The 144179-nt window shown below is 38.4% G+C and overlaps 3 protein-coding genes and 1 long non-coding RNA gene across 4 annotated transcripts; 1 reads left to right on the top strand and 3 right to left on the bottom strand.

The window, feature by feature from the left end:
* The first annotated feature begins 26217 nt into the window (after window positions 1-26217).
* Window positions 26218-29268, top strand: LOC149169291 (pectinesterase-like). Its single transcript, XM_089428633.1, has 2 exons — window positions 26218-27734; window positions 28342-29268. The coding sequence occupies exons 1-2, from the start codon at window positions 26762-26764 to the stop codon at window positions 29031-29033; spliced, it is 1665 nt and encodes a 554-aa protein (XP_089284759.1). The 5' UTR covers window positions 26218-26761; the 3' UTR covers window positions 29034-29268.
* A 3840-nt stretch (window positions 29269-33108) lies between these two features.
* Window positions 33109-108892, bottom strand: LOC149169290 (protein DETOXIFICATION 41-like). Its single transcript, XM_089425145.1, has 10 exons — window positions 108859-108892; window positions 107623-108121; window positions 107420-107506; window positions 107226-107282; window positions 106722-106960; window positions 106551-106627; window positions 106206-106515; window positions 105919-106049; window positions 105577-105672; window positions 33109-33357 (listed from the first exon to the last, which is right to left on the bottom strand). Exons 1-10 carry the CDS (start codon window positions 108890-108892, stop codon window positions 33109-33111), a joined length of 1779 nt encoding a protein of 592 aa, XP_089281271.1.
* A 21-nt stretch (window positions 108893-108913) lies between these two features.
* Window positions 108914-111575, bottom strand: LOC149169289 (uncharacterized). Its single transcript, XM_089428632.1, has 5 exons — window positions 111207-111575; window positions 111065-111109; window positions 109951-110239; window positions 109270-109711; window positions 108914-109171 (listed from the first exon to the last, which is right to left on the bottom strand). Exons 1-5 carry the CDS (start codon window positions 111438-111440, stop codon window positions 109036-109038), a joined length of 1146 nt encoding a protein of 381 aa, XP_089284758.1. The 5' UTR covers window positions 111441-111575; the 3' UTR covers window positions 108914-109035.
* Window positions 111576-111836: 261 nt separating this feature from the next.
* LOC149169288 (uncharacterized) lies at window positions 111837-112099 on the bottom strand. The gene is made up of 2 exons (XR_016259783.1): window positions 112026-112099; window positions 111837-111893 (listed from the first exon to the last, which is right to left on the bottom strand). It is a non-coding gene; the product is annotated as an uncharacterized LOC149169288 (long non-coding RNA).
* Between the last annotated feature and the right edge of the window lie 32080 nt (window positions 112100-144179).

Raw genomic sequence — 144179 nt, 5'->3', positions numbered from 1 at the left:
TTCCATGGTATGAAAGCACATGATTGCCATGTTCTAATGCAACAACTCCTCCCAGTGGCTTTGCATCATGTGTTGCTTTGTAAGCTTTGTTACTTTTATAGGCAAATCTGTGCAAAATCAGTTTCAGTAGAGTGTCTTGACAAGTTGGAAAATGATATTGTGGAGACATTGTGCTTTCTTGAAAAGTACTTTACTCCTTCATTCTTTGATATAATGTTGCATTTGAATGTACATTTGGTATGTGAGCTTCGATATTGTGGCCTGGTTGCATATAGATGGATGTACCCCTTTGAGAGGTACATAAAACTTTACTTTTTATCAAGCAAAACAACAAGATGAATTTTTTTGAAAGCTTTTGACATTACTTAATTATCTTTTGTTCATTTTGTACGGACATGAAAGTATATAAGAGTTATATTAAGAACAAAAATAGGTCTGAAGGATGCATTGTTGAAAGCTATATTATGGAGGAATCAATAAAGTTTTGTGGAGGATACTTGAAAGGTATGGAAGCTATTGGATCCACACATGGTCGAAATGAAGTGTGGGATGAGAAAGTTGAAGAAGTTGTTAGAGTCGGCCTAATAGCCCTCCACCAGAGATCAAAGCTCTTTGCATTTCATGATTAGGTGTCCCATCAATGTGATCATGTTGCATTCCGTTAGGCATGCCATAATCCTGGTGGAGGGGGTTTGTGTCTTTATTCCCCTCTTGTTTGGTACTGCTGGTTCAGGTTTGTTCAAGTAAATAAAATCCTCAAAAGGGTCATTCATCTTGCTTTAGGTTTTAAGGTCTTAGGTCTAGGGTTTAGTCCATTTTTGTCTTGAGAGGTCATAAAGGACCAGCAGGCCAGAGGGATGTCCTTCATTAAACATTTCTTATCATTGTACAACTAAATTTTTACCTTGTTCTCAAAAACTCTGTTTTTGAAAACAGAGGTCATTATCTCATTTTTGTAAAAATTCTCAAAATTTCAAATTCTTCAAATGTCGAAGTGCAGCCTTGGTCTCCTTTGCCAAAGCATCCTAGAAGCTATCCCTGCAAAAATTTTCAGAAGAAATCATCATTTCAACCAATTTTTCAAAGAAATGAAATTAAAGGTCAGAGCCAATTAAATCAAAAAGTGTCAACATTCAAAACATTACAAAGTGGGTTTTGGGCAAGTAAAAATTAAAAGGAAGCCTATAAAAGCATGTCACTCCTCATTTGCAACTCATTTGCCATTTACAAGCTAAGTGTAACCTTGCAAAGGCGATTTTAGGAGTTCTTGAGCAAGTCGAGCAGTTTCAGGGGTGCGCTACGTGTCAGGAGAGGCGCGCTACGCGTCAGGCAGACTTTTCCAGTGCTAATTTGCAAGTGCGCTACGCGTCAGAGGCGCGCTACGCGTTGGGGATTCAGCTAAAAAAATTGCCAGCAAGTCATCCAAACGATTTTTCTCTCAGGCAAAGTGCAGGTAGGCTTCTCCTCTATGCCTAAATTTGGTTTTGCACAATGAAAAGGAGAATTAATGTGTTCAAATGCTATCTAAATGATAAATCAAAACCCTCTCTTGTTATGGAAAATTTAAAGTTTCAATGGCACTAGGGTTTTAAATTTCTCTTGCTGTCCAAGGTTGCCCTTTGTAAATTCCTTTTCCCTCATTTTCATCACTTTTCTCCCTCAAATTTTCCCTTGAAATTTCATCATTCTCCTCTTTAAAATTCCTAAAAGCATATTTAATTCCTAAAACCCTACTTCTCTTTAAAATCCCATAATTTGGTAATTTCCCATGTTTGTTTTCCCTAAATTCCTTCTTTGTGTTTATTCTCCCTAATTCCCACATGTTCCCCTATCCCTAACAATTCCCTTGTATTTATGTCCCCTTGGTGACAGCATTTGAAAAATTCAAAAAGCAGTTAATTGGGTGCCAAGTCAGCAATATATTTCAGTCATCTTGCCTTCATAACCATGTCAGAAACCGAATCAGATTATGAGCAGAGCTATGACAGTGGTTCAACACCAGAGGTAGAAGTGCCAAGGAGGCATCATAAGGGTGGTAAGGGTGGTCGGCATGTTAGAGAGGAGCCCAATTCATTGACTCATTTGCAAGCTTGTCCTCTTGCAATGTCATGTTTTCGTTATCAATCATGCTTTGGGTATTGTGAGAGGATCTCACATATTAAACATCATAGAGAGTTGGTCCGCCTGTTTGTCCTACATTTGCACAATGGCCATGTGAACCTTGCAGGAGTAGATTTCACCTTATCACCTGAAATGGTTGCTCAAGCCACCGGGATACCAAATGTTGGGGAAGAATGGACCAAGCGCAAGCTGCTAGACAAATTTCATTATCAACCATACATCAAACCTGGATGCATGAGGCACCTTACTGCTGTTTTTCCTTTCAGATTCCTAAGGGATGAGTATGCACCCTTGATGAGGCTCATTATGCGCTATTTCACTTGTGAGGGCAGATTTTCACGTTTATATTCGTACCATATCCGTTTGTTGATGCATTTCACCCGGGTACGAATGATGAACATTCCATTTTTCATGTGCCGAAATATAGAGAAGATGGTGCCCGTAGTGCAAAGGAAGAATCCCGCACAGCAGCTCAAAAGTATATATCATTATGCATTGATTGAGATCATAGTGATGCATCAGTTGGCACAACAGGGTATTGCTTGGGAGGATTTCATTTCTCGTGATTTCTTCATGGTGCCACAGCCACCTCCCGAGGTTGTCCGTGATGAGGGAGGGCCTTCACAGCAGTTTGATATTCCTGAGCCAGAGCATGTCAGCATTCCTCCAGCATATGTTACATATCAGAGAGGCCACAGGGTCTTATTTGCATCTGCACGGCGAGTATTATCTCCACATCAGGTGGAAGGGGTCTCGCCTTCTTCATCAGCACAGCGAGTGTTATCTCCACATCAGGTGGAAGGGGCCTCGCTTTCAACAGCAGCACAGGTACAAGAGAGAGGCAAGCAGCCCAAGATTGATGAGGGGCCATCAGGTGTTCCAGGCATAGATGTTATTGACCTTGATATCATTTCTCCTAGCCTAGAGTCAAAGGAGATCATCCAGCAACTAAGGGCTGAAAATGACTTGTTGCAGCAAAAGTTGGAGATGGAAAATTGGACAATTACTTATTTAGAGCAGCGCAACAAGCAATTAGAGGATGAACACTCTCTTGATGAGTTGCGGAGGATCTGAGAAGACCGGAACTTGGCTCGCAAGAGACCCGGTGATTTGACACCTAAGGAGCAAAGCTCTATGCTCATTCAGGTGAACACACATTTAGAGAGGTTGATAGCAAAGGCAAACAGGGACAAAGACATGCTCTGCCACATGAAGAACCACTATTGGGCCCGCATGCATGTGTGCAAAGCAAAAATGAAGGTACTTAAAGCACGCTTGGCCAAGGCACTAAAACGGAGGAAAAGGTCCGATCCGCTTCAAATTTTGGCTGAAGCCACCTTGAGGGAGCATGGTGCTCAATGACACACTTCCAGCTCAAATTTCAGGAAATTTTGAGCAATTTTGGTCAATTTTGACTTTTTTGTGCCACACACAGGTTTTTGCCCTCAACGCGTAGCGCGCCGCGCGCTACCCTTAAGTTGGGGAGGTCCATTTCAAGAAAACTCAGCATTTTTGAATTTTTCATGGCAAAATACACTTGCTCAGGCACTGCCAAGAAATTTCATGAAGATTTGAGCCCCCAAAAGGTCAAAAAACAAGCAAAAAATGACCTTCTGCCACTTTTTGGACACACAGGAAGCAGTCTTGGGAGATTGCACTTTTGGAGGGGCAAATGACCACCAAATTGAGAAATTCCACTTGGGCTGGAGAGTAGACATCTAGACCTTTCCAGCAAGCCCACTTGTGCCTCATTTGGATGCCGGGAAGTGCCTCAAAAGTGGCCTGAAAGGCGTGCTACGCGTTGGGAAATGGCGCACTACGCGTTGGGGAAATTGGCCAGTTTTGCATCTTCAGCACAGGAAAACGCAACAGTGACTAGTTTTGACTTTTTGGTTGGGTTTTTCATCCTCCTTGATGTATTTGATGTAATTTCATGATTGACATGACACTTTTTACCTATTCTAGAAGATTCATTCATAAAATGGCAAATAATTAATGAATGAATTGGTTTCCTAGCTTATAGAGGCAAGTTGTTTTGATTGCCTAGATTGTAGTGCTCAGTTTAGAATTGGTTGAAACAGCTCCTAGAATGATGAGCTCGACCCCTAGAGGCAAGGAAGTGTGTTAGATTGCCTATATTATGTACTTTCTTAGTTATTTTCATGGTTGGACTCTTGAGAGATAAGCTTAGATTGTATTACTTTCTGTATCTCTGCAATTTTGGCAAAGGAAAGACCAGGGTTTTGCAGCACTATTTGGGATTCCTGTGGTTATTTGTGTTGATGGTGTGCTTCTCTCATGTACTTGTAAGTTTGTTATGTGTATCATTTTCCCACTTCTCTTTTCTGCACATTAAGTAAATGAAGTGTTAAGGTAGAATTCATAATTTATATGCTCTGCCTTTAAGTTTGCTTAATATTTATGTTTTCCTCTGTCTAAAGAGAATTCTCAAAGATTTCTTGCTCTCTTTAGCTCCTCACCGGTCATTCCTATCCATTCACTTAATTCAAAGGCATCAAGACAATCTCCTACCTTGCCCCAAAAAGACCTCTGCAAAAACTGTGTCTCATCCCCGCACCCAAAATTGATGTGCTCAGTTTTCCAACAAAACTCTAAAAAATTTAAAATCAAACTTTCCCTATCAGTTTACTAGCCTAAAATCAGTGTTCTTTACTGGTCATCTCCGCCCTTTGAAGACCTTTTGTCGAGATAGACCTGGAGAGAGCCCTCTCCTGCCCCGTAGGGATAGCTACGAGGCTAAGTGGTTTGATGTTTCCTTGGATTTTGTCTTTTTCAGCCTGAGGCCAAATTCAAGCGCTAACAGAAGTTACCTTGATGGAAAGCCATTATCTGCTCCAATTCCTTCAGAACTAGATGACATTAGTTGGGAACAAGCCCATAGGTGGGTTCTATTTCACACAAACAAAGTTGATCCATGGATAGAGTAAGTAACATATTTGGCCTGTAATTTTTTGTTTGTTTGTTTATGGTTTAACAAAACATAGATCCATGGATAGATTAACATATTTGACCTTTAAAAATATTTTATTCATATTTTATCAAAACACATTAACCACCATATCTATTGTCCATAATTGTTGAATTAGGATGCACAAAATGGAGATTTCCAACTCAATTACCCAAACGAAAAAAGATGAAGCTCTATTGCAGAAACTCCACACCCATAATTTTACTAGTTGGTTTAAACAATAGGTAACGATATTATTTATATTATAAGTGTACTTAAAAATTAGTATATGGGAATATTGTCATGTAGGAAATTAAATATTTTTTCAGAGGTTGAATGTATGAATTCTAACTACATTTAAAAATCTAAAACTATACAGGTGGAAGGAAATGGAAAGGTGTCTGATACACTTAAATGTCTTGCACGTGGCCCTAGGAAATTCGTGAATAAGTACAAGGGATTCCTAATCAATGGTTATAGATTCCATACAAAAAGCATATAGAATGAGAGAACCACCCAAATAGTGACGTGTGTATGGAAGCTCAAACAATGATGAGGTCAAGTTGCAAAGATGCAAACTCTGTACTTCAAAAGAAAACATTTTATGGAGTGGTAGAAGAAATAATTACGTTGCACTATTTTTGTATGGAGTACACATTGTACAAATGTAATTGGATTGATGTATACAATAAGAGAGGGATCAAAACTGATGATTTGGGTTTTACAATGGTGAATATAAAGAAATTCTTAAGTCAAAATCATTGGCAAGATGATCCATTTATTCTAGCATTGCAAGCTAAACAAGTATTCTATGTACAAGATCCAGTTGAGACTGACTAGTATGTAGTGTTAACATGTCCTCCAAAAGGATTGAGAAATAATACATCATATGAACCTGAGTATGTAGATTTGTCACAGGTTGTAGACTTTCAAGAAACAAAATGTGTAAGTGAAGAACATATCAATGATCTCGATGTCAACGTTGACGTGAACGTGGATTATGTCCATTCAGATTGTGAAGGAATATGGTTGAATATTAAGAAATAAAATATATTGATTTAGCTATTTTGTTTTGAGTACTCCAAAATTGATATTTGGTTATGAAGAGAGATTCCTTTATGCCTTATCTATAAAATGTTTTAGACCCATTTAGTAGATATGTTTTTAGTCCCTGCCTATGATAGAGACTATTGTTTTCGTCTTGCACCATTAATCTTTTCAAATTGAACACATAAAAATTTGATATGTGCGAAGTTTCTGTAACTTTTATATTTTTATATTTTTTAAGATTGAAATGATAATTTTCTATATTATTATTGGACCAAAGCCCTAAAATTTACTCATTTAAAAGAACCCAGAAAATACAAATTTCTTGGGCACATGCCATTTGTTTAGCCTTCTACTGTGACTGTTGGTTGCAAAACAAACTATGCAAAAAGGTTTGTTTACTAGTTGGCTGATGATTTAATTCTTCAAATGTAGATGATTATTATGCTTAATATGCCTTCAACAGAAAGGTTTCTTGAACTTTTTGACTCTTGTGCTATAAGTTATTTTGAAATTGCTTACAAAGTTGTCGTTTATACAAGTTGTTTCAAGGATTTATGGGCTTCTAATTGGTTGATTGTGGTCTTGCATGACGTGTTTGGTCTTGTTTCTTGCAAATGTTGTCGAAAATTTGCCTAGTCAAAGGCAAATGGATGCTTTTATGGTTTGTATTTGCATTTGGACTTGTAGAAAATTTTCCAATTGTGCCTTTGTTGAAGACATATCTCGAGCATCAAAGGAAAGCATCAAAAGAAATAGCAAAAAAAGGAAGAGATCATGTTGGGTCACTGGTATGTTTATTCTTATTGGTGTGGTTCATGCTCCCTTGTCAGTATAAACTATCAAAATATTAACTTGTCATTAGACATATTCTCTGAACACTTCCATGTCTTATTGCAGAATTCAACAACCTCAAAAGAAATTCATTCATTGAACAATGTAATAAAGTGCATTGAAGTGCTTCACATCTATAAACTTTACCAGAGTTGTTATTGAGTCTTTGGATGTGGTTATCTTTTCAAAGCACACACATATAAGAAGACGAGAAATAATATGCCTGACTAATTTCAAGTTATCTTCCTGCGAATAGGGTGTTCCCTTCCATAAACCTGATGACTCGCTCTGCTTCTTTCTAGTGAACAAATTTGGGACTTTTCATCAATTGTGAGACAATTCCAACCCCATGACTATCAGTTTCTTATTTAAAGTTATACCCACTAGATTAGAACCCGCACAAGGAGAATTCCATTCCCGTTTCAAAAAACCTGCAATCGACTTATACCATGCTATTTAATATTTTATGTATTTCTTCACATCCTTGGCCTGTGACATAAAGATGCAACAGGCTACCTTGCATTTTCTATACTAACACTCTTAAACAATAATAAAGTATGCCCAAATATGTCATTTCAAATTATCTATGCAGCTCACCTTTTGGTTGTTCAATTATTGAAGTTGTTATCTATATTGATGAGATCATCTACAACCGAGGCCACACTGACAATATCTGTTAGAGTTTATACTTGTTGCACTGAAGGTGTTTTTTCTTTAGCAACACTACAATACATCGCAGTTTCCATTTAGTGGAGAAGTGTACCCAGTAGCAACCTTGGCCTGTGTACAAATGGGTTGAATTCACGGTAGACTTTATCTGTTGTTTTGAAGGTGCTTCTCCTTCAATAGTACTTCATCTCAACAATTCCTTTCAATCTACACCTTCAACAGATGCACACAGCCTTGGGGTACATGCTACAAATTCTAGTTTTGCTGTGAGGGTATAACAACTATGAAAGAAGCACATCGATTTTAGGCATCTTATGGTTGTTGTATGTAAGCATGCTTGTCTAGTGTTTCCCAAACTTATATAGAGCCATATTTAGTATACTTTTGTAGTTTGACTTAGATGATCACTTTTCTTAATTTAGGTGTTTTTCTTAGTACTATTTTATGCACATATTTATGTTTAAGAAAAGTGCACAATAGAGAAGGGTTCTATATTTTGAACATGGGACACTCTTCTAGGTAGGAGGTACTCTATTCTAGGGAGCTTATGTCATGCATGTTAGGTGCTTTATCCTAGACAGAGTTCCAAGTCCCTACCTCCTTGACAAAGTCCCTGCCAGACAAGACATCAGTGAATAGAGTTCCAAGTCCATAAATTTTCCAAAAACTCACCTGAGCCTAGCTATCTGGATTAAAATCCTTTACATTCCAGTCATCTCTTGGCTGTGATTTCATAGAGAGACCCTCTCTAGTTTGGTAGGGCTAGCTACCAAACTAAAAGCTTGGTCTGTGTTGACCTCCGCCAATCTCCTCATCAGCCTGGGACATTGTGGAGGATAACAGAGGGCATGACAACTAGGGAGTGTCAAGGTGTTCTAGTGAATATAAGGTTCCCAAGTCATGGAAAAATGTAATGCTAGTTGTGAGGTCATGACTGCCAAGGTGTGTTAAGGAATGCTAGGGCATGCTAACATGTGCTAGATAGTATGAAGACATGCCAAACAAGCTAAGATGTGCCAAGTGCTAAGGCATGCCAAGATGTACAAGGGTTCCAAGTCCTTGCCTCATTTTCTTCCATATGCTATCCACTTATGACATTTCCTTTGCAATATTTGGTGCATTTGCTAGTTAAAGGTCATTTAATATAGGTTATAAATGTCTTCAGAGTTTCACTTCTAATTGAGTATTCAACTGAACATATTGATTCTCTTATACATAACTATTTTTCCCTCCACCCACTTTTCATAACTTCAATAACCATTAGGTAGGGACCTGCAACTTCGATGTTGCTTTGCTTTTTTAGTAAAATATTATCGAGACTTTAATTTATTGAAAATTGTAGAATTTACAATTTATGAAGTTTCAAGGTCTAATTTTTAAAAGTATAATTCTTTAAATGGTGCTAGCTCAATGGAAGAGCACCTGCTTTAAAAGCAGGAGGTTGGTGGTTTGATTCCATCATGCCCTGACATTCATATGGAATGGCGACAATCAATTTTTGGTGACAGAGGCTCTTTTGACCATCACCAATGAGCTTTGGTGACATTTTTTGACCCTCACCAAAAATATGAAATGGTGACGGTCAACGAATGCCACCATATATACACATCAATAGTGACGACCCTTAAAGGTCTGTAACCATAAATCATTGTTGTTGATATGAAATGGTGACGATCGTTGTCTATCATTATAGTCATTATTTGTGACAGACCTTGAATGTCACCATAACACCTATACTTTTGGCAGTGGGGATTTTGGTGACGGTCAAAGAACGTCACCATATATATGCACCAATAGTGACGGACATTAAATATTCATCACAATAATTCATTGTTGTTCATATGAAATGGTGACGGTCACTATCCGTCATTATAATCAATATTCTTTACGGACCTTAAATGTCACAATAACACCTTTGGTGACATTCAATTTTTGGTGACAGAGGCTTATGATCTGTCACCATTGCTCATATGCAATGGTGACGGTCACTATCCATCATTATATATCATTATTGGTGACGAACTTTGAATGTCACTACAACACTTATACTTTTGGCGATGCCACCTTTGGTGACGTTCAGTTTTTTGTGACGGAGGCTATGGTCCGTCACCATTGCTCATATGAAATGGTGGTGGTCACTATATGTCATTATAAATCATTATTGGTGATGGACTTTGTATGTCACTACAACACCTATACTTTTGGCGACACCACTTTTGGTGACGGAGGCTATGGTTTGTCACCATTGCTCATATGAAATGGTGATGGTCGCTATCCATCATTATAAATCATTATTGGTGATGGAATTTGTATGTCACTACAACACCTATACTTTTGGCGATGCCACCTTTGGTGACGTTCAGTTTTTGGTGACGAATGCTCTTTTGACCATCACCAATGAGCTTATGGTGACATTTTTCGCCCCTCACCAATGTCCTTTTTTCTTGTAGTGAGTGTTCATGAGTCTCATGAATGGTGAGTTCAGGAAGTATTTGGACCAATTTGTGCAAGTCTCTTTGGATGATATTCTTGTGTATTCGAAAAATGAAAAGGATCATGAAGAGCACCTAAGGGTTGTATTGACCTGCTTAAGGGAAAATCAATTGTATGGAAAATTGTGAAAATTCTCCTTCTTTCAGAAGGAAAATCATTATCTTGGGCACATCATTTCAGAAGAAGGGATTTTAGTTGACCTGGAAAAGGTAAAGGCCATAATGGATTGGCTAGTACTGAAAAATGCTTATGAGGTGTGTATCTTCATGGGGCTAACAGGTTATTATCGCATATTTGTGGAAAGGTTTTCAAATATTGCAGAACCCATCACCACATTATAGTGAAAAGAAATTAGGTATGAATGGACATATGAGTTTGACACTACATTCATCGAACTAAGGAGGTTACTAACTAGTGCACCGATCCTTCAAGTGCTTGACATGGAAAAGGACTTCATTGTCTACACAGATGCTTCAAAAAAAGGATTGGGAGTAGTATTGATGAAAGAAGGCGAAGTAATAGCTTACACATCTAGAAAATTGAAGAAACATGAAGAATTGTATGCTACTCATGATTTATAGTTAGCAGCAGTGATGTTAACTTTGAAACTGTAGAGACCTTACCTCATTGGGAGGAGATTTGAGTTAAGAATCGATCATCAGAGCTTGAAGCACCTCTTCACTTAGAGGTATTTGAATGCTAGATAGAGGCGGTGGAGCAAATTCATGAGTGAGTATGATTTTGGGATCTCATACATTAATGGAAAGGAGAATGTGGTTGGTGATGCACTAAGTAGTAGGCCACAAACCTTATCCATAGTACCCTTGAGGGTTAATTTGAGGGAACATGTGTTGGAGAAACTCTTTAGAGATAGTTGGTATATGAAGGTTATATCAACACTTCAGAGTGGGAAGCAGATAGAACCAAATTTTGAGGGTTATGTCCTTGAACCAAATGGAATATTGAGATTTCAAGAGAGAATGTACATCCCTTAGGAAGGGATTATAAGAAGAACCATCCTTGAAGGGTCACTTAGAGCACTCTATTGTGCACATCCTAGAATGAAGAAGATGTATGCAGACATGAAGAAACTCTTATTTTGGGCAAACATGAAGCATGAAATAGTCCATTGTTTTTCCAAATGTCTTGAATGTCAACGAGTGAAGGTTGATCATCGTCATCCAACAGGACTCCTACAACCACATGACATCCCTATTTCTAAATGGGAGGTGATTTCTATGGATTTTGTTGTGGGTTTTCCACTCACTTCATAGTTGCACAATACTATATTGGTTGTAGTTGATAAATTGACCAAAAGTGCCCATTTCATCTTAGTGAGACACACTTATGATCTTACTAACGTGGCATGAGTTTTTATAAGTGAGTTATTTGGATACATGGCTTACCCACAAAAATCATTTCCAATAGAGATTCTTTCTTTACATCTAGGTTTTAGACAAGTTTGCAGTCAACATTGGGGACTCAATTGAACCTGAGCACTACATATAATCCAGAAATAGACAGGAAGACTAAAATAGTAAATCATGTTATGGAAGACATGCTTAGAATGTACGTAATGGATAATCAGACTCAGTGGGAAAGGTACTTACCATTGGTAGAGTTTTCCTATAATAATAGTAACCATAGTTCAATTTGGATGCCTCCTTATCAAGCTCTATATGGGAGGAAATGTAGGACGCCATTGAGTTGGGAAAAGTTGGAGGACCAAGTAATTGTTGGGCCAGAATTGGTGCAAGAAATGGAGTAACAAGTCAGACATATTCAAGAAAGGTTAAATGAAGAACAAGAAAGACATAAGAGTTATGTCGATGCACATAAGACTGATTGAAGTTATGAAATAGGATACCAAGTTTTTATTCATATCCGACCTAACAAAAGCACCATTAAGTTTGGGAAAGGGACGAAGTTGTCACCTCGGTATATAGGACCTTTTAGAATCAAGTGGATAAATTTCCTATCGTCTTGTACTGCCACCCCATTTGCATAAAACTCGTGATGTTTTTCATGTATCTATTCTACAACATTATGTTTTTTATGAATCTCACAAACTGGATTGGAGGGAATTGTAAGTCCCAGACGTGGGAATTGTAATAGTTGAACCATTATGCATATTGGACCGTAGTGTTTGAAAACTCAGACATTGCATGGTGAACCAGGTTAAGGTCCAGTGGAACAAGTATGACCTAGGATCTGCTACCAAGGAGGATGTGGAAACTATACATCATGACTACCCCTCACTTTTTGAGCATTTGTGATGCCCATTTTGACTTAGATAGCTACCTATGCTAAGGCTCTATTTGTATTTTCATGTTGTTTTATTTATGAACACTATGTAATATTGATGCATTTTAGTTGGACATATGAAATGAATTATATAAATCATTTGATGGATTAGGTATTGTTGATTAAAATATTTTATGTATGACTTATTTGATGTATGATTTACCTTATGTATGGCTTACTTGGTTATGATTTATCTAATGTATGACTTATCAAAGTTATACTTATTTGATGTATGCGCTAAGGGGATATGTGATCCAGATTTAAACAAGAACACAACAAATTACAGATATAACTATACATATAGAGATGCAGCAGAAATAATAGTTCATTTCATTACTGTAAAATACTGAAATATGCTTACAAATAGAAATGGAAATAAACTAACTAGGGTGATGGTAGCTTGTCTCTGAGAAGAGATGTGGTGGATACATGCCTTTGAACTGTGTTACAATGAGGCTAGAAGGCCTATTTATTGTTGAGAAACAATGGAAAACCCTAAACATCCAAAAACCTAACCCTAGGAGATGAAGCACCAAACTATGGGCTCTGTTTTGGGTAAATTGGTACATCAACTTCCCGAGGTCGTAACTTTGGCATATGATCTCCATTTGATTCACAAAATACCTCATTAGATATATCTATCCGAGGACTACAACTTTAGGAAGAGCAACATGGGCCACAAAATGGATTCGGAAGTTCAGGACCCAAAAAACTGCTAAAAAATAGTAAATTGTGCTATAATTAAGGAAAATGAAAAACTAAAAGAAACAATGGTGGGGGTCCAAGTGGAATTGGTGGATGGCCACCAATATCCACCTGGATCAATATGATTTATCTAATGAATGACTTATTGAAGTTATGACTTATCTAATGTAAGATTTATTTCCAGTATGTTGTTATGGGGTACAAAATTGGCACATGGATACTAGACTTAATAACATGATGATTAAGGTCATTTATCTATATATATTTTGTTGTTATGTATATGCATGAATGAGAACTAAATTTCAAATTGGAAAGAACTATATGATAACCAAGATCTATGCTTCCAATTGGGGAATGTTGACACATTCAATGATGAATGGTAGAATGTACATTGTTCTATTATATTTTGTGTCTACTCGATATGCACTATTATGACATGGGTAAAGTGTAAATGGAAAGTGACATCACTGCTTTAATGGATTATTCGATGACAAGTATCCAACCAACACTGTACTGTGGTCCATATTAGGTGTTGACCCTAGCTTTAAGGAGGGGTGGCAGCATTTCCCACTGTGTGACGTCCAAACCTGGAATCGTGGGAGGGCAGTGATGGACACACTCCCCTAGATGTGTGATGACGATTGCCAATTTCCTGCTAGGGAAGTTAGGTAGATATAGTCTACTCTTCCGCCATATTGGTTTTATCAATGGTTAGATCGACATAGCCAATGCCATAGTATATTGGAGCAAAGGATGGATACGATGGGAACGAAAGTAGGTTAGGGAGGATAGGAGGTTACAGGTGAGTTGGAGACTCTTGATGGGAAATGGTATCCTTGCTTGACTTACTTAATTTGACTATATATTTCTCTATTTTGTTATGCTTTATTGTCAAATGTTTTTGAACTCGTGTCATTTTCACTTTCACTTCGGGATGAAGCTTTTTACTTGATCCTATCATGCTAATTTTGATTAGTGTTTAATTAACCTGAAATTATTGACTTATAATTATTAAGTAATATTGGTATATACTTACACTTGTGAATCTATAATTTTATTTTACTGATATGACTTTTATTATTTGTTATTATTCAATTCCCAAAGTGTCTTCTCAAATTTACTTTTGGATAAGAAACAATCTTTTCCAATTTATTTCTAAATTAAATATCCATATTTCAATTACTAATGTGTCTTCTCAAATTTGTTTTTGGGTAAGATATGGTCTTCTCTAATTTATTTCTAAACTAAATATCCATATTTCAATTCCCAATGTGTTTTTTCAAATTTACTTTTGGATACATTATGGTATTCTCAAATTTCTTTCTAATTTAAATATCAATATTTCAATTCCCAAGGTTTTCCACGTTGTTGTCTCCAATTTAATTCTGAATTAATTATTAATATTTCCATTCCCATGGTGTTTTCTCATATTTATTTTGGGGTAAGATATGGAAAGGAAAATCAAGATCATTACACTAAAAGGATGGGGGGGTATTCATGGCATTGATGGTAGGTGGCTAAGGTGGATGAAAGGAAGAAACATAAAGGGAAGGAAGATGAGAAGAGAAGGGGGAGATCCTTGTTCTTTATTTTGGCATGAGAGAATTTTAGTTTGGGGAGGAGGAATGTGGAGAAGGAAGAGAATGGAGAGATAAATGAGAGAACACAAACTTGGATCTATTGGAGATCGTTGATTTTAACTTGGACACACTACAACTGGATGGACTTGGGCTCGGAGGGCTAGGGAACCTTTGGAGGTTTCTTGGGCTAGGAAACCATTCCTAGTTGGTTGGAAGGTAAATTCAGTTGGGTAGCCCAGCATGAGCATCCCAATGGAGTCAGGAGTATCGCGTCCCTATCCCGGTGGTATTCTTTCAACAACACATAGGCGGGTGTGACATTGCCACACTTTTTGTTTTCACTAATACTTAAGTGTACGGGCTAAGCCTAACCAAACACTTAACTAATTATTACTTCAAGTGTTACTATCGCAGCGGAAATAAAATCTTTAGTTAACAATATCATCAATATAAATTCATAACAGAAATCATCAACACATCATCATATGTGGGAGGGGAAACTCCCATAAGTTAGAGTCTTCCGGATATATATATATATATATATATATATATATATATATATATATATATATATATATATATAGATATATATATATATATATATATATATATAGTAATTCAATTGTACATAAAAATAATACATTTTGGTGCTTCCAACAAGCCTTGCCCTACACACCCTTATTTTATAATGTCGTGCCTGCAACCTGCCAAATTTATGCTACCATGCACATTCACCGGACTGTTGAACTACTATGAGACTACCATGTCCATCATTCACCTACTCACGATCTTCTGCGTCTTCAACCCCCCTTGCCGCAATCTTCCTTCACTCTGCCTAACCTGTGCCTTATCGCGCCCTCCATTCAACCCTGAACGCACCATTCCAACCAACTCAAGCTCTACTAAAACTTTGACTTGCCTGCACCTTCGTTCGGGGTGACATGACATATTGGTCTGCCTGCAGGTCTATCGTAGTGGCCTCGGGTCGTCTATGCCCAACACTTACCATGTACCAAACTTCATCGGTCTAACGCACTTCATTCTGCCTGTCCAACCTGTGGTCGTGAATGTTAACTTGGCCCTGCCACAATATAACAGCTTGTTGTACTGTTGTTCGGTTCGACAAGAAACCCAAAACCTTTCCTTGCTGACTTCGAACCTGCACCTGCACTCCGCCCGTGGCTTTGGCCCCTCTTCGTTCTATGATTTATGTATTTCTCTCTCTTTGTTTTTGGTCGAGTTCAATGATGATTTGAATGGCCATCATTCACCTCAAATATATATGTGAGCTACGCCATGGTAACACCAAGGGACGTGACCCTTCGTTTACTTAAGGGGTCAGCCCAACCTCCAAACCATGCATCAGCCTGCACACTTATAAGTGTCGGCCTAACCCATATAATGTATGTCGTTGTCCTTTGTCGCACTATAGTTCAGGTCAGCCCATGCCACCCACTTGCCCAACTTGTTGGTTCGCTCACACTTCACCACCATCACACAATCTCCCGGTCGCTCCACGTACTAATTGTGGGCATGCCCATCGCACATCATGTCAACTCACCCATGGGTGCCTCGCCTGGGTGCACGCCTGCCCAAACACCCGTATTGAGTCACCTTATCGCACTTTCCCGTGGCACATGCCCATCACACTTCTCGTCACACTTCTCATCGCACAACTCGTCGCAAAGGTGGGCGCCCACCCAACACGATGCGCCCATCGTCACATAAAACTGAAAATGCACCTCTGAGTCACCTTTAACCGAAAGTACTAACTTGAGTTTCCTTTAACCGAACGTGGGCTCGCCGCACTTCCATCGCGATCGAATGCTTTTAACTGCGATCGTCGGTTTTTCGGCTCTTTCGGGCACTTACCAACTCGAGGCCCTGACAAGGAGCATCCCAACCATGCCACTAGAACATGTATTCTTCCATTTGTTGTTATATTTTTGTAAATTGTTGCAAATGAAATTTTTTATATGCTTAATTCTTTGATAGGCGTATATATATTAACTTTAGGTGGAAGGAGGTTTTTGACTTTTGAATCAATGGCCAAGATCTATTCTTTAAATAATATACTTCGTTTGAACATCTATCTATGGTGGAGAGTAGGCAAGGTGACTTGGTAGCCTCGGAGGGGTTTCTTCAGTGCGTAGTGACTACATATTTTGTGGTGTGCATGACTCCATATTTTGAGGCATAATGAGGCTTGTTCCACGACTCTATAACATCCTCAGCTAGTGAAGTCATTTCCTAATTTCTATCAGCTACTTTAGTAATTTTCGTATTTTTTGTGTTAAAAGGAAAAGAGAAATTTAAATGACAAATTTGTGTTATTTTTTGTTGATAAAGTATAATTAGAATTGGGAAATGTGAATTTGGATAAAGAGCCAATAACGAACTTATAACTTCCGGATAGTTGGGCAGTTAGCGGTTACCTCCTTTCGAAGCCCTAGAGACAAAGGAGCTCATTGGGAATGAGGTGTGGTTAGCCACCAGAGAGGCGAGGACTGCCTAGAGAAAGTGAGTGTCAACACCACACTGCCTTGGGAAAGGTTATCTTGAGCTAGCATAGTACCAGTGGAAGCCTCCCTGTCAGAGAGTAACTCTGAATGTTCCAGGTTAGATTAGGGGTCTCGAGGCCTGAGAAATTACCTGAGAAGGTTATCAACGACAACTGTGCCGGAAAGTGGAAGCTCGGGGGGGAACTTGGACGTGATTGCTAGTTCTATAGGATAGGAGGTGTGGTCTTATTTGGAATTCATTTCCTTGGAGGACAATGCAACACCATATAAGTAGAAGAATTATCTATATTGCATTTATGTAAATAAAGATTGTGTGAGGAAGCACATTCTTACATAAGTCATAATAGTTAATTAAATTGATTATATAATCTTATGTCAGTGAATTTGTATAGTTAAGATGCATGTTTATAACAACCTGGTATTATTTACGAGTGCAATTAGTTAATGGAACTGATAATGATAATAGAGTTATGGTAGCAAAATATAGGTAGTGCTTGTGACTGATAAACAAAAGAACAAGAAGATAAAGGGAACCATCTTGAGTGCATTCTAGTATGTTGGTTTGCATACAAAAGAAGCATTGGATATCTAGTATCAAACTAGAGTAATTTGTTTAGGTAGGTCGACTCTCTTTTTGAGAGAGAGAGACTCTAACTTAGAAGAATCTATATTTAATTGAAAGAAAAATCCTCAATGTGGAGATATAAATCATGGGTCAATAAAAAAGAATTAAACAATATTGAAATGGGAATAAAGCTTAAACAATAATCTTCCGTTTACAGACACGAGAGAAAAAGCTTAACAGTGTCCTTTATTTGCAGAAAATGAGATTAAAAGCTTTAACTAAAATCTTTCATTTAAAAAAAAAGCAAAAGCTCAAACAATATTTCTTCGTTTATAGAAAAGAGAACAAGAAACAATTACCTTATTCGTTCATTAGCAAATCATGGATGTGGATGCATTTAACAAGAAACAAATTACATAGAATTTATCTGAGGTAGAGGAATCGATATTATAGATATGACAACTACTCGATGAAAACATTGAGGAGAACATGTCCACCAATATATTAAGGTAATGGCAAAAACTTTTACATCATCAACCCTGCTAACTCGTCCTTTCCAGGACATGTTTAAGCGTTGCAAGGGTATGCCCTACGACACTAGTTAAAGAGCTCCTTGAACAACAACAAAAATAATAGTTACTTTTTAAAATAAAATTAGGTCGCGAGGGAGCGTTCCATAGACAGGTGGCCTGTTCTGCAGTTGGATTTAATTAAAAAAAAATAGATATGTAATATAACTTTTAACGTGCATTATTTTATAATTATTATTATGTTTTGATGGAAGTTTATATGTTTTTCCTATAATGATTATGGTTATCAAATACTAATAGTGGAATAGTTATCATTAATGTTATGTTGAATTTGAAATAACTATAATTATAATTAATTATAGTTAATTAAATTAATTATGTTTATATTTATGTTTATGTTTATACAATAAGTATAAGTAATTATATTTTTAATTAAAGCAAGGACCCTAAATAAAAATAATTAAATATTTTTAAATATAATATATTAATCATTATTTATTAAATAATCTATTTAATTATAATTATAATTATAAATATAAATAATTATATTATAATTAATAATTAATTATAATTATAATATATGATAATTGCTAATTAATATATTTAATTAATGAAATTTTGTATTTTAAAAATAAAAAGGAAATTCAAATAGTAAATTTAATAATTATATATATTATATGGTTTTAATTTATAATTAAAATTGGTTTTATATATTTTGTAGAAAAATATTGTAATTAAAATATTTTGATAATGTTTTCTGGGTTTGAAAAAGATGTGCAGTGTTAGATATGAAGTTAAAAAAAACACATCTTGATCTGTTTTAAATTGAACAACACAACATTGAAATATAGGTAAAAATTTGAAATCGAAAATAAAATCACATTATACACACATCTTAATAAACTTAAATTAAAAATCTGAAAAATCACTTTTAAAATAGAGAAATACTCATTAATATAAATAGTTTGTTTAGAATTTGAAATTAAAAATCTGAAAAATCACTTTTAAAATAGAGAAATACTTATTAATATAAATAGTTTGTTTAGAATTTGAAATGGCAAATAAAATCACATTATACACACATCTTAATAAACTTTATCATTCTAATAATTAAATTAAAAATCTAGAAAATCTTTTTCAAAATAGAAAAATATTTATTAACACAAATATTTTGTTTATAATTTAAATATTATTATATTTATTAATGTATCTACAAATATTAAATATTTTTATTTTATTTTATTTTATTTTAAATAATAAAAATCATTTTTAAAATTTAACAACTATTCATTTTTAACGCTTAGTATTTAATAAAACTAAATTAAAATTAGTTTAAATGAGTAAATTCAATAAATATAAATTTTAATATTATTTCCTTCGATTTTTTGTATTAACCCCTTGGGTTTATTAGTGGCTTGGGTTTATAATCTTTTGGTGTTTTAGTTTTAATCCATTGGGTTTATAATATCAGTTGCTTGGGTTTATTAATTTAAGGGTTCATATTCCTAGGGTATAATATTATCCATAGGGTTTATAATAATAACCCTAGGGTTTAATAAAAATCCCTTGGGTTTATAATCGTGATCAACCATTGTCCAACGTCACATTGTATCAAAGTTTGTCTCAATATGAAAATGAAATATGGTCAACCATGATCCAATGTCGCATTGTGACAAAGACTATCTCAATATGAAAATCAAACATGGTCAATCATGGTACAACGTTGCATTGTGACAAAGATTGTCTCAATATGAAAATCAAGCATGGTCAAACATGGTCAACCATGGTCTAACATCACATTTGTGACAAAGCTTGTCTGAATATGAAAATTAACCATGGTATACCATGTTTGTTTTAGGGTTTATAATATTTATCTTAGTGTTTATATACGTTGGGTTTACAATATTAATCCCTTAGGTTTAATATTATTCCCTTTGGTTTTTAGTATTAATTCCTTGGGTTTATAATATCAATCCCTTGGGTTTATAATATTAATCTCCCGGTTTATTATTCGGAGGGTTCATATTCTTAGGGTATAATATTATTGATAGGGTTTATAATATTAATACTAGGGTTTAATATAAATCCCTTAGGTCAATAATCCATTGGGTTTATAATATAATCCCTTGGGTTAATAATATAAATCCTTTGGGTTAATATCCCTTGGGTTTATATTATAAACCCAAGGGATATAAACCTTAAGAAAAAATATTATAAACCATAAAATAAACATTAAACCCTCGACCATGATTGACCACAAAGGTTAATATAAAATGAGTTTTAAATATGAACTATAATAAGAATTAATATTAATAATTATTATTATATTTTACTGTTAATATTAACCTTTAACATTAAATTTTTAATTTTATTATTAATATTAACTTTTATTTATTTATATTAATTTAATATTAATAATAAACTTTATTTGAAAATCAAATATGGTCAACCATGGTTTAATGTGGCATTTTGAAAAAGGCTCTCTCAATATGAAAATCAAGCATGGTCAATCATGGTCCAACATTGCATTGTGACAAAGATTGTCTCAATATGAAAATCAAACATGGTCAAACATGGTCCAACATCGCATTTGTGACAAAGGTTGTCTGAATATGAAAATGAACCATGATCGACCATGTTTGTTTAAGGGTTTATAATATTTATCTTAAGGTTTATATACCTTGGATTTACAATATTAATCCCTTGGATTTAATATTATTCCCTTTGGTTTTTAGTATTAATCCCTTGAGTTTATAATATCAAATCCATTGGGTTTATAATCCTTTAGGTTTATATTATAAACCCAAGGGATATAAACCCTAAGATAAGTATTATAAACCATAAAATAAACATTAAACCCTCATGATTGGCCACAATTGACCACAAAAGTTAATATAAATTGAGTTTTTAATATTAACAATAATAAGAATTAATATTTATATTTATAATTATATTTTATTGTTAATATTAACCTTTAACATTAAACTTTTAATTTTATTATTAACATTAACTTTTATTTATTTTTTTATAAAAAAACAATTTTATTAATTTTAATATTAATATTAACATTTAATTATTAATATGTTTATCAATATTAATAATACCTTCGATTTATAATATCAACATCTTGGATTTACAATATAAAAAATTTCTTAGAGTTATTAATCACTTAAATTTATTAATATTAATATTAAACAATCACATTAAAATTTAATAGTAAACATTGAATTTTATTATTAACATTAAATTCTATTAATTTTAATATTAATATTAATTTTAACATTATCTTTTAATGTGGTTGTGCATGTGCCTATGAGTATATATCAACCACAGTGTATATTGATGTTATTGTTGACTTTTATTATTTGATATTATTATTTTATTACTATTATTATTTATTGTTAATATTATTTATTATTTTATTAATGATAATATATTATTTATTATTTTATTAATATTAATATATTGTTATTTATATTATTAATATTTTTGTTTTATTTAATATTTTTATTAATTATTTGATATAAATCTATTTCAATATCTCAACTACATTTATATTAATGTGGTCGTGCTAGTATGTTGTAAATCAAATTTTACTTCTAAGCTATTATCAAATAAATGTTGAGTTATAAACATGTTATTTATTGAATTAAGACTTCTGTGATCCATATCAAGTTTTAGAGAGCGATAATCACATCAAAATTCATTTGTCGACACGTTTCAAACCAACAAGTATGGTTCATTGCCAGGACAAGAGTGAAGAATCATATCATGGTAGCAAGTTAAATAGAGAAACTGACCATTCAAACTGCTAGAAAGAAACGACTACTTTTGACCAAAAGAAACTACTACATTTCACTGAGCTTTAGCTACAATTGACTAAACCAAGAGTTGCGAATTTTTTTTATTAATTAATTAATTAATTAGATTTATTTATTTATTAATTTAAATATATAAAAATAATTTATAATAAACTAAAAGTCTTTTTAACTAAATTTATGGGTAAAGTTATTAATTATAAGTACTAGGTTTAATGAAAAACTTAAAAATATATATTAGTTAAATTTTATTTATTTATACCTAACTAAATATTATAATTAAAAATCTTTTAAATATGTTTATATGTAAAATTGTTTATTATAAATATAATGTTTAATAAAAAAACGGAATAAAACTTAAAAATATATTTATTAGTTGAATTAATTAATTAATTAATTATATATAAATTATATAATTTAAGTATTATATATATATATATAATTATAATTAACTAAAAGCCTTTTAATCACGTTTATAGCTAAATTCACTTATTATAAAAAATAATTTGAAAATATATATTGGTTAAATTTTGTAAACCTAATACATAATTATTAAGAGAAATTATTTGCTTCTTATCAATTTAAAATATATATAAACTTATATTAATATTATTATAGGAATAATATGAGGTAAATTAGAGTTAAAAATAAATTTTAATAATAATATTAATATAAATAACAAGATGAAAAACAATAAATAGATAGAAAAGGGAACACAAAGGAAATTCAAACAATTCAAGGGACAAGGGAAGGAAATCAAACTGGAAAAGAAAATAGCAAAAGGAAAGGAAAAACAAGGGTGGTGTCTAAGATGAAAGGGCAGGGATCCAACAACTGTTGATTTTCCATCCGTCATCCCTGTTAAGATTACTCGGCCTCCTTTCAATTTCAATGGCCTCCCTAAACTTCCGGTGATGAAAAGGAGCAATCCTAGCAATGACCCGGGCCTCCTCAATGCATATATGATGCTTAGTCTTCTCCGCGTGTTCAACCAAAGCTGAAGACCAAGTCCTCCCATGCTTGATATCGGTTGCATGCTCATGAATCCTCTGATTGATAAAGCGCCCAATTTCACCAACATAGGGGGTCCCACAAGGAATAACATAAAGACTTTTCATATCCTTGGGGTCAATAGGGTCTTTTACAGATCTTAAGGAGCTACGAATGGTGTTAAGGGGTCTAAAGGTTGAGGGAACATTATGCTTCCTTAAGATTCTCGCAATCTTATTAGTGGTCCCCTGAATAAAAGGGAGATGCACCCCTGAGGTTTGATCTTTAGGGTCTTTCTTAACCTTGGGACCTCTGTCAGCTCACACTAAACAATATCTTCATGCCAAATCTCATCATTTCTTGGCTCAAAAGTTTGGTGTTCTCAATACACTAACTACTCATGTGCTGAGAATCTCTGATGAAAACCACCTTTATAAAGAGAAAGCCCATCTCCTTAATGTTTTTGTTAATAATGGATATAATAGGCACCAAGGTCTTAAAGCTTTCCTCAAAGCTAGCAAAGGTCCCAAGGTTAAGAAAGACCCTAAAGATCGAATCTCAGAGGTGCATCTCCCTTATATTCAGGGGACCACTCACAAGATTGTGAGAATCCTAAGGAAGCACAATGTTCCCTCAACCTTTAGACCCCTTAACAACATTTGTAACTCCTTAAGATCTGTAAAATACCATGTTGACCCCAAGGATAGGAAAGGTGTTTATGTTATTCCATGTTCTTGTGGGACCCCCTATGTTGGTGAAATTGGGCGCTTTATCAATCAAAGGATTCATGAGCACGCAGCTGATATCGAGCATGGAAGGAATGGGTTTTCAGTGTTGTATGAACACACGGAGAATACTAAGCATCATATACGCATTGAGGAGGCCCGAGTCATTGTTATGATTGCTCTTTTCCATCACCGGAAATTTAGGAAAGCCATTGAAATTGAAAGGAGATCAAGTAATCTTAACAGGGATGACGGATGGAAAATCAAGAGCTATTGGATCCCTGCTCTTTCCTCTTAGACCCTCCGCCCCACCCTCCTTCCTATTTTTCCTTTCTTTTTGTTGTTTTCTTTTCCGGTTTGATTTCCTTCCCTCGTCTCTTGAATTGTTTGAATTTCCTTTGTGTTCCCTTTTCTATTTATTTGTTGTTTTTCATTTTTTTATTATTTATATTAATATTATTATTAAGATTTATTTTTAACTCTAATTTACCTCATAATATTCCTATAGTAATATTAATATAAGTTTATATATATTTTAAATGGACATGAAGCGAATAATTTCCCTTAATAATTATGTATTAGGTTTAGGTATATAGACTTTAACCAATATATATTTTCAAGTTAATTTTTTATAATACGTAAGTTTACATGTCTATAAAAAGCTTTTGGTTAATTATAAACATATATATTTATAATATAAATAAAATTTAACATATATATGTATGTAGCCCATGGAGCTTTGGATTGACGATGAATGGGTGCACTATTAAACATATTTAAAAGATTTTTAATTATAAACATGTATATTTAGTTATATAAATTTTAAATTGATATAAAGCCAATAATTTCGCTTAATAATTATGTATTAGATTTAGATATATAAAATTTAACCAATATATATTTTCACATTAATTTTTTTATAATAAATAAATTTACATGTCTATAAAAAGCTTTTAGTTAATTATAAATTCAACTAATATATATATATATTTAAGTTTATTCAGTTTTTATTAAACGTGATATTTATAATAAACAAATTTACATATAAACCTATTTAAAAGATTTTTAATTATAAACATGTATATTTGGTTATATATTTATAATATAAATAAAATTTAACACATATATATATATATATATAATTTAACTAATATATATTTTTAAGTTTTTAATTAAATCTGATACTTATAATAAATAACTTCACATAGAAGATTTTTAGTGGGTTATAAACATATATATTTTTATATATTTAAATAAATTTAATAAACTAATTAATTAATTAAAAAAAATCTAGAATTTTTAGTCTACTCAATTGTCGCTGAAGCCGAGTCAAATGTAGCTTCTCTCGAAGCCCAGTCAAATGTAACTGTTTCTTTTGGTCAAAAGCAACAGTTTATTTCTAGCCGCTTGAATGGTTGGTCTCTCTATTTAACTTGCTACCATACCACACTCGCTGGTTCCTTCCCCCGAAGCCCAGTCAAATGTATGGTCGGTGTCTCTATTTAACTTGCTACCATACCACACTTTCTGTTGTTGTTGTTTCTTTTGACCGCGAAGCCTAGTCAAATGTAGCTGTTTCTTTTGGTCAAAGGCTGAGGTTAATTTTTAGCTACTTGAATGGTGGGTCTCTCTATTTAACTTGCCACCATACCATACTGGCTGGTTCGAAACGCCTTAACAAATAAATTTTGATGTGATTATCGCCAAAAATAATTCTCCAAAATATTTTATTTCCTTCTTATTGTGATTAAATTAAATAATAAATTCAGTTTAATTTAAAACTAATATAAATTCTTATGATTTATTAAAATCTATAAAAAAAAAAATGATAAAGAAATAAAATTTTCCCAAATTTTACATTAAAAAATTATGTATACTAAATCTATATTTAATATATTAATAGATCTAAAAGAATTGAATGATTAAACTAGTGCTTTTGGGGACAGATTCAATAAGAAGTTGCCATGGAAGGCCGGGTGGAAATTATGACAAAAGACCGGATCAGAACAGCCCGAAGACATTTAACTGTATGTTAATCTAAATTATCCCATGTCCTTGACATGATGTGTTAACAATTTGGAGATTGTTTTTATGGTTTTGCTATGTGATATGGATTGATGGTTTGCTGGAAATTATAGTAGAAATTTGAAAAAATATGCTGTGAATTTTAGGTGGTTAGGTTTCAAGATTTTATTTGATCGAGTGTCACAAGTGTTTTTTATGGTACTATGAACCGTGCTTGGACGGCGGTTCTGCACTGCGCTCTGTTTATTATTTAATGAATGGAGAGGACTACAATTAATTAATGGTTCCTCTGGAATGGATGTGGAAGTTAATATTCTTGTTTTTGCAATTGCCTTTTTATGGAAAAACAGAAACCTCCAGAAATCGATCGACATCAAAACGCATTTTAACAGTGTACTGGCTTTCACGCTACAGGCGGTATTCCCCTTCGCCCTCTTCGAGGCAAATAAAGATATGTGTGGTGTGACTTCCTCGATTACACCCGTGAACCCTTGATTGCTTTGACGAGTCACTATTTCCGCAGCAGCACTTTCGAGGCGTCCTTTAAATTTGAAATGATATGCACCGCTCTGAATTCTGCACAATATTTGTCCTGTACAGATGTTCAAACTAAGGCGAGGGCGGGGCCGGGATAAAGCATGAGCATTGGGTAACAGCTCAGCGATGGCCGTCCTATCTCGTTACATCAAATGGTGGATTGCATTGAATTGCTACATGACTTTGCGGTGTCCGCTTCTGAGGGTTTCCATAGAATTCTGCACTTCTGAGATAAATGGGTTGGGCTGTGATCTAGCGGTAGGCGAATCCGACACCCAAGGAATTGCGTGCCCTCTGTCGCCTGGTTCTTGTCTGGAAAACACGATCGATGGCATTCCTGATATTGAAATTGTTCATCATTTGCGTTGGATTTACAGTGATCGCCGAAGGGAAATATGTGGAAGTACGACTGCAAGAATCAGCGGATGTTTCTCCAGAAATAAGCAATGCATGCCAGGCCTCTCTGTTTCCGGACGACTGCAAGTCCTCTTTGATGATCACCTCTGTGGCGACCAAGCGAGGCGCTGGAGCTGTGGAAATAATCCAAGCAGCCATGGGTTTGTCCTCTGATGGGGTCACCCATTGTTATCATCTCTCCGAAGCTATTCTGTCTATTGCCCTTGCTTCTGCTAATTTCAACATGACAGTAGCTGCTCGCAATTGCCTGGAGACTCTGAATGCTGCCATTGCAACCATTTCCAGAAGCATTGCAGCTCCTTTACAGATGACAGTTAAAGACGCCCAAAACTGGATCAGCGCCGCTCTCACCTATCAATATGGTTGTTACTCTGCTTTCCACGGTCTCAATTCAACGCGGCTGGTGAGAAGCACAGCCGATCAGATGAATGGAGTGATGAAGATAACCAGCACCGCTCTTGGGATGCTGGACGCCTTGAATGCTTACGGCCACAACATGAAATCTTGGAGACCTCCACAGACAGAGAGATCCAAGAACTTCTCAACTAGGTTTCCAGATCACCAGCAAAGCCAAGACCTTCTGGATGTGCTGCTCAATGTCGGGGAACTACCGGTCCCTAACATAACAGTATCAAAGGTAGAAGGGGAGCTTGAGTCTGAGCAATATTCTTCCACCATTCAAGCTGCTGTAGACAATGCCCCTGATTACTCCGCGCAGAGGTTCATAATCTACATCAAAGCCGGGGTTTATAAAGAAATCGTGAGAATTCCACCGAGCAAGACGAATCTCATGTTTGTCGGAGATGGCATGGATCGAACTATCGTCACCGGATCATTGTCTGCCCAGATTCCCGGCGTCGGCACACACGGCTCTGCAACTGTCGGTAAATAATACTAACTATTACAAACTCCAGCTTTGGATGTATGTTCAGTGTGTATATACACATTCTTTTGAGTTAGGATTTGGGGATTTTGGATGTAGATTCAGTGTATATGTGCACACATTATTTCGAATCCTAATTTGAGGTTTGGATGTATATTCAGTGTATATACACATTCTTTTGAGTTAGGATTTGGATTTTTGGATGTATATTCAGTGTATATGTACACATGCTTTTGAATTAGGATCAGAGGTTTTTGGATGCATATTCACTGTATATACACATTAGTTTGAGTTAGGATTTGTTGTTTTGGATGTATATTCAGTGTATATAAACATTATTTTGAGTTTGGATTAAGGGTTTTTTTGATGTATATTCAGTGTATATGTACACATTATTTCGAATTAGGATGTATATTCAGTGTATATATACACATTATTTCGAGTTAGGATTTGGAGTTTTTGGATGTATATTCAGTGTATATTGACATTATTTCGAGTTAGGATTCGAGGTTTTTGGATGTATATTCAGTAATATATACACATTATTTCGAGATAGGATTTGGGGTTTTCTCTGGTTGATGCAATTTCACCGGTCCGGGTAACTGTAGGGGTGAACGCGGACGGTTTTGTGGCGCGGGACATTGCGTTCGAGAATACTGCGGGGCCGGAGATGCATCAGGCTGTCGCCCTCAGAGTCGATAGCGATCTCTCAGCATTCGAGAGGTGCGCCTTTCTCGGACACCAGGACACCCTATATGCGCACGCCCTCCGCCAGTTTTATCGGAATTGCAGGATCGAAGGCAACGTCGACTTCATATTTGGAAACGCAGCGGCCATCTTCCACAACTGCTCCATTCTCGTCCGCCCTCGCCAGGTGCCGTCTAACCTTTCCGAAACGAACCCCATAGCTGCCCACGGGCGATTGGATCCGGGTCAGACTACTGGCTTCGTATTCGAGAACTGCAGCATCGATGGAACGGAGGAATACATGGCAGAATTCTACGGCAATCCGAAAATGCACAAAGCCTACCTGGGTCGGCCGTGGAAAGCGTATTCACGGACCATTTTCATGCGGTCCTACATGGGGCCAGTTATTCAGCCGGACGGGTGGCTGCCTTGGGATGGAACCTTTGCCCTGGACACGCTGTACTATGGAGAGTTTGAAAATTACGGGCCGGGTGCCGGCAATGTCTCTGCCAGAGTGCCATGGTCTAGTGAGATTCCTCCAGGAGCAGTGGGTATGTATTCTATCCAGAACTTCATCGAGGGAGACCTGTGGCTACCCCAGATTCATATGTGATTCCCATTTAGCTTGCTGTCTGTCAGCACCACCCTCTGAATCTTCAATATAGTAGTAATATAATGTTGCAAAAGACTATCTCTGGAAACTATTCATTGTAATTAGAGTTACGGTTGAGGCTGTTTGGCAGAGTTCTTGTTACATACATTCTCTGATTAGCTCTGTAATTATATGTATGATTAGGTCTGTAAATAATCTATTATCAAATTGTCACCAACGGATATATATTTTTCCAGTTCTTTATCAATTTTATGTGTATATGTATTTATTGGAAGGTCTTCAGTCCTCCAAATAATTATTGATCGGAAGATCTTTACTTCTACATTGGACCATGCTTCTTTAGTGTATTTCATTAAGATCTACGCTGTAATTTTTTAACAGTATTCTATTATTAAATTGTCACTAATGGGATTAAAACATGTAATCAATTCAGAGCCTATCGGCGATTTCTTAAAAATTACAGAGCACTCAGGGGAATCCCAGAAGTTGTGCACACTGCAAGCCCAAAAATGCTACTTTGAATTCCATAGCTCTCTTCATACCCCTACTCTTACCAAAAATGTCTGGTTTAGTTCTGCATTCCCCAAAAATGCTGCTGTCAATTCCATCCCTCCTCACAACCTACTCTGGACAAAAATGCCTCCTGTTAGTTCTACATTCCTTGTAGAATGTCTAAATTTCATGGTAGCCTATTCCTACCAAAACTGTCCCTCGTGTTAGTTCTACATTCCTTGTAGAATGCCTGAATTTCATGGTCCTCTTCGTAAGCCTATTCCTAGCAAAATTGTCTGGTGTTAGTTTTACATTCCTAAAAATGCTAATCCATGGCCCTCTTCCTACCCCTGCGTTTAAGAAAAATGGCCAGTGTTAGTTCTGTATCCCTTAGTAAAATGTCTGGTTCTGAGTTATTTCTGGATAGAGACCAAATGCACAGGGTGTAGATTTGGCCACCAAACAGAGAATTAATAACATTGATATTCCAAGATCAAAAGAGAACATTGAAACTAGGTGTATAGATACCAAAATAATAAAGCATTGAAATCGGGTGATTTGAGAAGAAAATCATTAAGTTTTTGATGCTTCAATAACAAAACAGAGCATTAGTACACACACCAAGAGCAGAATGTGCACTAATGATCTCAAAAGTGGAACACTGGGCTTGAAATTTTGAATAACCCTATAAAGAATGGAATTTGAAAATTCCTTCAAACATACATACTTGTGTTGTACAAATTGTGTCATTTTCATGACCATACTTACCTTTACCCTTTATTTATTTATTGTTGTTCAAATTTGTTGCTGCAAAGCAAAAATAAAATTCCACAATTCACCTAAAAAAAATGTAAAACCTTAGAGTCAATATAAATAAATGAAAAAAATAATATAAAAAACTTACCTGACCAAACAAACCTTTGTCAATATAAATAAATGAAAAAAATAATATAAAAAACTTACCTGACCAAACAAACCTTTACCATCTATTTTTATTGGTTCAAGTTAGTTGCTGCAAACTCCTCAAAAGTTTCACAATTCACTTACAAAAAATAAATGAAAAAAATAATATAAAGAACTTACCTGACCAAACATACCTTCAATTCACTTACAAAAAATAAATGAAAAAAATAATATAAAGAACTTACCTGACCAAACATACCTTTACCATCTATTTTTATTGGTTCAAGTTAGTTGATGCAAACTCCTCAAAAGTTTCACAATTCACTTACAAAAAAGAGATGCAAAACCCAAACCAAATGAAAGAGAAATGTAAAACCATATGAAGTCCCTACCCTTTATTTATCGTTCAAATTTGTTGCAGCGAAATCCTAAAAGATTTTCATCTCTTAAAGAGATGTATAACCCTAATCCATTAAAAACAAATGGGAAAATCATATTAAGAACTTAGAAATTGAAACTGTCAAATTATTACCTATAAATTAAAAAGATATAAAGAGTTTATAAATTGAAACTTCAACTCAATAAATGAAACTCCCATATTACTAAAAATAAATTAAAAAGATATAGGGAGCTTATAAATTGAAACTTCAAATTAATAAATGGAAAAAATTAATATAATAAATTTATAAATGGTAAATTAGGGAAAAAATAATATAATAAATTTATAAATTGTAAAGGAGGGAAAGAGATATATGTAACTTTTCTTAAAAAAAAATTACAATTTTTTAGTGAACAAAAATTACATTTTGTTTGTGCAATGATGCATTCAAAAAAGGCTTGAATAACTATACAATCCAAAAAGAATATAATCATGAAGTGACATGGCATTTTATAGGAGACAACTACAAATAACTTTGTAATGAATTAGAAACTAGTAAACATCATATTTACACACTAAATTGCATTAAGTAATGACTACCAAAAACAAGCATAGTGCCGCCATCATTAAGCGTAAACATCATATTTACACACTAAATTGCATTAAGTAATGACTACCAAAAACAAGCATAGTGCCGCCATCATTAAGCTTTTTCAAGTGAAGGTCCTTAATGAAGGGTCTATGATAGTATTATGATGTCGTCCCATCTAGCCGTTCATAAATCTTACATAATCCCAGAACTTGTGAAATAATGTGGTGTGTGGTTCGTCTCTCTGTAAATATGTCGACAAGAAATCTGGTTGAAAGTATGTTTTAGATGCAAAACTTGCTCTAGAATGGGAAACAAAGTGTGCATGTGGCATCATTGTAGATCATTAAACCAATTAATAATGATCATAAAATCTCCAAAAATCTGTAAGAGTGACATTCTTTTTCAACAAAAAAAGAAGCTCAAGAGTGAGGAGCTCTGCATAGTTATTGGTTCATCTTCCCAGGTTGCTTTGTAACTTGAAAAAATGGTTTTCATGAAGATACAAAGTTGCAGCCCCTCCACAATCACCTCCCTCAGTAGACGCTCCATCAAACTATGCCCAAGCTTTAGGTTTGTCAATCTCTTCCACAACAATGTTTCAAGGCACATGGACCAGATCATCTAAAGGGTGCATAGCAAAATCAACAATAAAGGGTGCATAGCAAAATTAACAATAATTATGGCAGCCACCTGTGTTGAAATGGATGCTTTATCTTGGAAGATAGCCTTATTTCTAGCATAAAATAATTATTTAAAAAAAAATATATCTTTTAAATTTTGAATTTATTAAACACAATTTTTTTTGGTTAATTTTCAAGATGCAAACCCTTTTTTAAATGTAAAATTAGAAAGAGATATTTGAAATTTGACCTATTTCAATAAATATATTTTAAATTAATATGTTGATTCTTTGTAATACTATTTATATTATATATAAATCTTTCTCATAAACATATATTCTTATTTTTAATTTTATTAAAAATTTTACAAATTTAATTAGTATTACACAAATTATATATATATATATATATATATATCTAGTATTTTCTTAAAATACTCTTAATACATATAGCTACATAAATATGTACATGGCATTTTCTTTTTTATGTTTCATATATATATATAGCCATATCATGGTTGTCCGACAAAACTATCGAAAAGGTTATTTTCGATGCTAAATGCAATCGCCAAGGTTTGGAGGATGAGAGCCTAGAAGAGTGGTTTGATCAGATAGAATAGTGGTTACCTTTGAGAACAATTTCTAAAAATATTATTGGGAAAATTTGGAGTAGTTCAAAGCAAATATCCTGTAAAAAAATCCAAAGAATGGGAAGTGATTTTTAAGGTAACTGTTTTGAGCATTGGCAAAATACTATATGTTATATGTGTATGTTAGGAAAAATCTGAAGGAGCTCTGAGGATGGGGTCAATGTATGGCTCTGAGTCTTATTCACATTTGCACAAGAGTTTTTTATTTTTCTTTCCTTATTTTTCTGACTCAGCGGATGGGTCTTGCCATCTTTGTTGTTTGCGTCTATGTTTCTCTAGAATAGAAACCCCCTCCCCCCTAGCACTCCGCTAACTCATCTTGCCTTTCTCTGAACAATCCCATATGATTTGGCTTCTCCCTCACATTTAAGCCCCCAGTTGTCTTTTACGACGATTTGGTGGACTATGAGTTCAGTCCTCCACATGGCACAATTTTCATGTCACAGCGAGAGTATCCCTCCCTCCTGATTTCGTCTTCCCCTTCCTCTTTCACCAACCTTCCATTTATTCCGAAGACGTCCTCGATCAGACAAGGTGGCTGCTTGAGTCTCCACCTCAACGCCCTCAAGCTCTCCCATTCCCCCTTTTGCGCTCGATGTCTTGCTCGTCCCATTCACTTCTCTCGATATGTTTGCTCCTCCCTTAGCGGATGGTGGATCTATGTTGACTTGCAGAAGGGATTGATGCATCTGCAGACGTCATGAAACCAAAAGCTTAATTGTTGGCAAGGATATCGACATTGACAAAATCATGGATTTCTTTGGAAAAACTTTGGTTGGCAGGTTCGACACCGAATCCTTCTCTATAGCATCACTCAAATCATAGTTGTCTTCATCCTAGCAGCATTTGTTAGGGTATTAATGTGTTCTCTATTGGAAAGGAAAAGGAGGAAAGACACAAAATTTCACACATAAACAATAACACAAGCTACGACTCTTCTATTGATCACACAATCTTGATGATTACAATGACCCTGGTGAGGTGTATTAAACCTTTTCGAATAATGACCCACGAAAAATAACTTCAACATGTACACTCTAAAATCGACTTTACCCAAAATAAGATTGAACTTGAACTCACTAACACTTGACTCAGTTAACTGACACTCTAAATTTAGACAACTCTGCATGCGAGAGTAATTAACTGTCTTTATCACTCCCCCTTAATTACAATCACTAAACTAAGACATGACTCATGACAACTCAAGCATGCATGCTGGTCTAAGTATCATCTAGACTTACGACACCTAAGTTTCGTCTGTGAAACTCAAATATGTCTTTTGTTAATGGTTTAGTGAATATATCATCCAATTGGTCACTCGATTTACAAGGGTTCAAATAAACTTCTCCATTGCTCACAAGTTCTCTAATGAAATGATATTTAATATCAATGTGCTTGCTCTTTTGATAAATCACACTATGCTTGGATAGTGCACTGGCAGAGGTGTTGTTACAATAGAGTGTTGCCGACCTTTCTTGTTTTTGCAGAAGTCCATCTAAAACTCTGTGTAACCATACTGCTTGGCATGTTGTTGATGTAGCGGCTACATATTCTGCTTATGTTGATGAAAGTCTCACAATAGGATTCTTTTTGGATGCCCATGATATCACACCTGAGCCAAGATGAAACACACAACCAAAAGTGCTCTTCCTATCATCCAAACTGCCTAAAAAATCATTGTCAGTATATCCAATCAAATTCTTCTTCTCTGTTCTTGCATAAAATATGCCACAATTTGTAGTTCTTGCTATGTATCTTATAATTCTTTTTCCTGCTATCCAATGTGAGTCTTTTGGAGACTCCAATAAATCTAGAAATCAAGTTCACTCCTTACATTATATATAGTCTTGTAGTTGTGAAATACATAAGGCTACCAACCAATATTTTAAATAGAGTTGGATTGACATTTGATCCTTCATCATCTTTACTTAACTTTGTACCTGTTGCAACTAGTGTAGGGGCATGTTTACAATTTTCCATTCTGATTCTTTTCATCAAATATTTAGCATATTTATTTTGACAAATAAAAATTCTTTTTTCACATTGCTCAACTTCTATGCCAAGAAAATATTTCACAAGGCCAAGGTCCGTCACTTCAAATTCTTTCTTCATTGTTGCTTTACTAATTCATCCAATTCAAGATCCCCTTTATAAATCATGTCATCCACATATTAGCAAACAATCAAAACTTGTCCATGCTCATTTACCTTTGTTTATAAGGTAGACTCAATGTTGTTTATGCAAAACCCATCATTTGATCATGTATCTATCAATTTTTCTATTTGAGGATCTTGGTGCTTGCTTGAGTCCATAGAGAACTTTCTTCAATTTGTAAACCTTGTCTTCTTGACCTTCATAAACTGGAGGTTGTTGCACATAGATTTCTTCTTCTATAATTCAATTCAAGAACGCTGATTTCACATCCATCTGATACATTTTCCACTTGTTTTGAGCTATTGTTGCTAACACTGCTCTTACAGTATCCAATCTGGCCATCGAAGCAAATGTTTCTCCAAAGTCTAGTCCCGGTGGCTACCAGTGTTAGGTTCCCATATTGTCTATTTTTTTTACCGTATATTTTGCCATTATATTATCCTCTTCAACCCTTAGTTGAAAGCCTTTGCTAGTGTTTTGGCTTAATCACTCCAAAAGGTATAGAGTAACTCTCCTCATTGCTATATGTTTAATTATTCAACACGTAATCATGCTATCTTTATAATTGTTCCCTGAAGTTGATTAAGTGCTGACCAATTGTTGAAACTGCCTAACTGGCAGGATCACATTTTGCAGTTGCTGAAACAACGGAAACAACGCAAACCGTGAAGCTGAAACAACAAGAACAACATGAACCTCGAAGTTGAAACAACACGAACAACACGCGCACTTTGAGGAACAGTTGAGATTTGCGTAACAAATCTGCATCGACAAAGGAGTCTGACCGATTACTATATTGGTCGTAATGATCATGATCCACATGACTGTAACAATATTCTGTTATCGAGAACTGACTTTCCTATTTTTGGTACAAAAGGGTTGAATCGGAATGTATGAAAATCTTTTGTAATAGATGTCTCCTCTATAAAGAGGAGACATCTACATTAGAGGGATAGACAGAAAAGGAGGGAACAAGCTGTAACACAGAAACTGTAGTGAAGGGATGAGACTAAATCTCTTTTTGTAATATGGTTTATTGGCAGATGAATACAATTCTGTTCTGAGTATTTTATCTTAGTTTCTGTGTTCTGGGGAATCTTGTGAGAAGGACAGGGCCCACCTTCATCACAAGATTCACCCATCTTCTTTCTGTTGTGTGGTGTGTGTGTGATTTCTGTTTATATCACGAGTACTGCTTCTAATGAAATTTAGTTTTGTTGAAACTCTGTTTTCCTTTTTAACTGATTGATGCTGTATACGAATGCCTCACCAGTGATTAGGATTTACAGAGTGTATTGGTGAACTGGACAACAAAGGCAGGTGCTGAAAGTCCTTACTCTGAGGATAGGGTCCTGATCCTTTGTTGCAGGACAGCCATCACTTCCTTTTGCAGATTTGTTTCCTTTAAGTTATTTGTTCTTACTTCATTCCTACAATAGGCTGTAACTGCTGTAACTGTTGTAACACAGAGTAGGGATTTAATAGATAGTATACTGTTTATACTACAGCTTTCAATACCATTAAGATTGAGTACATACAGTACGTAGTCACCTTTGGAATAATCAGACTTTCCCGGGTCGATAATTTATGTGGCACTCGACTGTTTTATTAATAAACAATTAAAGTGACCAACATTTTGGCGCCGTTGCCGGGGAAGGCGACAAAAGATTTTAAGGGTATTAACAATTTTCTTTTAGAGATGCAGGATGCATGAGAGGACGCAAGAAGGTTAACCATTTAGGCGGCAAAGGCAAAGGAGGAGGAAGAAAGACTTTTATTGATGATATTATTTCAAAAGCTGAGACATCCCACAGGTTAAGCTCTCGAAGGCCACAGACCCAACACTCTTCCCAGACAGACTATTAGACAGAGGAAGTAGTGGGACCAGAGAGGGTTATAGAACCATTAGAATATACTGAGGAATCGGTGGAAGAAGATGAACGACCAGTAGAAGAACCAATAGAGGAAATTAAGGTGGAGGAACTAGTGCAGGACATTGAAATTCCAACAGAAAACTCTGAAGACTGGGAAAACGCATCAGGAAAACAACCAATGGAGGATAACAATGAAGGACTTTTCGGTGGAGGTCGCAGAATAGAAGGAAGGGGAGAAAATTCTCTCTCCACCCTAGAATTCCCTATTGGAGATCTCTCCAGAGGAGCAACTCCTATGAAGAATATCCCACTTTCAGCATTACCCAATTTCCATGGGTTATCCACAAAAGATTTTGATGAATTTCTTTTTGAATTTGATATATTGTGTAGAAGTTATGACTATGTTAATGCCGCTCAGAAATTGAAGTTGTTTCCAGCTACATTAAAAGGGAACGCGTTAAGATGGTTCATGAGCTTGGGAGCTCATGTGATTACAACATGGGACCAGATGAAGGAGAAATTTTTGGCTAAATACCAAGATTATTGTAGAACAAGAGAAAGGAAGGAGGAATTATTCAAGATGACTCAGAAGGAGGACGAAAGTCTGGAGGACTTCGTGGAAAGGCTACAGTATAACTTACAGCGATCTGATCACCCTGATATGAGTAAGGATGTTTTCAAGTCAATATTGCTAAAAGGGGTACGAGATGATTGTTTAGATATGTTGAATATGCTTGGAAAATGAGACATATCTAAGGAATCCTATGATGAGATTATCAATCTCTGTAAAAGATGTTCGAGAGGAGCAACAAGCAGACCAAAGAGCAAAGATAGTACATACTCAAGAGTCCAGAAATCAGCAAGTGGAGGAGCAACACGGGCCGAAATAGGTAACTTACTTGAAGAATTTAAAACTAAAATGTTAAGCTCTTTTGCTTCACAAATTGATACCTTGCAGGTTAAAAAGAAGCAGGCAGAAGCAGAAGCTGCTCTGGCTATTTTCTGCTCTAAATGCAGGGAAAAACACCCACTAAGGGAATGCCCCCTGGACAAGGTACCAATCTGCACTATCTGTGAAAAGGACCATGAGACTCAACAATGCACTTCTTTGCCAGGAATAAAAGCAGCACTGCATCCAACTGAAGAAGAAGCTGAAGTAGTGTACCTCCTCACACAAAGAAGGCAATGGCAACCATGAGGACAAGGTACGAATTATAACATGTCATTTAATCGTTGGAATAATCATCCTCCTTTTCAAACAAATTACCCACCCTTCAATCAAATGCAGTACTCACACTTTAATCAAATGAATTTCCCACCCATGCAGCAACCGAACCTTCCTTTTGTTGATCCTACGATGTGGAATCCCTGGGCTCTACAGCAAACCTATTTTAATCAATGGAACCCAAATTGGACAGCTCCACAGATCCCATTTCCAAACCAATTACCTCAGTATCAGCAAGCTCTCTCCTTACCATCAATTGCTCCACCAAATAATCAGACAATGAGACCTTAGCTGCCTGTACAACCTAACCCCAACCTGAATAATAATAAAGATCTGTAGGTAATTGATGTTCAAAACCAACTGGTTTCCCCTATGCAATGTAATGACATTCATTTACGCTCTGGAAGAATAGTTGAACCCATTATTGATGACATTACTTCTGATTCTGATAAAGAAGAAATCGGAAAAGAAAAGTCATCTAATGTTGAAACAGTTGGATCATCCTCTAATAACAATGATGAAATAGTTGAAACATCCTCTAAAAAGACTGCTGAAGTAGCAGAGCCACCATTCCCTGAACATTTGGCTCTTACCAAAACACTTGAGCCACCTGCTTTTAATCTGTTAGGAGAGCTGCAAAATTTATATGTTAAAATTCCACTCTTACAAGCACTGAGAGATGTACCAATTTATGCTAGAACTGTTAGAGATATTTGTATTAAGAAACCTGGAAGAAAAGCTAAGGACCCCATCACAGTTCATGTGATGGGTGATCTAGCTGTTCTAATGTCAGAAAAAAACCCTCTTGTGAAATATGGTGACCCTGGTCATCCTATGGTCACAGTACAGGTGGGAAAAACTTTTGTTTCTAGAGTTCTAGTAGATCTGGGTGCTGCAATAAACATCATGACACTTGAAACTGCACAGTTATTACAGTTAAAGGATGTAATTAGGGAAACCCCAACCATTCTAGAGCTAGCTGACCACTCCACAATCAAACCTGAAGGAGTCATTGAAGCCCTGATAATTTCAGTCGAATCTTGGAACTACCCCGCTGATTTTGTGGTGTTACAGACTAAAACAAAGTTGGGGGGGCATCCATTGATTTTAGGAAGACTTTGGCTAGCTACAACAGATGCCTTTATCCGCTGTACGTCAGGGTCAATGAAAATTTCTAATGGATGTGAAACCAAACAGCTTACTCTGTACCCTCATGCTACACCTATGATTAATAATGATAACTCTGTGTGGTTAGATTATGAGGACGATGAGACCCAACCCATTTTGACTGTCGGACAAGCCTTAACTTTTAAGGATTCAACCGAAGATGAATTAATTAGTAGCTTTATTTCTAAACCTTCTTCAGTTAACTCTGAAATACATGATCACTTGACTACAATCTTGGAATCTGAATCACAACAAAATCTTAGAACTGAAGACTTATCTCAGACATCAGCTGACACCTCCTCCAAAAGTATAACAGTCGAAATCGAGCCTGGCAAAACATTAAATATAAACCCTAACCTAACAGATGCTGAAACACAACAGTTAATGAAGTTACTCCACGAGAATAAACAAGCATTCGCATGGGATTACACAGATATGAAGGGAATTTCTTATGAATTATGTACTCATCGTATTTATATTAAAGAAGGATTCCGCCCAGTCTGTCAACCCCAACGACGAATGAATCCCAATTTAAGGGAAATTGTGAAGGAAGAACTTCAAAAACTGTTGAATGTAGGATTTATATATCCTATACCTGATAGTGAATGGGTTTCACCATTAATAATAGTACCTAAGAAAAATGGGAAATGAAGAGTGTGTGTGGATTACAAAGCTCTAAATAAGGCTACTCAAAAGGATCATTTTCCCTTACCATTTATTGATCAGGTACTAGATAATTTGGCAGGTAAGAGATTCTTTTCCTTTTTGGATGGATTTAGTGGATATAATCAGATCAATATTGCACCCCAAGATCAGGACAAGACCACTTTTACTAGTCCATGGAGGACTTTTGCCTATAGAGTTCTTCCATTTGGACTATGTAATGCCCAAGCAACATTTCAAAGAGTGGTGATAGGAATTTTTTCTGATATGCTTAATGATTCCTTAGAAATATTTATGGATGACTTTACTCCTTATGGTGTGACTTTTGAAGATGCTTTACAAAACCTTGAAAAAGTACTTAAATGATGTATAAAAGCACATCTTGCCTTAAGTACTGAAAAATGCCATATGATGATGAATCAAAGTATTGTTTTGGGACACTTCATCTCATTCCTAGGAATTCAAGTTGATCCAGCTAAAGTACAAGTAATTCAGACTCTGCCTATCCCTAAAACACAAACTGATGTAAGAAGTTTTTTAGGACATGCTGGATATTATAGAAGATTTATCAAGGATTTTTCTAAAATAGCTTCTCCTTTGTTTGTGTTACTTATGAAAAATGCTGAATTTAAGTGGACTGATGGTTGTCAAAAAGCATTTAATGAACTTAAACATCAATTGTCTACAACTCCCATTTTAAGAGGCCCTGACTGGGCACTCCCCTTTCATATATCCTCTGATGCTTCAGATACTGTAGTTGGAGCTGTCTTGGGTCAAGAAGAAAACAATCTTCCCTACGCTATCTATTTTATTAGTAAAAATATGAACCATGCTGAACTTAATTATACAGTAACCGAGAAAGAATTCTTAGCAGTTATTTATGCTATTAATAAGTTTCGACATTATATTACTGGTTACACTACTTTTGTGCATACTGATCACTCGACCATTAAATATTTAATGAACAAATAAGTTACAAATGCCCGAGTTACCAGATAGTTATTATTATTACAAGAATTTGATATCACAGTTGTAGATCGACCAGGTAAAGAAAATGTAGTTGCTGATTTTCTTTCTCGGTTAAAAACTGATGAAAATATTCCAGTGGATGATTCTTTTCCTGATGAATATTTATTTGCAGTATCTGTTCACTCACCTTGGTATGCAGACATTTCCAATTACTTAGTTGCAGGGAAACTACCATTACACCTATCGCACAGAGAGAAAATAAAGATCGTTCAACAAAGTGCTAGGTACAACTGGATAAGTGGGTGTCTCTTTCACACAGGACTCAATCAGGAAATTCGAAGATGCATAAGAGAAGATGAAGTTTATGATATATTGAAGGCTTGCCACGATGGCCCTTGTGGAGGGCATTTTGCGGACAAAAGAACAGCACACAAAGTTCTTAGAATGGGTTACTATTGGCCCTCACTTTTCAAGGCCGCAAAGAAATATGTTAGGGCCTGCGATAGCTGTCAGAGAATGGGCCAGCCTAATCACAGGGATAAAATGCCACTTAACCCCCAGGTAATACTTGAACCTTTTGAAAGATGGGCACTAGATTTTATAGGTCCCATCAATCCTCCATCCAATCAAATAGTTTATATATTGGTTTGCATAGATTATATGACTAAGTGGGTAGAAGCTAAGGCACTCATCAAAGCTAATGAAGAATCAATGTTAAGTTTTCTATTTGAAGAAATCTTTGTTAGGTTTGGTTTGCCTAGAGAACTAGTTACAGATGGAGGACCTCCTTTTAATTCTCATGGCTTCAAAGATACACTCCAAAAATATCACATTAAGCATAAAATGACTACACTTTATCACCCCCAGGCAAATGGGCAAGTGGAAAGTATAAATAAAGTCATAGAAGCCATTTTAACAAAGACAGTCAAGGAGAATAGAAGGCACTGGTTTCAAAGGTTGCCTGAAGCATTATGGGCTTACAGAACTACTTGGAGGAACACTACGGGTTTTTCACCTTATGAATTAGTTTATGGTAAAAGTGTTGTTTTTCCTGTGGAATTTGAAATCAAAACTTTAAGGACTGCTTTAGCTGTTAACCTTGACTTGACTGATGCACAGACAGCTAGGTTGCAGCAGCTTCAAGAATTGGATGAAAAGAGGTTGGATGCCATCCATCAAACAACCATGATACAACAGCAAAGAACCAGGTGGCATGACAAAACTATTAAGCACAAGCAGTTCCAAAAATGTAATTGGGCCTTACTGTATGAATCCCGTTTTGAAAATTTTCAGGGTAAATTAATAACAAGGTGGCTAGGACCTTATGAAATAGATATTGTTTTTCCAAATGGAACAGTCAGACTCCTAACGATTGATGATTCTAGAACACCATTATTAGTAAATGGGTATCGACTTCGTTTGTATAAACAACCTATTTCTAAAGAGGATTTCAAAGCTACTTGCATGACAGACATACACTATGCCTTTTTGGGGGAACCGACTATCCCTCAATGCACTTAATTTCCTGTTTATGTATTTATTTTTAGATTAGATTTCTTAACTAATAATCTCTGTCAAAGGTTGCCATGTTACAATTAATTATTTTGCAGATCTTAGCTTTGGATGGTGGCTGAAAAGAAAAATTCCAATATAGGAAGAATTAATCTGCAGATTGGAAAGCATTGCCATGTCATTCCAGATCATAATTCATTCCCTCTACCATTCCCCGTTGCCGAAACACCATTTCCCGTTGCTGAAACACCATTTCCCGTTGCTCAAACACCACTTTCCAGTGTCGAAACTCCAAATCCCACTGCTTAAACACCAATCTTTTCCATTTTCCTAAATGTCCCCATTTTTACTCCCGAGAATGAACTATTACTTCAATAGAAACATATCATTCTTTATTCAAAGGAATCAACCATTTATCCTTATTAATAATATCCCTTCACTACTGCCTCTCGTGAATAATAAAAACCTCGTGTATAAAAACCCTCACACCTTACAAACCCTTTCTATAATGATCATTGACCTAATAAGGACGAGATAACACTTTTCAGCGCAACAACCAAACGTAATTGTAAAGGTATGCATGTTAAGTGTGAATATTAAATTGTAGTTAATGAGGAGATAGTTGACATGACCGCTAAAATCGTCGTACTGCCAACCATATCATTCGGCCGCAGTTGGGGGGGATTACCGAAATATTGTAATCATTACATAACACGCCGATCACCGCCATCCCTATTCCTCGCGGTTGTGTCTAATCCACCTCGTTTATACCTCATCATGTCATAATTTCATTTTGCAATGTTCTGCTCTGTTTCGACCTCGGCAACTCGGCTCTGCACTTTGTATTCTGCCTAAAACAGTAACTATGGGAGGAGATGCTGTTAGACATGAACTGGGCTCGACGACATTACTGGAACTTTACCCAGACGCATACCAAATCTTCCTACAAGCAGGATGGGTGGACTATTCAGAAGACTTCCGGATTTTGATTTACAGCAGGTTCTGGAATTTGCATGCAATTTGAGGGAGGGGTACTCTACTGTCTAAGGGGTGAGAATCCCAGTAACAGAAGAAGACATAGTGCAAGTTTCTGGGCTTCCAACCAACGGTATTCGCTGGTTCAGCAGGAAGCATCTTATCCTTAATGTACAACAAGACTTCCTGTTACCTGGGGAGCAGGTGGAAGCCAAAGGCAGGGGTGTTGTGCTTCGATCACTACCACCACCTTGGCCAAAGGTTGCAGAATTCGTCAAGCATTACTTCACCTGCGAGGGTCGTTATCAGGTAGTCTACCAACACGACTTTTTTTTATTAAATCATTTGCGGCATGGTCGTCTAGTAAATATGCCCTATTATCTCCTTAGATGTCTAAAAAATATGGCACACTATACTGTGAACGCAAGGCATCAACTCCTCTGCCTCACGCACCATTGTTTGGTCCAACTCCTGATAAATAGAGGCTTCGCCCTGCACAATCCACCTCCCCTCAATAACCCTCCCCAGCGAGCTGAGGAAAACCCTCAGCAAAATGAAGAAAATTCCCAGCAAGATGATGAAACTCAGCAACCAGCAGCAGGAACACCCCAATTAAGCACTGAAAACCTGCAGCAGTCCTCACCCCCTGATGAAGCCGAACCATCCACCCCCATAGTTCATATCCCTACCGATGATTCAGACGAGGATACTCTCATCACTTTCCTTAAGAGGAAAAAGCAACAGAAAGCTGCAACCCCACTAAAAAGAAGAACCAGGGCCTCAGTTAAGGGAGCTACTATTTCTGATGATTCCCTTACCCTGAGTAAAAGTCCTCGCAAGAGGAAAACTACTGTCTCTCCTGGTTCCCTACCTCGGCAACGAACAAGGTTGTTTGCAGCAACTGAGGCCGTTATCCCAAATGTCCCTCCTATCATTTTAAATCCCCGTATTCCGCATAGCCCTAAACCTTCACCTCCTTCACCCTCAGATGCCGAAATACAAAGTGTTCACGATTTTGTGACATCATTTTTCTCAACAGAGGCAGCTGCTCCACAAGAACCAGCTGCCGATACATTCAAACTAGACATCCAAGACGATATAGGACATGTGGCTGTTACACAAGAACCAGCCACTGACCCAACAGGTGCCACACAAGAACCACCTGTTGGGAAGCAAAAAGAAGATGACCTGCATGTGGCTGTTACACAAGAACCAGCCACTGACCCAACAAGTGCCACACAAGAACCACCTGTTGGGGAGCAAGAAGAAGATGCCCTAGGTGAGACTGATACACAAACTGACCCAACAGGTGATACACAAGAACCACCTGTTGAGGACGCAAATGATGAAGTTAATGCTGAACAACAATTCTCTTCTCCTTTGGAATCTGCAACTATAGAAGCCCCGGTTACTCTAGCCTCCCTACAGGAAGAAAATGAGTTCTTAAAATCAGAAATTAAGGCCTATCAGAAAGAGTTAGCAATGGCTAGGGAAGCCTATAAAAAGGAACTCAATCTGTACATGTTAGCTCAGGTAGCATCTCAAGCTGAAAAGAGTGTAGAGAAAGAGCAATACAGTGAATACATGTGCAGTGAATGTGGGGATATCTATACTCAAGCAGGATATAAGATAATTGCAGTCCCATTGACTGGAGCCAGCCCTGTTATATTCAAAAAGGAACACCCTGCTGTTACACAAGAACCAACAGGGTCTTCAAGAATTTCAGAAGAAGAAACAGAACCACCCCGGCCTACCCAAGTTATTGATGAGCAGAAACCAGAATCAAAATCTTTTACAACTGTGCATATACAAACTGAACCTCCCTGTGTCAGCAATGCTCATGCACAGACTTCTAGTTTTCAAGAACTAAGCAACACATGGAAGGCAGAATACGAGCTCTCCCAAGGAAAGGCATTTCAACAACATAAGTCATTATGGCTTAACTATGCCTATAGAAATTGGGAAGCAATGGAACAGTCTCGTGCACAACACAAGGAAAATAAGCAATTAAAAGCCAGACTATCCCTTATCTTCGATTTGGTCCAGCGCTTACTTGCTACAAGAAAGCCTTCTTTTAATTATTCTGTATTCTTGAGAGAACGCTTAGCATTCCTCCAATTAAAAGCAATTAAGGATGGAAGACCACACCAGGTCTCTACACCACAGCAATTCATTGAGACTTTTGCAGAAGAGCCAAACAATGACCAGAACTCACTGTGTGAACTCTATCTTCACAATGAGGCTATGCCTGAAGATAGAAAGATTAACTTGGCTCTGATACCATGTCAGGCCAGGGTAACTCCAAACTTGGCAGAAAAAACTGATCGATATATTTCATTAGGTAACTATTGTTTATATACATGAATGTGACTGATCAGTTCATCTTCTTGATGACTATTCACATTCCGGGTACACCCAACCGCTGAGGATTAGGTGTCAACAATATTCAAATAAGAGCTTTTATTTCCTTTTTGGCCAACCAACTTACTTGGCAGAATGCTTTTATGTCTGCAAAACACAATGATGAGAACTGTCTTCTCTGGATTCGTCCAGAACCGCAGAATGCAACCATCTTCCTTATGGAACATCAATGGAATCTACGAGAACCAGGGATGACCGATCATATTAGGAATCTGCAAGCAGCAGCCTTGGAAGACTGCCAGCATTATGTCAAAACTAAAGGACCTCTGGCCATAAAAGCAAATGAATTATTCTGGGAACACTGTCCCAAAGAAAGACGGGAATATCATCCCTACAATCCCCTCAATCTTCAGGCGGCAATCTCACGGATACCTGATTATGTAAAATGCATGAGACAATGTGCTGAACGGTGGATTGGTTACCATTTTCATTTCCCTCTCTTATGGCTTCCTGGAGAACAATACAAGGCTCAATTTACATTGACTAAAAAGGAAGAGTTGGCAGCATGGAAGAGACTTCAGAATGTCCAAGGGTTCAGAGACATGGTTGACAACACCTTCTTCACTTACTGCATAAGCAATTTACACTGTTCAACCAGTATTCTGATTCCGATTCAGAGTAGACGTTGCATGCGGACATGCAACATTTTCAGTTGGGGGGGATGTTAGATTCCCATATTGTCTATTTTTGACCGTATATTTTGCCATTATATTACCCTCTTCAACCCTTAGTTGAAAGCCTTTGCTAGTGTTTTGGCTTAATCACTCCAAAAGGTATAGAGTAACTCTCCTCATTGCTATATGTTTAATTATTCAACACGTAATCATGCTATCTTTATAATTGTTCCCTGAAGTTGATTAAGTGTTGACCAATTGTTGAAACTGCCTAACTGGCAGGATCACATTTTGCAGTTGCTGAAACAGCGCAAACCGTGAAGCTAAAACAGCAAGAACAACATGAACTTCGAAGTTGAAACAACACGAACAACACGCGCAACTTCGAGGAACAGTTGAGATTTGCGTAACAAATCTGCATCGGCAAATGAGTCTGACTGATTACTATATTGGTCGTAATGATCATGATCCACATGACTGTAACAATATTCTGTTATCGAGAACTGACTTTCCTATTTTTGGTACAAAAGGGTTGAATCAGAATGTATGAAAATCTTTTGTAATAGATGTCTCCTCTATAAAGAGGAGACATCTACATTAGAGGGATAGACAGAAAAGGAGGGAACAAGCTGTAACACAGAAACTGTAGTGAAGGGATGAGACTAAATCTATTTTTGTAATGCGGTTTATTGGCAGATGAACACAATTCTGTTCTGAGTATTTTATCTTAGTTTCTGTGTTCTGGGGAATCTTGTGAGAAGGACAAGGCCCACCTTCATCACAAGATTCACCCATCTTCTTTCTGTTGTGTGGTGTGTGTGTGATTTCTGTTTATATCACGAGTACTGCTTCTAATGATATTTACTTTTGCTGAAACTCTGTTTTCCTTTTTAACTGATTGATGCTGTATACGAATGCCTCACCGGTGATTAGGATTTACAGAGTGTATTGGTGAACTGGACAATAGAGGCAGGTGCTGAAAGTCCTTACTCTGAGGATAGGGTCCTGATCCTTTTTTGCAGGACAGCCATCGCTTCCTTTCGCAGATTTGTTTCCTTTAAGTTATTTGTTCTTACTTCATTCCTGCAATAGGCTGTAACTGTTGTAACACGGAGTAGGGATTTAATAGATAGTAGACTATTTATACTACAACTTTTATTACCATTAAGATTGAGTACATACAGTACGTAGTCAACTTTGGAATAATCAGACTTTCCTGGGTTGATAATTTATGTGGCACTCGACTGTTTTATTAATAAACAATTAAAGTGACCAACAACCAGAACCATTTTTCTACAAGTCTTGCTTTAAATCTGTCAATTTCCCCTTTCTCATTCAACTTTGTCTTGTACACCCATTTCACACCAATGAGATTTTTGTCTTTTGGAAAATCAACCAAATCCCAAGTATCATTCTTTTCAATAGCTTCTATTTCTTCATCCATAACTTGCACCTAATTTTCATTTTTAATAGCTTCTTCAAACGATGAAGGTCAAAATGAAAACAATGCGAAATTTGAACAAACATCCAAATCATCATAAATATATTGCAAACTTTTCATTTTTCTCTTATCATTGCTTGATTCATTACTTGATTGATCGCTGGGAGAATTCCGATTTGTTGATATGATTGAAGATCCACACTGTTCATAATATCTTGGAGTCCTTATTGGCGTGACTTTGATTGGCGTCTTCTCTTGTAATTCTTGTTGCTTATTTTCCGCTACATCCTCTTCTTCCATCAATGACTGTTAATTTTAGGTATGTTCTATGCTTAGATCCATTTATTTCAATTTTCACAGTTAGCTCAATATTTTTTCCAGATTAGTGATCACATCAGCGTTAAATAAATTACAGATAGAACATAAATATAAATCGCAGACGACAAGCCAAGACAAGAGGACACAAGATGTGGCGCTAGCTAGGGACAAACACTAATGTGAGGAAACCCTTGATCAATTCTTCTTATATGTTCTTCAATAGTTCCGCAGAGAGAGAGAGAGAGAGAGAGAGAGATAGTACGGTTACAACAGAGGTCAACACTTTGACTTAATATCTAGATAAGAGCATAGATCATCTCTAAGAAGATGATACATGAGATCAGTTGAAGACATGTTGCTTCAACTGATTCTCCAAAGTGACTCCTTCACCTATCGTTGTGCTGCATTTCGTCATCATGCTGCGCCTCACCGCGCTGCACCATGCTGCACCCATCATCACTATGCTGCATCTCATCACGCTTCATTAATCATGACTGTACCCATCACTGTACTGCATTATGTGTCATTGTTGCACCATGTTGCCATACTAACTTATGTGATGGCTACACCTTGCTTGCCTGTTGCCCTTTTCTTGCTTGTTGTCCCTAGCATGCTTGTTGTCCTTAACATGCTCATTGTTGCCATTAGCATGCTTGTTGTTGCATGCTAGCTGTCCTTTGCATGCTAGATGTAACATTGCATGCTTAGTGTATTTGTTGCTAAGAAACTGTCCCAATGTTAGTTAGCTATCCCTTGCATGCTGCTCTCCTTCGAAGATAGATGCTCTAACAGTTCCCCACAGTTCCGGCAGTTCCAACAGTTCCCGGTGGTTCCCGTTGTTTCGGCTGTTCCCAGCAGTTCCGTCAGTTCCGACAGTTCCGGCATTTCCTGCAGTTCCAACATTTCCCTGTAGTTCCCGGTAGTTTCGGAAGCTTTGGCAGTTCCTAGCAGTTCTCAGCAGTTCCCACAGTTTTGGCTTCTGCCCTCTAGATTAGGGTAGCGTTATCCCTTAGGATCTCTCCTTCTACTAAAACCCAAAGACAAGTAGAGAGGAAAAGATCCCAAGTATTTTTTTTTTAAATGACTTGAAGGCCACCTCTTTTTTATACTAAAACGTTGAGTACAAGTGGGGTTTATTTGGTTGCTGACCTACCTTGACAAATTGTCTTATACCACAAATAAATTCTTAACTCCATGAATACTTATCGGAATCAAATGATCTTTACATCAATCCTACACCTTTCAATGAGAGGGATCCAAGAAAAATATCAGCTTCAATTAATAAGATGACCCACATGGAGTTTGGCCCTAGTTGCCAATTTTAACACTCCCTCTCAACTAGGGAGAACTCCATCCGTTGATCCATATGTCCGACTGTACTATTTCTGCCATCAGTGCCCTGCGCTGCTCTGCTCTGCTGAACCATTGTAGAGCTATAAAAAGGGTCTCTTTCACCTCTAATTACCTCACCTTAATATGTCAATCCGGGAACGTTTCGTTATTTCAAAGAGTATCTCAGTCTGAGGCTATCATTTTCCAGAGTAATGCTAGTAGTACAATGTTCATAAATACAAGAGTAAATGGATGATTGTCTACAGCTTAACCACTTCAAAAGATTAAATCACACCTTCAAAAGACTAAGCAACTTATCAGTCAAGGGTTCGGCAGCCATAACCCATCCCTTTGGAAACTGATGGAAAAGGAAATCAGAGAACAGATCGTGGATCTGGGAGCCGGACAGTAGATGTCAATGCTCCCTACAGTCTGAAATCGTTCTTCACGCCAATACCAGGAATTGGAACGGCAAATAAGAAATGGAACAACAATTAAGAAATGGAACAACAATTAAGAAATCGAACAACAAGTCTGAAATGGAACAACAAATCCGAAATGGAACAACAGATAAGAAATAGAACAGCAACTAAGTCTCACAAGTAGTAACTTCTTAGTCTATCATATCAAATGCATTAATCGTAATCTACAGGAATCAAACGACAATATTTCACTCTTAAGGGCGGATTGAATAACACACACCAATGGAACAACGCTGATTACTGATAAATTATGGAACAACGCTTGAAAACCATATACGCACACAACACACTTGAATAGTAATTTGATCCAAGTATCAATCTCAGTTAGAAAGAATACGACTGCATTTCAGAATAGAACAACGTTGTTCATAAATCCAACAGTCATAAAGAACATAACTTCCAAGATGAATTCCTTAACGTTAATGAACAAGTGTGCAACACAAAATCTCTATAAGGGAACAATAACAGTATTCTGTAAAGACTAGCAGTATTAGATCAGCTCTTAAAAGAACAGTAATATGATACAGAGTCAATACAATCGTTCTGTCTGTAGAAGCCTTAATGAATTAAACATAACAGAGCATGTGATGTAAACTTATAAAACGCACCAGATTACCAAATGACGTCGATAGGCAAACCATGTATAAACCAAACGTAATAATACAGGAGCAAGTGTCCTCCAGGGCCAGGCCCTTAGCCTCCAGGGGTACACTGCTTAAAGTTATTCCAGACTCAGAGATGAAATAATAACCAAGTTTGTATTAATGCATAGAGAAAAATTACAATAAACCAGTTCTTAACGAGACTCCATGATCAAAGTTTTGATCTTAAAGGAAATTACATAAAAGCATAACCGTTTCTAACTCTCTCCCGAGCTAACAGTGCTACCCCTTTTATAAGGGTGACAGCGGAGATATCTAAGTGCAGAAATAGATAAAATAGTGATCCCTCAGGATCAAGGATCCTGAGGGATTCGCCAAACCATTAGTCCTCATTCATTTCTTTTCTCTCCTACGCCGAGTTGATATCTCCACCTCCTTTCCCAAGCTGATTCGCTTTGATTTGCTTTGCCTTGTTTCCATTAGGTCTCCCGTCAAAGGGACATCGGTTAACCCGTCGTTGTCTTTTACTTTGGAATGGCAACTTCTCGTTTTTCCTCCTTTCTGCATAAGGAAATTACAATTGTCAGTGTTTTCGTCTTGCATATTAATCTCACATGGTCTATTATAATTCTTTATCATTTTTCTAGTTCATGATGCAAAAGGTTTGTAAATTTCAATGAAAAGATACTGAAATAATCATAAAAAACATATCTTCTTTAGTACTCCACACACCCCCCTGCTTACCCTGTTTCATGCCCTCATGAAAACATTGTAGTTGACATGTAAGGCAGTGAGAGAATAGGCTGGAGATGGAATCTCTTGTGGAGGCTGTTATAGACATTTTTGGGCACTGCAACCCCAATCATAAATGTCCATAAATCAAGGGCTCTTAAGTCCCTAAAAGTGTTGTTCCAACCTCTAAAAGAACAAGGTCAACTGATTACATCTTCTCCCAGAAGTTCTCCATGAAAAATTGCTCAGAACTGGTCAAAACTGGACCATCTCATCTGCTCCATGGTCAAAGTGCGCTGCATCCCACCTAAATACACACATTAGGTGCGATGCATCTTGAAAATCCCTTCTATGGGGTGTGATGGGCGAGAGTGGATAAATGGCAGAGTCAATCTGCAAGGTGGAGGATCATGGAATCTTCTAGAAACTTCTCCTGTGACACTTGCCTCTCTACATTCGCCCAGGGATGAGTAAGAGATCATCAATATCCAAGTGGAATCAAGAACTATTAGAGAGAGGACACTAATCAAATCTCAAAAGCTGACTCACCCCCCTTACAAACATCTATATATGGATCCCTCATCCCAGAGATCCAGAGGCTGGAATTTTGTATCTTGTAAGGAAGTGATGCTGGTTTCTTGGTGCAATATCATAGTGTTGGGTTATCTAAGTTTTTCATGAGGTGAAGAAGGGCTTTCTTGCTGAGAGGATGATGCTGGGTCAGAACAATTGGTTGTAATCCTCTTTGCTCTTTCTTGATTATCAATTAAGCTATTCAAGTTTTCCTCCACATTCTTGTATGATTGATGTTAAATGCATTTGTGTGGTCAATATATATCTGGTCCTATATTGTTTATGATAATATATCTATGTTCTTGGATAGTGTTATGCTGCTTTGATTCTACAGGTGCTCTTTGAAGTTGGGTAGACGAGGAAGCGAGTGGCAAAGATCTATCAGAAGGGAGAGAAATCGAGCAAGGAACCAACCGCAAGACAGAGGTTGGTCTCCTTATTCCCCTCTTATCTATTTCTCATAAAGGAAAATGAAAGTAGTTTTAGTTTGTTTGTTTCTAAGGTAGCTACCAGCCTTAGTGGGACTAGTAGCTCTGCATAGACACTAGTTTTCCTGATAACAAAATGGCGACTCCACTGGGGAGTGAATATATTGTTTGTTTATCTACATTTTTTTGCTTTATAAACTCACAGACGGAGCCTGAAGTTAAGCCAGCGAGCCTTCGAACTGCATTTGCTATGCAAGTGCAAATTAGATCAATGCTGCTTCAGTCTATCTCCGGGTTTTGTTTATGAACTGAACAATTGATTTACAAGCTCTCTAATTGCCCTTGTGGTGGCTCTAGTAACCTCTTTAGATCTACCCCTGTGATTGATTTACTGATTACCACTTGTTCGGCTTGAATCCCTGAACTGAGCTGCAAACTGTGACCCAAAACCCAGTTAAAGTCTCGTCCCTGGTCCAGCGCACTGTCTCTTCTACGAATTCTAGATGCATCGCACTTCCCGAGTGTAGTAGGTGCGCTGCATCTCTTTTTCACTGTGTTACAGGTGCGCTGATCAGACAAGGCCTTTCCTGCTCCTAGATTTGGTTTCTGTGTTCACTCTTTTCAGCTCTATTCAAGAGTTTTACTGCCTGTAGTCAATACACCTCTGTTGAAACCCCCTTCCTTGCCATTATTCCTCCTCCATTGTGCAAAGGACTGTAAATGTTTTTATGTATTTTGAGCTATTTTCAGTGCTCTTTTACAAAGAAGTAGCGTAATCGTACTGTCGTTTCTTGATTTGAAAGTGTCGCAAGTGTCGTTTTCAGTCATAGAAGAGAATCTGATTGTTCTTGATAGTCGATTACACTGTTACTCTTGTATTTGATTTGAATTAGTAGTTTTTCAAGTGTTGAAAGCAAGTTTTCATTTCCAAATCGCAAAGTGTCGTCATTGTCCTCATTTTGTCTTAAAAAGAAACTTGTTAGTAACGTCACTTTGAAAATAATTCAGATTTGCGATTAGCTTTCTTTTTATCATTCACACATTAAGAAGGCTGAAAACAAATATATGCACGTGCATTTGCATTTAGACTATTTGTTGGTTTGATTTAGGACAGTGCATATAGTGTGTGCTCTCTGCTCTATGTTGAAAGAACGCCATCTCTCTTTCCTTAGTAGCTAGGATTTTCATTGAAAAAGAAGATTAAACGACTGTTTATCATCTTAGATTGCATTTTAGGAATTGTACATCTACATCACGCAGTGAACCTGAAAGGAAAATTTCTTAAGAAAGATCAACTGTAAAATAAATTTAATGAATCTAAAAATGCTTTGGAACCTAACGCACAACATCTAAAAGTCTAGGCTAGAGATGTATTCCGGCGTCGTAAAGCTTGGTAACTATTGTTTTCATTGTTGGTTGGGTGATTCCTCCACTTTGAGACGATAAGTGCCAGTGCGGACTTGTGCTCCCACGTACCATCGAGTATATATTGGAAGACCACAATAGGATTTATCCTTTATCCATAGGAAGCCGTGTCTGCTGCCCTATCAATCGCAATGCACTGAACACAACATTTGGGAAGATTGATTGTCGTACCATAAAAAGTATTCTGCAGTTTTGCAATTGGTTTGGTAATCCCTCTGTCTAGATTTCCAGAGCAGTCTCTTTCGTTCCTTTTCAGACTCCTTAAAGGAAAAGGTCCATTTGAGCACTTCTCACTTCAGGCTCATTAAAAATCGAAGGCGACTAGAGTCATCTTTTGTTTTTTCTCGACTCTTAAAAATTGAAAAAACAAGTTGTGTCAAAGTGTCTAAAATTTATTTTAATCAGAATAAATATCACCTTTCCTACATTGGTCTTAGGTTGAGAAAAATGGAGCCCACCAACCAAGGAGTTCCCCTTGGGGGAAATCCTAGTCCCTTCTCCTCTTGGGGAGATGTTGGTGCGCCCCATATGGCCACATTGTCGCTTCCAGGATTGACAATCGGCTTGCCCGTATGGCTCTTCTCAACCTCTGTCGTTCAGAACCCCGTGATTCCTGAACAATCAAGTCAGCAACTAAACGATACCAAAGTTACCCCCCAACCCTCTACTTCATCCAATTCTTCCTCTCCTCCTTCCTCTTCGCTTGATGAAGCTGGTAAAGCCAAAAATCAAGTAACTGAGAAGAAGAAGGAGAAGAAGAAGAAAGAGGAGAAGAAGGAGCCAAAGGCGAAAAGGGGCAACCAAGCATCGCCTAGCGAAAATCCACACACTACACCGACCAGGCCTAAATCGCCATGTGTCATTTGCAAAGGAGACCACTATCATCGAGATTGTCCTTGCATCCCTCAGATCTTAAGGGACTGGTCTCCCTGTTTGCACAATCTGGTGTCGTCAACCTCTGATGATCATGTTGAAGGTACATCGTCAACTAGTGAAAGTGAAACCCCTGGAAAAATAGGAAGATGTAAATTTCCTTGTAAACTGTGTGAAGGCGATCACGCCGTCCACCGTTGTCCCTTCTTAGACGAGGCTAAAAGAGTTTTGGACGACCATCCGGTTTCACCGTTACGACTTCCTCCGGGATATAAGAAGCTCTTGCCAAGTCCGTCACTAGTTGAAAATCCGGCTGACACGCCCTTGTGGTCGGCCGAAGCGTCTATCATTGAAGATAAACCATTTGAATCCACACCAGAAGAAAGTCAAAAGGTCGAGGCAACAGTTGACCCGGTCTTGTCTTCAGAGGATCCATCGTCAGATGATACAGTCACCGAAGAGAACAAGGATGACACCGTCCAAATTCTTTTCATAAGCACAGACTCCGATAAACATGGGGGCAGTCTACCCGTTCCTTTACCGCAGAAAGGAAGTTCGTCAGAGTCCTATCCAGCCATCTATTCGGTCCCACCTCCAAGCAACCTAGTTGTTTCCTTCGGTTGGAATCTACTAGGCAGACCCCGCTTACCGGCTAGTGTACCATTTCGAATCATTGCTCAAATATATAGAATGGTCATGGCTGGTACCATCATAGATGAAGGGGCTTCTGTGAGTATCCTTTCCTCAACTGCTTGGAAAGCGCTTGGTTTGCCATTGCTTTTGCTTGAGATGAGAAATCTGACAGGCTTTGACAAAGGAACTAGTCGACTGTTAGGGATCCTTCCCAATGTGCCGATAACATTGAGAAAGAAAACTGTTCACATGAACGTAATGGTAGTCCAAGGACCCCTGGATTATAATCTACTCCTTGGACGAGACTATATTTATTGCATGGGAGCCATTGTCTCCTCACTCTTTAGAGTAATGTGTTTTCCGCATGAAGGAAGAGTGGTCAAGCTCGTAGACCAGCTTTTATTTCCCGGTTCACACATAGCAAATAGTCATATACCAACCTGTTGATGCCCCGAAATTCGTTGCAACAACATCGGGGAAACCACCCGGTCCGGACCTTAGTGCAGCTCCTTTTCCGTTTGGGATAGTGGCTCCGACTGGGGATAATGGGACCAGTTTCCCAAGAATTATAAGTAAATGGGATGGATGAGTGACTTATGATAATAAGGTGGTAATCATCTAATAACTAAACTATAAGAAAAATATAATAAATCTAATCTAATCCTGGGACTTATCAATTTGTAGAGTGTAGCGTTTGATAATCTATGCTTTATATCAGGCATATAGATGACTCTAACACTAAAGCATGGATGTTTAAATCATTTAAGATTGCTCTGCATAATTAATTATGCAGAGCGATAATAGCGAATTACTACACTTATTCATCTATATCATTGCTACATGCATGAGTAAAAGAGATAACAAATCACAAAACATTCAATAGTGATATGAAATGCAGATTTGCTGTTATATTGCACACATGTATTCAACAATAGCAAAGATAAAAAACACAGCAATTCATATAATAAACGAGCTCAGATACAGATAATAGTACCATGTAAGCTGTTTGACCAATTCAGTATATCAATCACTATGTCGCAGTCCTTCCTTCAAACCAGAAAACATTCCAACAAGAGACAATAGTGCACAGTTGCATAAAACATCCTTCTAATCAAAATTCAGGACCATCGGTCGAGTTTCACAAAAGAGTATATAGACTGAAGCACAATAGTGCAAACTTCAGCTTTTAAGTCTTTTACAAAATTTTACGACCCTTTCTAAAAACATGAAAGGGTCTATAAATACTATGCTAATCTAACTATTCTAAATATCTAAAAACTGAAAAGCTACTAAATTGGCATTAACAAATATCATCTTCTTTTCTGGCGATCTGGCAGTCGGCGGCGATGCTTCATTCAATGGTCTCCTTGCCTTTACTTTTCCGCTGACATATCGCCAGCATTGGCTCTACTTCTGGTGGAACGTTGAGACGCGAAGTTAGCTGGGCATCATACGTGGCATCTTGCATATCGGAAATCAGGTATCGGAGAGCATCTGTTAAACAATTAAGAGCCGACCTTTGAGAGTGTGGTTTAATTAGAAAGAGCCAGTATGCATCGGCGGTTAAAGTATTTACTCCATCTATTAACCGTCTTTGTTTCTCCAGATTAGCATAATTTTTCTGCTCCAGCACGTTTGCTGTTGTTATGCTTCCAGGTGTGCACTGGGAGATCATGTTTGTCAGGTGGAGCGTGTCATTGACTAGATTGATCATATTGCTGGCAATCATCTTACATCTTGAGGCCGCCCTTTCTGCTTTCATTACCTGTGTGCTCCACTCCATGAAGAGTATGTCCTTGTATGTTACATGGATTCGGGCGAAATTTGCTGCTTTCCCTTCTGGGGTGTCTTGCCATTCAATATATTCAGATATATCATCATCGGCCTGATCTAGCTTGCTTCTGGCTTTCTCTATTTGCCCACATACTGTTGTGGATGCTTCACACAATGACTCAGCGTCAATAAGTTGTCGGCACAAGAGTCTAATCTGAGATATTAATGCGCCATTTATTATAGTTGCCTCTGCTCTGAAATCGTCAATACTCTTGGGGTCCTTGATACCTTCGAGCTGTGTTGATAGCTGAGCTATTTGCTCATCTTTAGATTTCATTATTAGCTCATTTGACGTTTTCAGCTGTGACAATGCCTCTGCTAATTCTTCTGCCTGTGCTGCCTTGTTTTTCGCCTCAATTAATTCTGCTTGTAATGCATATATTTCATGATCTTTAGTCTTCAATAGAAGACTTACCTCTGTTGCTTTGTCAATAGTTGCTGCCGAATAAGCTCCCGCAAATTGCGATAGCTTAGTTAGATCATCGGAGGGATCTAATTCCTCCCTCCAGACCACATTGCCCATGACTGTTTGCTCAGGAGAATTGGAAGGTTGATCAAGCCTTCGTCTTTTCCTAGAGCGTCTAACAACGGCTCTATGCTTTGGGCTGTAGAAAATATCTAGGGGAGGAATTTCTTCCACCTGAAGATCAATTTGATCGGACAAGTCTTGAGTGATTACTTCGACATCCTGCGAAATGGGTGGGCCGCTGGTTCTTTCTAGAACCTAAGAGGAAGTAGTATCAGGAGCATTGCTTATTTTAGAGGTATTTGAGTTTTTAGAGGCTTCTTTACCATTGATAATGGAATCGAATTGATCCCATTCTTTAACCAATTCAGGGTCGGTGGAGGCTTGCTCATGTTGCTCTGTGTGGGCTTTGTTCTGATCTTTTTCTTGTTCAACCCTCTGCTGCTCCTCCAATGCTTTTCGCTGCTGCTCCTCCAATTCCCTTGTCTGATTATCTTCCAGTTCTTTCCTTACTCTCTCTTCCTCTTCTTTCTTCCTCTGTTCCTCTACTTCTCTTTGTTTTCTTTGCTCTTGATCCCTTTGTGCCTTTTGCTGCCTTTCTATTTGCTCCTGTTTATGCCTCTCTGCCTGTAGCTTGTTTTGCCTTTCCTCCTGTTGTTTATCATGTTCTTTAATTGTAATAGGAGGAGGAGGTATGTGCTGCTGACCAGGCTCGCTTGAGGAAGATGCTGGAGTTGTGGATAATAAATCTAGAGGCAGAGTTTGCAACCTCTGTTTTCTAAGTCTATTAAACACAGCTAACTCTACGTCCTCGTATCTCATGGCAGCAAGCTGTTTGGTTTGGCTTATTGAATCTGCACCTACGAACAGGTCATCGAACTCATCTTCTTGATGAACAATCTTTGACAGCTTGGCCTGTTCCAGGGCAATGAAAGCGGTCTTTTTTGGATCATAGAGTCTGTTTGGGATTGTGGCCAGGGACATCATTTGGAGTTTTGTTGCTTCTTTTTCTGCATGTCTGTAATTCTGCAGTGTATAAACTCCAATTCTTAAAGGAAAAGAGGGCCAGACTTTCTTCTTCTCATCTTTGAGAGTTTGGGTGACATTCTCGGACATAATCTGATAGCAGATTTCTCGGGCTAACAATTTGTCTGGGATGTATAAAGGGAGAACGTGCGGTCTAGCTTTGCTTCCAAAAACCCTAATATAGGTGAAATGCTCTTCCCCAAACCAATGTGCTACGGTGGGTAAGTCAAAAGAAGCTTCATAGGAAATTCTTGGGATGGGTCTGTCGAAAATAGCATAGTGAATGGGCACCATGAAACCATTGCAAATTTGATACAAATGGTCCTTGTAAGAGGACTTCCACAATTTACGATGATACAAATGGATGGGTGTTGGATCATGAGGGGTCCATCTCCATCCGAGAATAGGAAACTCAGAATTAAAGCAAAGGGTATCCATAATGTAAGCAGAATAATAAAAGGGTGGGATTTTCCTTTCGGAGACTCTGGTTTTGGCCCTAAATTCACGAACAGCTGTGACCAACTTATCAGACAAAATAGTGGCCCAATCCATAATTGTACTATTGACAGCCGCTTCCATTAGGGGTACCATGTCAATATGGATATTAGCGGAGTCATGTAATCCCCACAATCTACACATCATAATACCAGCATAGCAATATGGAGAAGCCAAAGAAGCATTGGAGTACTTACCCGAACTTTCATGCTTGTGTTTGGCTGGGTTTTGCCTCCAATCTCGGAGGGGTTCCTATGGTGATTCATTCTCATTTGCAAACTTCTCCACAAAGGCTCTGTTATAGACTAGCTCTGGTTCAGGCAAATGATACATTCGCCTCAGGTCCTCAGGCTTGAATGACCCGAAAATTCGTCCATCCTTTGTATTAAAGGTTCTATCAGTGAGGGTAATTTCCTCAATTGCCCAGCGTACCACATCAGTGTAAGGTAAGACTTGCTCTCTGGCTGCTATTCTGTGCAAAAAGGAGTCGGCCAGGTCTTTGAGGGTTGCCTCAGACTTCCTTAGTTCATCCACACTTGCCTGAGTCACTGTCTTCGTCAGTTGCTCGGCTTCTAACAGATTATATGTACCCTGCCATGTAGTGCTAGGAAGACCAGTGCATGTAGTATCTGAGATTAGGCCCTTCTTTGAAACTATAGCAGCTTGACCTGCGGCAAGTGTTGTAGTGGAACCCGCAGCCTTCTTGAATTTCTTTCCCATCATGTTTAGGCTTCTCTCGATAGCTGAATTCTACACAAATGCAAGAGAAATCGTAACAAAGAAATAACAACAACAATCCATAACGGGATAGATATATTACTTGAAGCGTGGCAAGATTAATTCTAAAAGTGGCTGCGGATGAAATGATCTGAGATGACACTGCAGATGCAATGATAATGATTTTACAGCCTGCAGCTTCATAAATGACCATTTCTTTGGTATTAAACCGAATGATCCTTTAAAGCGTGCAACAGATTTTTTAAAGGTCTAATCGTAAGTATTGGTTAAACCGAAGGGGCAAAGTTTTAAATACGCATGCATTACCTTATCCCTGCATTTAACGGTTTTTTGAAATCTGTGCTTTTATCAGCCGGATTTAAATTTAACCTTGGAAATTGAAGCCATCACCTTTTTAAGAAGTACGGTCATCGCTAAGCCTCGTCGCATCGCATTAGGGAAAAGATCTGAGCGTCTTATGAAAGTGTATGGGTTTGCGCCGATTACCGATAGCGATATTGCATCGGGTCGGGGTTAATAACTTCAAGCGTTTTCTTTTTATAAGAGACAGCGCCGATAGCCGATCGCCGATATTACGTCGCATCGGGGTGCAAGATATGTGCTTTTTTTTTATTGTGCATTGAATACTGCAGATTGCCGATAGCGATATCGCGTCGGAAAGAATCAAAGTGATATTTACATGTGTTTCTCTTGTTATTACGGCATGCGATCTTGCGATTGATTTTTCCGCACTTAACCTAAAAACTTGATATTTATTCAAAAAGGCTTTCATTCATAAATTCATTTGATTATCATACCTTTTTTGAACAAATTAGTTAATGCCAATTACAAAAATTTAAAAAGGGACCCATTTCATATGTTGATTGTTTGTGAAAAAATGCTATGAAATGGGGGGTTGTTGTAGGGCTCAACACAACCCTGAATGGTCTTTTCATGCAAGGAATGTCTCATCAATCCCCAGTCCGCCCTCCTGATGAGCGTGAGTGATTCGGAGGATATGACTGAAACCCAGGGGGCATGCACCCTGGCCTGTTTCGACAGGAAAACCTTGGGTATAGGGTGGGTTTCCGCGGAGAGTATATGACTGGCCTGACACACCTGTCCATTTTGGAAAATGGGATTAGACCGGAATAAGATACCTCTGTTAAGGTAGGCCTTTCCCGATAAAACAAATGTTTTGTTTGCAAATTGAGGGGTAACCTGAAAAGGTAGGCCTTTCCCGATAAAACAAATGTTTTGTCTGCAAATTGAGGGGTAACCTGGAAACTCTACTTCGCTATACCTGGGGGCATGAAAACCTTTTGGCGTGCAAGCGAAGAGCGACCATTTATTTTTTAAATTTATAGGTCCTCTAACCCTTTAAACTCGTAGGATTGGTCGTTTCCTAACTTGCATAAAGAAGGGATGTGGGGCAAAGCTTTGAAAAAATGTCATTTTTATATATGAGACATCCTTATTATACGACTGGATTAATCGAGCAGTTTTAACGCGGAATTCAAGCTCGTTAAAAAATAAATATAAGCAATGAGCAAATGTCCCCCAGAGTTTAAGCTCATTAAAAAATTAACCAATTTCCGGTAAATAACCATCGTGAATGTATTATCATCAGCCTTTGAAGCCTTGGTCGTGTTCTCATCATCACCTCCACTCTGTATTGGTCGATCATTCACCTCCATTTGATTGTTTACCCTTTTTGAGGAACAGCTGCGAAGAGTGATCCTAATAACCATCCTTGTGACACTGCCGTGATTGGAAAATTCCAAACCTTACCTGGAATCAGCTGCTACCTGAATTTATCACTCGTTCCTCAAAAAACGAGTCTCCTTTAAGCTCTTTTCAACTGACTCATAAAATATGAAAAGATTGCCGAGAAATTGGCCTCTCCAGCTCGTTAAAGGGACCGGAAGTGCTATCCCTCCTTTAGATTTTAATCTTTTTGGACTTGAGGGATTATTACACAAAAAGATCGAGCGCTTGTTTTGTTCGGCTCGTTAAAAGTACTGAAAATTCATCCCTTTTGTATTGTTTTATACTTTTTCGGACTCAAGGGATTATATGACGAAAAAATATTATTGGACTTTTCTTTACGTCCCTGTTTCAGACTCTAAAATTGAAAAGGACCGAGTTATCCTTGTCATTAAACTCGTTAAAACCGAATAGCGACAAACTTGTCCATACAGATAAGAACGAGTTTCACTATCGCTAGGCTCGTTAAAACATAGCGATGGATTTGCCCGAAGGGAAAATTATAGAACAAGCATATGTTATCCTCCTCAAGCTTGACAAAAATAAAGAGGTACTGGTCAGCAATGACTAGGGAAAAATTGGGAAGAAAACTTGAAGAAACTTTATCGGTAGCAAGTCGCTCTTGAACATGACACTTTCACTCCGCATCCGAGTTGGGTTGGGTTGTTCCATTCACTGGTCACATCACCATGGTTCCGTCACACCATCCATATTTGGGGTTAATGCTACCGATCCATCATGTCAATGTCGCCGATATGTTCAAGAGAAGTCACTCAGAGAATTCACCTGTGTCTCACCCACTGCAATACATTTACGCTCCATTCTTTCATGACCGCCACCCTGAACCTTATATCACCAGATCGTTTCCACCTCCATTAAAATCATTTGCTCCATTCCATGTTATTGATGTGGTATTCATTAAGGCCCTCCTATGACGGATTGCTTCTTGTCGACGTCAGCTCATTATTCAAGAAGTCGATCCAGGAACAACCCTCTCAGTACTTTGAAGCTTGCATGCCTCAATGGCAAGTTTCTCACTTCCGGCGACAGGTTTACATCAATGGCCTTCGACCGAAAGATTTTGCGTGGTGTTCGATGCCAAGTACCTTATTCACATCACGTGAATTGTACTGTAGTACCTTGAGTGTCATCATCATTATCGGTGATTCCTCTCGCGCCTGTTAACAGCTTACGTCATTGGCTGGTAATCAGGCGATGTCTTTCCATGTTCGACTCCAGAACATCTCTCACATGGATCGACTTGTACTTTGAGTGAAGATCGAACGAGATTGAAGACCCCGGATCTAGTTTCATCCATCCGGCTGCGATATATATTCAGGAAAATAAAGACATCAAATTTACATCATTACTGCACAGATAATCATCCAACCTAAGGGATGATGGCTCTACCAGAATCATCAGTCTACACTCAGACGATTGTCTGTCTTATGTACATGAAAATGAATTTATAAAGCTGAGCATGGGAATGCCCGCCTTAGCTAGATCATGAAAATATTATGAATATAATGTATTGTATTATATCTTATTACAGGTCGCCTTCCAGCTTGAAAGAACTTCAGATCCTCATGATAAAGCATTTCACCCGACATCCACAGATTAACGACCTCATGCTTTAGGGGGCAACTGTTATAGAAATTTTTGGGCACTGCAACCCCAATCATAAATGTCCATAAACCAAGGGCTCTTAAGTCCCTAAAAGTGTTGTTCCAACTGATAAAAGAACAAGGTCAACTGATTACATCTTCTCCAAGAAGTTCTCCATGAAAAACTGCTCAAAACTTATCAAAACTGGACCATCTCACCTGCTCCATGGTCGAAGTGCACTGCATCCCACTTAAATACACACAGTAGGTGCGATGCATCTTGAAAAGCCCTTCTATGGGGTGCGATGGGCGAGAGTGGACAAATGGCAGAGTCAATCTGCAAGGTGGAGGATCATGGAATCTTCTAGAAACTTCTCCTGTGACACTTGCCTCTCTACATTCGCCCAGGGATGAGTAAGAGATCATCAATCTCCAAGTGGAATCAAGAACTATCAGAGAGAGGACACTAATCAAATCTCAAAAGCTGACTCAGCCCCCTTACAAACATCTATATATGGATCCCTCATCCCAGAGATCCAGAGGCTGGAATTTTGTATCTTGTAAGGAAGTGCTGCTGGTTTCTTGGTGCAATATCATAGTGTTGGGTGATCTAAGTTTTTCATGAGGTGAAGAAGGGCTCTCTTGCTGAGAGGATGATGCTGGGTCAGAACAATTGGTTGTATTCCTCTTTGCTCTTTCTTGATTATCAATAAAGCTATTCAAGTTTTCCTCCACATTCTTGTATGATTGATGTTAAATGCATTTGTGTGGTCAATATATATCTGTTCCTATATTGTTTATGATAATAGATCTATGTTCTTGGATAGTGTTATGCTGCTTTGATTCTACAAGTGCTCTTTGAAGCTGGGTAGACGAGGAAGCGAGTGGCAAAGATCTACCAGAAGGGAGAGTGTTAAATTATGGTATGTTCTATGCTTATAACAGTTTACTTCTTTTTCTTATTATATTCCACCGATTAGCAATCACATGTACATAAAGTAAAGTGCAGATAAAACATTAAACGATTGACAGAAAACAAGCCAAGACAAGAGACACAAGATGTGGCGGCTAGCCAGGGACAAACCACACAATGTGTGGGGAAACCCTTTGATCAAATCTTCTTTTATCTTCAATAATTCAGCAAAGAGAAATAGTACAATAAATCTGATTCATATCAACAGTAGCAAACCCTAGATCAGTAGCATCAGAATTAGCGGCTTCATTATCAAACTAGGGCAGACCATATCTCACAAACCGACAGTCGGATTGACTTCATTCCACCACCAAAAGTTTCGCTTCCATAGGAGGTTTAGATGAACCTACAACGTAGTTTAGATGAGGAGATCTTCTAGGCCACGCAAGTCAATCTTTACTTCTGCAGTTGCAGCTTCAGTTTTAGCAGTTTCCGGCTTCAAACTAGGGCAGTCGATATCTTGCAAACCGTTCGTCGGATTGACTTCATTCCACCACCAAAAGTTGCGGCTTTCAAAGGAGGTTCAGATGAACCTACAACGCAGTTCCAAAGAGGAGATCTTCTAGGCCACGCAAGTCAATCTTTATTTCTGCAGTTGCAGCTTCAGTTTCAGCAGTTTCCGGCTTCACATGTGTGAGAGAGAGAGACCCATTTCAGCGCAGTAGAGAAGAGACTCATATCTGCGCAGTAGAGAGAGAGAGATGTGATGAGATGAGTGAGTCCAAATGAGGAAAAGTCCTCTTATATTTATACACAACGTTGGAGGGTGAATAGATGCGACTGTTGGGCTTCTGAGCCTACATGAGTTGTAGGTCGGCTTGACAATAATTCCATAATCAAAATAAATTCATATCTCCATGAATGCTTATCGGAATTGGATGATATTTATATCAATCCTACACCTCTCAATGAGAGGAATCTAATAAAAATATTATTAGCCATGAATAAGATTACCCACATGAAGTTTTTCCCTGGTTGCCAATTTTAACACTCCCTCTCAACCATGGAGAACTTCATCTGCAATCTGTCTATCAGTCGTTACTATTCATCCATCAAATGCACTGCCCTATACAGCCTGACCCTTGCCCTGCTCTGCTCTATTCTGCCTGTTCTGCTTTGTCTTGTTCTGCCCTGCACTGATCTATATTGTTTTGCTCTGTTCTGCTCTGCTCTTGCATTGTTCTGTTCTGCGCTGCTTTTGTCCGAATTATGAAGAAGAAGAAATGATCGAGGATGTATCATACTAACTCAAAGTCAGTCTCAAAGTATGTACCACTGGTCCTAGACCAGTCTCAACCAACCCGAAGTCAGCGTCATAGTGAGTACAACTCTAATGGTCCCAGACCAATATCATCCTCCACTGACTCAAAGTCAGTCTCAGAGTATGTACCACTGATCCCAGACCAGTCTCAACCGACCCAAAGTCAGCGTCATAGTATGGTACAACTCCTACCACTGGTCCCAGACCAGTATCATTGATCCCAGATCAATGAAGGTCATCCTAGCGTAGGGAGTACGGTAGATACAACGATGCGTCCATCGGTACTACTATGGTCCCTAACTTCATTTCCCTGCTCATTGATCAGATGAGAGGTACTTCCCATGAGTCCCAGACTGCATGGGTAGGATGCCTCGACAGGAGAACTAATCAATCCTGTCCTCACAGGAGAACACATCAATCCTGCTACAATCGCCGTGGAGAACACATCAATCCAGGCTGCCATGGAGAACACATCAATCCAGGCCTCACAGGAGAACTAATCATCCTGCTACACAGGAGAGCGAATCATCCTGTTCCACAAGAGAGCGAATCATCTTGTCCCACAAGAGAGCGAATCATCTTGTTCCAGTGTGCACCACCAGGGGAGGTTGAGTCACCCTGTGGTCATATGTTGCTCCAGTAGGAACCGCAAGCCCTCTGAGCTTGGGATTCCTCAATCCCACCTCTGGTTGTTACAAAGAATCACAGTGGTATCCAATGTAAATCCAAACAGCTCACTGAAGAGCTTTCGCAACCAGACTGCCTCACACGAGGTTATGCTAGCAACAGTATATCCTGCTTCGGCGGTGCTCAAAGCCACTGACTTCTGCTTCCTGCTCATCCAAGATACGAAGCAGATCCCAAGGTGAAATAGTACCCGGAAGTGCTCTTACAGTCCACCACACTGCCTGCCCAATCAACATCAGTATATCCAAGTAGTCTCACATCTCCGGCAGTGTATCTTAATCCATGAGAGATTGTGTCCTGAAGACATCTCAGAAGATTCCTGGCATCAATCCAGTGAGGCTCAACCAAATATGAGCTCACAATGCTAACTGCGAAACATATGTTCGGACGGAGGTTCACCAAGAACATCAATGCGAATGAGTTTTTGAAACTCAGAGGCATTTCCCAAGTCTGGTCCGACATCACTACCATATAACTTCTAAAAGTTAAGATCATCGAGGTAGTCACAGGCTTGCAGTCCATCATACCGAATCTTTCCAATATCTTTACCACATATTTTCCTTGAGATAGGAAAATTTCCCTTGGCTTCTGCCACACTTCAAGTCCTTGGTCCTTCATTTCAAATTTAGAAGCCATCTCCCTCTTACATTTGTGAATGAGAAGGTTTTCACCTGTTAGAAAGAGGTCATCCACATACAACACCAGTATGAGAGGCTTGTCATCTTCAACCTTAAAGTAAAGGTTAGGATCGGCTTCACTCCTAGTGAATCCCAGCTTCATCAAGTAGCTATCGATCCTCTCATACCATGCTCGGGGTGCTTGCTTCAGCCCATAGAGAGCTTTCTTCAAGCTGCATACATGAGATTTTCAATCATAAATCTCAAATCCTTCAGGTTGCTCCACGTAGACCTCTTCTTTGATCGAGCCATGCAAGAACACAGTCTTGACATCCATCTGATGTAGGTTCCATCCTTGTGAAGCAGCAAGGGCTATGATCAAGCGGATGGTCGTATATCTGGCAACAGGTGCAAATATCTCATCATAGTCTATACCTTCCTTTTAGGAGAAACCTCGAGCAACAAAACGAGCCTTATACTTTTCCGTGCTTCCATCTGCTGCATGCTTTATCTTGTAAATCCATTTGGAAGTAACAACAGTCTTGTCCTGGGGTCTGGGAACTACTTCCCAAACATCATTCTTTATGATAGACTCATATTCTTCGGTCATAGCATCCTTCCATACTTGATGCTTGACGGCATCTGAGAATGACGGAGGCTCATTTTGTATGATCGTGCTCATGATGGTCAGGTATCCTTGATACCTATTAGGTTTCTTACTTTCACGAAAGGTTCCGCAGGGTGCAGCATGTCCTTCAGCATCATCAAGTAACCCCTTAAGCCATGAAGGCCTCTTGCTAGAAGAGGAAGGCTCATATGGAGGAGGATCAATCGGATCCATGGGTTCTTCTACATCAGGCATTGATTCATCATCCTTTTCTTTCGGTTCCCTGGTGTCGGCTTCTTGAGAGCTCCTCAAAGTCAGAAGATTGATCACCTTGCTGAGAGCCATATCTTCGTCAAAGGTGACATCATGACTAATTATGACTTCCCTTTGACTGGCTACATAGATTCTATAGCCTTTATTATTTTCACCATAGCCCACGAAAATTCCCTTCTTTCCAGATGCTCCCAATTTATTTCTTTTCTCTTTCGGCACATGAAAGTATACAGGGCTTCCAAAAATTTTAAAATGAGAAACATCAGGTTTCTTACCGGTGAATTTTTCTTCAGGAGTCTTGGAACCCAATGCTTGATGAGGGCATCGTTTTTGTACATATACGGCAGTGTTTGCAGCTTCAGCCCATAGAAACTTAGGAAGACTTTGATCATGTAGCATGGCCCGGACAACTTCCATAATTTTGCGGTTCTTCCTTTCTGCCACACCATTTTGTTCAGGAGTATATGGTGTAGTAGTCTCCCTCTTGATGCCAGCCTCTTTACAAAAATCATGGAACTCATTAGATTCATATTCAGTCCCATTGTCAGTTCTTAAGATCTTGATCTTCTTTTCGATTTGATTCTCGATTAGGGCTTTGAAGTGTCGGAACCAAGGGAACACTTCATCCTTCTTTTTCAAGAAGTATATCCAGGTCTTTCGAGAATGGTTATCTGTAAAAGTGAGATAATATGAGTATCCTCCCAAGGAGTTCACAGGCATCATACCTAATATGTTTGAGTGAACTAGTTGTAATATCTCGGAGGTCTTGCTTTGACTTGAAGGGAATGGTCCCCTTTTGAGGTTTCCTTCGGCACATCCCAGACATACACCTTCTTTCTCTACTTGGAATTCAGGCATCCCTGTTACCATCTGTCTTACATCGGGTAGAGATTTGTAATGAAGGTGGGCAAACCTCCGATGCCAAAGTTCGGACTGAAGCGTTGTGTCACAAGACATGACACCTAGCGGACTTCCACCGACTTGATATAAAGAATCAACTCGAAACCCAAGAGTGAAAGCATCTTTAACATTATTTTTCCATATGCGTACCTTACCATCGCTGAAGGTTACCTTATAGCCTTTGTCTTCCATTGCCGAGATGGATACCAGGTTCTTTTTGAGATCAGGTACATATAATACATCTTGTAAGTGAATCGTATTACCTTGATTAAGTTTAAGAGAAACATTGCCTACACCTTTCATTGGGTATTTCATGTCATCTCCAAGGACAATTTCCAGGTTAGTTTCTTTCTCTACTAGATTATAGAGTACTTCTTTGTAACTAGTGAAGTGTCTTGAGGCACCACTATCAATGAGCCAAATTCCCATTGAGTCCGAAGGAGCAGAGGTAGATAGAGCAGCTGGTAGATAATATTCAGCCTGCTTATCGTCAACAGTGTTAGATCCATACCTAGAATTTCTAGCCTTCTTGAATGGTTGCCCTCTTCCTTGATTTCCCGCATTCCTTTTTCCTTTGTTGTTGAATTTTCCATTCCTTCGATTACCATGAGAGGGATTTTGATCATCGTCACGGTGAGAGTCCTTTCTATCAGGGCATTCCCTTGCATAGTGACCTGCTTTATTGCAAATGAAACATCGTCCTTTTCTTCCACCCTTAAATCCAGCCTTTCTTTTCGATTTAGACCCAGAATTATTTCTTTTCTTAGCATGAGAAGAAAAAGCAACAGGAGGACCTTTAGGCAAGGGCATTTCCTGCTCTTCTACTCTTGTTTATTCTTGAATGCATCTAGCCATTAATTCCTCGAAACTAGGAATTACATTATTGTTCAGAAGAGTATTCCTGAACACATACCATTCAGATGGTAATCCTCCGAGAGTTGTGAGTGCCATTTCTCTGTCAGTAATGGTTTCCCCAATAGATAGGAGATCGTTCTTGATCTCGGTGATTCTTAAGAAGTATGCTTGCATACTTTCATCTTTACCCTTCTTGATTTCCCTCAACTTATTTCTAAGAAACAAAACTTGATTTGCATCATATAACTTTAAATAAACTCACCAGTCTGTCGTAGATTTCCTTGGAGGTGTCTAGATCAGAGATGTAGGCCACCAAGCGCTTGTCGATAGAGTCCCGGATGATCTTCTTTGTTTTGACTTCTCCATTTTTCCATTTGTTCCAGGCAGCAGCAGATGCATTTGATGAAGGCTCAACAATATTGCCTCTTACATGGTCCAACACTCCTTGATCTTCAAGGGTTAGATCGATAGACATCTTCCATCCGTGATAGTCAGCTTTCTCATGGAGCTTGTCTTCGGCATGAAAGAGTGTTGAGGACCCCATATTTCTTTTAGAATAGCCTTGCCAATCTTCTCTTCAATGATTGCTCTTGCTCTTGCTCGGGCTTTGTCTTCACCTCAGCTCTGATACCATGTTAAATTATGGTATGTTCTATGCTTATAATAGTTTACTTCTTTTTCTTATTATATTCCACCGATTAGCAATCACATGTACATAAAGTAAAGTGCAGATAGAACATTAAACGATCGACATAAAACAAGCCAAGACAAGAGACACAAGATGTGGTGGCTAGCCAGGGACAAACCCCACAATGTGTGGGGAAATCCTTTGATCAAATCTTTTTTTATCTTCGCTAATTCAGCAGAGAGAAATAGTACAATAAATCTGATTCATATCAGCAGTAGCAAACCCTAGATCAGTAGCATTAGCATTAGCGGCTTCATTATCAAACTGGGGCAGACCATATCTCACAAACTGACAGTCGGATTGACTTCATTCCACCACCAAAAGTTTCGGCTTCCAGAGGAGGTTCAGATGAACCTTCAACGCAGTTCAGATGAGGAGATCTTCTAGGCCACACAAGTCAATCTTTACTTCTACAGTTGCAGCTTCAGTTTCAGCAGTTTTCGGCTTCAAACTAGGGCAGTCGATATCTTGCAAACCGTTCGTCGGATTGACTTCATTCCATCACCAAAAGTTGCGGCTTTCAAAGGAGGTTCAGATGAACCTACAGTGCGGTTCCAAAGAGGAGATCTTCTAGGCCACGCAAGTCAATATTTACTTCTGCAGTTGCAGCTTCAGTTTCAGCAGTTTCCGGCTTCACATGTGTGAGAGAGAGAGACCCATTTCAGCGCAGTAGAGAAGAGACTCATATCTGCGCATTAGAGAGAGAGAGATGTGATGAGATGAGTGAGTCCAAATGAGGAAAAGTCCTCTTATATTTATACACAACATTGGAGGGTGAATAGATGCGACTGTTGGGCTTCTGAGCCTACATGAGTTGTAGGTCGGCTTGACAATAATTCCATAATCAAAATAAATTCATATCTCCATGAATACTTATCGGAATTGGATTATGTTTATATCAATCCTACACCTCTCGACGAGAGGAATCTAATAAAAATATTATTAGCCATGAATAAGATGACCCACATGAATTTTTGCCCTGGTTGCCAATTTTAACAGAGAGGAATCGAGCAAGGAACCAAGCGCAAGACAGAGGTTGGTCTCCTTATTCCCCTCTTATCTATTTCTCATAAAGGAAAACAAAAGTAGTTTTAGTTTGTTTGTTTTTAAGGTAGCTACCAGCCTTAGTGGGACTAGCAGCTCTGCATAGACACTAGTTTTCCCGATAATAAAGGCCTACAGCCATGATGAGTAACTAGGTAGTCAAAGAAATGCCCTGTTTGACCCTCAAGCATCTCATACAGGGCTTGGTATCCAGGTGCAGGGTGCCAAATAATTGGACTCCAAAACCTATATCCTAACCAGGATGGCCCTGCCCTCAAAACGATTTCGCCATAGAGGTGCAAGCGGTTGGCAACTAATTTAAAATTCTCATACTTGAACGGTTCCCTGAGCTGGATATTCGAGTTAGAGATTTGATACCGAAATTTAGCTGCATCAATGGCAAGGTCTTTGATAGAGAAAAAGTATTATAATCCCTGCCAAATGAGTGCCTCATGCATGGGTACTAATGCTTCAATTACACCCGGAGTCTTCATGAGGTTTCTATGTGCTCTCCACAACTGTACTGGGTCCCTAGGCTCAGCCCTTACCCACAAATCTAGTCCGTTTTCTTGCGTTTGGAAAGTATTATAGGTTTTAAGCCATTTAATTTGATTAACCCCAAATGAGATGAACGCCTGCAATTGGATATCCCCAACAAAAGGGCCAAGGTTCAACTCGGTTTCCTGGTCTAATACAAGGTTATGTAAATAGAACTCACACAGTAGTCTCTGGACTTTTGCCCCGTAGTGCTTACAGCAGTCTATAAAATCACTGACAGTGTTAATTTATATGGGAGCACCTGCTTTAACAACCTTTACTTTTAGTTGCAAATACCGTTCCAGTAGAAACAAGGCATAATTCTTGGCAGGGGCTCTACATGCTAAGACGTCATTGTATAAAGAACACAAGGTATCCATCTACTTGATAGCTATATCTAACCTACGAGTTACCTTTGTGACTTTCTCTTATTCCCTTCGCCACCCTTCAATGGCCTGTCTTTCAGATAGATTGACGTTCCTAAGCTGCTGCTGTAGCTCTTCATACTTTTCGCAAGGGACTGTTTGCTCCCTAAGCTTTTCTGCTTCTTGCTGAGCTTGCTTCAAACCCTTTTGTAGGGTTACTGTTTTTGGATCTCTCCTCCATGCGGCAGTGGAGGCCGGTAGTTTTACCTGAACTTTCCTATTGTGTTGCTTTGAGTTCATAACCCTTATCACTCCCGAAAGTGGTGCCTCATCTGAATTTCCTTATCACAGGTCATCATCTCATCCATTTCTATCTTAACGTGGATATCAGTCCATTGTTATTCCTTTTCTATTGTAACAACAGTCTCTTTCTCAACATCAGTTGGAATAGTAGCATCCATTTCTATCTTAACGTGGATATCAGTCCATTGCTGTTCCTTTTCTATTGGAACAACAGTCTCTTTCTCAACATCAGTTGGAATAGCAGCCTGGTTTTCGACAGGGTTTTGAACAGCAGGATGGGTTCTAGTTCTCCGCCCCTTTTCCTTGAGGGGTTTTGCTGGAGTGGTCACATTTTTCCTTCTCGAAGTCCTTTTTACCCTTTGCCTTGCTTTTAGAATCCTAATCTGCTGGTGGAGATAGACTATTATATTCAATAATCTCTGTTCTTCTTTCGCGGTTCTTTAATTTCCAAAATTTCCTTAGAAGGAACAGCAAGTTGTTCCCTGCGACCTGGACTGTGACTAATTCCCAGATTTTCCTTCTGGGGTGTTTCTTCGCTGTTCTGATCTGGCTATTCCGGGGCAAGAACCCTAACTGGTTATGTTATTTCTTGGGCGACCTCTCTTTCTGCCCCTGTTTCCTTCGGAATTTCTTCTGGTGTCTTCTGGTTAGGAACGAATTGTTCCTGTTCAGTATCCCCTATCATCTTTTCATCATGAACAGGCAGATTCTCTTCTTCTGCCTCCTTTGCATGTGGTTCTTCAGGTGCATTTTCCTCCTGGGGTTTCTTTTCGGCATGGAGGTCTGATGGACTGGAAGGTTGGCCATATTCACCCATATTGGCCAAGACTTCAGCCAATTCGTCTTCTCCCACTGGGTCCTGCAATGGGCTACCTTCCTGTTGTTTTGTTTCCTCCTCCTGCTCGGATTGCTCGGCTTCTTCTTCCTTATCTTCTTCGGTTTCAGTTTCTTTTTCTCCTTCTTCTTCAGATTGTTCGGATTCTTCTTCGTTTTCTTCTTCTTCTTCAGATTGCTCGACCTCTTCTTCTGGCCGTGAGGGTTGCTCATCTTCAATTTCTACCGGCTGGCTGGTGTTTTCTTGGGGCTTCTCCCTCACTGTGGAGTAATCCTCTTGCAAATTCTGAAAGAATTCAATTGCCACAGTCTCGTTAGACTCCTGCAAGCAGTTGAGATAAGTCAGCCACCCTGCTCTTGCCAAGATTTCCCGGGCAGCAGCAGATACTTTTAACACCTGCGGTTCTCTCCAAATCGATCTTCCTCCCATGGTTTTGCTGTAAACTCTTAATGGAACGGCAGCTGTTCGTGTTGTTGAAACACAAAGAGGCTGACAAACGCAAGACTTGTTCAAAATCTAATGCTGCAGAGTATACAATAGAAGTGGCTTATGAACAACAAATCATGTAGAAAAAATAAAAATAGTATGCCGTTGAGCCGTGCCATACCCTAGTACACAACTTCCCGAATAGTGGGCTGACACGTAACCCAGGGAACGATGAGGTTAACCTCCCACCCGCAATGTGATAGGCTGTCCCAGCCGTCAAATAAAGGAGCAGCGCCTGCGCTGAAGCAGAGTCATAAAGGAACAGTGTATGGAAATATGCCATGTTTACAAAAGCATAAAACTACCGAAATCGAGGCATGGAGTTGGATTGCTTAATACGTAAGAGGCTGTTGTGGTATGATGCAAGGCTGGGAGGATAGGACATCTGCCGTACATTTCAAGTCTGATGCGGTCATTGTCAACTGCTTTGCCATGATTGATGATAAAATATTTACATGTGTTATATGATTCGGGAAATAATATATGATTAATTACTAAGGTATAAGAAACAAAAGGGTGCTAGTAACTTACCTATTGGTGTAAATAATGTGACTTCTATACCATTAACAGTGCTCTATGGCCGACAGGTGTCCATAACCTTGGCAGAGTTGTCTATTTCACCCGTGGAACCATGATCCTTTGTGTATGCTTAGGAAATGTTGTGTGATGTAAAAATGTAGGCCATTATGCTGGCTTGGTGACCAGTTAACCACAATGCCATTCACGAGGAAGGAGCAAAAAGTGGGCAGGTCGGCTCGTGATGAGATCTCCTGTTCCAAGGGTTGTTTATTTGGTATAGCTTTTGGACCATATCCCTGGTGTGGTGGCCATAGTGGGAATGCCACTTCGCTTTCGTCCTCATGATCATGGTAGGCTGGCTCTTGATGAGTCCCCCTATCCTGCATTTGACAACTTATAAGTCATGTTTGCTCTTTTTTTCTTTGTTTTTCATAAAGTACTTTCCCTTATTTATACACAAAGGGTGGTTCAACACTCCTTAAGAGTAGGAATGTTAGAAGAAGTCTTAACATCTCAATAGGAAGATACAAACCCTTTGCTCTTATTCCTAAATAATGATCAAAGAGAATGAAAAGGGATCATCATGATAAAGATAACCAATCAGGGCAGAATTAGTAGAATAATGGCAACAAAAGATGATAAATAAGCATGTCCTTCCTTCTGTCCTCTTACCAATTCAGAGCAATTTCTTATAAAGATAGAGATTTATGATTGACTGATTTCAGTATGTTGTGATTTTGTATCCATCGCATAAGTGCATAGCTATATTCTAAAAGACTTGAAAGAACAGGAGCAATAAGCATCCTCAATTTAGAACAGCAAAAGGAACAAGTTGTTTCTCAAGGAGAGCAAAAACATGCAAGGGACAACAGAAGAGCACAAATGTTGTTCCTTTGGAAAAGGAACAGCAGAAAATGCAAATGCCGTTCCTTTGAAAAAGGAACAGCAGAACATACCAATGCGGTTCCTTTGAAAAAGGAACAACAAAACATACCAATGCGGTTCCTTTGAAAAAGGAACAACAAAAATCGAAAAAAATGTTGTTCCTTTGGAAAAGGAACAGTAGAAACACACAGAAATGTTGTTCCTTTGAAAAAGGAACAACAGAAATCGAAAATGTTGTTCCTTGAACAACAAAACAAGCAAAAATGTCGTTCCTTTGGAAAAGGAACAACATAAATCGAAAATGTTGTTCCTTTGGAAAAGGAACAACAAAACAAGGAAAAAGGTCGTTCCTTTGGAAAAGGAACAGCAGAAATTGAAAATGTTGTTCCTTTGGAAAAGGAACAACAAAACAAGCAAAATACCGTTCCTTTGGAAAAGGAACAACAGAAATTGAAAATGTTGTTCCTTTTGAAAAGGAACAACAAAACAAGGAAAAAGGTCGTTCCTTTGGAAAAGGAACAACAGAAATCGAAAATGTTGTTCCTTTGGAAAAGGAACAGCAAAACAAGCAAAAATTCCGTTCCTTTGGAAAAGGAACAGCAGAAATCGAAAATGCTGTTCGTTTGGAAAAAGAACAGAAGAAACACAAAGATAAAAAAACCAAATTACAACAAAATATGTACAAAAATGATTCAGGAAAAAAGAATTATGTACAAACTGTAAAAAGAAATAAATTCCTTAATGAATTACAGGTGAGGAAGACTTCTCTGCCTCCCCCAAAATCTCCATATCAGAGTCTTGGCGTAGCTGCTGGCAGAAGGACTCCCGGGTAAGTGGTTTGCGATAGAGACGAACTCGGTGGCCATTTGCCTTGATGGCATATCCAGAACCATCAATAGTGATTAGAGTAAGGGTCCCATTGTCATGTACCTTCTGGATTTCGTATGATCCCAATGGAGTTTCCCGGGGAAGTCCTGAAACCTGGAGAGCATCATTCCATTTAGCTCACTGTTGTTGGATCACGACAGTGTTTTGAAGTGCAGAGAGCCTAATTTTGTCCAGCTCATTGATCTGCTGCAATCGATTAATCTGTGCCTCAGTTAAATCTAAGCCAACTTCCTGTGTTGTTCGTAATGTTTGGATTTCGAATTCTATGGGGAAAATGGGTTGTTTTCCAAACACTAATTGATAAGATGAGTAACCAGTGGTGCTTCTCCATGTTGTTCTGTAAGCCCACAGTGCTTCAGGTAGTCTGGAAACCCAATCACGTCTATGTGACGTAATGGTTTTCGTTGGGATTTCTTCTATTATTTTATTGCTGCTTTCTACTTGCCCATTTGCTTGTGGGTGGTATGGAGTAGTGATTTTATGCTGGACATGATAGTTGTTGAGTGTTGCAGCTATTATGTTCCCAGAAAACTGTGGTCCACCGTTTGTAATTATTTCTCTTGGAAGGCCATAACGTACAAATAGATGGAACAAGAATTGTATGACAGAGTCCTCTGTAGCTCTTGGCAATGCCTCTGCTTCAACCCACTTGGTGACATATTCTGTTGCCACCAAAATATATGTTTTCTGGTTTGATGATGGGTTAATTGGTCCAATGAAATCAAGAGCCCATCGCTCGAATGGTTCAATGACTAACTGTGGTTTTAGAGGCATCTCATTAGACTGACCAAGGCGTCCTGCTCTCTGGCAACTGTCACAGGCTTGGACAAATTTCTTTGCATCTTTGAAAATCGTGGGCCAATAATACCCTGTCTGCAGCACTTTATGTCCAGTTCTGCGATCGGCAAAATGTCCACCACATGGTCCGTCATGGCAGGCTTTTAAAATGTCAAAGATTTCATCTTCTCGAACACATCTCCTGATATGCATGTCTGCCCCTGTATGGAACAAATAGCCCCCAATCCAAGAAAATTGAGCACTCCGCTGAACAATTTGTTTCCGCTCATTAGGGGTTAGATGCTTCGGTAATTTACCCACTGCTAGATAATTGGCAACATCAGCATACCAGGGTGTTTGAATAGCCACAGCAAACAGATGCTCGTCCGGAAATTAGTCTTCAACTGCTACGTCGATTGGCTTTGGAATTCTTGAGAGAAAATTGGCTACATGATTTTCTTTGCCAGGTCGATCCTTGATTGTAATGTCAAATTCCTGCAATAAAATCAACCATCTAGTTATTCGGCCATTTGTGACAGGCTTATTTGCTAGATATTTTATGGCAGAATGATCTGTATACAAGATAACAGGATATCCAGTAATGTAATGTCTAAACTTATTGATAGCATGTATTACAGCTAGAAATTATTTTTCAGTAACAGTATAGTTTAATTCAGCAGGGGATAAATTTTTGCTGATGTAGTAAATTGCATATGGTTTTTTATTCTCTTCCTGCCCAAGGACTGCTCCAATGGTTGTATCTGAGGCATCAGATGATATCTGAAATGGCAAATCCCAATTTGGTCCTCGAAGGACTGGGGCTGTGGACACAAGCTTCTTCAGATCCTTGAAAGCACGTTCACATTTTTCTGTCCAAAGAAAATCAACGTTACCAGTTAGTGCATATAGAGGTGCAACAATGTGCGAATAATGTTCTATAAATCTCCTATAATAACCAGAAAATCCAAGAAAACTACGTACCTTCGTTTGAGTGGTAGGAGTGGGAATAAGCAAAATTATTTGGATTTTGGCTAGGCCTACCTGAATGCTAGCTGGTGAAATATAATGTCCTAGGATAAGTCCTTTATTAATCATCATATAACATTTTTCGAGGCTTAAACAAAGCCTGGTAGCAATGCAGCGTTGTAGGACTTTTTCTAGGGTATCTAATGCTGGATCGAAATCATCTCCGTATGGTGTAAATTCATCCATGTATACTTCAAGTCCTTCATTTATTAAATCTGCAAAAATGCTAAGGATAGCCCTTTGGAATGTGGCAGGAGCATTGCATAAGCCAAAAGGTAGAACTCAGTAGGCAAATGTTCCCCAAGGACAAGTAAAAGTAGTTTTGTCTTGATCTTCAGGGGCAATCTGAATCTGATTGTGTCCATTGAATCCATCCAGGAAAGAAAAGAATTTCTTTCCTGCCAAAGTGTCTAATACTTGGTCGATGAATGGGAGAGGGAAGTGGTATTTTTGTGTTTCTTTATTTAGCTCTCTGTAGTCCACACAAATTCTCCATTTCCCATTCTTTTTTGGTACCACCACAAGCGGAGAGACCCATTTACTATCTAAAAGTTTTTGAAGTTCGGCTTTTACCACATCTTTTATATGAGGATTTAGTCTCCTCTGAGGTTGACGAACAAGTCTTGCATCTTTTTCTATATAAATGTGGTGTGTACATAATTGGGGGTCAATTCCTTTCATATCAGGATAGTCCCATGCAAATGCTTCTTTATATTTCCTTAACAAATGGATGAGCTTCATTTCTTGCTCGGGTGTGAGGTTGGCATTAATATTTAAGGTTTTACCCGGTTCAATTTCCACAATTTTACTATTTGCAACAGAAGTAACAGGTATTGTTTGATCATGCGTATCTTTCAGAGGATCTTCTTCTAATTCATTATCAAATGCTGCTTCTATCATATGACACTGTGTGCAGGATCTGGATTCAGTTTGACTAATGAAATTATTAATGGCATCGTCTTCTGTTTGGTCTTTGAAATCAAGTGCCTCTTGTATGGTTAATGGAGATCTAATGTTATCAGTAAGGTATGATACAGGGTGCTTATTAGTTTTGATTATTGTGACACTTGGCTGCGCTGGAGGATATAGAACTAAGTTCTTGATATTTGGTCCTCTGGTTATGGTCATATTTCCTTGCCGGCAGCCAATATAAGCATCGGCAGTGGCAAGCCAAGGTCTACCTAAAATCAATGGATGTCCATCAAGTCAGGTTTTGGGATTTATTATCAGGAAATCGGTTGGATATTCCTACGAATCAACAGAGACCATGACATCATGCAGTGTACCCTCCGGCCTAACCACAAATCAGTCAGCCAATTCTGGCAAGGTAGAGGTGGGTTCTACAGATGTAATGCCTAGAGTTTGGCAAGTAGTGGTTGTTAAGATATTCATTGCAGCTCCTAGATCAACTAAGGCATTGGACAGGGTCTGACCATAAATTTGGATAGTTACAATTGGATTTCCTGGGTCTTTATATTTAATGGGTGTTTCTTTTCTTGATAGTAAGTCAGATAGAGTGCCGACGACTTGGACTCTTGGATTATTTGTTATATTCCCCCTTGGTTTCTTTATGCACAATTCTTTGATAGTTTTTGCGTATATCGGGATGTCTTGAATGGCTTGGAGGAATGGAATTTTTATGTACAGATTTTGTAATTCTCCCAGAATGTCAAAATCAGGATATTGTATAGGTCGAGGTATGACTAATCATTCTGGGAACGGGGAGAGGATGTGGTTGCTTGATTATGAGTTTGTTGTTTATTCACATCCTCTTGTTGTGACAGATGTTCTCTAGGTAACTGATTGTCAACCTGAATTGTCTTATTTCCCTCAGTTTCAGTAATACGCCCAGATCTTAACTGAAGATCATTACACTCCCTCAGATCGGCTCCTATTTCTGGTGTTTCTATGATTTGGATAGATTGGACCGGTCTGTTATTTGGATTGGGGTTGGGTTGGGTTGGGAGTTGCGGTCTCAGATTAGACTGGGGATTTTGTTGTAAGGCTGGCAGTGTAGGTTGAGGGAGCGGAATGGTTCCTACTGGCTGATGCATCGGTCTCTGCCAGTTTGTCTGCTAGGCTGAACTTTGTGAAGTAGGGGGAGTCCATTGTGGTGGATATGAGTTACTTTGCCAATATGGTGGGGTATAAGGAAGATTCAGCCAACCAGATTGGCTTGCCTGATTCAGCCACGGGTTTGAGGAAGGAAACGACTGCGGTGACCAGTTTGGAAATGGGGATTAGGATTGACTCTGCCACATATTATATTGTTGAGCATTATACTGCGGAGGCTGAAAAGAAGAAGTTGGGTCTGGAAACATACCAGATTGTCTCGGCTGCCACTGACGGCGTTGGTTGAGAAAATACACCAATTCTGGCTCTTCTTATGCTTCCTTATATACTGCTTTCAATCCAGGGAGTGAGGGGCAGCTTTCCGTCAGGTGATCTTTTGTACAGATGGTGCATCTTTGGACTGCATCTAGTGGACACTCCTTATGACTATGCTTTTTCCTGCATCGGGGACAGAAGATTGCCATATTCTGTTCTACCTCCATTTGCTTCTGTTTGGCCTGCATAATATCAAGTTGTGTAGTTAGTGTCCCTAGAATATCAATTTTAAAATTTTCCAATAAATTTCCAATTTCTACACGCATTACTCCTTCTGCCAGAATTTTATTATCTCTTACAAACCGATCATGTTCTGTCGGTTTTACTCTTGTGCTACCTCTCGAGCTCCTGATACATAAATCAATAATGTCAGCAAAATTTTCTTGATAAATATCTCCTTTTCCCATAATGTTTAATGTTTCAATCCATTGTTCCTTCATGCCCCTTATTAATGTTGTTTTTAACACATTATCAGGTAAAGGTAGTGATGCATAGGGAGATCTTTGAAGATTATACTGAAAGCGTTCCACATACTCCTCTAATGTTTCATTTGGTCTAGCTGTCATCTGGAATATTTCGTCCTTCAGTTCTCTAGACCTGCAATAGTCCTGATATTTTTTTAGAAAAGATTCTTTCATTTGATCCCAGTTATTTATAACCCCGCCACCTAATCCCATAAACCATCTTAAAGCAGCCCCTTTTAATGTAGAGGGAAATAGTTTCAGTTTCTGGGGGTCGGTGGTGTAATCATATCCCCTGCACAGTACATCAAATTCAAATAAAAATGCATCCAGATCTTCTGATGTAAGACCGTGGAATGTAGGGATATGTTGAAGAGGGATTGCTTTCATAGGTGCATTTGCTGCAGAATCCACTATGGGGTATTGTAATGTAGAAGTTTGAGTGTTTGGCTGGTTTTGAGCCATTGGGTCGAATATATGCCAATACCCTTCTGGGATATCTAGGAGGGTATTCCTAGGTTGAGAGGGAATGGCTTTAACAGGGACAGTTTTAATAACACTTCCTCTATCTGGGATAATGAGAGTGCCTGATGTCTGAGGAGATTGAGTTTCTTCAACAATGATTTTTGCAGCACTTCCCTTGTCTGGGCTGTTTAATGGCTGAGTTGTTCAAATAGGAGACCTTGGTTCCTCAGTTTCCCCTGTTTCTCCTTCTCCTTCACAAAGATTGCTGAGATTCTCTTCCTGCAATAGTTCTAGAGTAGAATTTTCAATTTCTTGAAAGTCCTGCTCTTCAGTTTGACTATGCACCTCAACAAAGGCTACAGATGGTGATCAGGTGGCCTGAAGGGAACTAGTAGGTTGTTTAGAAATGACTTTTCTGGGTCCTACTGAGGGCTGAGATTCTGCTTTCTTGTAGATTTTGTCTATGAAGGTTGTTCGGCCAAGGGTCACCGGCCCCTTAGCTTTTTCTAGCTTGGGTAGAGGTTTGGAATTTTTTTCTGGCTTTTTCTGCTTAGTCATGCACTCAAATTAACTACTAAATTCTACTCAAACAAAACAGCAGCAAATCTGTAGGAAAGCGGGCAGAGGAGCAGGGCTTTTACATGCTCCACACGTAGGTTCTTACCTTCTGTTTTTAAAACCCAATTCTTCCCTAACAGGTTCATACACTACTCTAAAAAAAGAACAAATGGCTACACTCTTTCCCCGGCAACGACGTCAAAATGTAGAGCTATAAAAAGGGTCTCTTTCACCTCTAATTACCTCACATTAATATTTCAATCCGGGAACGTTTCGTTATTTCAAAGGGTGTCTCAGTCTGAGGCTATCATTTGCCAGAGTAATGCTAGTAGTACAGTGTTCAGAAATACAAGAGTAAATGGATGATTGTCTACAGCTTAACCACTTCAAAAGATTAAATCACACCTTCAAAAGACTAAGCAACTTATCAGTCAAGGGTTCGGTAGCAATAACCCATCCCTTTGGAAACTGATGGAAAAGGAAATCAAAGAACAGATCGTGGATCTGGGAGCCAGACAATAGATGTCAATGCTCACTACAGTCTGAAATCGTTCTTCACGCCAATACCAGGAATTGGAACGGCAAATAAGAAATGGAACAACAATTAAGAAATCGAACAGCAAGTCTGAAATGGAACAATAGCTAAGAAATAGAACAACAACTAAGTCTCACAAGCAGTAACTTCTTAGTCTATCAGATCAAATGCATTAATCGTAATCTACAGGAATCAAACGACAATCTTTCACTCTTAAGGGCGGATTGAATAACACACACCAATGGAACAGCAATGATTACTGATAAATTATGGAACAACGCTTGAAAACCATATATGCACACAACACACTTAAATAGTAATTTGATCCAAGTATCAATCTCAGTTAGAAAGAATACGACTGCATTTCAGAATAGAACAACATTGTTCATAAATCCAACAGTCACAAAGAACATAACTTCCAAGATGAATTCTGTAAAGTTAATGAACAAGTGCGCAACACAAAAGCTCTATAATGGAATAGTAACAGTATTCTGTAAAGACTAGCAGTGTTAGATCAACTCTTAAAAGAACAGTAATATGATGTAGAGTCAATACAATCGTTCTGTCTGTAGAAGCCTTAATGAATTAAACATAACAGAGCATGTGATGTAAACTTATAAAACACACCAGATTACCAAATGACGTCGATAGGCAAACCACACATAAACCAAACGTAATAATACAGGAGCAAGTGTCCTCCAGGGCCGGTCCCTTAGCCTCCAGGGGTACACTGCTTAAAGTTATTCCAGACTCAGAGATGAAATAATAACCAAGTTTGTATTAATGCATAGAGCAAAATTGAAATAAACCAGTTCTTAACGAGACTCGATGATCAAAGTTTTGATCTTAAAGGAAATTACATAAAAGCATAATCGTTTCTAACTCTCTCCCGAGCTAACAGTGTTGCCCCTTTTATAAGGGTGACGGCGGAGATATCTAAGTGTAGAAATAGATAAAACCGTTAGTCCTCAGTCATTTCTTTTCTCTCCTGCGTCGAGCTGATATCTCCACCTCCTTTCCCAGGCTGATTTGCTTTGATTTGCTTTGCCTTGTTTGCATTCGGTCTCCCGTCAAAGGGACAGCGGTTAACCCGTCCTTGTCCTTTCCTTTGGAACGACAACTTCTCGTTTTTCCTCCTTTCTGCATAAGGAAATGACAATTGTCAGCGTTTTCGTCTTGCATATTAATCTCACATGGTCTATTATAATTCTTTATCATTTTCCTAGTTCATGATGCAAAAGGTTTGTAAATTTCAATGAAAAGATACTGAAATAATCATCAAAAACATACCTTCTTTAGTACTCCACAACCATGAAGAAGAAGAATTGATCGAGAATGTCTCATACCATTTTCTATCGACCCAAAGTCAGTGTCATCTAAAGAGAGTGTGTCACATCACTCTTACTGACCCGAAGTCAGTTTCACTGATCCCATATCAATATCACAAGAGTGTCTCAAACCACTCACACTGATCCCAGATCAATGGAGGTCATCCTAGCATAGGGAGTACGGTAGATACATCGATGCGTCCATCGATAGTACTACTATGGTCCCTAACCCCATTTCCTTGCTCATTGATAAGATGAGAGGTACTTCCCATGAGTCCCAAACTGCATGGGTAGGATACCTCAACAGGAGAACTAATTATCCTGTCCACAGGAGAACGAATCATCCTGCCCCACAGTCGCCACAAGAGAACTAATCATCCTGTCCCACAGGAGAACTAATCATCCTATTTCATAGTTGCCATGGGAGAACTAATCATCCCGACCCACAGGAGAACTAATCATCCTGTTCCACAGCTGCCATGGGACAACTAATCATCCCGACCCACAGGAGAACTAATCATCCTGTTCCACAGTGGCCACAGGGTATCACAGGGGAAGGTTGAACCTGTCATCTTGTACATAGTGCACCACTAGGGGAGGGTGAGTCGCCCTATGGTCGTATGTTGCTCTAGTAAGTACCCCAAGCCCCTCAAAGCTCCCAGAGCTCAATGCATGCAACATGCAGGACCCTTATAAAAAGGTCTCTCAATGACTCCAAGTCGTTAGGGTGAGTCACAGATTTGACCTTTCCCCAGGGCTATGACAAAATGTTTGAAACCTGTACATCAGTGTCAATGCGATGGAGCCTCCTCGTTCATCAACTTACCATATCCCAGATAAGGCAGTATCTGATGTCTATCTGCTGGAGAAATCATCGAATACTGGATTCTTCAATAATCGAATCCCGCCTCTGGTTGTCACAGAGAATCACAGTGGTATTCATCATGTGTACAAACAACTCACTCAAGAGCCTTTGCAACCATGCAGCATCACACGAGATCATACTCGTAGCTATGTATTCAGTCTCGGCAGTGCTTATAGCAACCAACTTCTGCTTCCTTCTCATCCATGATATCGACGTAGAATCCAAAGAGAACCAGCACTGAGAAGTGCTCTAGTGATCCTCCACACTGCCTACCCAGTTAGCATTTGAATAATCGTGCCGTTTCATATTTCCAGCAGTGTGTCTCAATCCATGAGAGATTGTGCCCCGAAGATATTTCAGAAGATTCTTGGCACCAATCCAGTGAGGCTCAACCAAATATGAGCTCACCATGCTCACTGCAAAACATATGTCCGAACGGAAGTTCACCAAAAACATCAACGCGAATGATTTTATAAAACTCAAAGGCATTTCCCAAATTTGGTCCGACATCACTACCATATAACTTCTAAAAGTTAAGATACTCGAGGTAGTCACAGGCTTGTAGTTTATCATTCCACATTCGGAATCCAACTCCCTCTTACTTCTGCAAATGATAGGGTCTGCACCCGTCAGAAATAGGTCGTCCTCATAAGGTGCTAGTATGAGAGGTCTATCATCCACAACCTTTCGGTAATGGTTTGGATCGGTTTCACTCCTAGTGAATCTCAGCTTCATCAGACAACTATCAATTCTCTCATACTACACCTGGGGTGTTTTGCTTGAATCAAGCCATAGAGGGCTTTTTTCCACCTGTATACATGAGATTCCCGATCATGAATCTCAAACTCCTCGGGTTGTTCCAAACCTGTGGACCTGCTGCATGAGGGGAATGGTCCCCTTATAAGATTTTCCTTCGGTACATCTCAGACATGTACCTTCATGCTCTCCTTGAATTCAAGCATCCCTATCACCATCTGACTCACATCAGGTAGGGCCCCATAGGTAGACCTCAGGTGTTATAGATGCGATATGTCAATTGACATGATCCCCAATGGACCATCCTGTGACTTGATACAAATCCTGAACTCAAAAACATCTTTGAAAATTCTATTTTCAAACACGTACCTTTCCATCGATGAGTGCAACCCGGTAACCTTTGACTTCCATTGCCCAAATAGACACCAGGTTCTTCTTGCGATCAAGTACATGAAAGAAATTCTGTAAATGAATCGAGTTACCCTCATTTAATTAAGGGGTAACATTCCCTACACCCTTTTCGGGATAGGTGGCATCGACTCCAAGTATAATCCCACGATTTTTTCCATCTCTACCAAATTAGAGAGTGCACCCTACTATCTGATGATGTGCCTTGAAGCACTACAATCAATAAGCCAGATTTCCAAAGAATCTGAAGGAGAGGGCCAATACAAGATAAAGCTTATTTATCTTATCAGAAACAACATTTGATTCTTCATACCTGGGGTTCCTTGCTTTCTCTGAAGAGTCGGTCATTTCCATGATGACCTGCATTACCTGTCATTCCTTTGATCATTGAAGATGCCCCTGGAATGATTATTATCTTCATCAAGAGATGTGTCTCTGCCATTCAGACACTCCTTCGCATAATGGTCAAACTTATTGCAACCAAGGCATCTGCCTTTCCTTCCACCCTTAGATCCAGACTTCCCAATGAAGTGATCTTTAGGTAGGCCATCAGAAACTTCTGCTGCGCCATTCTGATAATATTCTCTGCCTTGACTTCACCCTCGGTGAATTTAAAGAGGGATGGTGAATCCATTGATCCTTTTATCTTTTCCCAACTGTCTTCGGTGATTTCTCTTTCACTCTTGCTTGGGCATTGTCTTCACCTCATCTCTGATACCATGTTAATTTTAGGTATGTTCTATGCTTAGAGCAATTTATTTCAATTTTCACAATTATCTCAATATCTTTTCCAGGTTAGAAATCACATCAGCATTAAATTAAACTACAAATAGAACATAAACATAAATCACAGAAGACAAGCCAAGACAAGAGGACACAAGATGTGGTGCTAGCCAGGGACAAACCCCAATGTGGGGAAACCCTTGATCAATTCTTCTTATATGTTATTCAATAGTTCAGTAGAGAGAGAGAGAGAGATAGTACATTTACAACAAAATTCAACACTTTGACTTATTTAGATAAGAGCATAGATCATCTCTAAGAAGATGATACATGAGATAAGTGGAAGACATGCTGCTTCAACTGATTCTCCAAGGTGACTCCTTCACCTATCATTGTGCTGCATTTCGTCATCATGCTGCACTTCACCTCGCTACACCACCCTGCACCCATCATCACTATGATGTATCTCATCACGCTTCATTAATTATGACTGTACCCATCACTGTACTGCATTATGTGCCATTACTACACCATGTTTCCATACTGACCTATGTGATGGTTGCACCTTGCTTGCTTTTTTCCCCTTGCTTGCTTGTTGTCCCTAGCATGCTTGTTGTCCTTAGCATACTTGCTTTTGCCCTTAGCATGCTTACTGTTGCATGCTAGCTGTAACATTTCATGCTTGGTGTATTTGCTGCTAAGCAACTGTCCCAATGTTAGTTAGTTGTCCCTTGCATGCTAGCTGTAACATTGCATGCTTGGTGTATTTGTTGCTAAGCAACTGTCCCAATGTTAGTTAGTTGTCCCTTGCATGCTTCTCTCCTTCGGAGATAGATGCTCTGGCAGTTCCCGGCAATTCCGGCGGTTCCCGCTGTTCCCGACAGTTCCGACAGTTCTCAACAGTTCCAATAGTTCCTGGCAATTTCGGTAGTTCCCGACAGTTCCCAGAAGTTCCGGCAGTTCCTGACTATTCTCGACAGTTCTGACTTCTGCCCTCTATATTAGGGTAGCGTTATCCCTTCGGATATCTCCTCCTAGTAAAACCCAAAGACAAGTAGAGAGGAAGAGATCCCAAGTGTTTTTTTTTAAATGACTTGAAGGCCACCTCTTATTTATACTAAAATGTTGATCACAAGTGGGGTTTATTTGGTTGCTGGCCGACCTTGACAAATTGTCTTATAACACAAATAAATTCATAACTCCATGAATACTTATCTGAATCAAATGATCTTTAGATCAATCCTACACCTCTCGATGAGAGGGATCCAAGAAAATTATCAACATCCATTAATAAGATGACCCACATGGATTTTGGCCCTAGTTGCCAATTTTAACACTCTTGCATTAATTGTCTTGTCTATACTCCCATTCCATGACTCTTGTCATTTGAACACAACATATTTGTTGATTAGGGTCTTCTTGGTGGCAAGGTTATCCAATTTGTAAGCTTTGATTGCTCATTATAACTAGAAATATGCATTTTTCACTTTCATCATCCAACTTGCCTCTTAGCTCTTTAGGCACATGTGCATAGGCTACACATTTAAACACTCTGAGATGAGATGCGCTACACAACGTACTTGCCAATGCTTCTTCTGACACTTTGTTCATCATGATTTTTGTAGAAGATCTGTTTATCACATAAACAAAGCATGCCACTGAGTTTGCCCAATACTCGTTTGACAAGTTTCTTCCTTTTAGCTTGCTTCTTTCCATATTCATATTTGTTTTGTTCTTTCTCTCTGCTACACCATTCTGATGTAGTGTATACTTGGTTGTAAACTGCCTTATAATTCCATGTTGTTTACAGTAAGCATGGAATGTCTTCGAATCACATTCTCCACCATGATCTGATCTCAATACCTTGATCTGACGATCACTCCGGTTCTCTAATAAGGCTTTGAATTATTTGAACTTAACAAAAGTTTTAGATTTCTGCTCCAGGTAATAAACCCACTTCTTTCTGCTAAAATCATTAATGAAAGTGAAAAAGTAATAACTTCCACGAATCGAATGTGTCCTCATAGGACCACATAGGTCTGTATGAACCAGTGCTAGTCGCTGCTTTGCTTTGTATGCAACTCCTTCCGGAAAACTCTCACAATGTTTTTTTTCCCAAGATGCAACATTCACAAGTACTAGAAGGTTCTTTGATGGGAGGCATTAATCCTCTAACCATTTGTTTTTGTTGCAACAATCTTAAACAAGAGAAATGCAAGTGCCCAAACCAAAAGTGCCATAACCAGATATCATCAGATTATGCAACCGTAAAAAATGACTCGATCACTGTAATTCATGATTAGAGGAAAGAGCTTGTTCTTCGTCATTTGCACCATTTCTATTAGCTGCTTGCTTGGAGGCTTGTCATATATAACTCTCTTGTCCCTCAAAAGTAACTCTGTGTCCTTTCTGCATCAATTGACCAGCACTTATCAGATTTATACCTTTGAAATTGTCTTTGTCTTCCCATGCTTGGTAATAATTTTGACCACTCATTTGCCATCTACGTCCACAGTCTTGTTAGTGCCCAACTTTACCTCTGCGTTAAAATATTGATCCAGGTTTGCAACCAAATTCTTGTTGTTTGTCATGTGGTTACTGCAACCACTGTCTAATAGCCACACATTATCAAAAGGTTCATGTATGGTATGACAAGCTAGGAACATGAAGTCAGTATTTTCTGTGGTGACATTAACTCTCTGCTTTCCTTGATCAACTATCATCTTCCTACAATCACGGGCATAATGACTAAATTTATTGCAATAATAACATCTCATCTTTGATTTGTTGACTCTTGGATTTTTGTTGAAGATTTTTTTATTGCTTCCACTTTCTTGTTCCTTCTCTTCTTTTTCATCTCTCTAACCACCATGTCTTCCACCTCGTCCTCTACCTCTTGATCTACCTATGCCTCGACCTTTGTCTCTTGAAATATAAATTTGAATTTTAAAAGTAGTCTCTAAGGTGGAATCCTTATTTCTATCTATCCTTACCTCATGGGATATAAAAGTGATCCCATAAATTTATCAACTGTTAGCGTTGTCAAATCCTTGGTTTCTTCTATGGTTGCTACTACAACATCAAACTTGGTAGAAAAAAAATCTAAGTCAGAAAGCCCAACCTCCCTTAGCATTCAAAACTGCGCAGTGGTTTCCTTTAGTGTCCTTCCCTCCGCTGGAACCCACTGTCTCCAGAAACTGTGCAATTTTGTCCCTTAGGAATTTTCGCTGCCCAGTTTGCCTTACATCCTAAAACTACACAGATGTGTCCTCCCAGGGCCTCATCCTGCAGCAGTGCCTTGCATCCTAAAACAGTGCAGTTTTTTCCCTCAGCTGCCCAGTCTGCCTTGCAATCTGAAACTGTGCAGATGTGTCCTCCCATGGCCTCATCCCGCAACAATGCCTTGCTTCCTAAAACTGCGCAGTTTTTTCCTTCAGCTGCCCAGTCTGCCTTGCATCCTGAAACTGCACAGATGTGTCCTCCCAGGGCCTCATCCTGCAATAGTCATTGCCCACTTACATTGCACAATTGTGTCTCTCAGGGGCCATGAAGAAGGATGACATGCTAGATGAATATCAAGGAGCTGAGAAGAAATATAAGCAGACCAAGGAACCCAATGTATGATGGAAGATAGAGATCGCATGAAGACTCCATATGATGCATAACCCTTTGGAGGGTAGGTATGGAAGACAAAGCACATCTTTTGAAATAAACCTCTTATTGTAGATTGAAGGAATTCTTATCATTGTCATATCATTCTGTCTTTAATGACATACATGGTTGAAATCATTGAAAGACATTCCATGTGTTTCCTCGACGTTTCTTGCGCCCTTTATCCTATTGGATCAATTGTCATCTTTTGACATGTTTGTGAACCATTCTGGCAACCTTGACGGTTGGTCTTTGTGTATATAAGTTTTCCTATCCATGTAAAAACCTATGGAACTCATACACAAAGTTGTAAGTATTGTCGCACAAGTGTCGTCACGGTTGTCCAAAAGTCTATTCCAAATGTCGCACTTGTCACCTTTAACTCTATACAGTCTCACAGAGGGAAGTGCTTTGTCTTGTTGTCTCGGTGGTCTATGTTGTTATGTTGCCGAAGTATGTTAAGTGTGTGATTACAATGTTGAGTCCTCACAAGTTCACTTGCCTCCCACACTTAGCTATTTCCCTGAAAATCCTTCTGACTAAACAACTCCACTTCACCCAACCCCAACTGAGCTGCATTGCAATCTCAACCCTCAGTGACTCTACTCTACTGCATAGAACTACGCAATGCTTGAGGTCGTCCCCTAGTGCAGTTGCACTGCACAATCCTAGAGGTGAGAAGTCTGTCTTCCTTCCCATAATTGTGCAAAAATTGGCTCAAAGCCTGACCTAAAATGCCCACTTCGCAAGATCAGTCATCAAGCCTCCTCCCTACCTGCTGGAACCCTGAAATGCACAGAGACCTTAGCCTTATTTTCCTCCCAGAACTGCGTAGAGGTGTCTTCTGAGAGTCTTCCCTCAGCCGAGACTCATTACTCCTAGAAACTACGCAAAACTGTCCTCTCTGGTCCCTGTGTTGCCTTGTGTTGTCTTCCCTCAAAAAACTATGCAGAGGTGTCCTAGGGTCCCAACTTGCAGCTGCCACTGGTGACCTCAATTGCGCAATCCTGCCTCCTAGTGGCCACTGCATAATTTTCTCTGACAGTAAAGATTGTGCCCTAGAGTTCCTCAGTCAAGCCTGAGCTACGCTTTACGCAGTCTCAGTGACTAGTCTCCCTCCCTGTCACTTGGAACTGCACAGTGCACAGTTATTGGGCCCTCTTCCCTAGCCTGTCATCTGTCCTGGGCCCAGTCCATGGAAAACAATGCATCATCTTAGACTAGGAGGTTTTGGATTTGATGTCGTCCCATCATGAGTGAATTGTAGGAACAGGTACACTGATAGATCATGGTGAGACGACGAATGAGATGGAGAAGGAGAAAACATGCTAGAAGACTTATTTTCAGTTGGATGGACAAAAGAATCTCATCAAAGAACAAGCGAAGGGAACACATGCATGCAACCATCTTACAAGACCAAGATCATTGAATACCCCACAACATCAAGCTATGCAGAGGAGAAGAGAAAGCACATCCAAGAACACATCCATCACTCAGCAACAACAACAACTTGACATTTCCACCACAACCAGCCAATCCATGTCAGCAATGTCATGTCAAGTTGTGTCATGAGTTGTCAAGGCCACATCACTACTATGGGCCATATATGTTGTAACCGAATGTAATGTAAAGTGAAAGTCCAATGGACACACAATGAAGATGAAGAGTCATGTCAGTTGAAAATTCATAGGAAGTTGAACGGTCATGAGGGTAGTCCAAGAGTCACAAGGGTCAAGCATCATCGTTGGGTATATATACGCCTCCCATTGTAAAGGACTTTTCACCTTGGCTCCTCCTATGCAACATAGAGAGTTTTCAATTAATGCTTTTGAGGAGCAAGGAGTGGCTCCAATGTCCCACTACTGGAGCTAATGATGTATGATGTACAAGCCTGTTCAAGCCATCACGTTTTCATGCATGTCTTGTAGATGTTTGTAAGAGTATTCTTTCGGCATTTGTAATTCATGTTTGTTTCACATGTACTAAGGTATTTGAACTATTTCAGTGGTTTTAGTACTTACCTTGTTGGGAATGTGTTGTATTGGTTATCACTGTTGTCTCATCCTTGTGGAATACTTCACTGGATACTAGACAGACCTTCCTCGCTTACTGATTATAATGACCGTCACATCCGTTGTGGACTACTCTGCTGGATGGTGGACATGTCTTCCCTTATACTTTGGTTTTAACGACTATTGCATTTGTTGTGGAGTATTTCGTTGGATGCTGGACAAACAATTCATGGTTCATGTGTGTCTCTTCCTGGGTGGTACTATTACCTCTCACTTAGAAGCTCACTTTTCTCCCCTTTTTCAGTAAGAGAACCTTGACACAATTATGTTATGCACTCACCAGGCACACTTACCTTGTTGTTTGAAGATATAAGTGTAACACTCTCATGTGCTGACAGCTAGAGCCAAGGCAAATCTTTGAGTATATGGCAACCGGGCCTTTATACCGAATGGGACTCATACACCAAACAGTGTGAATTCTAGTTGGGACTTCATATCCAGGAGATCCCCTTGGTTGATGGATTTCCAGCACCATCAACAAAATGGTGCTAGGAGGGCCAGACGATAGGTTGTGCCCATAAACTCTGGTTTGAATCTCTTATTTAAAATGGCTCTTCCTGAAATCATAATCACAGCATGCTTTTCTAAAAGGATTAATTGTACCATCCCCATGGAAGTTATTCATGACCTGTTTGAGTTGAAGTTAAATGGTGAGGGTGAATCACCTTTTCATGTACATCTGCATCAAGTTATGACTCTTTGTCATCGTCACAAAATAAAGTCCGAAGATGTCTAGCCGATATTACTCACCCTCACATTCGAAGGTCGTGTTGAAAAACGGTGTCATAAATTACCGATTGCTTCTATTGGTTCATTCGGTCAGCTTGGTGAGATGATGGTTAAAGCTTTTGATAAGTATATCCACCAGGATGCCTGTGAAAAAAATTCCATTTAAGAATGGAGCCTGACGAATCAGTTGAGGAATTTGCTGATTGGTTCCTTCACATCTGTTGTGAAATTCTTGATAAAATTTTGAGCTCGGATTTCTTGAGACAAGAGTTTATACGCTTGGTTCATGTCTCCCAATACAGTGAACCTCCTGATTTCCCTTCCTCCCCAACTCTTGCGGATCATGAGGCACATCAGATTGCAGACAAGGAGCCCACCACCCCTTTTGTTCCTTGTCCTCTTCCTTTTCCTGTCTGGATGTGGGTACCCCCTTGTGGTGATTGTGAAGCTAAGCAATATGCAAATCAAGTCCCCAGCCCATCTTCTCATCCATCTCCCGCTTCAATGGAGGAAATTCTAGAATGGCTCAGGAAGCCTACAACGAAGACTCACTCCTCCATTCTGCAAGAGGATGTCACCATTCACAACTCTAATCTCAAGACTAATCCATATTTATGTTCTCCTCTATCTTCTCCACATCATGACTCCTTGTACCATGACTCACTTGATCAATCTGCTTCACCAAACAATTTTTCACATCCTCTTGATTCTCAAACTGCTGGCTCAAATTCCAATTAGGTGTAAGGAAGTCATATCACGTAGGTAGAGAAGCAGGAAGATGAGGACACTATCAATTCTTCCTCTCTATTTCAAAATTATCTGCATCAGTTTCCATTCTTGAACGATTCTCAATCTGCTAATCTCAGTGGAAAATCCAGTCCAATCAATTATTTTGATCAACCCCCAGTCTTGGGCAGTAATCACTCCCATGCTTCCATATGTCGTGATGAACACCCAAGCATATCATGTGATCTTCTAGTTTCTCATGAAGACTCTAACTCATATATGAAATTTGCTTCGGTCAAAGAAGACGTTCATATCGAAACTTACTCTTCACTTCACTTTCTCTTGCGTCCTACCATTCACAATGCATCTACATGCGACGAAGATACTCCTGGTTCTCTTGATTCTTCCTCTAATGAGTTATCTCCTCAATTGACATAAGGCGATGAGGTTGTCCATGATAAAATCGGAACAATCTAATCATAGAGTATCCTTCCCATTCCCTGTCATCCCTTCTTTTGCATGAAGATAATTTGTCAAAATATCTTTCTCATGCAATCTCACCAATTCATTTATCTTTGGATGTACCATCAGAAGAGCCTCTTCAATTGAGAAATTTGATTGTTGTTGAAGCAGAAAAATCTGGTGAAACTTGTGGTAGAGATGGCAGCCATCAAATTCACAACATCAACCACCCTCAAGCCATGCAGATTTGGTTCAAGCTTCAAAATGCGATACTACAATTTTGGAAAGTTCCTAGACTTGCCAGGGAGTCAAGGCACTTCAACGTCCGTTGATGGTTATGTCAGGACTTTGCTACTCTGGTAAGCCCCTCAAACCAAATCAGATCTGGTTTCTCACGCACAATCCATCTATTTGCATGGTTTCAGTCGATGTGGATTCCCGTGTAAAAATTGTTTGTTATTCCAGGCGGGATCTTTCAAATTTTCAAAATTTCACATATGAACGAATTCACGAATCTATTGCAGTTCATTCATCTTCATGAAAATCTCTTACATCAAACTCAGGTTGGGGATGTCCATCTCTCATGATATCATGGGATTGTGAAGTTGATCATCTCAAAGACTATCTTTGTCGAGAATCATACTTATCGAATTTGCCTCTTAATGGTCAGCTCCTTGGTCTTCTTGCGAACCTTGTACTACAAATATGTCCTCTTGTCACACCAGAAATCTCCCTGGGTGATTATGAACGCACAATCTATCACACGAATCAAGTTCTTCTTCATTTTCCATGCCTCAACTGATTTCACGCATTCACGGTGCTAACATCATTTTTAAATTCTTGTGATGACCATTATTCTTGTGCAATTCATCACCAGTTGCAGGAAGGCCATCCATCATATCTAGCTCACATGGAACTTGGTTTGATTTTTCAGAGCATTCACAAGATTGTTCAAATGTATTTTTCTGTGTTCATTTAAAACTGGGAATATGATGTTTCAATCAACCCATTTGACCAATTCTCTATCTTGGGTATCTGTCATTCAACTTATCATTTTCCCATTAGCACATCCAATGACAATTGCTTCACGCTCTCTAATATTCATTGTTTAACATCTCTCTCTTCAGATTTCCGTCAAGCAGGTGAGGCACTTCAGCCTTCATTGATGGTTATGGAAGGTCCTTATTGTCTTGGCATGACTACTGAGAATGATCAGATTCATCTTCCCATACAAGGTTCCCATCGTGATCCCGTCTCTCGAATCGAAAATTCATCCTTTCAAAGATCACGAGGCTTTCAAGACGACCATCATGAATTTTACAATCCAATTGTTGAATGGATGGAACAATCTTACTTGGAAAAATATGTTGCAGGCAACAAGTTTCAATCTTTCCTCATGCTTGCTAAGAAGCTCAGTGCAGACGAGAACACACTCGCAAGAGGCTTCCAAGGTTTGTTGAAAAGTGGTATCCATCAAAGAGGTAAGCATGTGGATTCGGTAGAGGTAGTGGGTGTGACACATCTTTCTGTTCACAGGCAAGACATTCCCTCCCTTGTGCCAATTTTTCAAGTTTTTATATCTTATGTTGCACATCACGTTTTATCTGTTTTAATCGTTCATATATTTGTGGATGCAGGTCGGGAACAATCACAGTGGCTTCAATGGAAATTTCATTTTATGTGACCTTGACCTTCTAACTGTTAGGTTAGGAGTAGGATTAGTTGCATCTTAGTTTTCCCTTCCTTGCACTCATCTTGCACTCGTAGTGCATCCTGGTTTTCTTATTTTAGTTTTACATCATGTTTTCTTTGGTCATTTTGTTCTCTTTCCTTTTGATTTTGTTTCCTAGTTTTGTGTCTTCTTTCTTTTTTCTTTGTTTTCTTCCTTGTTGAGTTTTCATTTCGTTTCCATTACGCGAATAAGTGTTGTGCCTTACTGCATCTTGGCTTCTAAATGTGTATGTGGCTGAATTTCAAAGAATCTTGTGACATTGCAGCCCTTGGCTAGTCCTGTGTCCATCTTCTTTGTGTTTGGTTGTAACTTTTGGCCGATGAAGTCTTGACGGAAAATACGATCTGTCTGTAAGGAGAGTTTTGGTCCAACCATGAACCCATGTCCAGTCTGGGAACCTCATGCCTATACTCATTTTTCTGCTTTGGTGTTTTCAAGCTTATCCAACTAGTAGAAATGGAGAAGGGGAAAAATATAAACGAACAAACCTAAATCAGAGGTCTTTATATGCTTCTCTGAAGGAACAACCTTTCCTGCTCTCAATAAGTCAGAATCCCTCTTCCACCCCAAAAATAAATAAGTTCCTATGCACAATTCTCTTTAAAAAATAACAAAGGTGAAAGAAGAGAAAGACTTCCTACGCAAAGAGGTGAGTTCGGCAACTCCACCAGGGTACTATCTAGGCTCGCTAGCAGTAGAACAATGTTTGTGTTCCTGCATGCTTCGTTGAGGTACTGTGTAGGCCTACTGGCAGCGGAGCAACCTTAGAGATGAAAAAATAGACTTTAAAAATCTTAAGCTTGCGAGCTAAACTACCCTTCCCATTTCGAAACATTGTGATCTAGTTGAATCTTATGTTGTGTTCAACTGAGAAGGTATAAAGGGAACCATGTCTGCCCATGGGGCAAGTGGAGAAGAAAAAATAATCTGCACGATGAATCAATACTCCTTGAAGGACCAAGAACCTGAAACGAACCAAGATAGAGAAGTTGGAGTTCAACCAATGTGTCGCCAAGTGTTGTAGTGGCTGCAACACCCTCCAAAATTGTGGTCTGTACTCAAATTTTGGAGCCTACTATGGATCCTGTGATCAATCTTTCCTTAGTCACTTATTTGGTAAGCCGATGATCTGAAGCTTCTCTCTTCGATCTTAAGAGTTGTTCACGCTTTTATCTTATATAATATGTGTCATCTTTGGGCATGTGGATTATCGCTTGTAATGCAAAGGGAAGTTTGTTTTGCTTCAAGGGGAAATCTTTGTGAGAATGGGTTGTCCTCACTACATAAACATATTTCACACTCATTTCAAACACTTACACAAGTGCCACCTTTATCCTCCCAAAGTCTATCATTGGAGCCGCACTTTCTATAAGTTGCCACAAAGGTTGTTGCATTAAGCGAAGTATGTGTTATATGTTCTGGATGGTCTATGTTGTATCACTAAGTGTTCAAATGTGTGATCATAGTTAAGTTCTATCACTGTTCACATCAGTTCCACTAATCCCACACTTAGACAAATTCCGGAGTTTCCCTAGCAACCTATCCTCATCCAGCTTTCCTGAACCACACATTTCGCATATGTAACCCTCAAGATTTTCCCTTGTCTGCTGGAACTACGTAATGCGTAGAATTCCCAGCCTCCCTTAATATTAAAAAATGCATAGTGGTTTCCTCCAGTGTCCTTACCTCAACCAGAACCCACTATCTCCAGAAATTGCGTAGTTTTTTCCCTTAGGCATTTCAACTGCCCAACTCATCTTGCATCCTAAAACTGCGCAGATGTGTCCTCCCAGGGCCTCATCCTGCAATAATTACTTGCATCCTAAAATTGCACAGTTTTGTCCCTGAGATGCCCAACCTTCCTTGCAAACTGAAACTACGCAGATGTTTCCTCCATGGTCCTCATCCCGCAGCAGTGCCTTGCATCCTAAAATATCACAGTTTTGTCCCTCAGCTTCCCAGTCTTCCTTGCATCATGAAACTGCGTAGATGTGTCCTCCCAGGGCCTCATCCCACAGTAGTCACTTCCCATTTAAATTGCACAATTATGTCTCTTAGGGGCCACGAAGAAGGATGATATGCTAGATGACTCTCAAGGAGTTGAGGAGAAAGATAAGCAGACCAAGGAACCCAAGGTATAATGGAAGATTGAGACTGCATGAAGACTCCATCTAATGCATAACCCTTTGGAGGGTAGGTATGGAAAACAAAGCACATATTTTGAAATGCACCTATTAGTGTAGCTTGACATATTACTTATCATTGTCATATCATTCTGTCTTCAATGAAATGCATGGTTGCAAGCACTAAAATTCATTCCATGTGTTTCCTCTACATGTCTTTCTCTCTTTTGCTTGTTGGATCAATTGTCATCTTTTGACATGTTTCGTTCTTATGTCATGTTTGCGAACCATTTTGACAACCATGAAGGTTAGTCTTTGTGTATACAAGTTGTCCTACCCACGCATATCACACTCATACAATAAGTTGTAAGCACTTTTGCACAAGTGTCGTCACAGTTGTCCAAAGGTCTATCCAAGTGTCGCACTTGTCGCTTTCAACTCTAGACAGTCTCACAGAGGGAAATGCTTTGTCTTGTTGCCCCAATGGTCTATGTTGTTATGTTGTCAAAGTATGCTAAGTGTGTGATCACAATGTCAATTCCTCACAAGTTCACTTACCTCCCACACTTAGCCATTTTCCTTAAAATCCTTCCGATTGAACAACTCCATTTCACCGGACCCCGAATGAGCTGCATTGTACAGTTTCAGCCCTCATTGATGCTGCTCTGTTTCCTGGAATTGCGTACTGCTTTAGGTTGTCCCCCAGGACAGTTTCACTATGCAATCCCAGAGGTGAGTAGTCTTCCTTCCTTCCAAGAATATGCAGAAATTGCCTTAAAGTCTGACCTAAGCTGTGCAAGATCAGTCATCAAGCCTCCTCCCTGCCTATTGGAACCTTGCAATGTGCAAATACATGAGCCTGCTTTTCCCCCCAGAATTGCGCAGAGGTTTCCTCCCAACGTCTTCCCTCATCTAGAACTCACTTCTCCTAGAAACTGCGTAGAAATGTCCTCTCTAGTCCCTCTGTTGCCCTATCTTGTCTTCCCTTAGAAAATTGCACAAAGGTGCCCCAGGGTCCCACCTTGCAGCTGTCACTGGTGAACTCAACTGCGCAATCCTGCCTTCCAGCGGCCATTGAAAAATTTTCCCTAATATTGAACACTGTGCCCCAGAGTTCCTCAGTTAAGCCTAAGCTGCGTTCTGTGCAGTCTCAATGACCAATTTCCCTCCCTATCACCTGGAACTACACATTGTGCAGTTACTGGGCCCTCTTCCCCAACCTGTCATCTGTCCCGGCTCGGTCCATGGAAAACAAGGCATCATCTTAGACTAGGAGGTTTTCGATTTGATGTCGTCTCATCATGAGTGAATTGCAGGAACATGTACACTGTTAGATCATGGCAAGATGAAGAACGAGATGGATAAGGAGAAAACATGCTTTAAGACTTATTTGTAGTTGGATGGACGAAAGAAGCTAATCAAAGAACAAGCGAAGGGAACACATGCATGTAGCCATCTTACAAGACCAAGATCATTGAAGACCCCGAAACATCAAGCTATGCAGAGGAGAAGAGAAAGCACATCCAAGAACACATCCATCACTCAACAACAACAAGAGCTTAACATTACTGCCACCGCTAGCCAGTCCATGTCAGCAGTGTCATGTCAAGTTGTGTCATGAGTTGTCAAGGCCACATCACTACTATGGGCCATATCTATTGTAAATGAATGTAATTTAAAGTGAAATTCCAGTGGACACATAATGAAGATGAAGATTCATGTCAGTTGAAAAGTCATAGGAAGTTGAACGGTCATGAGGGTAGTCCAAGAGTCACAAGGGTCAAGCATCACCCTTGGATATATATGCCCCTCCCATTATATGAGCAGGGACTTTTCATCTTGGATCCTCCTACGAAGCATAAAGAGTTTTCAGTTAGTGCTTTGAGGAGCAAGGAGTGGCTCCAATGTCCCACCACTAGGGCTAATGATGTATGATGTACATATGTGTCTTGGAAATTTTTCTTAATACAGAAGCTTGTTCAGGCCATCACATTTTCATACATGTCTTGTAGATGTTTGTAAGACTATTCTTTCGGAATTTGTAATTCATGTTTGTTTCACATGTACTAATATAGTTGAACTATTTCAATTGTTTTAGTACTTACCTTGTTGGGAATGTGCTGAATTGGTTATCACTGTTGTCTCATCCTTGTGGACTACTCCACAGGATACTAGATATACCTCCCTCGCTTACTGGTTATAACGACCGTCACATCCGTTGTGGACTACTCTGCTGGATGGTGGACAAGTCTTCCCTTGTACTTTGGTTTTAACGACTGCCGCGTCCATTGCAGAATATTCCGCTGGATGCTGAACAAACCATTCCTAGTTCTTGTGCGTCTCTTCCTGGGTGGTACTATTACCTCTCACTTGGAGGCTCACTTTTCTCCCCTTTTGCAGTAAGGAACCTTAACACAATTACGTTACGCACTCACTAGGCACACTTACCTTATTGTTTGAAGATACAAACGTAACACTCTCATGTGCTGACTGCCAGAGCCAAGGCAGATCTTTGAGTATATGGAAATTAGGCCTTTATACTAGATGAGACTCCTACACCAAACGGTTTGAGGTATAGTTGGGACTTCATATCGGGGAGATCCCCTTGGTTGATGGATTTCCAACATCGTCAACAAAAAGCGAGACTGGGATGAGTCAGAAAATTGTAACTTTGAGTTAAATCAACACATCTTTTACACATTGTAGGTTCAAATCAACATACCTTCTACACTTCACAACCTACAATGGGCATCTAATACCTGCGATGGTTTTGCCTTTACGATTTTTTAAAATCATAATTCTTCTTCCCTCTTCTTGAAAGCTCTACTGGCTACTTCATTGTTCTAATCCTGCTTCGGTCCTGATACCAATTTGTTGGAAAGGCAAAGGAGGAAAGACACAAAATTTCACACACAAAAAATAAAATGAATTGCGTGTCTTCTATTGATCACACAAACTTGATGATTATAATGAACCCGATGAGGGGTATTCAACTTTTTCAACTAGTGACCCACTCAAAATAACTTCAACATGCACACACACTTTATTAATTCAACTTTACCCAAAATAACACTGAACTCGAACTCACTCACACTTGATTCAGTTAACTGACACTCTAAATTTAAACAACTCTACATGCGGGAGTAATTAGCGATCTTTAACATTTTCCATGTTTTAGCACAGGGGGAGGTTAGCTTTCGTTTTTCGTTGGGAATCAGATTGTTTGCTCATTTCCAACCACAATTGGTTTTAGGTAAACGATGGCCTTCTCAGCTCAAACTTTTTCATTGCCATGGGGAACAAAATTGGTTTGTATGTTTTGGATGAGGAAGGATGGCAGTCAAAGGAAGATCACATAAGTACATGGGTCCAAGTTGACATGAGTCTCAAAACCTAGTTAGTGGCAGAGGTAGAATTTCAATGAATGGGAAGTCACGGTTCCATAAAGTCAATTATTTGAAGCTTCCCTTCAAACGTTATTGATGTCACGATATTGACCACGTATAAAAATATTGCTCTAGATGAGGTCCTCTGGGGGAGGGGGTGTCTTGGGATCTCCCTCTGGATCAAAAGGATGAGGCTACTTTCACCCCTCTCACTACAGGGCGTGATGATCCTTCCACCAATGTGTCGCAAAGTTTTTCCACGTCTTAGTCTTCGGCTGACAATCCTCAGATTGGGAAGGTCCCTCTTCCTCCCATTTCTCTATTTTCTGGGTTTTATTTTTATTCACTCAGAGACCTTTCCCCCCTCCCTGTTGGGCCCTCCTCAGTCTCTCCTTTTACCCTATTCATCCCTTTATGCAACCCCATCCCAAACTCCTACAAATCCCTTGGTATCTGACTCTCTCTTCCCTCCTCCTACACATCATCCCTGGTCTTTTTCCTCCTCTTCCCCTAAGCGGGACATTGTTATCAAAACCGGGCTGGTTATCGAACTAATAGAACATCTAGCCTGGGACCTGGTCTAACCCAGACTAGAACAGTTAAAAAAAATAGACCAAAAAATCGGTCAACCAAAAACACATAAAATATTCAAGTTTTAAAGAAAAACATATATATTCATTTTCATCCATGTGAATCCAAACTATTTATACAAAAGTAAGTGAAAGTTCTCATTAATATAGCATGTAAGGGTGCACATAGCCAAAATCGCACCGAGTGCAATCCATCTCTAAACAAAAAATACATCAACAAACAAGCTCCACATGGTCTCTAGCATCCAAAAAAATTCATGCTACAACAAATACCTACATATCATCAAAATCATTTCCTATATTGGGACCTTTGTCATCAATATCACCCTCTAAGCATTAAAATAAGATAGAAAAAGCATATCATGTCAAGTCAATATTTTGGAGTCATGGGTACTTTTTTTAGTAGGCTAATGATAGAGGAATTCGACAAAGAATTGCATTAACATTAAGGTACATAGAGGGTTCGATGCTCTTGATTAAATACTAGTTCCATACCTTTGTACATGACAAAATCCAATGGAATGTATACTAGATTTTGAGTGAGATCTAAAATTCTACTTTCTCCATATGAAATTCAATGAGGTTAGAGCCACTCTCAAACATTGTGAATCATTTCATGGTAATGTTAAAAATTTAAGTAAAAAGATGAAAACGAAAGATAAAGGAGAATGTCACTTTTGCTTTAAGAATTTAGCATTGTACCATGAATTGCAGGGCATTAGTAAGACAATATGGTCAAATACTAAGCTTCCTTTGTCATAAATCATTGTTTTTTTGCAAAAATAACATGTTTAAAGAGTCCTTGGGAGTGATGTACAAAACCAAGTAGTTTAGTACTGAACTGGCCGGTTTAGTGAAAAAAAGCCAGTTTAGTACTAAATCAATCAAAAGTGATTCATGTCACTAGTCTGAATTGGTTTTGACCTCAAATTGGTTATACCGCCCAATTCAAAACAATTCGATCTAATTCTAATAAAACTAAACATATTTATTAAAATATACTAATATTTCTATCAAACTTCCATTCTACGTTGTGTCACATAAAGAACATTATCAAAATTCTATTTTAACATTGTCACACATAAAAGAACATACAACATCAAAATACTCATAAATAAAGGGTAATATACATAACATGTTTGTTTTCAACCTTTCATGAAAGTTGCAATTTAAAGTCTCTATTTTTTATTTTTTATTTTTTTTTGAATTTTGTTTAAAATTTAATAATAATTTATTAGAATTACAAATTTAAATTTTATAATTCATGGAATCTAGAATATTAAATTTATTTATATATTTAAAAACAATTTTTTAATAATATAAAATTATAAATTTATCAAAAATTATATTACGGAATTTTAATTGGAAAAAAAATAATTAAAATTTTAGATAACTGTTTTTCGGATTAATCACATCATTAAAATTCAATAGACATTTCAAACCAACCAATATGATTCATCCTCAAAATACTTAAAATTCTTTAATAACTAACGTGGAGTATCATGCCATCTTGCTTTCTCCATTATTTTGACCATTTCTTGAAAAGCCCCTGCGTCAAGCCGACAGGTTTGGATTGGGTTCGGGACAAAGACTATACATCAGGTAGAATTTGCATTCGCTTCAAGATAGTGGAGATTGTATTATTGGAGTTTACCATGTAATTTTATTAATAATACAAACTGCAATACCTTGGGATGGATACAAACCCTACCTGATATATATTTTTTAATAACATAAATTCAAATATTTTTGAAATTAGATATAATACATATTTTTCTAATAAAAATTTAAATATTTTTCTAATTCAAATATTCTACCATAAATATGAGTCTAGTGCTTCTCAACTTTTCCTGATGAACCATTAAAACTGTCTTTAAAAGTCTCGCATGATTCATGATTTCTGCAACGGATTCGAACACACACATGCCAATGTCCTGCTCATTGAAGTTACCAAACCAAAAAAGATAAAATTAGTCACCGGGTTATACGCGAACTGTTAAACATCAGGCTTCCAGAGAAAATAATTGAGATAGATGGACCCTCATTAAGTTAAATAATAAAAGATTGAGGAATGATCCACCATCAACTTTCACATTCATAAATTTAGAATAAGAGGATCCTTATTGATTCGCATACCACAAGGAAAAGATTAAGTTGTTGTGGCCTTTAATGTAACCTAGTTGATTATTGTCATTTTCTTGGTACGATACGATGATAGTGGAAATATGTTGATTTTGGTATAAACTAGCAATTGTCCCAAAAGGTACAAAGAGAGGCCGATAGGATTATTAATTTGGAATTGTAAAATTTAGTAGCAAATATTGCAGAGGGAAATCCTATGATATTACAGAATGAAATCCCATCCTATTACAAGTAAAACTGAGAAATTTCATATACCACAATACAAGTAAAATTGAAACCAATCTTGTAGAGTGAAATCCCATCATATTACAAAATGAAATCTCATTATATAGGATTTATTAGGGTCATTACAGAGAAAATTAACATAAGTGGAGAGATGATTCAGAAGGTATGACATGGACTCTGTAGAGTGAATGCCCTAATCTTGTAGAGTGAATCCCATCATATTACAGAATGAAATAGAAGTCTAAAGGATTTATCAGAGACATTACAAAGAACGCTATCACAGTGGAGAGCTGCTTCACAAGGCAGGACATGGATTCTGCTTATTCACCACAGAAACTCTTGTTGTTGAAGATGAGAAGCAGCACAAAAGTAAGTCATTCCACAACTACTACAAACTTACAACAATATTAACATCCTGCAAATATTCTCATCTATGAGGAGCTTTGGGGGCCTATAGATTACAAGAGAATAGCAGAAATTCTTCACTAAACATGTTAGTAGCGTACTGATCATCTTGGCGGTTGGAGACAGAACTGGTGTTGAAGCTCTCTTTCCTCACACACAAACCCAGCAGGGGCTTTCTTGTCATAATTCTGAGTACAAAATTTGACTGTCATTTTCTGCATCTTTCTATTTATATACATTGTTTGAACTCCTGTACAAAATTTCCCACAGAAGAGAAACAAAAGATATTACAATCATATTGTAAGAGAAACAAAAGATATTACAATCATATTGTAAGAGAAATGATCTGGCTACTAACAAATGAAAACCAACATGAAATGATGATTCAAGCACTACAAAGCTAAATCCTAGTTTTCAAAATACATTCTGTATTAACTACATGTGGGCATCAGACTGTCCTTGTACAATGACTTAAGCTATTTGGCTAGCAAGAAATGAAAAGAATTCAAAACAAAGATGTTATTCCTAATCAAGTTTGACACAAGAATAGATATGCATATTAAGGGACACAGCCACCTTTAAAGGAAAAGAAACAAATAATACTAAGATCCCCAGATATATATATATAACAATAGTGTGGAGTTATTTCAACGAGGCTTGTCAAGGTAATCCCAGCTATTGTGGATCATGAGGCATTACTTTAAGAGACAATTACGAGATCAGTTTCAAAGCAGAGCTGTAGGAGATGGATCAAACAACAGAGCATAACTTTATGCTTTTTGGTAGATTCTGAAAATAGCAATAGAGAAAGGTTTAAATTGTCTACAGGTGATAAGAGATTCCAAACACATTGCAGAGAGGTCAAATGGAAATTTCAATCAGGAAAATTTGCAGCTGGCCCATCATTGGACGGAATCAGAGAAACAAGGAAAAATTCCATGTCATTATCTTTTTAGCATGTCTGCAAGGGATAAATATGAAGGCTGATATATTGTTCAAGTAAGCACTGAGGATGCAGAACAGATGGATGGAGATGATTGAATACCCCATCTGGACCTTCTCATTCAATCTATTTCTAATCAAGCTATTATAGTAATGACCTTTTGGATGGCTGTTTTGGAAACAGTGTCAAAACTTAAACATCATACTTACCCTAAAATTATTATAACTGTTTACATGCTTTCCAGGACTTTAATTGCATACCATAGTTACACATAAAAGCCACGACATTAATCACATAACAGTTTGAAATAGTTCAGCATGCCTTCATAACATTGGAGATATTCCAACTGTGTTCATATTTGTCACTAATCCTGGATGACTTTAATTACAGTTCTCAGACCCTCTCCTTTAAGCATGTGATCAAATGCCTTGTTGATGTCAGCAAAAGAAACCTTGTCTGTAACAAATTTATCCAGTTCAAGCTCCTGCAAATTTAACAATCAAGGAAGGAAAGATTAAAACCGTAATTATAACTCTAATTAGATATGATAAGCATAGATTGCTCCCGTCATGGTACGGACAAAAAAAAAACTGGGAAATATGACCACACAGTATTATCTACAATTATGGTTTGCAAGTGAGTGATACCTGTGAAAGATTTCAAATAAAATGTAAATATACCCTGCTTTGATGCAGCATATCAAAATTTCTCTAGACACTAAACAGGCAACCAAAGTTTTGTGCAAATACCCTGATGAAGGAACCCCGCCAGGCCAGCCAGTGACACCCAAAGAAACGGATAGTGGTAGACTTGTAGCGATACTTTCTGTTCTGGTTGTCATGGAAGGCAATAAAGCTAAATCTGTTTATACAGCACAAGAAATGACAGAAACAATAAATATGCATTGAAACAAAAGCAATTAAGGAAAATAAGTGAATCCCCGCTAGCAACTTAAAAAGAGCAGATATATTAAGTTACAGAATCCATTTCAATTTTATTGAGATGCATTCCACCTACCAGATCCATCTACTATCTGATCCATTAAATCTTCCACAGCTTTTTTGGCAGCTCCCTCCAGCATTTGTTTATCCACATCCTCCTTTTCCCTCTTGCTCAAATAATCTGTTGGTTCTCCCGTCTCCCCAACTTTCTCATTGTTATTTTGAGTATACCAATCTTTGCATTGCTCATGCCCTGTCTCTACAATAGATTCCTTAGTTTCATCGTAAATTTCGGTATTCTTAGCTTTGGGTACTGGTTCATGATTATCATTATCTTGGTTTGACGATGCATTTTCAATAACTTCTGGAACAGTTATTGAGCCCACCTGCTAATGAATAGATCAGGTAAAGAGCTATATACATCGTAGCATGAAAGTAACACATATGCCACCACAGCTTGCCATCCACATCCAATTGCCACCCCCGCAATCACAATACCTTTATGATGTCAACGAAAATATAACCTAAATATAGCAAACATCAACTACCAGCTTTCTGCTGCAAATAAATTGTTGATACTGAAAATTCCAACCTGAGAGAATAGGTTGGGTGCCATTCAAGAGAACAGATATTGCAAGTAGAGGTATCAATGCATAGACTGCGCGTATAACCACACTGGTGCTTGTGAATGCCATGGCGAGTTCTTTCTTCAGTATCAGAATCCCAATGGCAAGTATGACACTTATTATGAAGCAAGTGACCACCACAACTATAACTGAAAATCTTGCAGTTTTAGGTCTCTTGGCTCCCAACTCATTACCCACTCTTATACTGCAAATAATATAAATACCACAATAAAGAAAACCAATTTCTAGATACAGCAAATGGGAAAAAAAAGGTATACCATGCTATATAAAACCGTTGAATTTATGTGAATTGCAGTTTTGCCCAATATTGGAGAATCCTACCTCCAGGAGAGGGGTCAATTGTTTGACCCCTCTGGCGATGGTCAGATTTAAAGATATTCCCAAAATCTGCAATAGCCATAAAAATGCCCCAATAAAACAATATATTACTATAAATCATAAATGTATACCTTGCAGCTGCACTGAGACCCAACATTGCCATCAACTCCCAGTTGTAATAATTCATGCTGCATATATGTTCAAAACCTGGCACGTTAGAGATATATTAACTGGCATAGCTATCTAACAAAGTTGGGACAATGCATAGGCATGGAGCTTGTATTTGGCTTTCAATTAGTTAGCTTTAAATGGGAAAGTCTCATACCAAATAGAAATGGAATCCAGAGCGACCTCTGCATTTGGCAGCCAACCCGATACAAGCACCAATACTTCAATGTACCATATTTCCAAACTGCAAAATCAGGTGTGGAACAAAACAAAACTTGTCAAAACAGGCTAAGCTATTATGTAAACACCCAGATATAATTTAGATAGTTTGTGTATCTTCCAAAGAGTATTAAGGCATACGTTAGCATAACAGCCGATGCCAGAGTTAACTTGAAGTATGACCAGAGTCCTGTGAAGGCCTTCAAGGTGAAGCTCGTCCATGTATGCCTGCAATATGGGCTATAGAATATATACAAGGCAGTAGTAATGACCAGAACCCACCAAGTCAAACTCACTATTAGGGCTATCCCTAGCAGGCCAAATCCTAGCTTGTCTACTGCCACCCAGGTGATCAATGTATGGAATAGACATGTCCCAACAGCAATATAGGCAATAGGGGCCACTATGTTCTGAGCCTGCAAAAACCTCTGCATGGGGCAATTGAGGGCAAAAGCAAACAACTGAGGAATAAGACCTTTGGCAAAAATACCTCCTGCAGCAGAGATTTCTTTACTCTGCCCTATGGCAATCAATACTGGATCTGCAAAATAGTAGAGGATGCCCAGGAGTATTGCAGTTCCAGTCATTATTATCATGGACCTCTGGCAGATGACTAAACTTCTCCATCCGAGACGCCGCCCTCATGGAATCCACGTCCAGTTCATAAAAGGCCTCCACCGCCTTAGAAATCAAGTGCTCATTTTATAGATATAAGAAAAGTCAATTTATTGATATTGCAAAATTCAACTATTTGATTTGTTTATATTGATTGAATTTTGAAAATATATAATTCAATCTCTAAAATATATCCGCTATCATGAAATAGTTATAAGCTGATATAAACAGAACAGATCCCTCGATGATAGAAAGTTTAGAGTGAAGAAGAAAACGTGTGAAATTTTTTTGTCCAATTTTAATTGGAATGATATTTACAGCCACTATTTTCATGTGAGAGTAAATATAAATATATATATATATATATATATATATATATATATATATATATATATATATATATATATATATATTCACTATATTTCTTAGAAATAAAAAATTACATATATGTAGATACATATTTTTAATTTATTTTCTCAATATTTCTATTTTAAAAAGAAAAAAAAGATGAACATTTCAACAATTTGGAAAAATCACAAAAAAAAGTTTTTCCCTCAAATGAAAGTGTAACTATGACACTTAAATTGATTGGTACAACACATCATAGAAATTTTGAGAATTACAAAAATTAATTTTGAACATTCTTTTAAGAAAAAAGGGCAGATGCATGCAGGGAACTGTAAAAGAAAATTGCAAGGACCTGTAAAATAACGAATAAACCATACAACTTTTAACTCTCATGAAAAAAGTGATCAAAACAACTATTTCTAATAGCAAAGAAGCCAAATACAGCCATCGTCACATAAATACAATTCAATATCCAGGTTGGACACAATTATGTGTACAATATGTCCAAAAAAGAATTCAAAATAGATAATACATGATCAGAAGCTACAAGATTGTTCCCGGCCTTTCTTAAATTAAACACAAGCAACCCATTTAGGACTGCCCATTTAACTTCCAACACACATGAATATATCCGTAAGTTGCAAAAGCGACTACCCTAAAGCTTACCATCAAATCAATTTCAACTTTTGTAGTACAAGCAACTTCAACTGGGGGTGATGGCATTGATCTGTGAGCAACATGGATAACATTGTTAGAATAGCACATCAGTGGCATTTATGCTAGACCAACATATTCAGAATTACAAAGGCCAGAAATTAAACTTACCTTTCCTCATTTTCAACTTTAGTCATGTCTTCTCTGGCAACAGAGCTCCCAACAACATCCTCGCTCTTGTCAGCAACAGCTACAGATTCTTTGGTACTTGTGTTGTCCACCAGTGCATGGCCACTGACTTCAATTCTATATGATTTTTTATCACTCGTTGCAGAGTTATTGTCCACCGTTTGCAATTGTTTAGTTGGCAAAGATGATACTGGCACAGCAGTTGAGGTAGAGGATCTAGTTGCCAATGATATCTCTGGGACTACTATTGATCCTGCTGAAGGTATTCTGGTAGACTGTGTCTGTTGCTGAACTTGTTTGGCATCAACAAACTCTGTAGCAACTCCCAATGAAGTGGCCGATATGCATGGGCTAGTAGCAGTTGATGCCACTGGTTTTCCCCCAACCTTCACCTTTGAGCCATGTGGCCGTTTCTTTTTGGGTGCTGCCAATATAGTTAAGTGAAATGAAAGTAGTTAAGTGAAATGAAAGAAGATTTTGGAAGTAAAATAACACAGCTAAAACATAGCTTTGAATGTATCAAGTCCGCACTTGCAGTGTTGGGACCACAGAGCATGGGAATTAAGCTGGGATTATAACCTAATTCAATTAATTGTAGATTAAGAAAGAATTGTCTTCACAATGTGGATTCAGTATCTACAGGAATAAGCATCAAAATCATACCTCCTGAGTGAACAGGAGTCTGAGTTGATGATGGGGAGCTGGCAGCAGCAACAGATGGTCCAAGACCAGATGATGGAGCGTGCTGTATAGATTGAGCTGATGTTGCATCAGATGCAGGAAATAATGAAGTAGCACTTGCTGGTTCAGGTTTCACCTCAGGCTGCCAATCTAGCTTTGGATCCACCTTAACTTCACGAATTGGCTCATTAGGTCTTGCTTGATTTACAAACATCCTTGCAAGATCATATAAAGTTTCTGCAACTTCCACTTCCTGCTTTGATGGGGATATCTGCATGCATTAATCAAACCTTAGCATACAAGCATGATCATGAGCGACAGGCATACCATCTTTTAGTAGTAGAACAAATCATGGTAAGCTTGAGATCCCCCAAGCAGGTAAAAAGGCAGGTTCCCAGTTGTTGAGTATCCACCTATGATGCAAAGGAATATCGACATCACTCATGCCTCTCTACTGGAGGATCCATAAAATTGTCAACATTTGTACAAACAAAAGCAAGTTCTATGTGTTACGCAGAGTATCACGTGTGTAACCTCCAGTCCCACCAATATTCAACTTAATCCTGTGTTGCTTTTGTCTCAACTGTTATGCTTCTATGAGTTTAACAGCTCATAATTAAATAAGGAAATATTTTGGGCATCTCCTCTAATTTTGGTAACTGATCAGTCTTCAAAATCTGGAATTTTTTATGTTGCTAAAGGAGTATTAATCCAAAACATTGATTACCTCATTAGGACTTATCATTTGCTAGACTTGATTCCCTTGACCAGTATGAACCGTTGGGTGGGGATTATAACAGTTCACTGCACAAGCCTATTTGCTGGGTTTCTTTGTCAAGAAGGAAGAAGAAATTAAATTATCTTTGTGCACAAAATGTAGATTGGTTGTCTACACCCCGACATCCAGTTTTAGTCCTTCCAATCAAGTTCATTAGCAGTCACTTTCAATGCAAATACATGATTTTTATTGTGTAAATGGATGAAAGTTAAAATTTCAATCCTTTCCCCTATCATCCACGAATGCCCCAATACAATAAGCAAATGTTTGATAAGAACAATCAAAAATCAAATGTAGTTAAAGTAAGGCAAAGCACACCTTGGCTATTTTGGCAGCCCTGTGCTTACTGTGATTGCTGGACTTCTGCAAAATACAAGAAAACGGTTTAATGCTGTATTCAATGAATAACAAAGCTGAGAGACCAAAAAAACACAATACGAGAGCAGTTGAATCTACTAACCGCCCTTGGGGTTGCTGATTTGAGAGATGAATCTTCAAAAGATGCCTGCTTTGAATTGGTTGGTGGGAGCCTAATTCTTCCATTGGAGGGCTGCTGCTGCTGCTTCTGCCTCTTCTTGGAGTTGGAACCACCATCACTCTCATTCGCGTGATGCCGAGGAGGACTCTCCTGGTACCGCTTCTTCATTGCTATTCCAATCCAAATACCAAACCAAAGTAACAGCAGGTACCCCATTCAAATACATCTCTACAAGGCCTGGCAAATCAGTACGAGGCTTATAATTTCCAAAGAAGGTTCCTTTCAACGTTTTCTCACTCAGAAAGTTTACAGGATTCGTTTTAAAGACTGCGTCTGAACGAGGGACCCCTGTTAAAACGGCTACACCCCAACCCTGCAAAAACATAACTCTGATATCAAATAGCAGCCAAAAATAAACCCTTCGGATCTGCCAGGCACGACATCGTCATCTAACGTAAATCCGATGCTCAAATTCCATCTATTATACAAATCCAGGCCCTTTCTTTCGTCTCTGTCAAGAAACTGATAGTCTCTGTCAAGAAACGGATAACGGATCTCCAGCAGCTCAGAAAAGATTGTAAGGGAAGGCGTCCAGGGGATGGATGAGGTAGGTCAAAGCCAGCGCCAGGAACATGAGCACTTATGCTATCCCTTGGTCGATGGCGGTGCCTGCAACATCAAGATACATTCCTTCAATCCTGTTATAAATCCCGTGACGAATCCCCTAATGAACCGAACCGAACAGAACTTTAATGTCGGAAAAAGCAGAAAAAAAGAAAGAATAAAAGGCCGAGATCTTACCGTCGGACGAGGGAGCAGGAGCGGGAGCCTCTGCATTGGCGGAAGGTGCGAAGAGATTAATCAACAGGAAGGCGCTCTGCTGAAGAATAAAAAGAAATTTCGATGTCGGCAAACAAGAAAATCAAGAGAGGAAGAAAAGAGGAGCTGCGGCAACGAACCTCAGAGAACAGACCTAAACCACTCCGCCAGGTGTCAGGTGTCAGCGTGATAATCAACCCTGAACAAATACGAAGCAAATTGCCCATTCCGCCAGGTGTCAGCATGAGGAACAAAGAGACGACGAAAGTCTCTTTCAAAGGAAGGCCTATCGGCCTAAAAATTTATGAGGTGTAGATCAATTGATACGTTGGTTTTTAACAAATTTATGAGGTGATTTGTGTGAGGATTTAGATAGATTCAAATTTTATTGGGGAGGGTTTGAGGATGAGAGCTATTTATGTGAGAATTAAACTAAGCTCAAAACCAATGCTTATATATTATATTGGAATGTTGAAGTTAACATATACTAGGTTAATGATTTTTGAGTAAATCTCTAAACATTGGGCATGCATGTTATTGTTTTCCTTTTTATTTTTCGTAAATAATATGTGTGCATTGGTTTTATTAAGGTTTAAAACATACATTTGGTAAAAACACATATTACTTGCTTAAGTGGGGATACTTTTGCTATTAAGGTTTTGACTCATTTACTATAAAGTAAGTTTATCTTTTGTCTATGACAAATCTAGTTTTAGTGAAATCTCTCTGCTGGTGATTCTTGTGTTGTAAGAGAACGATGAATAGTTATAACATTTATATTGAGGAAGAAGTGTTCAATGAATGAGTGTTTTGAGTGAAGAAGAAGGATGGATGCTCGTCCAAAAGTTGGTAGATGCTTCTTACATCATGTGCTTTGGGATATAATGGATCAATGTGGAGTATAAGTGGAACCACACTGAGGAAAAAAAATTGGGTGCATGAGTGCTTTGGCTCACTATAGTTAGAGAAGGGATATATGTTGGTAAAGGAACTGGTAGATGCTAGGCTTGTATCATTTGCTTCAACATAAAATGATAAGACAAGTACTTTCTCAAGGATGCAACTATACTTTTATTTTATGGAGTTGAATTTTATCACATATAAATAGGCATATGGTTGTAAAACCTATTTAGGCATATGTACCCTTGGTTTGATGTTCAATAGTATAAAGTCTAGATCTAGACGTAGGTGATACAAAGTCTGTTGTATTAGTGAAGAGTCAAGTTTAAAAATAGAAATGTTGTATTAATCTTGATTTGGGTTTAAGATGCTACAAAATGTCTATATATTGTATTCTAAATGATAAAATTAACATAAAGAATAATAATAAGAGAAAAATGCACCTCCAAAGTTTATTGGTTTTCCAGGTAAATGGTTTCAAAGATAAATATTTGAGTACTACATATGATCCGAAATGATCAAGGAGTGATCCAGAGTATCCAAAAGATGCTCAAAGTTTCGAAAAATGCTCAAAAATCAAAGTTATCAAATGCTTTTTAAACTAGCTCCATTGCATAGATTTTGTCGTTTTGAATCCAACACAACTTGAACGGGTGAAAAAGGATATCATTTGATGAAGTTATAGCTAGTCAAATTTTAGGTCCAAGTAGGGCAAAAAGTCAAAGGTAAACCATTCAAAGTCAAAGTCAACACTCAAGGTTCCACATGTCAACATTAAACTCATGGTTCCGATGGTCAAGGTTCTAGGCTCATGGTTCTGGTTGACAAGTGGTATGTCTAGAGAATGACAAGTGTAATCGTGATAGTGGCATATGGACCAACCACAAGGCAACGCGTGGCCCTATCGGAGGTCGCCACATGGCCTTGTAGGACTTCTCAAAAATTTGTTAAGTGGACAAGCGGACTAGATGGGGTTCAATCCCCTAACCTACCGCCGACAAACCACATGCCTCACCTTCATACCATACAATTGCCTCTTCATAAGTAATATGGTGCTGCATATATTCAGATGGTATAATGTTTATTATTAAACAAAAAAAATGGTAGAGCCCGCCAAGATTGGCGGCCTCACCATATCATACTCGCCCTCTGCTATCTATTCTAACCACAATGCATTTGATAGGCCTTGGGCCATAAAACATTAATGTTGTATGTTGTATGTGGTATGGTGGCGTGGCAGGTTTGTTGACCTGTTGAGGGCCCCGAAATCGGGTCAACAACAAGGGGGATACCTACCCGGTCGGGAACCTGGTTGGCGGCTCCGTGCCCGTTTGGTGTGGCGGGTCCGACTGGGGATAATGGGACCAGCTTCCCAATCTAAATGGGTGTGTGTGTGTAGAATATGATGATGCTAAATCTTGAATTATTTCTAAGCTAATTTAATTCTAAACTCTAAACTAATTCTATGCTACTGTAATCTAGCAAAAACAACACATCTAATCTATACTAACCCGGGGTAAAATTCTTTCATTATGCGATCTAAAAAGATTTCATACAACAGCTGGTAATAAAGATCATTCAGCTATCATAAGAATATAAATCAATTAAGATGAACCATTCTGCATAAGGATTTAGGCAAAACAGTTGTGAACAGCATATCGCATAATCAGTTATTCATATGTCAAGCACAAACAAATGATTCCACCGTACAAAAGTGCCAAATGGTAATCCAGACATTCATACATTAACATATAAATAAATCAGTTGTATATCGCTCTAAGAATATGAGCAGAAATTGATCAAGAGATAAAAGTACCATTTATGACTGATTTTCACTCACAAACTTCAAGCAATAACGATTTATCTCTACTTACTTCTAACATCTACTAAGAGTACAGAAGTGCAACATCAGTAGCAAACATTAAAATGCAAACATAAATAAATCTCGATCCGTCCATTCATCAAAAACCCCCTCCGAGGGTGCAAAAGTGCATGTTCTAAGGACAAGTTTTTTGACAAATTTCCGGACCCTTCTCCAAATGCCATGAGAAGGGTTAAATACTACTAACCGACTAATCTTAATTACACAAATTTAGGGAACGGCGTCAAATGACCGCCCTTTTACTAAAAACAAATTTATTTCTAAAAATTGAATCTAATTTCTAACCATTTCTGTATCTGCTCCTTAGTGCTGTAAGCGATGCGCTGTTCGCCCTGAGAGAGTCGGCTGATTGTCCTTTCCTTTTGTTCGAGCTTGAAAATTAGAAATAACAAGAGCTGGCACCTCTTTCTGACAAACTAGAAGATATTTTTGAAAGTCTTCTTCTGGAGGAGTGTCTTCACGGCGTGTATACTTAGTACAACTCAGATTTCTTTCAAACTGATTGTGCTGTTGCTATTTCGGTTTCCGGCCGTGCGAATGACTCAATGAGTTGGGGACTTTGTTGCCTGAACAATTTTCTGAATTGAAACTTGTTTCCGTTCTTTGTTCCAGGCTTTTCGGAGACGTCTTTCCCCTTAAGCGTTTTTCTTTTTGTTTACCCAATTTGGACTTAAGGATCTTTCGTAAACGCTTTGCTTTTGTGCGCCTTTGACTCTGAGTCTTGGATAGTCTATTTCCATCAGTATTTGTTGAGTGATACTCTGGAATTCGCGGTCCTGCTGCATGCGGTATCCATTTGCGAAGTCATCTCCTCTATGTTCTTCTAGCTCTGGCACTTTTCCTTAGATGTTTCCTGCATATAGATTTATATTAGTTGTTGCCTTATAGTTCACGCAAATGAAAAGAGACACGAAGAAAAGATTGACATGAAAGCATTAAGTTCTAATGAATGCATAATCATGACACCCATTATGGCTTGACTCTTTGAAAAACGCAACACAATCATCTTTGGATACACAGGCGTACAATCATTAATTTCCCGTAAGGTGCGCGCCCAATTTTGGGCTTACAGATCATGCCGAGGAATGTTTGCGATGAATGGTTTCTGCGATTGGCATCGCAGCGTCGAAGATTGCGATGTAAATAAGTGCCATCGCAGCAATTGATAGTCTCGCTTGTCGCAAATCGCAGATCGCAGATCACAATTTTTGTAGGATCGCACATCGCAAGATCGCAGATTTTTCATTTTATCACCTTGTGCTGCTTATGTGATGCTGCGACGTGCGACGTCGCATGTCGGCCGTCGCGGTTCCTTAGGTTTTCCCTTTTTGAGCGCTTTTGATGCATGCGATGCGATGGGTTTCGCGTCGCTCCTGCGCAGCGTATTTATGCGCTTTGGGAAAACGCTTCTCTCTACCTTTGCGACGCGATATAGCTCTTAGGGAGTTAAATACAAAAGATTTCTTAACAAAATATTTTTTGGATTTTTGGTTAAGGGTCCCCCTTTGCTTGATGTTATTGCTAATATCAAACAAAGAAGGGGGGTTGTTGGTGACCACAACAATGGCGATTCACTGTGAAGAACCAGTTATCTCTGCTTTTCTATTGACCATTCACCTCCGAAACAACAAAATTTTCACATGTCTAAATTTTGTTATGGAAAGATAGAGTAGATTACCCCTCACCCTGTCAACGATACTTTGTCTCAACCACTTTTATATTCCAATTGTTTGCTTCCTCAGGCTTTTTCTTGCGTTCACACCAGACATTACTCTGTCTTTATTAAAGATAAAATAAGGTCTTCTCTGCGTACTGGCTTAAAAGCATACTCATTTGTCGTAGGTAGAGCCTTTGCTGCCCGCGAGCGTCCATAGCCTCGACAGGGTTACCATGTTATCCAGCAATGATCCTTTTTCCTGCTTGAGGTTACTTGCAACATTCCAGAGAAAAAAATTCCTTTTTGACACTTTTTCCTTTTTTATTCTCTAAAGAACAATGTCTTGGTTTGGTGGCCAAATTATGACACAGTCATTCACTTGATTTACACTTTTGCTGAACAAGCCGGCTCGTGATGAGACCTCTTGTCTTTTGATTGCAACAATCTTAAGTCGTTGCCCTGTTTTGATAGACAGTATTGGCAAAGTCAGCAAGTTATAATATCTGTGATCATGATAAGCCGGCTCGTGATGAGACCTCTTATTCTTTGAGATATAGTGTTTGCTTTGGATTGTTTCTCTGAATGCTGCGATCTCCTTTTAGCAGGGAGGAAGTCATTGTTTTTCCTTAAGAAAGCTCTGGACGACAATAATAGAGTTTTTGAAAACAACAGTTTCGCAGAGAATATTTATTTTATTATTGATGATACCTTTCATTGTGCTGATACAAAACAATTCTTTACCAAAGGTTGCTTTTGTCAAAGTTTTTTGAGGTTGAAACTAGTATCGTAATCAGGGTGAAGTTAACTCTATTTGTCAATAATAAAATTCAGATTTTTCAAAAATTTTGCTATTTGTACAAGTGAAATCAAAATCTGATAGAGAATTGGCGTGCTCTTTCATGAATCCTTCTAAATGATCATTTACAACCGGTTTTATTCATAAAGGAGAAAAACAAAACAAAATAAAAACTAAGACTAACCTACAAAAATTAGAAGAATTCTCTTCTATGGAAAATATAATTTAAGAATCTGTCCATTGACAGGTAAAGAATCTCTCCTCCCTGCCAAATCCTGCAACACAAATGTAGACGGGCCTATGACTTCTACAATCTGAAAAGGGCCAAGCCACAGCTTCTGAAATTTCGTATGTTTTCCCTTTTCTTCATGAGCCTTATCCCATTTCAAAACTAAATCACCCATCTGAAAGTTTTTTCTGGTTATGATGGCTGAGTCAAAAGAGGATTTTATTAGCGCTTGGTGATGAGCATGGGTTTTCCTAGCTTGTTCTCTTTGTTCTTCTAATTTGATTATTTCCATTTGTCTTAATTGTAAAGAGGAAGTAGATACTTCATCGATATATTGCACTAAAGACAAAGAGGGAATGACTAGGTGAGTTGGAAGAACCACTTCTTTCCCATAAGCTAAATTAAAGGGAGAAGTGCCGATTGAAGCTTTCTTTGTGATTCTATCAGCCCATAAAGCATTTACCAGCGCTTTGTGCCAATTCTTTTGGTTTTGGTTGACTGTTCTTTTGATAATCCTGATTAGGTTCTTGTTTGTTGATTCAGCCAATCCATTACCTTGCGGATAGTAGTTGGCAGAATATTTCAGTTTGAACCCTCTTTTAAGCGCAAACTCAGCCATAACATTTCCAGAAAAATATGAAGCATTATCAAACATTAAGGCCGTTGGCAATCCAAACCTAGTAATGATAAATTGATCTATGAACTCAATAATGTTTTCAGAATTGACTGTCTTGAGAGGAACTGCTTCTACCCATTTAGTAAAATAATCAGTTGTCGTGAGGATATACCTATGCTGCTTAGAAGAGTGAGGAACGATCTCACCTATTATGTCCAAGCCCCATTGGCTGAATGGTTGCTCGATGTTGACCGGTTGTAGCGGCATGGACGATTTCCTTTGTTTCCCTGCAGCAGTCTGGCAGATTTGGCATTTCCTTACGTAATTGTAAGAGTCTTTGAACAGCGTGGGCCAATAATATCCTGCACGTAAGATCTTATGCGCAGTAGTCTCTCCAGCATAGTGTCCACCTGCTGGTCCATCGTGGAGTTCCTGCAAAACCTTTTCGGCTTCAGTTTTCTCAAGACACCTAAGAAGCACAAAATCGTAATTCCTTTTAAACAGGACATCATTTATGAGCTGGTATTGTTTAGCTTTTAATCTCAGAGCTCTTTTCTTAGTGTGATCCAGACGTGATGGAGCATACTCGTTCTTAAGAAAATAAATGATGTCAGCATATGATGATTCTGCGTCGTTTAGGCTTACCTCATACGTTTGTACCTCTTCAGATGAGTTCTCAGAAATCTGCGATGCTCCAGCTAACATTTTGCAGAAGCCTTGACCTCTTACGATGTTTGCTGGTTTGATCTCAAGATCATATTCTTGTAAAGCGGTAATCCAATTAGCTCTCTTTTCGCCCACATCTTTCTGTACCAAAAGGTTTCTTACCGCTGGAAACGGTACTACGACTTTAGTGTGGGCTTTAAGCAAGAAAGGTCTGAAATATTTGATCGCTTTGAAAACGGCATACGCCTGTTTCTCTACGTCTGAATAATTAAGTTCAGCACCTTGTAAGTTCGAGCTAAAGAATGCGATTGGAGCTTCCGCTTTTTCTTGATTTGCTTGGGTCAAAATCGCGGCATAAGATTTCTCTGAGGCAAAAGTGTATAAGATAAAAGATTCTGAAAAATTTGGGGTGGCCAAAGATGGAGCATTAATGATAGCTTGTTTGATCAAGTTGAATGCTTCGTGCTCATCTAGACCCCATTTGAAATTTGAATTCTTTTTTATCATATTTTGTAAGGGAGAAATAATGCGTGAAAAATCAGGGACAAACCTTTTCACAAAATTGATCTGTCCAAGGAAAGATTGCATGGATTTCTTGTTATGGGGTATGGATATTTCGGAAATTTCCTTGATTCTGTCGGGTTCTATGTGAATACCAGATTTCGACACTATGAATCCGAGCAATTTCCCTTCGCTTAATGCAAAGAAAGATTTCTTTGGGTTAAGCGAAATCCCATACCTTAAACATCTTTGAAATATTTGCTTCAAATCTTTGAGATGGTCGCTTCGTTTTTTGGAGTACACTGTTATATCATCCAGGTAAATCACTACTGATTTATTGACTAACCCTTTAAACGCGATGTCCATGGCTCTCTGAAAGGTAGCTCCGGCATTGATCAGACCAAATGGCATCTTCCGATATGCGTAAGTGCCCCATTTGGTTCGGAACGTAGTCTTTAACTGATCATCGGGATGCACCAGTACTTGATTGTATCCTGAAAATCCATCCAGGAAAGACATTAATTCTGAGCCTGCTACTGCCTGTAATATTTTCTCCATAGGTGGGAGGGGAAAGTTATCTTTCTGATAGGCTTTGTTGAGATTTCGGAAATCGATACAGATTCTAATGTCTCCGTTTTTCTTCCTAACGGGCACCATATTGGATACCCATTTGGAATGTCTGACGGGGAAAATTATTCTGGCTCTCAACAACTTATTTAGCTCAGTTTTTATTTGATTTTCTAAGTTAGGGTGTATTTTCCTGAGCTTCTGCTGGACAGGTTTTTCATTGTCAATCATAGGGATAACGTGTTGAATGATAGAAGTGTTGTATGTTTTTAGCTCATCGTAATTCCAGGCAAAAACGTTTTTGTATTGTCTCAGAAGATGGATATATGCTGATTTCTGTTCAGGGGCTAGGCCGTTGCCTAGGTTAACGTTTTTTGGCTTCTGATCGGTACCTAGGTTTACTAATTCATAGTTCAAAGTAGAATTGTAGAGTTTAGCATTGGCGAACCTTTTAAACCGACTTTTCAAATCATACAAATCTTCTAACTTGACCACTGATTTCGGTATAGCATTGTCAGTGCCATTTTGTTGTATTTGGTGATCATGATGGTCTTCGTCAATTATTTGATTTGAGTAGGATCCTTCAAAAGTAAGGAAATTTACGATGTCAGGATCGTCGTTGAATACTCTCCAATTGGTGATGTTGTCAGGGATGGATGGTCTAAAGATTAATTCTATCGAAAACCTATCAGGACTAAAATCTTCAGAGGGAATAAGTCTAGAGGCTACATTAGCTAACAGGTCTGCGCTCGCGTTTTGAATTCTTGGAATTGACGAGATGTTGAATGCTATGAAATGTGCAGTGAGATCTTGAAATAAAGATTGATAGTGCTTTAAATGACTTGACAGGCAATGTATGGTATTACGTACCTGTTTTACAACGATCTCAGAATCTCCAAAGACTTGAAGGTACTTAACGTTCAATCCGATTGCTTTGTATAGGCCTTGGACCAAGGCTTCGTACTCCGCTGTATTGTTCGTGCAATCGAACTCAAGTCTGCATGTGAGCATAGTCTTGTTCCTGTCTGGGCTAATCAGAACGCATCCCACTCCTGCTCCCTCATTGGATTTAGAGCCGTCAAAATATAATTTCCAAAACAAAGATGTATTTACAGAATTATCTAAAAAACTAAAACATTTTGAGTCATCAGTTTGGGAGAAATTTTCAACTTGGGATAAAACTGAATTCTCTAAGTAAGGTGAAATATGAGCATTGAAATTGTCGAGGAAAGAATCTATTGAGTAATTGCCTACAATGCTGCTATTGTAAGTTATGGCTTCATTTTCTCCTTCCAATTCTGTCACTATGTATTTTTGGTGCAACTCTCGTTCAACCTTTATCTGATTTGGTTTACCATTGTATGGTAACCACATGTGCGACCAGTCGGTTGAGAAATATCCGTGGAGTTTCTCCGACCAATCCCTGCTAAGAATCAAACCATAGAATTCAGGGATATCAGCTACTAGAATGTCGATAACCTGACACACTTTTGGGTTAGACGACAATCTTATGGTCACTTGATTAAGTTCACCAATCACTTCGACTTGGGATCGATCAAGTTGAACTATACGTACTGCGGATTTTTGAGGTTGAACATTCAATTTGGCACATATTGACCTGGGTAAAATATTCGTTGAAGCACCAGAATCGACCAAGCAATTGTGCACATTTTTATTGAAGATTTCATAGGTGAGAAGAAAAGGAGGAGTATGAGATCTTGATCTTCCTCCAATCAAGGCGATGTCATTTGGATCAATTTTATTGATCCCGTTGGTTGGGGGTCTTCCCATATTGTGGGAAGCTACAGCTGTAGGTAAAGATGTAGTAGGCACAACATGTAATTCTTTCATCATTATTTTCTGTTGATGTTTCAATTTGCTCAATTCATAAAGAGTAATATTAGCCCTAGTTTTCTTCATGTCATCAATGATGTTATACTCCATTTCATCTGACACTATTAGTGTCCTTGATGGAGGTGCTTGATCTGATTGAACTGGGCTAAGCTGGGTCGCTTTAGCAGTTGTCTTCTTTGTTGCGACCTTATCTTTTGTGACAGGGCTTGTGCCCTTCTGTTTAGGGGTAGTTTGGGGAGGATCAAGTTGATTTTTGCTTCTTGTGCTAACAGGAAATGCTTCTTGATCTTCTTCTTGTGGGAGGATGAAGTCCCACATTCCTTGTAGTTCCACAACTTCTTCATCGTCGGTCTGCCCTTCAGTGGCATTCTCTTCTTCTTCTTCATCTTCAGATTCAACGTTTGAGACAGCACTGGGTGGTTTTACCTCCATGGGAGGATTTCTTTTAAAAGTTCTATAGGGCTTTTTCGAAGAAGTCTCTGCTACTTGTTTCTTAATGTCAATCATCTCATTGGACATGGCCTTCAACACTTTTTGTAATCCTTCCAAATCGAAAGGATCTTTCGTTTGCTTCTTCTTGGTGTCTTCTTTGAAAGAGATTTTCTTAGATTTGCGTTCTTCTAAAACGGATCTCTTTTCTAGGGCTACCACGCGTTTTTCCACTGCTAACGCCTCTGTCAAGTTGTCAACTAGGGTGGTCTTGTTTTCCCTATCTACGAAGATAGCCAAGTTTGAAGGTAAAGCAGTGATGTACCATTCACATCTTACTTCCTCGCTGGGTTGTGAAGCAGCGGGGATTTTGTTGAGGATCTTATTGAACCGTAAGTTAAAATCTTTAATGGGTTCTCTAGCCTCAGCCTTAAGATTAGATAGGTCATTGATCAATGTCGTCGTGGATCTATCATCACCGAACTTGGTAAGGAATTGAATTTGAAAAATGTCCCAACTTGTGATGGATCTGGAGGGTAACGAAAAGTACCACGACCCGGCTGTTCCTTGCATTGTATAGGGGAAAATCCGGACAACAGCGTCTTTGTTAGTAACTCCGTTGAGATTAACAGAAAGCATGAAATTATTGATATGTTCTTCGGCCAGCATGCCTGCTTCTGGATTGAATTTAGGTAGCCATTTCTCAGGATGGGCCGGTATTGGGCTCAGGGGTGGAGGCATTAACACCGCCCCAGGATTGTTCCATGGAGACTGGGCCATCGTTGAGTTGCTAGTTATTGAAAGTGCAGAAGATGATCCCTGATGCTGAGAAGATGAAGATATTAAGATCTTTGATGTTTGAAGAGGAAGGATCGTGGAAGATGGGTGAGTGAGTTGGAATGAAGATGTGGGCGGTTGACTTCGCGGTGAGGGAGTTGAAATGGACGAAGTGGATGAAAGAGTCTTACTGTCAGACTCTGGTGGTGCTTTCCTTGCTCTTTTCCTAGTAGGGAGAGGGATTTCACTTGGTTGAATACCAAATTTTTCACTCTTCAATCTGGTCAGAGGGTGAGCAGGGTTGTACTGCGAAGTCACGCTGCTTTTGGATTTATCAGACTTCTGGTTAAAAATAGAGAATCCCTGGAGTTTACGAATCAAAGTTTGAATTTCAGGGGGTTCAATGATAGATTGGTCTGATGTATTCGAGTATGTAGCAGCGGTGGATACTCGAGCGACTTCAAATTCCGGGTTTAACCGTGTTGGAGAAGTCGAGGGAGTTGTTGAGGGTGTATTACTCTCAGAATGGTATTTAGATATTGCTTTAGGTGCCATTCATAGTTCAGGCCCTCCTTCTAGCGCCAAATATGTTGAGGGCCCCGAAATCGGGTCAACAACAAGGGGGATACCCACCCGGTCGGGAACCTGGTTGGCGGCTCCGTGCCCGTTTGGTGTGGCGGGTCCGACTGGGGATAATGGGACCAGCTTCCCAATCTAAATGGGTGTGTGTGTGTAGAATATGATGATGCTAAATCTGGAATTATTTCTAAGCTAATTTAATTCTAAACTCTAAACTAATTCTATGCTACTGTAATCTAGCAAAAACAACACATCTAATCTATACTAACCCGGGGTAAAATTCTTTCATTATGCGATCTAAAAAGATTTCATACAACAGCTGGTAATAAAAATCATTCAGCTATCATAAGAATATAAATCAATTAAGATGAACCATTCTGCATAAGAAGTTAGGAAAAACAGTTGTGAACAGCATATCGCATAATCAGTTATTCATATGTCAAGCACAAACAAATGATTCCACCGTACAAAAGTGCCAAATGGTAATCCAGACATTCATACATTAACATATAAATAAATCAGCTGTATATCACTCTAAGAATATGAGCAGAAATTGATCAAGAGATAAAAGTACCATTTATGACTGATTTTCACTCACAAACTTCAAGCAATAACGATTTATCTCTACTTACTTCTAACATCTACTAAGAGTACAGAAGTGCAACATCAGTAGCAGACATTAAAATTCAAACATAAATAAATCTCGATCCGTCCATTCATCAAAAACCCCCTCCGAGGGTGCAAAAGTGCATGTTCTAAGGACAAGTTTTTTGACAAATTTCTGGACCCTTCTCCAAATGCCATGAGAAGGGTTAAATACTACTAACCGACTAATCTTAATTACACAAATTTAGGGAACGGCGTCAAATGACCGCCCTTTTACTAAAAACAAATTTATTTCTAAAAAATGAATCTAATTTCTAACCATTTCTGTATCTGCTCCTTAGTGCTGTAAGCGATGCGTTGTTCGCCCTGAAAGAGTCGGCTGATTGTCCTTTCCTTTTGTTCGAGCTTGAAAATTAGAAATAACAAGAGCTGGCACCTCTTTCTGACAAACTAGAAGATATTTTTGAAAGTCTTCTTCTGGAGGAGTGTCTTCACGGCGTGTATACTTAGTACAACTCAGATTTCTTTCAAACTGATTGTGCTGTTGCTATTTCGGTTTCCGGCCGTGCGAATGACTCAATGAGTTGGGGACTTTGTTTCCTGAACAATTTTCTGAATTGAAACTTGTTTCCGTTCTTTGTTCCAGGCTTTTCGGAGACGTCTTTCCCCTTAAGCGTTTTTCTTTTTGTTTTACCCAATTTGGGCTTCAGGATCTTTCGTAAACGCTTTGCTTTTATGCGCCTTTAACTCTGAGTCCTGGATAATCTATTTCCATCAGTATTTGTTGAGTGATACTCTGGAATCCGCGGTCCTACTGCATGCGGTATCCATTTGCGAAGTCATCTCCTCTCTGTTCTTCTAGCTCTGGCACTTTTCCTTAGATGTTTCCTGCATATAGATTTATATTAGTTGCTGCCTTATAGTTCACGCAAATGAAAAGAGACACGAAGAAAAGATTGACATGAAAGCATTAAGTTCTAATGAATGCATAATCATGACACCCATTATGGCTTGACTCTTCGAAAAACGCAACACAATCATCTTTGGATACACAGGCGTACAATCATTAATTTCCCGCAAGGTGCACGCCCAATTTTGGGCTTACAGATCATGCCGAGGAATGTTTGCGATGAATGGTTTCTGCGATTGGCATCGCAACGTCAAAGATTGCGATGTAAATAAGTGCCATCGTAGCAATTGATAGTCTCGCTTGTCGCAAATCGCAGATCGCAGATCGCAATTTTTGCAGGATCGCACATCGCAAGATCACAGATCGCAGATCGCAGATTTTTCATTTTATCACCTTGTGCTGCTTATGTGATGCTGCGACGTGCGACGTCGCATGTCGGCCGTCGCAGTTCCTTAGGTTTTCCCTTTTTGAGCGCTTTTGATGCATGCGATGCGATGGGTTTCGCGTCACTCCTGCGCAGCGTATTTATGCGCTTTGGGAAAACGCTTCTCTCTACCTTTGCGACGCGATATAGCTCTTGGGGAGTTAAATACAAAAGATTTCTTAACAAAATATTTTTTGGATTTTTGGTTAAGGGTCCCCCTTTGCTTGATGTTATTGCTAATATCAAACAAAGAAGGGGGGTTGTTGGTGACCACAACATGACCCCACCACCATATCATTTGTTAAAAACTTTAAATTTTTCCATATATGTAAAACCAACTTTCGAAATATCAAAACAAAGTGCACAATTTGTGGATCGAATCCATGGCTTGGGGCTTTATATCTTGAGCGCTCAAGCATTGAGCCACAAGGTTCATTTGTTGAATATATTTCAGTGTCATTTTATTTTGAGTGCTACAAAGAGTGTTTTTGGCTTATTGTGACCATTTGGAGACTGTTTTGAGTGCAAAAAGAGTTGAAACAGGGGTTTGAGGTCTTCTTGCACCGGTGGCATTATTTTGATGAGTTGGAGCTTAGATTTTGATTTACAATAATTTTGACCATTTTTAATAAAGAGGCCTCCCTAGTGAAGACCGAGCCCGAATACCTAGCCTTGAAGATAGCCAAAATCCATTTTCAATGTGTTGGCGTCATTGTCTCTTGTGTGGTTTGTTGTTAATGTTTATTTGCTGCAATTTCCTTTCAATTTGCGTGTCTTTTAAATTTAGTTTTTTTTAATGGTGATTTTAACTACATGCAAACACTTTTAAAAAGTTAATAAACCAGTATTAATTTCAATTGGGATTTCAGATCAATTGGTATCAGAGAGGTTATTGATAGTTTAGTTTAAGTGTGCATGATCACCAGGAGAAAGTCAAGATGTGGTGAAGGAGAACTTGTTGAAGGAGATCTAGAAGTTGGCTCGAGAAGAAGGACAACTTGAGGAGAAGAGATGGCTGAAGAAGGAAGAGGTGATCATCCTTTCAGATCTGATGCAAGATTTGTGGATGCTTTCATGACATTGCAATCCATGGTTGAGGAGATGTACCATGAATTCAAAAAGTCGAAGGAAGAAGATAAGCCTAAAGATGAGGAAGCTGAGGCATCACATTCCGAAAAGCCTAAAGATGAAGGACCATCTGATTCAGGTAAAAAGATAGAAACTGATGGCGATAAAAAATATCCTTTCTCTTCTCTTTTTGGTAGTCAAGTTGAATTGTCTTCTCCAAAACCTTTGCTTAAATTGGATGTGAAATTCGACTTGCCCATGTATAATGGTGAAATCAATGCTGAAAAACTTGATAATTGGATTAGATAGATGGAGGTGTATTGTAGTGTGCAGCAGATTTCTAACGATGTGGTCAAGATTCGATTGGCTTCACTTCGTCTAGAAGGCACAACACTCATCTAGTGGCAGAGTAAGTTACAACATGGGACTCAGCAGATTGGTAAGATTTTTCCATCATGGAATGATTTTGTTTATGCACTTAGAAAGCAATTCTACCCGTTGGGATATAAGGAGAAATCCTTAATAGAATGGAAAAGTCTTAAAGTTAAGAAAGGACAATCAGTGCAGGAATACATAGATGAATTTCGCAAGAAGGCATTAATGCTTGATATTCCCTTACATACACAAGAAACTCTAATGAAATATATAGGAGGATTACCTGAATATATTCGTAATACTGTATTCATGTTTAGTCCTACTAACCTGGATGAAGTGGTTGTTCAAGCAACTTACATTGAAGCAAGAAAATCTAGAGTTGGTGTATCATCAGAATCAATGTCCAAAAAAGAGGGCAAAGGCAAGGAAAAATCAAAGAGGACAAATTCCATTAATATGGAAGAGGAGAAGCTCTCTTGCAAGCATTACAAGAAGGAAGGGCATGATGAAGAACATTGCTAGAAACTACACCATGAAAAGTGACCAAAGTGGTATAAAGAAAAGAAGGATAAGCAAAAAGTTGCAGCAGCAATCGCGCCAACAAATTTGTGTTAGAATCAGGTGATGAGGCTCAAATGGTAGTAGGTTTGGCCGGTAAATCTGATGATGGTATTGATTTTGATAATTATTGTGATAAGAAGAGATGCAAGTTATTTCACATAAGGGTCATTATGAATAAAAATAAGATTGACACTTTGATTGATAGCGGGTCTCAAGTTAGCTTAATTTATGAGGAAATGGTTAAGTAGTTGGGGTTAAAAACTAAAATTCATCATAAACCTTATACGCTAAATTGGATGAGTAAAAGTCATAAGTTGCAAGTAACTAAGAAGTGTGTGTTACAATTTTCAATTACATCTCAAATTGTGGATAAGGTAACATGTGACGTGGTACCATTGGATACATTTGGAACGGTCTTAGGTAGTCCATATTTATATGATCGGAAAGCAATCTCTTACATGGAACAAAATTAGTATCACTTGTTTAAAAAGGGAATTGAATATATTGTGCATTCTCGTCCTATAAAGGCAAACAAATCTTTTCAAATAGTTGAATAGTTAAAGAGGGTAGCTTATGCAAGTAAAACTATGTTTGTACAATAAACGACACTTAAACATAAAACAACTAAAACAAATAAGAAAAATGTGCTTAAGGAATATGAAATTGTACAACAAGTATCGTTGCTTGATAAGTTGAGTTGTGTTCCAGTTATGAAGAGTCAACAAGGTAGATTTTCATTTAATTTAGTATGTTCAGCATTGTTATTTAGGTTGTTTATATTCAACAGTATGTGGTTGATAACAACAAACATGGATGTAGATATGGATGGAAAATGGAATAGTGTGCTTTGCAATTTTTATGTTGTATTGATGATTGTGTGGATGAGTAACATGGAAAGATTTAAAACAAGTTGGCCTAAAGATACCAGGCATGTGGAGAGACATTGCCTTCACCTTAAAATAATGTAGACAACCTTTTGGTGGTCCAAAAGGTCTTAGTGGGGATGAATGATCCAAAATTATCAAGGAGTGATCTTAAGGATCCAAAAGATACTCAAAATTCCGAAAAATGCTCGAAAATTAAATTTGCCAATTGATTTTTAAACTAGCCCCATTATGTATATTTCGTCGTTCTGAATCCAACACAACTTAAATGATCGAAAAAGGATATCGTATGGCAAAGCCACAACCAGTCAAATTTTAGGTCCAAGCAGGGCAAAGAGTCACAGGTCAACATATTAAAGTAAAATTCAATGCTCAAGGTTCCAAAGGTCAACAGTCAACTCATGGTTTAGGAGATCAAGGTTCGAGGCTCATGGTTCCAGTTGGCAAGTGGCGCCTATCAGAGGGCGACACTTGGCCTCACGGGACTTCTTAAAAGTTTGTTAAGCAGACAAATGATATTCAATGCTTTGACCTGCGACCGACGAACCATGTATATTTAAATGGTATAATGTCTAATATTAAACAAAAAAAATGGCGGAGCTCGCCAAGATTGGTGGCCCCACCATACGAAACTCCACCCTCCACTATCTATTCTAACCTCAGCATATTGGATAGGCCTTGGGCCATTAAAAATTAATGTTTAATGTTGTATGTGGTATGGTGGGGTGGCGGATTTGTTGACCCTGCCACCATATTCTTTGTTAACAACTTTAATGTTTGTCATATATGTAAAACCAACCTCCGAAATATCAAAACAAAGCATACAATTTATGGATCGAACCCCTGACCTGGGGTTTTATAACTTGAACGCTCGAGCATTGAGCCACAAGGTTCATTTTTTGAATATTTTTCAGTTCCATTTCATTTTGAGTGCTGCAAAGAGTGTTTTTGGCTTATTGTGTCCATTTAGAGATCGTTTTGAGCGCAAAAAGAGTCGAAACAGAGGTTTTTAGGCCTTCTGAATGCAATAGTGACATTATTTTGACGAGTTGGAGCTTATTTTTTATTCACAATCATTTTGAACATTTTTAATAAAGAGGCCTCTCCACTAAAGACCGGACCCAAAGACGTAGGCTTGAAGATAGCCAAATTATATTATCAACATGCTGGTGTCATTGTCTCTTGTGTGGCTTGTTGTTAATGTTTATTCCCTGCAATTTTCTTTCAATTTTCCTATGTCTTTTAAATTGAGATCTTTTTTAATGGTGATTTTAACTACATGCAAACACTTTTAAAAAGTTAAGAAACCAATATCAATTTCGATCGGGATTTCAAATCAACATATGTAGTGACTATTTTTTATTTTTTTTTATAAATAATTTATGTGCATTTCTTTACTCTGAAAGCTTAAAACTTATAACATTTATGTAATTCATATGTTAATGTTTATTGTTCTTCCTATTAAAATCCAATTTTCCAAACCATTATATTGATTCTATTCATTTATTGATCATGGTTTTCATGGTTGATATCCATAGTGATAAAACATTTTTTATAATATAAAGGAAATGTGAGTACTGACTTCTTAAATAATGTTTTAAATTGTTTATAATAAAGTCTATTTTATTTATTAATGTCAAGTAATTTTAATTAATATTAATATATTTATTAATTAGCAAATATTTATTAATAAATTAATTGATTTTAGCATGGGTATTTGAGAGGAGAAATATGTATCTTTTTCATTTGGATTCAAATCTTTCTTTATTGTTAAATACAATATATATAATCAATAAATAATATTTTTTTCAATGTTATGGATCAAATTAATTTCTTCTATCAATGACCTACTAAAACCTTTTGTAACCAACTATTTCTTTTACCAACACTCTACTCAAACCCTTTGCAACCAAGAGGGATAATAAAGTGAATAATGGCCATATTTACCTTAAACATCTAGAATGAATATTTTTTTGAAGTTGACCCATTTGTTAGTCTAATAGAGACAAAAGTAATACATCCCATTATCTAATTTACCACATGTAGATTACTCTTTATGCGCATTAACATGAGTCTTGTTACATCCAATTTGCACTATCATGTTTTATACATATCCAATTTGGCGACCAAGGTTAGCATATTTGTGCTTTAATAATGTATACACCCTCCTGAACTATGCAGTAGCATCATGGACCTGTCCCTTCTAGAGGAAACCAAATTGTTTTTTTGAAATAGAAACAAAGAATATTTTCCCACCCTCGAAACTATGATCACTTTTGCAATGATTTTGTACAAACAGTTACACAATGATATTTGTGTGAATTCATCATAAGATTGAGTATTTTTATTTTTGGAATAATACTTACAAATGTAGAATTAATAGCTATAGGGATTTATTTTGATTCTTATGTCTCCTCCATTACTCTTAATAGGTCCTTAATCATTCCATAAAAGCCAAGAAAAAACTTAATTGTCCACCTATTAGGGCCATGCATTTTGTTCTTTTGAAAAGAGTCCAAACTAATTTAAGTCTAAAACTAGCTTGAAACCATTTGGAAACTTCTTCATGTCAGATTTCATTCAATTCATCATATATCATCATATATCTTCATAGGAATATAAGTTATTTAATATTTCATCAATATTGGATCTTGGGATATTTTCATAAATGCTACCCAAATATGGAACCTTTAGATATGCAACCTCACCAAAATTATTTGTCTTTGTTTCCATCCTCCTTTGGAATCTTCCAAGTTCTATTTTTTTGATGATTATGCAAAGAAATTATGGTTTCATCTCCACTTTCAAGAAAAATAACTACACTTTTAATTTTCCATTTTGATTCTTTTTCTATAGATAAAATTATTTTTATTTTTTGCAATGATACCATTATTCCTTTCAATTCTTTAGTAAATATGCATTCCTCATCTACCTCATAGAATTTCTAGATTTGTTTTTCCACTAAGATCAAATCTTGTTCCATTTTTTGTGTTTATTATATGCTTGGGCCAAGATTGCGCTTTGAACTCTACTAAAATTAGAAGTGAATTGATAGCATGTTTTGTTCCTTAGTAACACATTATAACACCTCCACTTTTCCTTGACCGAATTTTGAAATTCTTCCTTCTTTTGTCAAGTAAGGTTGAACTTAGAAAGGCTAGAAAGTTTCCTATATTCTTTTCCAACTTGTAATAGAATTAGGAGATGATCTTATTCACTCCTTGAATAAATCCATGGCCTTATTATTTCTTCATCTGATATGATCATCTTGAATATAAGGAATCTATACAATCTCTTTCATATTGCATCATCTCTAACCCTATAATTTCTCCATGTTGGTACAAGTGTTATTGGGTCCATATATACGAATTGATGCTTCTATCTTATTAACAAAGAAACCTGCTAAAGGGTCCAACATAGCATTGGTCCCCCAAGATTCCAACAACTTACTAGTAAAATTTAGGCCCCCTTCTACAATGAACGTTTGATGCTATAAAAGAATTTGAGCGAGCAAAGACTCACAGTACTAGACTTTATCTTCATGTGGACCATAAATATTAATAATAAAATAGGCCTTCCATATCTTCAAAGAGATAAGTTCAACACCTATTCTTGAAAAAAATAAGGAAGAGTCTAGAAGCCTAAAATATCTCCTTTTACATCTTATTATCAACACCCCCACCACAATCTTCGTTATGAGTTACAAACTTAAAGAAAAAATTAGTCCCTAAGGACTATTGTGAATTTGACTACTATTTTATTTTCCTATACCCTTTGTGTCCTAAATCATCACAATCTCAACTTTTTCTACAACAAATGATCTTCCTGTGACAAAATAAAGAGGTACCCCATTAAAATCTTTATTTTGAAGGACAAAATAATCATATTTTAACCATTTCAAGGCTTAAGCTACTCTAAGTTCTTATATGATAGTTTGTAGTTTCCCATCTATATTTTACAGATACTTTGACTTATGCATTGCTCAAATGTGATTTCCTTCCTAAGGAATTACTAACTCTGTTTTTCCTTTAGTCCCAACATAAAACCCCCTAAATTTATGACATATTCACTTCTAAATTTGACTTTTAATATGAGATAGTATGGTTTTTCAATATGCATGTATTGATAATGTCTAAAATGGAAGAATCAAAGCATGTTTTTGAGGGAAATGAGGTTGTTTTATGACCTTTACAAGAGAAAGCAAAGTAATGGGAATATTTTTCATTGAACTAGGTTCAAGGTCACTATAAGAGGATACCATTTATTTTTCCCAGTTACTAGTAATCTAATGATTATAAGAGGGTCACTGACTTCTCCTAATTTCAAACCCTAATCTATTTGAGGATTTGTTGTAGCGCCTACAACATCCCTCCCAAATTTTAGCTCAGATGAAAATTTCGGAGCCTACCTTGGATCTTGTGATCAATCATCCTTGGTCACTTGTTGGTAAGCTGATGATTTCAAGCTCCTCTCCTTGATCTTAAGAGTTTTCCACGTTCTCATATTTATGCAACATGTGTCATCTTGGGCAGAGGGATTGTTGTTTGTCATTCAAAGGGAATGTTGTTTTGCTTCAAGGGAAATCTTGTGCATAGGAATGGTTTCATTACATAGATATGTTTCACACTCACCTCACACACTCTTTTCATGAAGGTTGTTGCATCAAGAAAAGTATGTCTTATTCATTCTGGATGGTCTACATTGTGTCACTACATTATTGTGTGCGATCACAGTCAAGTCCTATTACTGTTTACATCTGTGTCGCTGATCTCACACTTAGCCATTTCCCAAACAACCTAGCCTCATCCAACTTCCCGAAACTGTGCACTTTTCTTATGAAAGCATCAAAATTCCTCCCTTGCCTGCTGAAGCCCTGCATCTCGTAGAGACCCCAACCAACACTACTCTCCAGAATGCGTAGAGAAGCCAAGCAACTAGCACTGCTCTCCAAAAATGCACAAAGCAGTCAGGTAGCCTGCACTGTGCTCCAAAAATGCCAGGACCCCCGCCCCGTAGCAATGTCCTATGCCTCAAAACCACGCAGTGTTTTCCAAGTTGTCCCATTGGTCTTGTGTGCAAATATTGTGTAGATGGGCCTCCCATGGCCTCATCTCGACAACAGTCACTTCCCGCTAAAATCGTGTTGATCCATCACTCAATAACTACAAGAAAATGTGACATGCTGAGATCACTCCCAAGGATTCGAGTAGAAGGACCAAGAGACCATGTAATGGGAAAAGATCAAGACCATATGCAAACTCCGTTGGATGCATGATCATCTCGAGGGTAAGTATGGTAACTAAAGAACACCTTTAGAAGTTCACCTCTTAGTTGAGTTTGTAGGACTACTTGTCATTTTCATATCATCCTGTCCTCAGTAACATGCATTGACACAAACACAAAAAAGTAATTTCATGTGTTTCCTATACATTTCTTTATTTCTTTTCGCTTATTTGACCAACTGTCATCTTCGACATGTTGATTGCTATGTCATGCTTGCGACCTTGTTTTGGTGATGTTGAAGGTTTGTGTTTGAGTTGTGTTAGCTATGTAAACACCTATTGCACTCACACACAATGTTGTAAGAATTGTTGCGAAAGTGCCATCACGGTTGTCCAAAGGTTTATCCGAAGTGTCGCACTTGTTGCTTTCACCATTAGACAATCCCACAGTCAGTCACACTGAGCATATGTTGTCTGGTTAGTTTGAGATGTCTTGTCGTTAAGTCATGTTGAATGTGTGCTCGCAAGGTCATGTATACACGAGTTCACTTTCTCACACACTTAACCATTTTTTCCGAAGATCTGTTGATCGGACCATCCTCCATCAACCGGACCTCCACTCAGCTGTACTGTGTAGTCTTAGCCCTCAGTGACCAAGTACCGCTGCCTAGAATTGCATAGAGCTTGAGGCTTCCTCCCAAGTAGTCTACACTGTGTAATCTTGGAATCGACTTGGCTGACTATCACCCAGAAAAATTCAGACATTCCCCAAGAAGCCATCTCAATCTGTGCTACCCACAAACCACTCCATCGAGCCTCCTATTGGTCAACCAAAGAGTTTGACCAGCCAGTGACCTAGGGCTTCATTGCCCCCTAAAATTGTACAGAAGCTATTAGCATGCCTGCCTTTGATGACTGAAGAAATTGTGTAGATAAGAGGGATAGACACCTACTGCCTGTCACTGCACTGTCTCTGAAAATTGCACAATTCTGTCAGCCAGTCTCCCTTTCAGCCAGCCTGCTGGTCCTCCTGAAAATTGTGCAGTTTTCCTGTACTGTCCACCAGTTTCCCGACGCCCTGCTCATCCTGGAAATTGCGCAGACATGTTCAACATGACTGCCTCCCATTTCTACGCAGTTTTGGTTAGAAAGCTCCCGCAACCTCCTCCCAACCCCCCTGAAAATCTGCATAGTTTTCACTACTAGTTTCCTCTTTTGCCTGCACTGCCTTCCTGGGAAAAATTGTGCAATTCTGCCTCCCAGCTGATCCAGATCCCGCAGAATGTCACTGTTGTTCCAGACTGCTCATCCTAGCCTCCCAGTGACCTTTGAATAATTTTTATTGACAGTGCCCCAGATCCCCACATCCCGACCTGACATGTGCTCTACGATGTTTCATAGCCTTGTCCTCTCTCCTGGTCACCTTCACCCGAAAATGAAAGATGATGCATCGTGGTAGACTAGGAGATTTATGGATTTGATGTCGTCTCGTCATGAGTAATTGCAGATACAGGTACATGGATGAGACATGGTATGACGATGAACGAGATGAATAAGGAGCACATGTCAGGAGACTTGTTCGTGAATGGACGAACACATGGAGCGTACCAAGTAGAAAGTGAAGGAGACACATGCGCATGCATGAACTATCAAGTGAACACCAAGACCATTGAAGACTCTGTGCACTCTGCCATGCAAAGGTGAAGCTATGGTACACCACGAGCACACTCATCACTCAACAACAAAACTTGACACGAACAACACAACCAACTTTTTCATACTTGCAACATCATGTCGAGTTGTGTCATGAGTTGCCTCGACCACATCACTACTTTGGGTCGTGATTGTGTAATCAATTTAATGTAACGTGGAAGTCCAAGAGACCCACAGATGAAGTCAAAGAGTCATGTAAGTCGAAGAGTCATGTAATTCGAACAATCATGAGGGAAGTCGAATAGTCACAAGGGTTAGTTTCACCCATGGCTATACCCCTCATTTGTACATGCAACAAATTTTTCACCTTGGCTCCTCCCACATAGCCTTGAGAGTCTGTAATCTTTTCTTTGAGGAGAGAGAAATGGCTCCAACACCCCACTATCGGGGTTAGTGATGTAATGGTGTACAAACGTGTCTTGGAATTTTCACTTAATTCAGAAGCCTATTAACAGGCCAACACATTTTCACACATGTATTGTATTCATTTGTAAGACTATTCTTTGGACAATTGTAATGCATGTTGCTTTAAATTTTACTAAGACAGTTGAACTATTTCGATTGTTCTAGTACATATGCTGTTGGAAATGGGTTGTATCAGTTGTTAACATTGTCTTGCCCGTGCGGACTATTCCACCGGACACTCGAAAAATTCATTCTCTTAAACTTGTTATAACGACCGTTGCACTCGTGTGGACTATTCTGCTAGGTGTTGTACGTGTTATCTGTTCATTTTGTGTTTGTGACTACGCATCCGTGTGGACTACTCCGTTGGAAGTTGTACATGTCCTGCTGTGTTGTGTGTCTATAATAGAGTTGGGACTATTCCCTTTTGACTTGAGACTCACTCTCACCCTCTCCGTGAAATAACCTTGACACAAGCAACACTAAGCACTCACGAGGCACATGAACCTCGTTGTTTGAAGACAAAGTAGATTACTCTCATGTGGTGACAAGCAAGAGCTATGGAATATCTTTAATATAATGGCAACTGGGCCATCGTACTAGATGGAAATCCTACACAAAATGCTGTGAGGTCTAGTTGGGACTTCATACCAGGGAGATCCCCTGAATGTTGTGTAGAAATTTTGAATAATATGACACTTATTCATAGAGATTATCCCGATTATACACTATTGCGGAATACATGCATAATACATAACCTCCTCTACGTTGATCATCAATTTAGCAACATTAAAAACAATGATACATCAATCGCATGCACTCATTAACACAGTATGTAACCCGGGAAAGCATACAGCTGAAAAACCCCACACTATCTGTATATTATAATGATTGAGAACATGTAACAATACATAATACAATACTCCTCACAAGTACTCAGTACTATCTCCACCTGTTACACAGAAAACTAGCTCGGATCTGATCAATCACAGCTCAAATCTCCTCTACTGCTTTGCCTGCCTCCACTGCACAACCCTGCATGAGAATCATGTGAGCACAAGCCACAATTGCCTTGATATTGGCCCACACTGCGCAATCCTCATTGGCATTACTCAATCCATGCATGTGCAAATCTCATGCACAACTGATAGTCACAACTCGCCCTTTCACTTACCTCTAACACCTGTCTCTTTTGAACTATCCATGCACTGAGTTAACTGATGTATTCTTTAGTTGCTTTATGAGTTAATAATTAGTTAATTAATTAATATTTAATTCACACAACTCATCACTAGTGTATTCTTTAGTTAGACTAAATACAACTAGTTCAACTAAGTCAAACTGAACACAACTCCATCAACTCCACATCCAACTCCACAGAACTCACATGCATGAGTTCTAACTGAAGTCCTCCATGCAATAGCTCAAATAACACATAAGAAACCACGCGATTCCTTCTGTCAGTTGCATGTGCCACATCCGTAGCTCGAACTGAAGTGCTCCAAGAGAATAAGATAATGTTTAGAGTCCAAATATTACTAAGGGCTAATAATATTTGACTGTTTCTATTTTTAGCCTGGCAGTCTAAAAATAGACTCTGATCACTCTGCTGTGAACCAAAAATAGAAGTCCATCTATTTTTCCCAACATGACCAATCATCCATAAACAACATCCTGCAACTCATAGACCATGATCCATATGTCTAAAAATAGACATAGTCTAAAAATAGACTTTGCACCAAAAATAGCCTGCGGGCCCACTTAGTGAAGGCAACTCCTTTTCACTAAGATCCATCATCTTGTTGCATTTTCAACACTCCCTCTCAACAAGATATGGATTATCTGCAACCCCTATCCTGAAACTCTGGAATGTTTTGCATGCAACACATTTGCCCAGTCCACTTGCTCCATCAACACTTGGAACAAAAATACTCCCAACTGACCACTCTGTTGGGCTAGGAACATACTCTGATGCTGAAGCTCTACCTTCTGCTAACAAGTGCTCCCTCTCTGACATCTGCGCTACTGCAACATCTCCATGCATCTCACACCATTTCACACCTCTCTGTGCCACCTAGCACTGTGCAAAACACTTGTGCCTCTTACATTGATGCAGCCTGCTAGCTATGCGCTGTCCTGGGATTCCCTACACTGTCACTCTCTCTGCCGCTCCATCCGCATCTGTCTCTACCCAATCAATCAGTTCTTGCTACTCCACATCGGGGCTCCCGTAGCAAGGTCTCATCCAAGAGGTTGGGTACCTCAAGGATCCTGGCCATCCTCCTTGGGACGATCAATCCACATCACCCCACCTCCTACCTGGAGGTATGGCTGCATGTGATCCCTCAGCCCACCTGGCTCGAAGTTTCCCCCTAATGGAGGTCTCTGCATGAGTAGATGTCTCTACTCGATCTCCTTTCAGCTTCCCTTGTTGTAGCTACTCAACAACCTCCTAAAGCTGCTGCACCAATTGTGGCTCCTCCACAATTGTCTGAGACTTCTTCTGGCTCTGCATGTTGAGAGGTAATATACCCTCCCTCTCAACCACCAAGTCTCCATCATTTGCCTCGCTGCTCAAGGCTTTGCATGCATCTTGAACCTCAAGAGCATACAAGTTCTTGACCCGTGAACCAATCTGCTTCACCTGTCTAGTGATGATGTGTCTAAGGAAAACCTTTCCCTTACTGAAGTCTACATCATAGCCTCTGTCTTCCAGCATCGCAATCGACACCAAGTTTCTCTTCAGTCCTTGTACATACTTGACATCTGTCAAGGTAAGACGAGCTCCATGCTCCCTCTAAAAAATAACCGTGCCTACACCTGAGACACTATACTTCTCATCATTACCCATCCCTATGAGTATATGGAGATCTTTCTCCTCCAAAGTACTGAACAAACTTTTGTCACCGGTCATGTGGAAAGAAGCTCCACTGTCAAGAAACCAACCACTTCCCACCATGGATGAAACCATGCATGCGAAGAGTGTGAAATCCAACTCAAACTGTGAAGCAAGTGCCTCACCTTCAGATCCTTCCCTGGATGCCTTCTTGGATTTCTTCTTTGGGCAATTAGTAGCATAATGGCCCAACTCATGACAACGAAAGCATCTCACCTTCGACTTGTCAACCTTCTTCCCATCATTGGAAGAACTAGATTCAGAAAGAGAAACCTTCTCCTTCCCCTTCTTTGCCTTACTCGCTAAGGCACAGTTCTCCTCATCATGCATGCATGAAGAACTGACTCTGGTGCTCCGTCTGATCTCCTCTTGCACAAAATTCGACCAAAGTCTCTCCCATCCTGGTAATTTCTCCCAACCATTGACAGAGTCCTAATAGGAATGCCAACTCTTCGAAAGATCAAGGAGAGACAAGCTCACCAAGTCATCATCATCAACAGTTACCCCCACACTTCCCAGCTCATCCCGGCACTGGGTGAACTTCATGAGATACCTGGGCATACTGTCTCCATTCTCACACTTAATGTTTCCGAGTTTTATCCTTGAGCGCAATTCCACAGATCAAAAACTCAACCGCTTCTGATCTAAAATTCGTGAGAACAAAGTATTTCTTGTACAGAGATCGATTGTATGGGCATTCACCGGATATCTCACCTTCCAAAAGAAGGATGAATCTAGAGGCTACCTGGCCCGATTACAGACTCTGCCTGAAGAAATAAAATGTAAACACTTTCTGAATAATAGATCTGATGATCAATCCTCGCTTTGATATCCTGTAGAACTTTTTCTACAAATCAACCAGCTCTGATACCATGTAGAAATTTTGAATAATATGACACTTATTCACAGAGATTATCCCGATTATACACTATTGCGAAATACATGCATAATACATAACCTCCTCTACGTTGATCATCAATTTAGCAGCATTAAAAACAATGAAACATCAATTGCATGCACTCATTAACACAGTATGTAACCCAAGGAAAGCATACAGCTGAAAACCCCACACTATTTGTATATTATAATGATTGATAACATGTAATAATACATATTACAATACTCCTCACAAGTACTCAGTACTATCTCTACCTGTTACACACAAAACTAGCTCAGATCTGATCAATCACAGCTCAAATCTCCTCCATTGCTTTGCCTGCCTCCACTGCACAACCCTGCATGAGAATCACATGAGTACAAGCTACAATTGCCTTGATATTGGCCCACACTGCGCAATCCTCATTGGCATTACTCAATCCATGCATGTGCAAATCTCATGCACAACTGATAGTCACAACTCGCCCTTTCACTTACCTCTAACACCTGTCTTCGTTGAACTGTCCATGCACTGAGTTAACTGATGTATTCTTTAGTTGCTTTATGAGTTAATAATTAGTGAATTAATTAATATTTAATTCACACAACTCATCACTAGTGTATTCTTTAGTTAGACTAAATACAACTAGTTCAACTAAGTCAAACTGAACACAACTCCATCAACTCCACATCCAACTCCACAGAACTCACATGCATGAGTTCTAACTGAAGTCCTCCATGAAATAGCTCAACTAACACATAAGAAACCACATGATTCCTTCTGTCAGTTGCATGTGCCACATCCATAGCTCGAACTAAAGTGCTCCAAGAGAATAAGATAATATTACTAAGGGTTAATAATATTTGACTGTTTCTATTTTTAGCCTAGCAATCTAAAAATAGACTCTGATCACTCCGCCGTGAACCAAAAATAAAAGTCCATCTATTTTTCCCAACATGACCAATCATCCATAAACAACATCCTGCAACTCATAGACCATGATCCATATGTCTAAAAATAGACATAGTCTAAAAATAGACTTTGCGCCAAAAATAGCATGCGGGTCCACTTAGTGAAGGCGACTCCTTTTCACTAAGATCCATCATCTTGTTGCATTTTCAACACGTTGGTGGGTCCAGCATCGTCAACGGGGTATTAGAATTAAGTAATTTTGAGTGTAAGTAAGGGGAAGGAGAATTTTAGAGAAAACCATTGTATTGTGAAGCATGTTTGGGTCCAATATCTTTAGTGATTGATCCCAAATCATTCACCATTAAAGATATGAATGACACCAAAAGACTTTTTTTCTATCCCCTTCAATTATGTCTCTCATCATTGATGCCATCTCTCTTCTCTAATACCTTTAATAAACTTTAAACTATGACCAAGATTAGGAGGTTTATAGACTAGATTCTTTGCACCCATCACTAAATTGAACTTCTACCCTTTTTGATATGAAATCATAACACTTGAAATCCATTTTCCTAACGTAGCATTCTTCTCCTCCATCCTTGATGGCTAATCTTTCCTTTTTATCCATTCAAAGTTTGAGAATTTTATTAACTAGTCTTGTGCAACATGCACATAAAAGATGGCATCTAGAATAAAAAAATGGAACCCAAACATAGTAAAAAATATAACTATACTTCCATTTTCCAATATCAACACCTATCAAATTAGGAAGCCCTTTCATAAGACCGAAATCTACTAATATTTTCACCCCTATCCTAAACTTATTTCTTTTAAAAGTACCCTTAAAATAAAAATAAAAGTCTCCAACGAATTCATTATCACCATCAGCACCTTATTTTACCATAGTTCCAACAATAGGTGGAAATTTTGGCCCATGCAGGCTAATTTGATTTGGATTACCTCTTTGGATCAAAACACAAGGACCATTTTTTAAATATAGAATCATTGACCACTAATAAATTTTATTTCCCTATCATTATTAAGTCATGGAAAGTTCTAAAAGTACAAGCTAACCATCCTTGTGTCATCATAATACTAAGAAATGGTGAAGTCAATTGTAACCTAATAGAGGGTTCCAACTCACCCACGAGATGTAGAAAAATTAAAAACATGGTGTTTTGTTAAGGCATTCCTTGTGTGAAGGTCATCGGTCTAAAACTCCATTGATACAAAAAATCCAACCATGTTAAGGGTTGGTGTGACCCAATCTGAATGTGATCCCCGAGTGATTTTGAGATCTTATATTCCCCTAGGTCATGGTTTCTTAGTCAAGTCTAGTCCACAAGTCACAAAAAAACTAGCAAACAAAAGCGAAAAATGGAAGATCATAACTCTCCTTGACCCATTACCCTATGAATTTCTCTGAGTTGTGTTTTCTAAATAACTTCCATATAATATTTTTACCTTCCATATCCATTACTTGCTTCAAAATTATATCCTCCCCTAAAACCAAATTTGGAGATACTTTTCTAATCCTTATATAGTAACGTTTATGTTTTTTGTATGAGACATTGCATAGTTCTTATACCCATCTCTTCTACCTTGAATCATGTAATTGCCCCTAAAAGGTTTTAATGCTTAGAAATATTTACACTACCCATTCCTTAATCAATGTGCTATATTTATATTTTAGTCCTCATTCAAGAATATTTGTTATGAATATTGAAGATAACAAGGCATGGCTTTCCATTTCACGTAAGGAGTCCTAAGGGTTTTAAAATGGTAAAGGGATACTCTAAGATTTCAAATTTTAGATAAGAGAACCTTAATATTGGCCAGGGAAGGGAAGTTATTATCCTTGTAACTCATTCTAGTTATTCCTTAGGTGATTGGTTAGAAAATGTCAATATTTCTCCTAACAAAAAAGTCCTTGGGGATAAGGGAGCTAGTGGAAACTACCAATAATTGTAGATGACATTTAAGGTCTAGAAAGGGGGACTTAGAAGGAAGTAGGGGAAAGGGAGGGAAGGGGAATTGGTTTATGACTTTGTCAAGAATTCAACCCCTTCATCAGTTCGAAGAAAATATATCCATCAACATTTTAACATCCCGTATTTGAACCCAAATTTGAAAATATTATGATGACATGTATTGATGAGAGATGTCAACATGGATATTTTGATAAGCTCATGATGATATAATTATGCTTTTATTTTCAATGAAAAATTTCTAAACAACTAATTGAACTTTAACTAACTATGATGTAATGTGAGGGAACTACTGAGGGGAAATGGAGGGAAACCATTTTCTATTGAATTACATTGTCAAGAATGATTTTTTTGTTGAGATGAAAAATTAAAATCCCAATTTCCCAAATTTCAAGAAATTAGTTAGGGAGGGAATTGGTAACTGGAGTATTAACTTCCCATAACTATGAGGGCAAATTGGGGATTTGTACAAAATCGTCCCTTAGAAGCATGGGAAAAATACCCATATAGAAAATTCTATGTAGACACACAAATTTGTTGATTTGACCCATGAAATATCATGATGAGAAGCATAGAAGGAATTCGATTCACAAATGGTCTATGGGTGAAATCTGAGAAAAAATTGTGCCAAGAAGGTTGTTGGTTGGATGCATACTAGTGAGGTTCTATTAGATCCATTTTTCTATTGATAAAATTAACTGGAGGTGTCATTAACCCAATATGAAAAAGAGGGTTACTTTTTTGGGTGTCTATCTAAGAAAGCATAAAGGCACCAACAGGGGAGGGAACTGAGGGTCTATTGGGATACTAAAGGGCCTCCCTTCTATTGTACAAGCTAGTTGAGGGGACCCGTATGTCTTTGAACACACTCTTTGTTTAGTGGGTTGAAGGAAAAACCTTGTTGATTTTATGATTGTGAAGGAGAGTGACCTTCATCTTCCATCATTGTTGGGTGAGTGTAAGTTTCCCTAGTGGCATCATACTCTGGTTAGAGGGATGGCTAGCTTCATATGAGCACATTAGACAACTAAGGTTGTTGTTGGTTGGAAAATAGCTCACCCATCATAAATTACAAGAAGCTATTAAAATTTACATATTAATTTTCTTTATGATTCAATTTGTAATGTGCTTCATGTTGAATGTAATGGAAATGATGCTCTTGGATATCTAAATGATTCAATTACATGCTAAATTGAAAATTTGTCTATAATATACAAGGTTATATGTTTAAAAATGTAATGGAATAATGAGTGTTAGAGGAAATACTTATTCAATTGATACCTTTGATATCATGGATATAACAAGCCCCTTGCATGAGAATCCATGGTTGGAAGAGCAGGGACATTGCCACTCAACTTCTTGAGAAACCTTAAAGGTTGGGTTGCAAGGAAAGGCTCCCAATGAGTCCCAATTATAAGAGTGTGGCATGCACTAGCCATGTGAAATAAGTCCTAGTCATGTTTCTCAATGGAAGGCAATCCAAAGGAATCTATATATTTGATATAAGAGAAAAATCTTAGTTTTACAATGAGAGATAAATTAATAATTTTTTCACATAACACTTGAAGAAAAGGAATTATAAATTTCACTAATGATTGATAATATTAGAAAACTTTAATTTTGAAGACCAAAATGCGGATCCCAATCCTCTTAGATGATGACCATGTTCTCTTTCCTTCTAATAAAAGTTATAAATTTGGTATGAGTTATGGAAATAACAGAAGAGCGGTCTTGATTACCACTAGGCATTGGAAGTCTTGAAATTTTTTAATACTGAAAGCAAATCAAGCCTCAATGTTTGGTATTTCCATCTAATTTGCAATAAGCTTTTGAAGCTTTAAT

This window comes from Pinus tabuliformis, chromosome 4_2 (assembly GCF_031772625.1).
Source record: "Pinus tabuliformis cultivar Carrire ecotype Pingquan chromosome 4_2, CPIR1, whole genome shotgun sequence".
NCBI lineage: Eukaryota > Viridiplantae > Streptophyta > Pinopsida > Pinales > Pinaceae > Pinus > Pinus tabuliformis.
The sequence above is the reverse complement of the archived record's forward strand: the minus strand, read 5'-3'. Positions and strand labels throughout refer to the sequence as shown.

What these genes read in the sequence shown, in the direction of transcription:
- LOC149169290 (XM_089425145.1), bottom strand. Translation starts at nt 108,892, where the DNA reads ATGGCTGTATTTGGCTTCTTTGCTATTAGAAATA. An exon ending in CTTCTTTGCTATTAGAAATA is followed by an intron (nt 108,122 to 108,858) that starts GTTGTTTTGATC and finishes GGATTCCATGAG; the next exon opens with GGCGGCGTCTCGGATGGAGA. An exon ending in CTGGATTCCATTTCTATTTG is followed by an intron (nt 107,283 to 107,419) that starts GTATGAGACTTT and finishes ACATATATGCAG; the next exon opens with CATGAATTATTACAACTGGG.
- LOC149169289 (XM_089428632.1), bottom strand. Translation starts at nt 111,440, where the DNA reads ATGGGGTACCTGCTGTTACTTTGGTTTGGTATTTGGATTGGAATAGCA. An exon ending in AATCAGCAACCCCAAGGGCG is followed by an intron (nt 111,110 to 111,206) that starts GTTAGTAGATTC and finishes TGTATTTTGCAG; the next exon opens with AAGTCCAGCAATCACAGTAA. An exon ending in GACTCCTGTTCACTCAGGAG is followed by an intron (nt 109,712 to 109,950) that starts GTATGATTTTGA and finishes CTATATTGGCAG; the next exon opens with CACCCAAAAAGAAACGGCCA.
- LOC149169291 (XM_089428633.1), top strand. Translation starts at nt 26,762, where the DNA reads ATGGCATTCCTGATATTGAAATTGTTCATCATTTGCGTTGGATTTACA. An exon ending in ACACGGCTCTGCAACTGTCG is followed by an intron (nt 27,735 to 28,341) that starts GTAAATAATACT and finishes GGGTAACTGTAG; the next exon opens with GGGTGAACGCGGACGGTTTT.